The 112622-nt window shown below is 44.1% G+C and overlaps 8 protein-coding genes and 1 long non-coding RNA gene across 19 annotated transcripts; 3 read left to right on the top strand and 6 right to left on the bottom strand.

The window, feature by feature from the left end:
- Window positions 1-13336: 13336 nt before the first annotated feature.
- On the bottom strand, window positions 13337-19220 carry rcor1 (REST corepressor 1). Its single transcript, XM_080870159.1, has 13 exons — window positions 17884-19220; window positions 17733-17792; window positions 17044-17124; window positions 16898-16950; window positions 16119-16280; window positions 15822-15940; window positions 15670-15748; window positions 15528-15578; window positions 15283-15429; window positions 14949-15026; window positions 14541-14598; window positions 14078-14325; window positions 13337-13824 (listed from the first exon to the last, which is right to left on the bottom strand). The coding sequence occupies exons 1-13, from the start codon at window positions 18044-18046 to the stop codon at window positions 13780-13782; spliced, it is 1344 nt and encodes a 447-aa protein (XP_080726285.1). The 5' UTR covers window positions 18047-19220; the 3' UTR covers window positions 13337-13779.
- Window positions 19221-20050: 830 nt separating this feature from the next.
- Window positions 20051-41189, bottom strand: LOC308389043. Of its 2 annotated transcripts, XR_013970208.1 has the most exons (6): window positions 41127-41189; window positions 40609-40662; window positions 31664-31801; window positions 31491-31557; window positions 31307-31358; window positions 20051-20186 (listed from the first exon to the last, which is right to left on the bottom strand). It is a non-coding gene; the product is annotated as an uncharacterized lncRNA (long non-coding RNA). The 2 variants fall into 2 exon arrangements; XR_013970209.1 differs by lacking the exons at window positions 40609-40662; window positions 41127-41189 and having other exon boundaries at window positions 31307-31404; window positions 31664-31787.
- dkc1 (dyskeratosis congenita 1, dyskerin) lies at window positions 31869-36655 on the top strand. Its single transcript, XM_080870156.1, has 15 exons — window positions 31869-31968; window positions 32834-32889; window positions 32972-33058; window positions 33411-33502; window positions 33578-33762; window positions 33995-34059; window positions 34237-34363; window positions 34446-34576; window positions 34786-34929; window positions 35115-35235; window positions 35419-35537; window positions 35610-35713; window positions 36031-36073; window positions 36147-36296; window positions 36421-36655. The coding sequence occupies exons 1-15, from the start codon at window positions 31953-31955 to the stop codon at window positions 36481-36483; spliced, it is 1503 nt and encodes a 500-aa protein (XP_080726282.1). The 5' UTR covers window positions 31869-31952; the 3' UTR covers window positions 36484-36655.
- Window positions 41190-44416: 3227 nt separating the features above from the next.
- Window positions 44417-46519, bottom strand: LOC308389035 (uncharacterized protein; the record flags this gene model as incomplete). 2 transcript variants are annotated; one of them, XM_080870158.1, is made up of 4 exons in its annotated part: window positions 44417-45143; window positions 45225-45435; window positions 45505-45696; window positions 45871-46519. In XM_080870158.1, 4 exons carry the CDS (start codon window positions 46517-46519, stop codon window positions 44909-44911), a joined length of 1287 nt encoding a protein of 428 aa, XP_080726284.1. In that variant the 3' UTR covers window positions 44417-44908. The 2 variants fall into 2 exon arrangements, with proteins under 2 accessions (XP_080726284.1, XP_080726283.1); XM_080870157.1 differs by having other exon boundaries at window positions 45225-45696.
- A 147-nt stretch (window positions 46520-46666) lies between these two features.
- Window positions 46667-52234, top strand: cinp (cyclin dependent kinase 2 interacting protein). 2 transcript variants are annotated; one of them, XM_080870165.1, is made up of 6 exons: window positions 46667-46799; window positions 46911-47040; window positions 47883-48045; window positions 48122-48251; window positions 48957-49086; window positions 51478-52234. In XM_080870165.1, exons 2-6 carry the CDS (start codon window positions 47034-47036, stop codon window positions 51678-51680), a joined length of 633 nt encoding a protein of 210 aa, XP_080726291.1. In that variant the 5' UTR covers window positions 46667-46799; window positions 46911-47033; the 3' UTR covers window positions 51681-52234. The 2 variants fall into 2 exon arrangements, with proteins under 2 accessions (XP_080726291.1, XP_080726292.1); XM_080870166.1 differs by lacking the exons at window positions 46667-46799; window positions 46911-47040 and adding an exon at window positions 47088-47265.
- Window positions 52235-52333: 99 nt separating this feature from the next.
- On the bottom strand, window positions 52334-62704 carry znf839 (zinc finger protein 839). Its single transcript, XM_080870144.1, has 10 exons — window positions 61993-62704; window positions 57288-58379; window positions 56974-57105; window positions 54979-55092; window positions 54777-54869; window positions 54388-54534; window positions 54201-54305; window positions 53925-54012; window positions 53724-53835; window positions 52334-53513 (listed from the first exon to the last, which is right to left on the bottom strand). Exons 1-10 carry the CDS (start codon window positions 62701-62703, stop codon window positions 53042-53044), a joined length of 3066 nt encoding a protein of 1021 aa, XP_080726270.1. The 5' UTR covers window position 62704; the 3' UTR covers window positions 52334-53041.
- Window positions 62705-62741: 37 nt separating this feature from the next.
- tecpr2 (tectonin beta-propeller repeat containing 2) lies at window positions 62742-81480 on the top strand. Of its 4 annotated transcripts, none has more exons than XM_080870137.1 (27): window positions 62742-62879; window positions 64597-64705; window positions 64778-64918; window positions 65417-65545; window positions 65650-65781; window positions 65857-66014; window positions 66524-66677; window positions 66776-66928; window positions 71305-71437; window positions 71566-71792; window positions 71896-72115; window positions 72261-72507; window positions 72585-72780; window positions 73054-73281; window positions 73360-73427; window positions 73496-73611; window positions 73717-73890; window positions 74608-74788; window positions 76190-76331; window positions 76446-76671; window positions 76740-76829; window positions 76904-77001; window positions 77078-77213; window positions 79415-79563; window positions 80208-80349; window positions 80437-80586; window positions 80670-81480. In XM_080870137.1, the coding sequence occupies exons 2-27, from the start codon at window positions 64625-64627 to the stop codon at window positions 80819-80821; spliced, it is 4023 nt and encodes a 1340-aa protein (XP_080726263.1). In that variant the 5' UTR covers window positions 62742-62879; window positions 64597-64624; the 3' UTR covers window positions 80822-81480. The 4 variants fall into 4 exon arrangements, 3 of the variants coding, with proteins under 3 accessions (XP_080726263.1, XP_080726262.1, XP_080726261.1); XM_080870136.1 differs by having other exon boundaries at window positions 62854-62981; XM_080870135.1 differs by lacking the exon at window positions 62742-62879 and adding an exon at window positions 63004-63677.
- Window positions 81481-84177: 2697 nt separating this feature from the next.
- On the bottom strand, window positions 84178-89190 carry ankrd9 (ankyrin repeat domain 9). Of its 5 annotated transcripts, none has more exons than XM_080870051.1 (5): window positions 89115-89177; window positions 88331-88372; window positions 88094-88193; window positions 87676-87771; window positions 84178-87197 (listed from the first exon to the last, which is right to left on the bottom strand). In XM_080870051.1, exon 5 carries the CDS (start codon window positions 85716-85718, stop codon window positions 84891-84893), a length of 828 nt encoding a protein of 275 aa, XP_080726177.1. In that variant the 5' UTR covers window positions 85719-87197; window positions 87676-87771; window positions 88094-88193; window positions 88331-88372; window positions 89115-89177; the 3' UTR covers window positions 84178-84890. The 5 variants fall into 5 exon arrangements, with proteins under 5 accessions (XP_080726177.1, XP_080726176.1, XP_080726173.1 ...); XM_080870050.1 differs by having other exon boundaries at window positions 88331-88366; window positions 89115-89162; XM_080870047.1 differs by lacking the exon at window positions 88331-88372 and having other exon boundaries at window positions 89115-89190.
- A 15162-nt stretch (window positions 89191-104352) lies between these two features.
- Window positions 104353-106704, bottom strand: LOC308389493 (serine/threonine-protein kinase pim-1-like; the record flags this gene model as incomplete). Its single annotated transcript, XM_080870944.1, has 9 exons — window positions 104353-104444; window positions 104534-104704; window positions 104791-104971; window positions 105061-105279; window positions 105364-105411; window positions 105550-105644; window positions 105768-105893; window positions 106019-106255; window positions 106644-106704. 9 exons carry the CDS (start codon window positions 106702-106704, stop codon window positions 104353-104355), a joined length of 1230 nt encoding a protein of 409 aa, XP_080727070.1.
- Between the last annotated feature and the right edge of the window lie 5918 nt (window positions 106705-112622).

The raw sequence follows: 112622 nt of genomic DNA, 5'->3' as shown, positions 1-112622 counted from the left end.
GACCTGAAAAGGGGAATTTAAAAAGCCGAGACAGACCACAAAATAAACATCGAGTCCCAGCTGTCCAGCAACAACACACGGGAGGTGTGGCAGGGCATACAAGACAATACACCACAGCGGCTACACTGTGAAAGCAGAAAACCTGAGTGTGCAGCTGGCAGAGGAAATAAACGGCTTCTTCACCTGCTTTGAAACACCAAAACAGCAGCACTCATCTGCTTCAGCCCTGCTCCCATCCTCATCCTCACCTGGTTCCTGCACCACTCAACTCACTGTAATGGAGCACAATGTCAGACGATTCCTGAGGGTCCTCAGGAGGTACAAGCTGAACTCCAACCTGCTGCTGACCTTCTACCACTCGTCCATTGAGAGCCTGCTAACATACTGTATGACAGCAGCTGCACTAAGGCAGACAGAGTGAGGCTTCAGAGTGTAGTCAAGTCAGCACAGAACATCATTGGCTGCCCTCTCCCCTCCCTGATGGACATTTATTCCTCCCGCTGCCTCAGCAGAGCAACAAACATCATCAAGGACAGCTCCCACCCTGGTTTTAACCTGTTCAGCCTGCTTCCCTCAGGGAAGCGCTGCAGGTGCATCAGCACAAAGACCCACAGACTCAAGAACATTTTCTTCACAAAGGCCACAACCACCCTGAACTCACACATGCACCGATAACACATCCCCACCCCCCATTTCATTTCATTTATATATTTAATCTGTTAATACTGTTCATATTTGTACACACGCGTACAAATGTGTGTTTTTAGAGTAAAGCCAGTTTTGGAAAATCATTCAAACTGTTTCCACTGAAAGAAAATCGTCTCCACAGTTTGTCTGTTCTTCACAGCTCCTGCTGTATGGCTTAAAAAGATCTCTTATTAAGCTGTTGAACTGTCAGCAGTCAGTGCTGGAAAATATTAGAGTCAAAACGTCTTACTGATTTTACCGATTCTATTTCACATTTTGTATTTTACATGCTATATTTACAGATTCTGTTTTATGAATTCTACTTATTGATTGCATCTACTAATTCTAATTATAGTGAGACTGCAACTAAAGATTATTTTGGTGGTCGACTGATCTGCCAATCCTTCTTTGATTAGTTGATTATTCAGCGATTCTGTCAGTAACTCTCATCTGTCCTTCCTGTGGACATAGCTCCTATTCTAGGCTCCAGGACCTCTCCTGCTCAGGTCTGCCCACCTGTGAATATCGCCCCACAGCAAATTAAAATAATGACCCAGGAGACATATGAATTTGAAAAGACTCTCATGTATTTTTAACATTACTCACTTGGACTGTCAGAATAAAATGAAATAAAATATCGGGTGATATAAATTAAAGTGATAGTATTTAGACCAAAAGTAATGTGCGAATAGAAAAGTAAAATTTCAAATAAAGCTTCAAATTAAATCAAGAAGCTTTTATTTTCCAGTCCAAAATAACATGTTTCCAAACGTATGGATGATTTAGTTCTGGCCATTTACCATTTACCATATACCATATATCTTTATTATAAGGTGTCTTTAAAGGATATCTAAGATGAGCCTTGTCCTGCTGTCTGATGGTCATTTTCCTCATCTGGTTGGTTGTCATAAATCAGTTCTTCTGCTTTGGTGTTGAAGCTCTTTGGTCCTTCTGCAGTTTGACAGAAACTACAACGCTGGCTCAGAAGATGGAAAAACCTTTTCTGGTCTGATGAGTCTCAATTTCTGCTGCGACATTCAGATGGTAAGGTCAGAGTTTGAAAGCATGGATCCATCCCGCCTCAGACAGTTTTCTTCAACAATGGTGAAATAATTAACTGAGGTTTGGTGTCAAACACAAGCAATGTTTCCTCTAATGTTTCACGTGTCTGAGCGAGCACACAAACTCCCTGAGCGTCCCTTGGACCACTGTGAGCAACAGCAGACATGTGCACTGTGGTCACGCCAGCATCAAATCCATCCAAGTTACATGGTTTAAAAATAATCAAAATACAGCATTTATATTTATGTTACACTACTTTTAATTAACTGCTTTAGCCCACTTACAATGAAAATAAAAATAAAAAATCTTGTTCATGACCTGTAGCATGTTAACACTATTGGAAGTAAAAATAACTTGAACTCTAATTTTAAAAACACAACTTTATTTTTTCTTCTTTTTTCTTCTTCTATAAAGCTCTGACTTGTATTATGAGTCTGAGGTCTGGGAGAGAGTCTGTAACTCTCTGTCTGCCAAATACAGTAAATAATGACCAATACTGCTGGCAATTCAATCAATCAATCAAAGCTTTATTCGTCACATGCAGGTTGCCCTGCAGTGAAATGGGACCCCCCCGACCTTACACACACAACACAGACATTACATGGGAATACAAGTCGGAGAGCGGTAGCGTTACCGAAATGTACACTACAATGGGAAAGTACAAGAGGAAAAAAAGAGACCTCTACTCATGCTGTGCTTCCATGGTAGGACAGCAATTAATTACATACAGTGGCTTGCAAAAGTATTCGGCCCCCTTGAACTTTCCCACATTTTGTCACATTACAGCCACAAACATGAATCAATTTCATTGGAATTCCACGTGAACGACCAACACAACGTGGTGTACACGTGAGAAGTGGAATGAAAATCATACATGATTCCAAACATTTTTTACTAATAAATAACTGCAAAGTGGGGTGTGCGTAATTATTCAGCCCCCTTTGGTCTGAGTGCAGTCAGTTGCCCATAGACATTGCCTGATGAGTGCTAATGACTAAATAGAGTGCACCTGGTTTGTAAAAGTGCTGCAACTTCAGTGGTGTGGAACTGGTTTAGCTTTCGTCTGTCAGATACACAACAAAGCACTATTTTTGGTAGAGCATGCTAGCGGGCCGTCGTTATTACCGTGTTGTTTGGAAAATACGGCAAACTTAAAATCAATCCTTTGATTTTTCTGAAAGTCGACAGTGCCCCTTATAATCCCGTGTGCCTTATGTATGAACTCTGGTTGTGTTTACTGACCTCGAAACGATTTTATGTACACGGCGCTCGAAAATCTGTCAAATGCTTTAGTACGACTTTGCTAAGCTACGAAGCCGCACCACTTGATGGATTGTCGGAGCATTACGGCTATCGTAGGCAGGAGCCTCGCGGAGTGATACGTACTGTGCTTCAACATAATATTACCGTATTGTGTGTGTGTAACCTCTTTAAGTTTTGTGGATATTTAGTGTGAATGCTTGAAAAGCATTCACAGTATTGTTCTTCTATTCTTTATTATTATTTTTTCACACTCCGTATATTTTTTGGACTATCTCCTTCAAAACCGTTCAACTTAGAAAAACCATTCAAACACCGTTAGATTCCTCTTCTTTTGGACATGTGTGCTTGTATTTTTCTCATTTATATTTTTAAAGTTATTCAACTTTTTTCAACAAAAATTTCCCATGTATTTCAATGGAGAGACCCTTTAAATTTTCATTCAACTTACTCCTCTTTAAACTGTATCTACTTCCACATACATTGACGTAGGGCCTCCATTCAAACTTTAAAACGAAGCCAAGACTATTCAACTTGTATTTATCTTTTCAATATCTATTATACTTTTTCTTCAGTTCCAGTTTAAGTTTCATGCTTTTTTTCAGCCGTTTCAGAGTTTATAATGGGTGTGTATGGGACGGAATGTTGGGGCTAGAGTGAGACAGCTCAACTGCTAGAGTGAGAGGAGGGGGGAATTAATCGTAAAATCTTTTCTTAAAACTGCTGCTGTGTCCGCAGCGTTTGCTCTACAGGTATGATTTTACCCTCAAAACGTAGCCATTGCTGTCTTCTTTCATCCAATGTGTTTATTATTGTAATAGGTGTTATGGTTCTTTCATAAATGTCACCAATGCACAGCCTTCTCCCTCCAACTCTTCCATAGACTCTAATGTTAAAAGGGCTCAGAAACTTTGTCTGAAAATCAGAAGCACAGGCTGTCTTTACACTGTCACCACGTCCATATAATAAATGGTAAATGGCCTGTATTTGTATAGCGCTTTTACTCTTCCCCCCTAGGGACCCCAAGGCGCTTTACACACCCAGTCATCCACCCATTCACACACTGGTGGAGGCAGCTACAGTTGTAGCCACAGCCGCCCTGGGGCAGACTGACAGAAGTGAGGCTGCCATATGGCGCCATCGGCCCTTCTGGCCCACACCAGTAGGTGGTAGGTGAAGTGTCTTGCCCAAGGACACAACGACCGAGACTGTCCGAGCTGGGGCTCGAACCGGCAACCTTCCGATTACCAGGCAAACTCCCAACTCTTGAGCCACGATCGCCCCGAACTCCACAAGCATGAAAACTGAGAATTTGGTAGACTGGACATTGCTGGTGCACACCGTGAAATAATTTTGTCAATACGACTTGTACTTTTCATTTGGGAACGATTTGTTTTGGGCAGAGTTTTCTGTTCATTTTAAGCAGCAGAGTGAGGTGCATGTCTGTGTGCGTGTGTATGGAGCCATTGGGTGCAGTCACTATAGCAACTAGGCTCACACCTGCCTGCTTAACGAGCTCTCTCTCACTCTGCCAAGATTCATCTTAAACACTTCTCTTTCAACTGCTGCTGTGTCCACAGAGTTTGCTCTACAGCCATCATTTTACCCTCAAAACGTTGCCATCGTTGTTCTCTTTCCAACACCGTGTCTTTCAAAGCTCAGAGATGTAAACCTATAAAACTGTGTGGATCCAAGTGGAGGGACCACATTTTAGTCATTCAGTGATTCAAAGAATATGACATTTTAATATTCATTCAGATAAATTTCCTTTTCTCATTTCTTAGGTTTTTCTAATTTACATTTTAAACATTTTCAGCTATTTTCCAACTTCTTCTTTGTGAACATCAACTTTCAAAAGTTCTGCACTTTTGTTTCCAGGTACTCTGTATTTTCCAGCTCATTCAACATTTTTAGCTTAATATTCAGTCATTAATTCATTTCAGTGCATACATTCAGATTCAAGCATTTACACTGCAGTTTCTTCAGAAAATTCACACAGTATACATGGTTATGCTGAGGATATGTCGGCCAGTTTCCACTGGAAATGCCTTTTGGTTAAACTGTCAGCAAGGAATTTGCAGTGTTACATTTTTATATAACTTTAATGCACATAAAAAACAGCTGCTTGTTTAAGTGAAAATACATTGATGGGGTTTTTTGCACTAATAAAGTTGTGGAGTTGTAAAGTATTTTGTCTAGTGTCAATTATATCGTTATCGCAAATTTTCAAATATATATCGTGATAAATATTTTTGGTCATATCACCCTGCTCTAGGAGGAACAACACCATGAAGTCCAAAGAACACACCAGACAGGTCAGGGATAAAGTTATTGAAAAATTTAAAGCATGCTTAGGCTACAATAAGATTTCCCAAGCCTTGAACATCCCACGGAGCACTGTTCAAGCCATCATTCAGAAATGGAAGGAGTATGGCACAACTGTAAACCTACCAAGACAAGGCCGTCCACCTAAACTCACAGGCCGAACAAGGAGAACGCTGATCAGAAATGCAGCCAAGAGGCCCATGGTGACTCTGGACGAGCTGTAGAGATCTACAGCTCAGGTGGGGGAATCTGTCCATAGGACAACTATTAGTCGTGCACTGCACAAATTTGGCCTTTATGGAAGAGTGGCAAGAAGAAAGCCATTGTTAACTAGGGCTGCCACAAACGATTATTTTGATAGTCGACTAGTCACCGATTATTTTTGCGATTAGTCGACTAATCAGATCATCATCCATTGGACGTAAAACTACAGCTTATTGCACCAGCAGCATCTGCTCTTATATAGCTATCATTAGCTTACAGCTTTAAGTGTTTAAGGTATGTGCTAACTAAAAATAAAGACAAGATGATAGTTTATTAAATTTTAATGAAATGCAGATTGTTTTGGTGAAGTTTAATAAACTCCTTGCTATCTAAAATATAACAGGACACCGGAGTAAATTCTGGAGCATCTCACACTTCTGATAATCAGCTGTCTGCTTGACGTTTATTCAGCTGTGTAAAAGCTATAACTTTAACCTCAGCCAAACCGATTTACTCAGGAACAAATAAAACACTGAAAAAAGACAAACAATAACATTTTAAGTTATCTAAGTGACTTAAACCCCGAGGCTTTCATTATTATATCTGGAGACTTTAATCATGCCACACTGGATTCTACTCTAGCTGCTTTTCACCAGTTTGTGAATTGTCCCACAAGGAGCAACAGGACAATTGATCTACTGTATGCCAATGTGAGAGATGCATACAGAGCCACCCCCCACTAGGGAAGTCAGACCACAACCTGGTTTACCTACAGCCACAATACACACCCCTCGTCCAAAGGCAGCCTGTCACAACGCGCTCCATCCGGAGATGGACCCCAGAAAAGGAGGATGCTCTCAGAGACTGCTATGACACCACAGACTGGGATGTGCTTCTGAGCCCACATGGTGAAGACATAGTCTTACAGACTACCTCAACTTTTGTGTGGACACGGTCGCCCCTGCTAAGACGGTACGGTGTTATCCTAATAACAAACCGTGGGTAACACAGGAAGTCAAAGCTGTCCTCAACATGAAGAAGAAGGCTTTCAGGAGCAAAGTGAAGGAGGAGATGAAAGCAGCACAGCAGGAGGTGAAACGCTGCCTGAGGGAAGCAAAGGACACCTACAGGAGGAAGGTGGAGCAGAAGTTGGAGAGGAACAATATGAGGGAGGTCTGGAATGGTGTGAAAACCATCACAGGCCACAACACCAAGAAAAGCACAGTGGGGGGGACTGTGGAGAAGGCAAACGAACTCAACAACTTCTTCAACAGGTTTGACCAGCCCACAACCCCCCCACCCTCACCTTTACTACAGAGTCCTCTCCCCACTCTCCTACCTCCCTCGCTTCCCCCCCTTCCTGACACTAAGACACCCCCCTCCTCCAATCCCTCTCTCAGCAGCAAGACATCTTCTCCACCCCCCTCCTCCCAAACATCTCCCCGTGTCACAGTGGATCAGGTCAGGAGACAACTGAGGAAGCTTCGCCCCAGAAAGGCAGCAGGCCCAGACAAGGTGTGTCCTAGGATGCTAAAGGCATGTGCTGCTGAACTTGGGGAGCCGCTACAACGAGTCTTCAACCTCAGTCTGCGACTGGAGAGAGTGCCCGCCCTATGGAAGACATCCTGCATCGTCCCGGTCCCCAAAAGGAACCGGCCCAATGAGCTGAATGACTTCCGACCGGTGGCACTGACGTCACATCTTATGAAGACTCTAGAGCGGCTCTTCCTCAACCTCCTCCGACCACAGGTACAACATGCCCAGGACCCACTACAGTTTGCATACAAGGCGGGTGTCGGAGTGGAGGATGCCATCCTGTACCTCCTACACAGAGCCCACTCACACCTGGATGGGGGAAAAGGCACGGTCAGGATCCTGTTTCTTGACTTTTCCAGTGCCTTTAATACCATCCGGCCCTGTATGCTTCAGGAAAAACTGAACAGGATGGAGGTGGACCCCTGCCTGGTGGCTTGGATCTCCGACTACCTCACCGACAGACCACAGTACGTCAGGCTGAAGGACATCACGTCGGACACTGTGGTCAGCAGCACAGGAGCACCACAGGGAACTGTGCTGTCCCCTCTTCTCTTCACCCTGTACACCTCTGACTTCTGCTACAACTCTGAATTATGCCATATTCAGAAGTTTGCACATGACACAGCCATCATGGGGTGTATCTGGGATGATCAGGAAGACGAGTACAGAAGTCTGGTGAGGGACTTTGTCGCATGGAGTCACACAAACCACCTGCAACTCAACACCTCAAAGACTAAGGAACTGGTTGTGGACTTCGGGAGGTCCAGAGAAGGTCCACTGCCGGTTCAGATAGAGGGGGAGGAGGTGGAGGTGGTCAACAAGTACAAGTACCTCGGGCTGTGGGTGGACAATAAACTGGACTGGTCATGCAACACAGAGCACCTGTATAAAAAAATCCCAAAGCCGACTGTACTTCCTCAGGAGGCTGAGGTCTTTTAACATCTGCAGGAAGCTCCTGAGGATGTTTTACCAGTCAGTGGTTGCTGGAGTACTTTTCTATGCTGTGGTGTGCTGGGGGAGCAGCACAGCAAAGAGGGACTCATCCAGGCTGGAGAAACTGATCAGGAAGGCTAGCTCTGTGGTCGGCATGAACCTGGACACTCTGGTGACAGTGGCAGAGAAAAGGACACTAAAAAAACTGCTGGACATTATGAACAATGCTGGGCATCCTCTGCACACGGCCATTAACAACCAGAAGAGTCTGTTCAGTGACAGGTTGCTTCTCCCCAAGACAAGAACTAACAGACTTAAAAACTCCTTTGTCCCACACGCCATCAGACTGTTTAACTCCTCTCTGGAAGGGAGAGGGAGGGGAAACAGGAGGACAAAGGAGGGGGGAACAACTAAGCTGTAGTGCCTCTTCACTTCACTGTGCAATACCTTTAGTGCAATACTTTTGTTAATAGTCAACGGTGCAATAGACCTCAATACTTGAAATGTGCAATTCACTTGTATTTTTATTTTTATTCCTATTTATTCTATTTATCCCCTTCATATATTTTATTTATATTTGTCTCTGTATTTATATATGTGTGTGTATATATATATATAATATTCTGTAACTCTGTAACTTCTGTCGGTGCTGTGCTTTTGGAAACCGAATTTCCCAGAGGAACCCACCCGAGGGATTAATAAAGTTTTATCTTATCTTATCTTATATATCATGTTTAACCTTAGTGAAAGACTGCGGTGGGTTTGAAAACGATTAGCCGGGAGTCCGGTGTTCTCACGGCTCTAGTGAGCCTTGCCCCGGCTCGCTATCAAGCTAGTGGGTAACAGACGTCTCTGAAAAGGTCGGAGCGCTTTTGAAAATATGTGGTGTCTTGATAAACTGAGCAGGTATTTGAGGTTTACACAGCTACATTCTCGCCTGAACATATGTTAAACGTTTATTTTGTGACCCAGAAAGAATAATAAGAGTAATATTAAAACTAACTAGCTGCCGCCATTGTTGGAAACTGAGCAGGGCCGCGCTATGAATTCTGGGACACAGCTTCTTCTTCGGGGTTTAATGGCAGCTGGCATCCTTGTACATGCAGTGCTACCATCTTCTGTTTCAGTCCGTTATTACACTCTTAAAACCTACTGCTTATTCCTGCGTCTTTTGGGATCTTACAAAGCTTCAAACGACACGTCGACTGTTAAATCAGTCGTCGACGATTTTGATAGTCGACGTAATCATGACTAGTCGACGAATCGTGGCAGCCCTACTGTTAACAGCAAACCATAAGAAGTCCCATTTGCAGTTTGCCACAAGCCATGTGGGGGACACAGCAAACATGTGGAAGAAGGTGCTCTGGTCAGATGAGACCAAAATGGAACTTTTTGGCCATAATGCAAAACGCTATGTGTGGCAGAAAACTAACACTGCACATGACTCTGAACACACCATCCCCACTGTCAGATATGGGGGTGGCAGCATCATGCTCTGGGGGTGCTTCTCTTCAGCAGGGACAGGGAAGTTGGTCAGAGTTGATGGGAAGATGGATGGAGCCAAATACAGGGCAGTCTTGGAAGAAAACCTCTTGGAGTCTGCAAAAGACTTGAGACTGGGACAGAGCTCACCTTCCAGCAGGACAACGACCCTAAACATAAAGCCAGGGCAACAATGGAATGGTTTAAAACAAAACATATCCATGTGTTAGACTGGCCCAGTCAAAGTCCAGATCTAAATCCAATCGAAAATCTGTGGCAAGATCTGAAAACTGCTGTTCACAAACGCTGTCCATCTAATCTGACTGAGCTGGAGTTTTTTTGCAAAGAAGAATGAACAAAGATTTCAGTCTGTAGATGTGCAAAGCTGGTAGAGACAGACCCTAAAAGACTGGCAGCTGTAACTGCAGCAAAAGGTGGTTCTACAAAGTATTGACTCAGGGGGCTGAATAATTACGCACACCCCACTTTGCAGTTATTTATTTGTAAAAAATGTTTGGAATCATGTATGATTTTTGTTCCACTTCTCACGTGTGCACCACTTTGTGTTGGTCTTTCACGTGGAATTCCAATAAAATTGATTTTGGCTGTAATGTGACAAAATGTGGGAAAGTTCAAGGGGGCCGAATACTTTTGCAAGCCACTGTAGTTACTTCTTCAAAAAAGTAACTGAGTTATGCAAACAAAGTTTTTTGCAGCTGTTTACCTAAAAATGCAGCCAAGGCGCTTTTTAAAATAAACATTTCAAACGATTTACAGAACAATCAGCTGTTCTGCATCAAATCTGATGCCACACAAATTATTTGTGCCACTCCAAAAAATAATTTCTGTCCACTATGGGATGAAGGAGAACAACAGCCTGATACCTGCAGGCCTGACAACAGCAGATGTATCACTGCTGTAACACCTGTAACATTCAGCAGTCGCCTCATTGTTCTGACACACACAACAAAACTATTGACTACACTACACACTAACTACACAAGATTTGTGCTAAACGTCGCAATTTTTATAAAAACGCCATTTTTACCGTTTCCTCCCGCAGTAAATATAAACAACGACAGTATTCAGGAAGAAAACCAAACATCGCAGATATTTTTATCGTAACTCTGGTTTTACGTGGCCGATCAACACAATTTAAAAACTGGTATAAAGTCCACACTTTTCTGTCAATTGTTCCGTCTGTCCTGCTCACATCTCCAATGGTTGTACACGTTGTCATTAACAGAGGTGTGGACTCGAGTCACATGACTTGGACTCGAGTCAGACTCGAGTCATTAATTTTATGACTTTAGACTTGACTTGAAAAAATGTTCTAAGACTTGTGACTTGACTTGGACTTTTACACCAATGACTTGGGACTTGAATTGGACTTGAACCGGTTTACTTGAAAAGACTTGATATTTTACCCCAAATATAAAATTTAACATGCATATTATATAGAGATTGAAAATGTGACGTCATTCACGGGTAGAACCGCAAAGGATTCTGGGAACTCGTGGCAAGCGGTACTAGCGCACGCAGGCTTTCAATTGAAATCAGTCACACAGCGATAAAAAGAAACACAAAAATGTCAAGAAGCCGTTGTATTATTAACTGCAATAGCCGGTCGCATGACAGCCACGGGAAGCCGACGGGTAAAGAGATCGGTTGTTATCGGATTACGTCGTTGAAGAGAAATTGTTCGAGCCATGTTTCCGAAGTAACAAAGACGCGACGGATGGTCTGGATTGCAGCCATTCAAAGATCAAATATAACGTCCCAGAACACTCCAGCTCACAGGTTAGTCTGCTCCAAGCATTTACACGAAGGTCAGTGTTTTTTAGTAGTTAATACCTCATTTTTCTTAACATAATTGGTGATATAGGTTACAAGCAAGTCTGGCGCTGAACAGAAATTGTCGTGCTATGCTCCTTTGTTTATTGTGCATAAATAGTGAATTGTCCTGACACAATATTGCGTTTCGCTTCTGTTATTATGGTACATTGACAAAAACATATACTTTTATTCACAGGATAAAACAGGTTTTTTGTATCACTAATTGCCCAGTACGATTACAGCATACAATATTATTGTCACTGCTACATTTCTGTGATGCTACCAGAAATTATTTCCACTACTAATTAATTACCGTTGAGCTCAAAGGTCCTATTAATAAACGGTTAATGAATGTGTATTTATGACGACGATTTGTGAGACTGGTAAACTTATGATACGTACGATGGTCTTTCGTTCTACACGGTGCATTTCAAGGTCCTGCACCTATCCGTCGGTAAACTGTACCTGGGCTTGTTGCAGTGACCTGAAGTTACTAAACTTCATGAGTGTGTGCACTCACTCCAAGAACCGTATGATTATAAATATGCATATAAATATGCTAAGATGAGATAGCTGACTTCATCTAACTAGCAAATGTTTTCCAGGCTACGTTGGTGATTCAGTTTTTTTTAATGTGTATGATATTTTTATCATGCGATTTTAAAGCCGGTCCTACAACCGCATCCAAGAATAACATGCAGCTTATCTCAGAACTGTCGGTGAAAATTATTCTTGGAGCTAGGTTTAATTGAGCTGCATTTTAAAGAGGTGCAATTTCACAATTTGTGTATATTTTCTAAGTTCACTATTTTGTCATGTGTTGAGAAAAACACAGATTTTAAAATTACATGGTCTAATATTTACATTTAGCATAACTGCAACATTATTTTTTCGTTGTTTTTTTTTAAAGACTCGAAAGGACTTGAAATTCAAAGTTTCAGACTTGTGACTTGACTCGGACTTTTACACCAGTGACTTGAGACTCGACTCTGACTTGCCTGACATTACTTGAGACTTGACTTGAGGATAAAGACTTGAGACTTACTTGAGACTTGCAAAACAATGACTTGGTCCCACCTCTGGTCATTAACGTGGCTTCACTCCACATCAGCCGCTTTGCTCGCTAAAACACCGGTGTCGGCACATAAGTCCCTCAACAGACGCTGTCATAGCCTGACAACCACGTTGATTAGCTGCGTATATACGAATGTGAATCGCATCATTGGCTGGACTATGGAATAAGGTGGCATCGTTCTGATCCCATACGGGAGCAGCCAGTCACTCACTGACTCACACTGAAGAACAGAATTGTGAACGTATTAATTTTAATTTCAATTCAGGTTAGATTTATTTTTTTGTGCGCAACACAGATTTTCTGTGCGCAGAGACCGTGCCAGCAGTGCGCAATTGCGCACACGCGCCACTTAGAGGGAACATTGAACACAAGGCCCGGGGACCAGAACTGGCCCATCACAGAGTTTTGCAAAGTGTGAGTACAGTAACACATAACCGCAATACAGCAACGCAGTACAAAAGCTGCAGTGTTTATTTTAATTTCCATGTGAGCTTTAAGAGCAGCAGCCTGAACCAAGAAAAGGAAAATGATTAAAGTGTAGTTTCTGATTTAATTTACAGATAAATAGAGTTTGTGTCTGCCCCACTGAGCTGCAGAGCAGACTGGCTCAGGCACACGTGCCGATTTAAATCCTGAGATTATTTTAGAAAACTCATTTATGATGCTGCAGATTAATGAAAATTAACTCTGCGTCCTGAGATGTTTTATGATCTGCTGTTACAATAATAATGAAAAGAAACCTCAGTGTTTCCACTGTCTGAGGAGACTGCTGTGACTTATTATGGTGACTCGTTTCTATTTGGCTCATTTTCCATCAGTAGACACAGCTGGTCAGTCTGTCTCTGTAGCACACAAACACAGACAGCAGGGGGCGCCACTTCTCTTAAATCACCTGAGGACTCAGTTTGGTCTCAAAGAAGAAAACATACAAATTACTTTACTGATCAACTTTGGTTTTATTGTCTTTCTAAAAAGTCCTAAAATAATAGAAAAAAAAAAAAACCCCAAAAAAGATGCCATCAGGTTAGGACACACCTCCTTCCTGAACAAGGTCATCCAACATGGCTGCTTCAGTCTGACACCCTATCCCCAACACACCAAACAGGAAGTAATAAAAACAAAAAACAACCCAAAAAAAGCATGAAAAGCAGAAAATAAGGAACAAAAGCTCCGCCCATTTGGACTGACGGGTCTGATTGGTCCAGAGCGAGCAGTAAATGACAGGTTAATAAAACAAACCCCACACCTCATCTAAAAACGGAGAAAATTAAAGAGAAACACATTATACAATAAAAAAAATTACATTATAAAGCCTGTGGGGCGGGGCCTGAAACTGGAGGGGCAGAGCCCTGAATCTAAAGAGGAAGGGCCAGAAGGTCTCAGGAGGCCAAAGGCTTGTTGGCATTCAGTGGAGAGGACGAATCCTGTAGGAGAAGAAAAACACAGTGAGACTGTCCCACCTGAGCAGGTGAGTGCAGATGTGGCCAGGTGTATGTAATTGGAGTCATGCAGTGTCATTAGTACAACTTCCTTAATACCTCTAAAATCATCACATCCACTGAGACCAAAATCAGTCACATGAGTAGCATGAGCTGACACGGGAACCGTAAAAAACGGAGGTCACATGACCCAGACAGGTATGTGTGCTGCCAAGCATGCTGGGATTTGTGTCCTCACCTCCTTGGTCTGCTTGGCGGTGACCTCATCCTCCTCAGTGGGACACACCTCCATCTTCTCCTCCATCCTGTCGTCCTCGCTCGCTCCTGCCCCCACCTCCATGCCGTGCTCCGCCTCCCACTCCTGCAGCACCTCGTCCAGGTTAAACCTGCGTCTGTAGTTTACTAGGAAGTTCTTCACCTGCACCACCGACTTGTTACCAATCACATCTGAGATGGCTTGGAAGTCCCGCCCATACTTCCTGATGGCTGTGTAGGATTGGACGGGAGGGAGACAGTCATCGACCAATCACTGACTGAGAAGTCTGACAGCAGCCTTCATAGAAGGCTCGAGTTCACATGTCCGCACCTTGATAGGTTATCCAGTTATGATTTTACATGTCTGATCAATCAACCCTGACGCTGATAAACAGATGCTTTAAAAAGATGAGAACATCTGTCAGGTGACTTGTTTCAGGTGTTACCTTGGACGGCGAGCAGCTGCTCCTCTGTGGTCCAACGGTTATTGAACTTCTGGTTCACCTGAAACATAAAGAAACATTAGCATCCAGGAACACCAGCAACTGAAAGAGCGCGCTCTTTCAGTTGCTGTGAGTGTATCCTCACTGATTTTCTCTGTGATTTCGATGCTCAGTGAGCGCGCTCAGTGACTTTATTAGTTTGAATAAAGTGATCTGAATCGATCGTCGAAATCACAGAGAAAAATCAGTGAGGATACACTCACTGTGCTGTACTGCATTTGTGTGTTTTTGAACTGCATTTGTGTATTTCTATATTGCGGTTATGTGTTACTGTACTGCGTTGCTGTATTGCGCTGCCATGTTGCTGTATTGCGCTGGCATGTTGCTGTGTTATCGCGTTGCCGCGGTTACCTCGGGCAGCCTGAACTCGTCCAGCCCCGAGCTGAGTTTCTCCTTCAGCACGCTGTTGGTCTGTTTGATGGTCTGAATCTGAAACAGAGACTGAGGCTCAGAAACAGGAATGTGATCAAGGTGAATGCAGGTATCCACGCTGTGCAGATGATCAGGCGTGAAGCTGTTTACCTGTTGCAGCTCGTACAGGTGACCTTTTGTTTAGGTTAGGTTTGTTTGTATTGGCGATAAACGCCATTACCTGACCAGCCCTCTGACTATTTTCAGTCCCTCTGTAGATTTCTGGCGATGGTTGCACCTCCCCGTTCTAGCGTTTCTGTGACCATGGACTCACCTGTCTCTTGATGGAGACGAGCTGCGAGTCGAGCTGTCTGATGAGTCCCTGAGGCGTTGAGGACGACAGAGAAACAACGTCCTGATGGTTCAGAAACATCCCTCGGGGGGGGCGCTTCTTCATCCGCTGGGACGCCTTCCCACCTGTCTGCAGGTGAACAGAGAGAGAGGCAGCCGCCGTCACCCATCTAACAGACAGGTACGAACATACAGGCTACGGTCTGAGGGTTGCTAAGGTGTTCTTACCTTCAGACCAGAAACTGGTTTCACCTCTGACCTCTCTGAACCTGAGCTCACCTGAAAAGAGTCACACGGGTAAACAACAGCAACAAACAGGTAAACAAACAAGCAAACAAACAAACAAACAAGTAAACACTGAACTTTGTACCTCCTTCTTGTCTTCTTTATTTACGTCCAACTCAGAGTCACTCGGAGGATTTCCATTACCGTCCTCGACTTCATCGTCACTGAAACAGACATTTATATTTACACTCATCGGCCAATCGGGTAGCACCCACACCTGCGCAGGTATCTGCTCACCTGTCGTCTCGCTCTCGTTTGTGTTTCCGAGTCTGGCGGTCCATCAGGCTGGTTTTACTGCGACTCTTCTTCCAAGAGTAATAAAACCGAACCAGGCTGGGCATCGACTTATCAGGTAACTACAGACAGACACAACAAGGAGCTACTGGTCAAACTGGGAGCACTGGTCACAGAGGGAGACTACGACTGCGAGCACTGGTCACAGAGGGAGACTACGACTGCGAGCACTGGTCAAAGGGGGGAAAATGACTGGGAGCACTGGGAGCAGAGAGAGACTAGGACTGGGAGCACTGGTACCATCTGCTGAATGCGGTGGAAGCTCTTCCCGTGGAAGCTGAAGGCCTGCTCGAACAACACGCGGTCCTCCACCGTCCACTCATCGGGGAACGGAGTGAAGTTTGGCAGGTCGGCTAGAGACTTCTCGATGTTGTGTTTGTGCCAGAAGAGCATGCCCAGCGCCTGTGACAGGTGAGACAGGTAAAATGTGGACATTGTAAATACTGAAGGACATTTGGTGTGATGATCTATACGGTCCCTGCAAACGCTGAGCACTTCCTGTGTGTTCAGGCCCTCTAACAGCTGAACATGTGATAGTGGCGTGAAGGCAGTGAGTTTAAAAACACAGGAACTTCAGGTCCACCTGTCTGATATTCCTGAGAGAACTTGAACTTTATTTTACCATCCTGAAAGTGAAGCAAAGTTCTGCAGAGCACTTTGAATTAACAAAGAAAAGCAGATCCGACACTCGGGTCACTGAGTGTGACATCGGTTTGTGCACATGCTCAGATAGTCACATGTTCGCTGCTAAAGCAGGCGCCCTGTTAAAGATGTAATTTATACGTTTTTTTCTCCAAGCCCCTCACCAACTGCAGTCCAACGTGGAGAAGGAGCAGGAAGCCAAAGAGGAGAGAGAAAGGGGCAGCACCACATGATTAGCAGCGACTGAACCTCCAAAATAACACTGTGTTCATAAGTACACCTGTTACTGACTGAGGATGGCAGCGTGAACCAACGTCTAAATATGGCGGCACAAGAGGAATTAAAATAAAAAAAGTGACCAAGTTGTGAACAATTACCTGCTCCATGTTGTAGCCATGCTTCTCTTTGGCGATGGCGATGTACTCGTCCACTGCAACAGAGAAAAAAAAAAAAAAACACCCACAAAACGCCATCAGACTCTCATCAGTGCACCATGTTCTCAGGTCAATGAGCCATTTCTTACACTGTGTTTGATTCAGGCAGCTGTTGGGGATCCAAACCAACATCCCCAGGTTCTCCCGGAGATGAGCCGCCCGGGCTACATCTGGAATCACACACACACGTTAATGAGATTATTAATTAATTAGAATGGTTCTCACATCACATTCAATAACTCGATGAGGGATTCATGCTGTAACGGTGCTGGTAGAACGCTGGAGCTGATCAGAAGTTTATCAATAAACTAACTTTGAAAATGGAGCAGCTCCTTCAGAGCCACCAGCCACACCTGTGCAGGCAGAGCTGCTCACCTGTACGACTTTTCAGGTGGTTGTGTGAAGAAGGGTTCAGACTCAGCATCACTGTGAGGATCAACATGAAGTTTAACTCAGAGCTGTTGCTGTGACCAGTTTTCAGGAATCTGGTCAGATTCTGCAGCGATTATTGATGACTGTTATCTGATTATTGAATATTGTCGGTGCGTGAAGTTTGTGACTAAAGTTGAATGTTCTGACTGTGAGGAGGAGCATCGAGCTGCTTCTGCTAAGGAAACAAAAGCTCCTGAAACACAAACGAACCCAGAACCAGAGCCGGACACACATGTGGAGGTGGAACCGGCACGCGGGGACCGGAACCAGCGCCGCGAACTTTACAGCTGGTATTGTTCGAGGCTACTACTCCGCTGCGAGGCTCCCGAGCCAGCCGCAATCTTACCCGGGTCAAAGTCGGGAACCACGGCCTGGTACTGCGGTCCGACCCGCATCCCTCCTCCACCTGCGCGCGCACACACACACACACACACACAGTACTCAGTACAGTACTCAGATTAGTCTCAGCAGCGGCGGCGATGATCGAGGCTACCCACCATGCTCGTCGTCGCTGCTCGAGCCTGAACTTCCTTCTTCCCAGCAGCTGTTGGTACTGGGTCCATTACCGGACAGACTCTTTCCGCCGACGGGCCCTCCTCCCGGGGCTCGGCCTCTCCTCTTGCCCGAAGCCTCTGGGTTCCTCTCCAGCATCGCGGGCATACTAGCAGCTAGCTCAGGCTAACTGTTAGCTTGTTAGCTCAGCCGCTCCACTAACCGAACCGAGCCGCCTGTCGGCCCGGAGCAGAGCGAGAGTCCGGGCCGGGCAGCCGGGGAACGGTTCGGGTTGAAACAGGAACTGTGCTGTGGAAGGTTCCGAGGAAAGAATCGATCCGCTGCAGCTAGGAGAGGCTAACGGCTAACAGCTCACCGAAGAGTCCGAAAAGTTCCGGAACAAAGAGCCCAAACCAGACGAAGCCGGATTAGATCGGAACCGTACAGGGATCCCGACCCGGAGCCGGACCCAGAGCCGAACCCGCTCCGATCAGCTGATACAAACCAACGAGAGCGATCAGAGAGGCGCGTGCAGGCGGCTCGGTGTGTGTGTGTGTGTGTGAGAGAGAAAGAGAGAGAGAGAGAGAGCTGCCATCACAGGACATCCGGAACAGCCCTGATCACTGATCAATATTCTGCACAGCTGACCCATAACCGAAAGATCACCGAGCAGTACTCTGGGCAGTATTGATCAGTTTTTAATGATCGCGGTCGATTTCCGCAAGCACCCTGCAATCAGTCAGATGTTTAAATTAAACATTCACAGCAAATCACAGATTGATCAATAATATCCCGTGGGATAATTAAACTCGTTACCACGGAGATTCAATCCACTTGATCTTTCGGATCGTCAATTTAATCCCTTCACTGCTTTAATCCAATTGATTTTTTTTAATCCGTAAAAGTTCAGTATCTTATTCAGTATCACGGGAATCTGTCAAAGTTTATCTAGGTGGGAATCCTTTCTTTCTCGGTTCATCGTGACACAAAAACAAACTCAGTTAATTTTAAACTCAAATTCACGATGTTGATTCAAGAAATGTCAAAAAGCCATCAGAGAGGTCAATGAAACAACGATAAAACCTTCAGTCAGAGCTGCTCGATGGTCTGATATTGCCTTCCTGTGCTGTTTATTATTGTGATTATGGTGAGAAACCAAGCAGGCTTTTAGCACACCAACTGAAACCTTCAAAGTATTGATTCCTCTGGCAATCTCGTTTTTAAACCAGTAGCTATTAAAATATTTGTAGAAATGTTTACTCTTCTCTTTATCAGTCTAAATCATTGTCAGAATGACTTTCCTTCAAAATCTTCATATTCCTTCATAGGCTTGATGCACCTCTCAGTCTAGAGCACATTTTCCTTTGAATTAAATCCATGCAAAGTCATGAGGCTCCAGGCCCTGATGGGTTTCCTATTGAGTTATATATATATATATATATATATATATATATATATATATATATATATATATATTTTAAATATTTAATAATAACTGCCTCCTCTCTGGAACATGGTTCCCTGCCTCCTACATTAACCCGTCTCCAGGCCCCTCTTCTGTGGAACCAGCTTCCAGTTTGGAATCAGGAGACAGACACTATCTCTACTTTTAAGATTAGGCTTCAAACTTTCCTTTTTGCTAAAGCATATAGTTAGGGCTGGACCAGGTGACCCCGAATCCTCCCTAATGCTGGGCTTATGCTGGGCAGACACTGTGCGATTTTTTTCAGTCGCGCGATTCAGCTCCTGCTCAAACTGTACGGTTGACTCGCAGGGGTTAGAAGTTCATAGGTCACGATGCAGGGTCTCACACTATACGACCCGATGCTCTGATGCGACCTGAGTGCTCACACTGTGCGTCCATAAAAATGAAGGTTATAACAGAAATTCTACAAGTGACCTATGAACATCTAACCCCTTCGAGTCAACCGGGAAAATTCTGGAGAAGGGGAAAGTCAACCCCTTGCAGGCCAGAAAGTAATGGGACAACTTACATACTTTGTTTGTTTGTTTGTTTTTATGTGTGTTATCAAGAAGATAATTCATAAGAACACAGGTTGATAAATGTGCAATTACTAAGAGTTGTTGTGGTGTTTTTACTTGCCTGCTGTCATTTTTGATTTCCTCTGCCTTTAGGATTGCAAGTATCCAGACTCAGGAGAGGGGGTCAGTGGGAAGCCCACTGCTGGGTTAGGGTAACCCTTGCCCTCATGGATGAGGTGATAGGACAGAGGCATTCCATTAAGCCTCCTGTCCTAATTTCCTCTCTCCCTGAGGACACTCCAGGGCCAAGCACAGCAGTGGGTGACTAAAACGAAAGCAATGAGGAAGAGTGTCAGCCACCCACAACCTTGGCCCACGCACCTGGTTTAATCATCCACCTGCCACAGATCTGCCTGATTGCCTGAGCCACTATTTAACATGGTGGTTCAGTGGACTTCTTGGTTGGATTGTTGAGTAACTCTTGTCAGTACAGCCTGGTTCGCCTCTGGGTCCAGTGTGAAGTACTAGTCTGTTCTAACTGCGTTTCCTTGTCCTCCTGGACCCGTTCCTGTTTCCTGAGTCTGGCAGTGAGGTGTCGAAGAGGACTTGTAAGTGGAGAGTGAGGAGCGGATGTGTGTAGTGTGTTTTGGAGCCGTTCCCCTTCCATCCCTGGAAATCCCAGCCCTATACATTGCATACACTTTCACCTTTGAACCCAATGTGATTGTAAACAAACGTGACTTTCTGAATTCAGCTGGTCTGCGCCCGAGTAAGTTTCATTGTGAGATTATTAAAGTTTAAAATTGTTTAACAAGCAAATACACAATTAATATAATTAATTGTAACGATCTACTATAGTGGGAATAGTTTGTTGTTCAGCAGAACAGTGTCTGGTATGTTGGCTCATATACTTCTTTGCATTTCAAATAGAAGTTGGGCTGATTCTAACTTCAGGAAGTGTTGTTAATTATTCTTTTTGAATCATACTTATAGGGTTTATAGTAGGTCTTGTACTGGAAATATAAGAAAAAACATGTGATTTAGTCACATTTAATTTGTGTGTAAACAAAATTTTAAAAAGTTGGCACCAATTGTTTTCTTAATTTAGTAGAACTTGAAGAGTTTCTTCAGTGGGTAAACAATTAATATATCTCTCAGAAAATTCATGTTATTTGTAGTACTATGCACTTGCAATGAACAAGTTGTCCAACCTTAGTTTACTATGTTCTGGGAACCAGTTAGATGTTACAGTGTAGGGATTTTACCTTACAGCATAAAGCACCTTGAGACAAATGTTGTTGTCATTTGATGCTATATAAATACAATTGAACCGACTTGAACAAAGACAAATATGCTACTACTACTTGTGAAAAAAGACCCTACTTCCTGTACCTGCTATATATAATCGTGGCTAAAGTGTTAGCAGCTCATTTTGAGATGGTTCTTCCTGGACTTCTCTCACAGGAACAAAACTGCTTCATTAAAGGGCTTCATCTGGTTTTCAGTGTTCACACACTGCTGTCCTGTCTGAATTAGTTGTTTCGCTAAAACCAGAGAAAGCATTTGATTGTGTTGAGTGGAATTATCTCTTTGTTGTGTTGAACAGTGTTGAATGAGGTTGTGGGAAGTGGTTTAGCTGTTTCTTTATGCACATGACCTTCTTCTATGTGCATCCCACCAATCGTGTCTCTTTTGTAGAGGTTCGGGTTTTTTTTGTTTTTTTGTTTTTTTGCTCTGGCTTTAAGATTAATCTCGTCAAAAGCAAACGTGTTCCTGTTAATCCTCGAGCTCTAGCACTCAAACAAAATCATTTCCCTTTCAACCTTCAAACATTTCAAACTTCCCATCCATCCATTCGCTTCCGCTTATCCTTTTCAGGGTCGCGGGGGGCGCTGGAGCCCATCCCAGCTGTCATAGGGCGAGAGGCAGGGTACACCCTGGACAGGTCGCCAGTCTGTCGCAGGGCCAACACACAGGGACAGACAACCATTCACACTCACATTCATTCGCACCTAGTGACAATTTGGATTATCCAATCAACCTATCCCCACAAGCTGCATGTCTTTGGACGGTGGGAGGAAGCCGGAGTACCCGGAGGGAACCCACGCAAACACGGGGAGAACATGCAAACTCCACACAGAAAGACCCCGGCCTGATGGTGGAATTGAACTCAGGACCTTCTTGCTGTGCGGCAACAGTGCTAACCACCGTGCCACCGTGCTGCTTCCAACTTCCCGTTCTTTATTTTTCCAGTTTGGTTCCCTTAGTTGCCCAGATCAGAGTGTGTTGTATGGGACAGGTGATTATTTCCTGATAATTTACATTTACAATAATTTACCCAGCAGTGGGGAGTAGACTTCATCACAGTAGATGTCTTTCTGAAAGTGCTGTAACTAATTTAGATTCGAAGACTTTATTTATCCCCGAGGGGCAATTGAGAAGTTTAAGAATATAATCCACCCACTGTTATCATCTTCAATGCCATGTACCAACACAGAGCAGAACAGCTATCTGAACACTACTCCAACAGAGGTCGATCATCTTGTTAATAATTTTACCTCCTCACTACGTACGACTCTGGATACTGTAGCTCCTGTGAAAACTAAGGTCTCTAATCAGAAGTACCTGACTCCGTGGTATAATTCTCAAACACGTAGCCTAAAGCAGATGACTCGTAAGCTGGAGAGGAAATGACGTGTCACAAATTTAGAGGATCATCATTTAGCCTGGAGAAATAGTTTGTTGCTTTATAAGAAAGACCTCTACAAAGCCAGAACATCGCCAACTGAACTGCACCAAAGAGCAGCTAGAATCATCCCTCGGACAGAACGGAACAACGCTCGATATTATGTTCTGTTGTGAATAAACATGAATTAATGAGGTTTATGTTTTTTACAAAATTCTTTTTAATTATTTTTTTTAATGATTCAGTGATAATAGTTTGCATTGTTTCGCTGATGCACAAACTAACAGAAACGTGCAGGAGATTCTTCACAGCACTAACATCAATGGAATATATGAAGGACGTTTAAGGAAATGATATGAATACTCTGATCTGTCGCTGTGCCTCACACAGTGGAGAAGTACTGAATAGAATAGACTATAAATATCCTTTATTGTCCCTCATTGACAAAGTTCATGGTTAAAACAGCTGCTGGGAGGAAGAACCTGCGACTCTATGTGCACCGTAGATGCACCGTGGTACTTTCCCCACCTTCCCCAGACATGTATCCCATGATGCCACACAACACAACCACCTTAGGAGCCTGGAGCTGATGCCACGCTTCTTCCTGCAGATGTTTTCTCCATCCCTGATCTTCCTTCTTCAGCTCTCGGCTCCTACCTTATTTGATGTAATGGTTCTTTCTTCTCCTTTATTTTAGGGTTGATTCGGGGATTGTTATTGGAGAAACACCATACCTTCAAGAGGGCGCAGTGTTGTCCACACAGAACTTAATGTTGTTTGTGATGCTGTCAGTGTCCTCCCATGACGAGCACAGAGATCTCCCCAGACAGTGGAGCTGAAGCAGTCCCTCAGACCATCTCTGGTTTACCCACAGGCTCGAGATGAACCAGGCTGTGATCTGAGCCCCCCAAAGTCTCTGGTGTGGTAGGTAATGTGTTGGGTGAAGGTGAGCAGAGTACAGGACTAAGAGATATAATTCAAATCGGCAGATTGGAAAAGGCCTGGGGATGCTGTGTTTGGAGTCTGCTGGTAACATAACATCGCAGCTGTTGCTGCATTTAGCAGAGGGTCGGACATACAAACAGCACGTGGTAGCACGTGGTTCCTGAGCACCTTGGAGGTGCTCAGGAACTTTTACTCGTGCACCATAGAGAGCATCCTGGCGGGAAACATCTTAACCTGGTTCGGGAACAGCACCATGCAGGACAGACGAGCTCTACAGAGGGTTGTGCGGTCAGCTGAGCGCACCATCCGCTCCGAGCTCCCTGACCTGCACTCAATCTACAGCAGGCGGTGCTGGACCAAGGCCAGGAAGATCGTGAAGGACCTCAGCCATCCCAACAACAGACTGTTCTCTCTGTTGAGGTCAGGAAAGCGATTCCGCTCCCTGAAGACCAACACAGAGAGACTGAGGAGGAGCTTCTTCCCGCAGGCGATACGGTCTCTCAATCACACCACCACACAGTACTGACCCACACATACAGTTCTTACACACACTGGACTTTCTGGACTTTGGTTTTGCACAACACTGGTCACTATATTCTTCATTTCCGGTTAATACTTGTACAGCTGCTGTTATTGTGTATATATTTATTTATATTTAGATTTCTTCATACATTCTTATATAGTTCTATATTGTGTATTTTGTTGTACAGTTATTTTATTTTCAACTTTAATTTATATATTTTATCTTATTCTTCCCAGTTAAATTTACCCTTCATTCTAATTTGTGTTGTACAGTTATTTCATTTTTAACCTTAATTTATATTTTATTCCTTCCTAGTTAAATTTACCCTTTTTAATTTTCATATTTATTTCCTATCTTATTCATAGCCTTTTCCTTTTTTGTTTTCTTTAGGTCACGAGCAGTTGTCCAAGCATTTCACTACATATCGTACTGTGTATGACTGTGTACGTGACAAATAAAATTTGAATTTGAATTTTTAATACGGCCTCACTCTAACAGCTAGCAGCTCAGTGACGGGTCTGTCCCTTCTCCTTCGGTTTGCTGACGCAGGATCTGCGACTCTTCCTCCTCAGCTCACAGGGAACATCAGACCACTCACTGACATGCAGCACCACAGAGCTACGGAGACCGAACGGCACATCCCTGGTGTAAGTAACAGGAGCGTGGCTGCTCACAGTCTCCAAGCACAAGAACTATTAAAAAAAACCTACGTTGTCCACAAAAAGATCTGCTCCTTGTGTGTGAACGCAAACCGGAAGAAACAGAAACACACAGAACGTCAATGCCACTTGTTCCAAGTTTTCGAGTTTCATGTAGTGTTTAGTCTTCCCAGGCGATCGTGGCTCAAAAGTTGGGAGTTTGTCCTGTAATGGTAAATGGCCTGCATTTGTATAGCGCTTTTCTAGTCCCTAAGGACCCCAAAGCGCTTTACACTACATTCAGTCATTCACCCATTCACACACACATTCACACACTGGTGATAGCAAGCTACATTGTAGCCACAGCTGCCCTGGGGCGCACTGACAGAGGCGAGGCTGCCGGACACTGGCGCCACCGGGCCCTCTGACCACTACCAGTAGGCAAACATGGGGTTAGTATCTTGCCCAAGGATATTTGGCATCCAGGAGGCAGCCTGGGATCGAACCACCGATCTTCTGATTAGTGGCTGACCTGCCCTGCCACCTGAGCTACAGCCACCCCGGAAGGTTGCCGGTTCGAGCCCCGGCTTGGACAGTCTTGGTCGTTGTGTCCTTGGGCAAGACACTTCACCCGTTGCCTACTGGTGGTGGTCAGAGGGCCCGGCGGCGCCAGTGTCCGGCAGCCTCGGCTCTGTCAGTGCGCCCCAGGGTGGCTGTAGTGACTGCCATCACCAGTGTGTGAATGTGTGTGTGAATGGGTGGATGACTGGATATGTAAAGTGCTTTGGGGTCCTTAGGGACTAGTAAAGCGCTATATAAATACAGGCCATTTACAGTTTACCATTCCCAGTTTAGGGTTTGTTAGCTCTGTGTAGTCGCTCTTTGCTTTTGTTTATTCTTCAGTTCCACCATAATAAAGGTGTCTGCATTTGGGTCTTCATTTTCATCTCCACATGATCTGCCTTTGTAAATCGTGACAGTCATAAAAACTGAGTACTGAGTAGGAGCTGCTCCCTCAAATCCGAGGACTTCATCCTCCATTGGAAAAGGGTGGAGCGCTCAGTCCAGGTCATGGACAAGTTGCTGCCTAAAGTGGAGGAGTTTAAGTACCTCAGGGTCTTGTTCACGAGTGAGGGGAAGGAAGAGCAAGAGATAAAGAGTGACTCTTGATTTACCTGTCATTCTACGTCCCTACCCTCACCTATAGTCTAGGTCAGGGGTCTGCAACCTTTAACACCCAAAGAGCCATTTGGACCCGGTTTCCACGCAAAAGAAAACACTGGGAGCCGCAAATACTTTTTTAAATCTAAAATGAAGATAACACTGTATACGTTGTTTTTTTTACCTTTATGCTTTGTGTGAACAACTAAAGTAAGTAAAGTTTATTTATTAAGCGCTTTTCACAGACAGGCAGTCACAGAGCGCTGTACACAAATATTAAAATAAACAATAGACATTATACACAATGTAAAAGATCAAATGTAAATAATGTAAAGATTATAAAATGCGTAGATCAACAAAAGGCTTGTTTGAACAGAAAAGTTTTGAACTGCTTTTTAAAAGAATCCACAGAGCAACTAAGGTGTGTTGTTTATGAACTCCATGAAGTGCTACAGAGAAAAGTACATTTATGTAATTAACACATTTTGAACTCTTTAAGAAATATAACAAAAGGAAAGACGCTGAACTAAAATGATCCAGCAAACAAAAACTGTTGTGAGCCTCCACCCTTGTATCGCCTTTGGGCTTTTGGAGCCTTGACCTGACTTTTAAAAAGTAATTGGAAAAAAGCACTATGCTGCTAAAAATGAAAAATAGATATTTACAAAATTCTGCCTAAATATGTATATTACCTGGTTAATGTGTGTGGCGGGGCGTGGTCTGCAGTGCTGCTGCATGGGAAGCGGACGCACCTGAGCGGCACCCGCAATCACGCCTCGCCGCCTTAAAGTCTGTGCTCTCTCTGCTGTTGAAGAGCTACAGCCGGCTGTATGCGTACAGCAACCGCGTGTGAAAAGTGGTCAATAAAGAGATGCTGAAAAACGTGTTCATGCAAACATCGTCGGGTCTGCCGTCGTATGTTTACAATGGGACTTCTGCCCCTGAACCTCTGCGCACAGCGTCTGCAGATCGGGGCTTTCATCTTTATGTAGGACTGTCGTGTGAGGCGTAAGTGGTGTTTGTTTTTAACATAGTTCACGGTGGAGAACAGCTGCCGACATAATGTGGATCCGAAGATCCATAACTGGCCTACCTGGGGTTGAAAGTCTCGATAAATGCACGGCGTTTCGGCGGGTACACCGGCTTCCACGAGTGTGACGCTTATTTTGAGCAATGAAAAAATAAAGATATAATTTTATTTTTATATTTCAATATAACAATAATCTTCCAATTTAGAACTACAAGTTAAAAAAAGAACTAAACACAAATAAAATACACTTCAGCAAAATACTTCTAATTTATTTTCCCAAACCACCCGGAGCTGCAAAATAAAGACTAAAGAGCCGCATGCGGCTCGCCGACCCCTGGTCTAGGTAGTGCCCAAAAGAATGAGTTTACGGATACAAGCAGCAGAAATCAGCTTTCTCTGAAGGGTGGCTGGCGTCTTCTGTGGAGATAGGTTGGGCCGCTATTCCTCTGGATCGAAAGTGGCCAGTTGAGAAGGTTGGTTGCACCTGGGTGCCTCCTGGGAGGTGTTTCGAAATGAGGCCCCAGGGCAGATCCAGGATATGCTAGAGAGATGAAATCTCTCAGCTGGCCTGGGAACACCGCACTGACACATACAGCCAATCGGATCCTATCCACATATGAATTACTTTTATAATACATATAACATGGCAATGGGCCCAAACTCCAGATTTACACAGTCAAGGACTCTCTTCCATAAAGGCAGTACCATTAACTTAGCTATGAACTTAGCAATGATGTTAAACTGCAGCAGCTCAGCTGTAAAAATGGGAATATCTGATCTTACACCCAACACTGTGCATCACACACACATTACGGCACGTGTGTTTTCAGCATGTCAGAGGTAAACAGCTCACTATCAGAGCTCCAGGTAACAGGCTCTGAGACGAGTTCCTGGGAGAGGAGGCAGCTTTTGGGGGCAGACGGGCTCCACCTCAACACCTGGGGACGCCGTTTGCTGTCCGCCAATTTGGCATTTGGCGTACAGCACTCCCACACACGGCCCTGTCATTACCCCAAACCGACATTACCTGCTGATCTGTCCGCCACTGACTGATGTCCCTCTGGTCCCAGCTCCTATATTTGTTCCACTTTTAACAGTAATACACAAAACTCTGGACTCGGACCTCTCTCCCACAGTCAACACAATACCCGTCATAATCACAAACAGAGAGCAACAGAATCATCATAAATCCAGTAACTCCAAAAACATTAATAACCTCCGGCCTCTTCAAAGATGTCAACATCCATTGAACTCTACTGTCAAAAATCCACCAGTCTCAGTCAGTATGGCACTTTTAAATGTCCGCTCTCTGTTGAACAAGTCTTTTATTATTAATGATTTAAGTTTAGATAATAAACTTGATTGTTTATTTTTAACTGAAACGGCTGGGCTCGGATGCACTAGTTGTTCTCACTGAGGCCTCCCCACCAAATTTTAATTTCTCTTTTTCTATTAGAAGTGGTGAGAGAGGTGGTGGGACTGCATCTTTAGCCAACAACACACTCACCTCCAAACACATTTTATTTGATCATTTTACCACTTTTGAATTTCATGCTATTGTTTTTAGCAGCCCTCCAGTTTTATCTGTCACAGTTTACAGACCACCTAAAGACAGCGCTGCTTTTATCAAGGAATTCTCTGAATTTTTAACAAACATACACTCAAAATATAACATGATAATTCTAACCGGTGATTTTAACCTGCACATAGATAATCCTTCTGACCCTGCATCAAAAGAATTCTAAAACATTCTTCACTGTTTGGATTTTACCCAGCACGTCACGCAGCAACAACAGAGGAGCAACACGTCATGCAGCAACACACTCTGGACCTGGTCATCACCCATGGGCTGTCCACCAGGGTGTCCTCTGTTGTTGACTTGGCTGTCTCTGACCACTACTGTGTGTTTTTTAACATCACCGGTTTTATTCAGCGGAAGACCTCGGTGCGAACTGTGAGGAGGCGCTATCTAACCTCTGAAGTGGCTGCAAGTTTAAGTTTCAAGAAATTCATACTTCACCAAAATAATCAGTGATAACAAAAATAATCCCAAGGTCCTCTTTTCCACCATAGATCATTTATTTAACCCTGATTTTAACAGCTCCCAAAGAACCCCCACAGACTCGCTCTGTGAGCAGTTTGCAGACCACTTCAGGGGAAAAGTCAGCACCATCAGATCTGATATTTTATCTTCTCACGATATGATTGTAAACACATCTGAGGGCTCGATTGTACCTGAGGAGACACTGGACAGCTTTGTCCTGGTTAATGCTGAGAACCTTCAGAAAGTTTTCTCCACAGTGAGACCCACCACATGTCTTTTAGATCCAATCCCTTCTTCACTCTTTAAAACACTTTACTTTTTTTAAAAAACTATATTTTTTGAGGTTGAGCTTTTATACATGATGAATTGCTCTCTTCAGTTGGGTGTCTTCCCTGCTGCCTTTAAAACGGCGGTGGTGAGGCCCCTTCTGAAGAAGAGCAATTTGGATTGTAATGATTTTAATACAGACCTGTATCCAACTCACCATTTTTAAGTAAAATCTTAGAATAACGTGTTTTTACTCAGATTAATGACTTTTTGAATGATAGACAGATCCTGGAGATATTCCAGTCTGGATTTAGGGTGAACCACAGCACAGAGACGGCTCTCCTAAAGGTTCTAAATGATCTTAGATGTAACTGGGACTCCCAAAAGCTCTCAGTCCTGGTGCTACTGGATCTAAGCGCAGCCTTTGATACAGTAGACCACGCTATTCTTTTAAACAGACTGAAACACATGGTGGGCCTCTCTGGTGCTGTACACAACTGGTTCACTTCCTGTCTCTCAGACAGAACTTTTATAGTGAGTATGGATACATGCTCCTCTAAGATCCATAAAATGACATGTGGTGTGCCTCAAGAGTCGGTTCTAGGCCCTGTACTTTTTAATTTGTATATGCTCCCTCTCGGCAGTGTCATCAGGAGGCATGGAGTGAACTTCCACAGTTACGCTGATGACACGCAGCTGTACATCTCCGTGTCTCCTGATGACACCAGACCAATGGATGCTCTTTTTAACTGTATTCTAGATATAAGATCTTGGATGGCAGAAAACGTTTTACAGCTTAACCAGGACAAAACTGAAGTTTTAATCATCGGTCCTGAGGCTCAGAGAGAGAAACTCTTGTCTAAATTACAGGCATTTTCACTATGTCCTTCGCTACAAGTGAAAAACCTGGGTGTTATTTTTGACTCTGAGCTTGGTTTTATCCCACATGTTAAACATGTAACCAAAATTGGATTTTTTCATTTTAAAAATATAGCCAGAGTCCGCCCTATTCTCTCTCGGGCCAACACGGAGATGCTGATGCATGCTTTTATTACCAGTCGCATTGATTACTGCCCTGCTCTCTGGTCTCCCCAAAAATAATATTTCACCTTTACAACTTTTACAAAACTCTGCAGCTCGTGTGCTGACGAAGATCAGAGGGCGGGCCCACATTACACCGGTTTTAGAATCGCTGCATTGGCTCCCCGTGTGTTTCAGGATCGATTTTAAAGTTCTTTTATTGGTTTTTAAATGTCTTAATGGTCTTGGGCCTTCTTATCTCTCAGATCTGCTTTTACCATACGAACCCTCGCGGACCCTGAGGTCCTCTGGTGCTGGCCTTTTGATTGTTCCCAAAGTCAGGACACATACTCACGGAGAGGCAGCTTTTCAGTGGTATGGTCCTCGTCTGTGGAACAGCCTGCCGGAGGAGCTCAGGGCCGCAGAGAACGTACATGTTTTTAAGAACAGGCTCAAAACCACCTTTTTAATTTAGCTTTCACCTAACGTTTATTTATTTTATGCTTATTTATTCTATCCTGTTATTCTATTTATTAATTTAGGCTTTACCTAATATTTATTGATTTTATTCTTATTCATTTTTTATCTTCTTACTCTATTTATATTTATATTGAACCCCATTCTTATTTATTTTATCTTTTTATTCTGTATATACTCTTATTGGGTCATAGCTCCAGTGTTTCCTCGGAGGGCGCTCTCTGCACCGGGGCTGTGATCGACCGTGGCTGCTGGGGCTCTGGGGGTCCTCTCAGCCTGGCTGGGGGGGCTTCTTTGTCTCCCTCCTGCTGTGTGCCCGGCCTGGAGGCTGCGGTCTGTGACCGGCTCCCGGTGCAGATGGCTCCCTGTGATACTGTTTCCTCACCTGGCTCATGTGTGCCCAGCCCAAGTTTACTCTTTAAGTGTGCGTGTGTGTGTGTGCGTGGGGGGGGGGGGGGGGGGGGGGGGGTATGTATCCATGATCGTTTATGTTAATGAGAGTGTGGGGAGTGAGTTGGAGGGCACGGTAGGGTGGGCTGCTTTTAACCATGTAATTCATTTTGTGCTATATTGCTGTATGAAAAGTGCTTTATAAATAAAGATTGATTGATTGATTGATTGATTGATTGATTGATTGATTGATTGATTGATTACCTGCTCTTCTTCCTCTGCTCTTCTTTTTGGCCCTAAACACAGATGAAGTCACCTGGACACCAAAGGTCAGGAAGAACAAATGTAATCCTTCTCTTCTCCTTTTGTTTATATGTAGAAAAAGGAAAAACTTAATAAAAAGTAGATCAAAAACGGAAGAAAACTCTGATCCACATATGAACATTACCTGATGCTGCTGAAGTGATGCAGTGCACCGACAGCGTGTTCGTGTCGTCGGGTGAACGATCCACGCTCTGTACATTTATATTTTAAAAAGTTGATTCAGGATTTAATGAATCGGTATTGCGTTATTCAAACTATTCAAAAATTTGAATCGGGAAATCGATTTTTTAAACCCACCCCTAGTTTGGTCACACAGGAGGAGCCTCACTCACATGTCCACTTTCCCATCAGGACATGTAGTAACACTGAGGAGGAGTCACAGTGGGAGTCACTCAGTCTGAACTTTGACCTTCAGGTCGCTCCTGTTTCTGAAATCTGGAAGAAGCGAGGAATGAAAGACACGTTTGGTGATCTCCACACCACGAGGTGGCGGTAAACCCCTCCGCTTCTGCCAACACCAAAGAAGAAGGAGGAGCAGGGGGAGAAGAGGAGGAAGGGGTCGCGGTGCGCGCTCAGTCGACGGAAGATGGCGGACACAGAAGGTAAGCACGAGGCTCGTCTCTTCCAAACTTTCAGCTTTTAGTTTTAATCAGAATCAAATTCACGTAAGAGACTGGACAGAACCAGAACCTCCGCGCCTGCGCACATCCGCTCGCTACGCGCAGCCTCTTCGACTGAGCAGAACTGCGTTTAAAAAGCAGAAAACACGTTTTCCAGAAAAAAACGCCTTTTGATCGTGAATGTTCTGAGTCTGTTTGTTGGGTTTAAGGTTAGGATGATCTGGGGACCGGTTCGAGCTCAGGTACACGTGACAGTGTGTGTCTGCGTGTGTGCAGCACGTGTGCAACCGCAAACTGACTTTAACTGTTCAGGTGGATCGTGTGTTGGTAGGATCTGATCAGTGAGCTGGATCGGATCAATCCGCGGATTTTAATCGATCTGCAGGTTTGGTTGAGCTGCTGGGAGGTCTCGGTGCCGACTGAGCTGGGTTTGAATCACTTTCAGTCAGTCTCTGCTGGGATCGATCACTAATTGATTATTACGATCGGGTCCAGTTCACTGCATCGATCTGCGGCCGCGTTAAACATCTTGATTATTAATCGCCTGATTACTGATAAGTTGAGCAATTGAGCAAGGCCTGTTAGCTCGGTGTATTAGCCACTTCATGCTAACAACCACGTGTGGCAGGGAGGCCACGTGGTTGTGCAGCTGCGCACGAGGGAGAGAAGAATGAGCCGATTTAACCTGTGAAATAATTACAGTTCGTGTCGTCACCATTTTGGCACCAGATTTTTTTTTTTCCCACCTTTTGTGTTAGATCATCTTAAAGCAGGTCAAAGACAGAAGTCTGCCTGCAGACTGAGCATGCTCATTGTCACCCTGATGTCAGGTTTGTTGGTTTTTCAGCAACGTCAGTGAAGAAGAAGAAGAAAGTGAAGAGAGTCAGTGAAGAAGATCTTGGGGTGAGTCAGAAGGTCAGAGGTCGCCAATTCAGCGCCTGGCACTGTGAAGTGTGTGAACAAACTTCTTGTTTTTGTTGTTCAGGAAGTCCAGCAGAGCGGGGACTTCTTCATCCGCCCAGAGTCCAAAGTCGCCTCATTGGACACGTCGCAATGGCCACTGCTGCTAAAGGTAGGTCACCTGAGTCTGCCTGTTATTGTCACCATACTACTTCCTGTCAAGTGATGGTCATGTGATGTGATGAGCCTGTTTATCCATTCGCTGAGTGCTGCCTTTGAGTCGCAGTCGGTGCTTCTGCTCCCGTTCTGGGGGCGGAGCCTCTCGGTTGGGGTCCTGGCAGCGTCCCGGCGTTCTGCCGGACGACAGACAGAACCTCGCCAAGAGAACGGTGCAACTCGACCGCTGCCAAGACGACTTCCTGTTCTGATCATATGACACTGCAACCCATATCCAAGAGCCTGACAGTGTGCTGTGTTGCTCTTCAAACAGGAAGTGACGTTCTGTGTGTGTTTTTTATCTGCAGAACTTTGATAAGCTGAATATCCGGACGGCGCACTACACGCCGTTACCGAGCGGCAGCAACCCACTGAAGAGGAACATCCACGACTATGTCAGGTACCGCCCCGCCGACACACCTCACCAATACGCCATCCCAGCGCCCCTCTGATTCTACTTGCTGTTTCCTGTCAGGTCAGGCTTCATTAACCTTGACAAACCAGCAAACCCATCATCCCACGAGGTCGTGGCGTGGATCCGGCGGATCCTTCGAGTCGAGAAGACGGGTCACAGCGGCACGCTTGACCCGAAGGTCACGGGCTGCCTGATCGTCTGCATCGACCGAGCCACCCGGTTGGTCAAGTCCCAACAAAGTGCAGGTAATGATTACCACTTCCTGTTCCTGTTGGAGGTGATCATTGTGATGCCACACAGAAGATTGGTTCACGTGTGGCAGGTCACACCTTTGCAGCGATCAATTGCTGTGACCAGTTTATGATCAGCTGACAGGAAGTGGTTCACCTCTGTAGTCCGGCTCGCCGTCTTTGCCCCTCGCCAAGGCGTGGGCCCAGTAAACTGCTGCCGCCTCACTGCTCTCTGTGTTTATTGCAGGTAAAGAGTACGTGGGAATAGTTCGGCTGCACAACGCCATCGAGAGCGAGCACGTTCTGGCCCGGGTAAGACTTCCTGCCGCCAAGCGCTCGCTCATCGATCTGCTCGAGTATTGATTGGCGTGCTTATCGATCATAAGAAAGCTCCTTTTTGATTAAAAACATCCTAATACAGTTTTCCTGAAGCTCTTATTGGCTGGCTGCCAGTCATGTGACCTCCACTGACTGGGATTATATCTGCAGGGGCTGGAGACGCTGACGGGCGCTCTGTTCCAGCGGCCGCCACTGATCGCCGCCGTCAAACGTCAGCTGAGAGTTCGAACGATTTACGAGAGCAAACTCATTGAGTACGACCCCGAGAGGAGGCTTGGTGAGCGAGACGATCATTTGGCGTTTAATCGCTTCACCTGTGTGGGGGCGCAGTGATGTCACAGGTCACGTCTTTCCTGCAGGTATATTCTGGGTGAGCTGTGAGGCGGGGACATACATTCGCACGCTGTGCGTCCACCTGGGGCTGATGCTCGGCGTTGGAGGCCAGATGCAGGAACTGAGGAGGGTCCGGTCAGGGGTCCTGGGAGAGAAGGTGAGCATCACTTCCTGTGTGATGTCACTGTGGTTTCAAAGTGTTGAGTCCAGGCCCGCTGCTCGGTGCAGGTCTGTCAATTGAACTTTGACACAGAGACGGCGATGGAGAGGTGGTGGACATGGCGTGTCCAAACCCCGAACCCGAGTATCGCCGACATGACATCGCAGCACTTAATGATGACATCACTCACCGGATCTCTGTTTCAGGACAATTTGGTGACGATGCACGACGTGCTGGACGCTCAGTGGCAGTTCGACCACAACAAAGACGAGTCGTACCTGCGCCGAGTCATCTTCCCGCTTGAGAAGCTGCTTGTGTCACACAAACGCCTCGTGATGAAGGACAGCGCCGTGAGTCTTCCTTGCCATCCTCCCAGTTTAGAAAACAACTGTGAATGTTAAAGTGGAGGTCACCTGTTTGGTGAAAGTCAGGCAGATGCTCGCCGTATTTCACCTGTTTGTCAGCGAGATTAACAGTCATTGATGAGCTGCTGAATTTTACCTGCACAGGTGACACTGAAAACATCTGTCTGCAGGTGAACGCCATCTGTTACGGAGCCAAGATCATGCTGCCAGGTGTGCTCAGGTATGAAGACGGCATCGAGGTGAACCAGGATATCGTTGTCATAACAACAAAGGGCGAGGCCATCTGCACAGGTGAGTTAGTGTGTGATGCCGTCACGTCCTGGTCAGGTGAAGCCACGTGATGAGTTGAGTAGCTGCAGCAGCTTTCGGGCCGTGATGACTTGCTATCTATCACCCATAACTGATGGCTCCGCCTCTGCTCGATTGAGGTTATCAATTAGCGATGGGGTCATTGACCAGTTTGTTTTTGTGCAGCGGTGGCGCTGATGACCACAGCAGTGATATCCACATGTGACCATGGCGTGGTGGCAAAGATCAAGAGGGTGATCATGGAGAGGGACACGTATCCCCGCAAATGGGGCCTGGGACCAAAGGTGCGCCTGACAACACTGATCAGCTGTGAGCGAATAACCCGATCGAGTGTTTAACGAGTTTTTGTTAATCAGGCGAGTCATAAGAAGATGCTGATTCAGAAGGGACTGCTCGACAAACACGGCAAGCCCAATGGTAGCACGCCGGCCGACTGGAAGGACCAGTACGTCGACTACAGGTACGTGCAGGGGTGGGGTCCAAGTGGAGGACAGGTGCACGTTTCTTATTCGGACACAGTAAGAACACCTGAAGATGATTCTGTAGCGTGAGGTAAAGTCGGGCAGGTGAAGCAGACAGTTATCCCTCGCCGAGCTGGCGTGCTCTCCGAGGGAGTCAGTCTGCGACAGCAATGTTCGGGTCTGGGCTCCTTCACTCAGCTTCCTGCTGATCTGCAGCTCGCCTGAGAACAGTCATGTGACAATGTCCACCCCAGCTGTCACTCTTCTGAGTTCAGCAGGAAGTGTTTAAGGTTTTGGTTTGTTTGTTTTTAAACAGTGTCTCCCAGGCGACCGGGGAGTCGGGCGATGCTTCAACAAAGGTAAACTCGAACAGTAATCACTCAAATCAGGTGTAGTCTGAGCTGATGCTGACCTTTGAGCTCTGATCTGCAGAGGAAGCGGGAGGTGACGGAGAGTGAAGGTGAAACGCCACCCAGCACACCGTCTGCAGAGGAGGCAAAGAAAGAGAAGAAAAAGAAGAAAAAGGAGAAGAGGCTGAAGCTGGCAGAGGCGGAGGCGGAGGACACGGGCCCAGAAGCACAGGTGAGTGCGTCTGTGACCTAACTGTGCAGCAGGAAGAAACTCTTAAACGACTGCACAGAGGCTTGTCTGCATTTTTCAACAGTGTGCGTGTGACTCGTGTTTTCATCATGGCTTCTTCCTGCAGGTTGTGGAGAGCGCAAAGAAAAAGAAGAAGAAGAAGAAACAAAAGGAAGGTGACACAGAGTAAGGAGTCTCAGGTGAACGGGTGGCGAGACCCGGCCCACGTCAACCCTGAGTGCAGATGGTTGTGGGAGTTCTGCATGCAAGCAGAACATAATGTTATTTTGTAAAAATATTTTTTTAAACTGTAAATACCTGTTTGTACTTTTAAGATTAAATGTTTTTTGTTCTGAAACTGAGCTTGAGCTTTTTGTTTGTTTGGTTTGTTTTTTGAAAATTTGACCTCGGACCAGAAATAAAAGCTTTATCATATACTTGTATATGTCATTATGTGACTTCAGGACACAGTTGAGAAAATTGTAGCTGGTCTGGTTGTAATCTCATTACATTTCCTCCTGAAATGCAACAACTATGGTAGAGGAGGGGGTGTGGCAGCAACTTTCCACTTTAGCTTATTAATCAAGACATGTTTAGATTCATTTGAAAGCCTGACTGAGCTTTTTCCACCTGAGCTCAGAAACCAGTCCTGTTATCATCCAACTGGCCCTTAGTCAGAGTTTAATTCCTCAGACCTTTTTAATCTGATTCAGTGTTAGTCCCAAATAAATAATTACAGTGCCTGACGGTCAGTGCTCCGTTAAGCTGAGCAGTCCTTTAATTAATAATGACTTTCTTCAAAAGTAAAATTTTTACCCTTAGAAAAAAAATATTTGAAGAGTTTCAGTCAGGTTTCAGAGCTCATCACAGCACAGAAACAGCTTTAGTGAAGGTTACAAATGATCTTCTTATGGCCTCTGACAGTGGACTCATCTCTGTGCTTGTCCTGCTAGACCTTAGTGCAGCATTCGATACTGTCGACTAGCAGTGGGTTTTGTTTATCGATTAAAATCTATTCTAGCTTGGATAATGTGATATCGATTCATTAAAATCCTGAATCGATTTTTAAATTTATTTTTCCTGAAACGCCAGAATCTCAGGTTAAATCTCACAGAATTTCAACAACCACCAAACATTTAAAACAGTAAATGAGAGCAGTAACACGCTTCTGCACAGAGACGTAAACACAAAGCGCCGACGGATCAGAATCGGTGAGATGTAGTCTTTCTCACCGACGACACGGTTGGGGCTGAAAGCTGACAGCTCGCTGATTCTGATGTTTTGGCGCTGGAATATAACAGGGGAAAATAACAGGGCTGGACTGGGACAAAATATCGGCATTTTGACTAGTGACCGGCCCACCATGGTATTATAGGAAAAGTCCTAAATCCTTTAAAGCCTTTATAATAAGCTTAAACCTACACCACCTTCCCTATTCTGGTATTCTGAACAGTAACACCTAATTTATAATTACATATACCTATAACTAAAAGGGTTGCCAACTCCCAGCAAAGAAAAAAAGTAGGGAACCACTCCCCCACCCTCTGCCTCAAGATGCTTAACTAACAAAACCGATTTAAATTTAATGCACGTATACAACAAATGCACATAAATCTATTATTTTTCTCCAGTAATTAAATAGATTCAACATCTTTCTTCAACAGAATTGCAGACTGCACAGATGGTACCTTAACAAAGTAAAGAAAACTATAACCTACTAGGGTATATACTAACTAGACTTGATATTTACTGAATACAATAATGGATTTCTATACATTTGACATCAGATGAAAACGTTGGTTGAAAGATTCAGATAATTATTTGTTAAAAGTGAGACATTTTAAATGAGAACAAGAAAGAAAAGTATTTCTTTGTGCCCCCCTCCTCTCCCTGTTAATGTCCTACCTGCCCCCCTGGCAACTAGGGCTGCCACGATTAGTCGACTAGTCACGATTACGTCGACTATCAAAATCGTCAACGACTAATTTAATAGTCGACGCGTCATTTGAAGCTTTGTAAGATCCCAAAAGACGCAGGAATAAGTAGTAGGATTTAAGAGTGTAATAACGGACTGAAACAGAAGATGGCAGCACTGCATGTACAAGGATGCCAGCTGCCATTAAACCCCGAAGAAGAAGGCTGTGTCCCAGAATTCATAGCGCGGCCCTGCTCAGTTTCCAACAATGGCGGCAGCTAGTTGGTTTTAATATTACTCTTATTATTCTTTCTGGGTCACAAAATAAACGTTTAACATATTTTCAGGGAAAATGTGTAAACCTCAAATATCTGCTCAGTTTATCAAGATACCACATAATTTCAAAAGCTCTCCGACATTTTCGGAGACGTCTGTTACCCACTAGCTCGATAGCGAGCCGGGGGCAAGGCTCACTAGAGCCGTGAGAACACCGGACTCCCGGCTTCAAACCCACCGCTGTCTTTCGCTATTCAGGTTAAACATGATATATAAGTCACTTAGATAACTTAAAAATGTTATTGTTTGGCTTTTTTCACTGTTTTATTTGTTCCTGAGTAAATCGGTTTGGCTGAGATTAAAGTTATAGTTTTTACACAGCTGAATAAACAGCTGATTATCAGAAGTGTGAGACGGTCGAGAGTTTACTCCGGTGTCCTGTTATATTTTAGATACCAAGGAGCAGACGGCTGAGTTTATTAAACTCCATCGAAACAATCTGCAAATGTCATTAAAATTTAATAAACTATCATCTTGTCTTTATTTTTAGTTAGCACATACCTTAAACAGCTGTAAGCTAATGATAGCTATATAAGAGCAGATGCTGCTGGTGCAATAAGCTGTACGTTTTACGTTCAACGGATGATGATCTTATTAGTCAACTAATTGCAAAAATAATCGGTGACTAGTCGACTACCAAAATAATCATTTGTGGCAGCCCCCTGGCAACACTTTGCTAGACCCGCCCCTACACAGTTACCAGCTGTCAGCTACATAGAAAAGGATCCTGGTGTTATTTGTCTCTCAGAAACAGCTCATAACTTCAACTCATTCATGTCACCTAAAAGGTAAACCTGTTTCTCCATCACCTGTTCAGCTCTGATGATTCAGTAAGGACATCTCCTGGTTTCATCTTCATGTTTCCCTCTCACCACATATCCAAACCGACATCATGACCAGCAGCTTTACAGCTGTGGCTCCAGCAAACATCAGCTGATACTAGAAATTAATATTAAATAAATGCTAACAACAGCTGATCAAGCTTAAACGTGCTGCTATTGTTTAATGCGACCTCCGCTGGTTTCCTCTTTCTGATGCAGAGAAAAAAGCCGATCAGCTGATCATTGATCAGTTTCATGATTGAATTAGCAACTTTCTAGCTGAAGTAGTATGGGACAAATCGCGTTCCTTTTCACATTGACTTTAAAGTTTGACCTCCTCGGCTGTAATTGGTCCAGCCCAGAGTTGATCATGACCAACTGGCCAATCCACCACTGTTCATTTATACCGTTAAAAAAAAAAAGAAAAGGAAGAAAACCCCATTGGCCCATAAAAACGAAAAATCACTAGCGGCCCACCGGGCAAATGCCCGGTATGCCCGATGGCCAGTCCAGCCCTGAAATACAGTCATGACAATAAACGAATATGAGTTCAAGGACTTAACAACATTACTTCAGTTACATTACACCAACATCTCTGATACATTAGCACTAAGGGAACACTGAATGACCTGGTGGTTTATGTCCATCTAAGATTGCCACAAAGTAAAAGATCTCTCAGCAACATTATGCAACATTTTAGCCACATTATTGCCCCGATCAGATCAGTGAGCTGGGATTTTCTATTCTAAGCATGAGCTACTGTTACAGCAACAGACATTAATGCTACTGGTGTCCCACACAACAACTCAATGTCCACTATGTGAAGCAGCCAAACATATGCCTTCTCCTCTCGTTAACAGAGATAAATTGCTGGCATATTGGTTTTACATCTATACTGTCCAGTCTCTCCTGGTGGACATACAGCAGCATTGTTTAATCTCATTTGAGTCATTGTTGACTTTAGCCATGTTTTCTGAGAGCACTGAAGCTTCTTTCAGCCTCAACTGAGGATACTGGGATGACTAAAAGCAGCCTGACAATTGTCATGATAATAAATACTAGTTAATCTATAGCACCAAATCATCAGCCAGTCACCTGTGACCTCGCCTCTTCACCTCTGAGCTACAACATGGCAGAGCTGCCTCTGTCACCTGATAAACAACAGTGAGACACTCCACATACATGCAGTCAGACATGTGCTTCAAATACAGTCATGAACCAACAAGTCATCATCCAATTTCACCTGTGATCTTGTGTCACCACTACTCTCTGAGCTTTGTGTTGGTTCTTCTGTCACCTGACAAATAGGACATACATGACAATAAGAATAAAATGTGGAGCTGCTTCAGTGTTTCTGTCACTTTGTGCAGATCTTGACTCATCAGTAATGTTTGTAGGGTGAGTGCGTTTTTACAACAATTTATACACTACAATACACACTACAAGGTGGAATATTTGCAAAATCGTGACTATTCCTATGAATATGTCAGTGCCATTAGGATGAAATTATTTAACAGCCTCTGTAAACTTATATCCTGGCTGCTCGAGGCTGCTGTTTTCTGACAGTTTCAATCAAAATTAGAAATGCTGCTCTGAGACTGAGAGAACTAATAGTGCTGCATGTTGTGCAGTTAGTTTATAAAACACGTTATTCATGGTTACATACAATTTTAGACTGATGTGCGCCAAAACCTAGCATAGCCTGTAACGTTATTATGACGGACACATTTTTATGAGTGAGCTTTGCTTTAAGTGACTTACAGGTTTCTTTGAAAAACACTTTCTTATATCCAGATTCTTCCTTTTTGCCGCCGTCCTCCTCGCAGCGCAGGTTTGCCGCTGCTAAAACTAAACAGAGCTCCCTGAAAGGCTCAGCCAATCACATTGGCCATATTTGTCACATGACGTAGGACTCCAGTAGAGAAGTAATTTAACTCTTTCTGCACCGCTGGGCGAATGAGACGCTGACAGATCGTTTTTTCTTTCTATCGGGTTGTTTTTCTTTACTCGAAGAGATCAAATTATTGGTGGGGACAATTCAGTAATCGCTGGATCGCTGGTGGGGACACGTCCCTTCCGTCCATGCCAAATCTATGCCCTTGGTTCAGATGCTGATTCATGGTTTTCTTTTGTTTTTGATCTACTGCAGAATATTTTTATAAAATCCCAGGCCAGGAAAATCACCTAGATGTTTTTCTGTGATAAAGTCTCACAATTGTCAGCGTTCTTTTTATAGATATAAAAATATGGAAATGTACTGATGCATGAGCTGAATTGTAATATTTCTGTCTGAGGCAAAATTTCCCCGAATCGAATTGTGGATTGAATCGATTCTAGAAATCACTGACGATACCCGGCCCTACTGTCGCCCATAATATCCTATTAGAGCACGCTGTGGGTGCTCAGGTACTGCACTGCAGTGGTTTGAATCATATCTATCTAATAGACTCCAATTTGTTCATGTAAATGCACACTAAAGTTAATTATGGAGTTCCACAGGGTTCAGTGCTAGGACCAATTCTGTTTACATTATACATGCTTCCCTTAGGCAGCATCATTAGAAGACATAGCATACATTTACACTGCTATGCTGATGACACCCAGCTCTATCTGTCCATGAAGCCAGATAACACACACCAATTAGTTAAACTGCAGGAATGTCTTAAAGACATAAAGACCTGGATGGCCGCTAACTTTTGCTTCTTAATTCAGATCAAACTGAGGTTATTGTACTCGGCCCTGAAAATCTTAGAAATATAGTATCTAAGCAGATTCTTACTCTGGATGGCATTACCTTGGCCTCCAGTAATGCTGTGAGGAACCTTGGAGTCATTTTTGACCAGGACATGTCCTTCAACGCACATATTAAACAAATATGTAAGACTGCTTTCTTCCATTTGCGCAACATCTCTAAAGTTAGAAATATCCTGTCTCAGAGTGACGCTGAAAAACTAGTTCATGCATTTATTATTTCCAGGCTGGACGACTGTAATTCATTATTATCAGGTCCTAAAAACTCCCTGAAAAGCCTTCAGTTAATCCAAAATGCTGCAGCAAGAGTCCTGACAGGGACTAGAAAGAGAGAGCAGATTTCTCCTGTTTTGGCTTCACTCCATTGGCTGCCTGTATATCTTAGAGTTCATTTTAAAATTCTCATGTTTGTTTTTAAATGTTTAAATGGTCTTGCCCCAACTTACCTCTCTGAGCTTCTTTGTCCTTACCCACCCCCCAGGTCTGCTCCTGGAGGTACCCAGGTCCAAGAGGAAGCTCAGAGGGGGCGGGGCCTTCTCTGCCCCAGCACATTAGAGAGGCCCCTTCACTGTCCACTTTTACAACACGTCTTAAAACCCATTTTTACTCTTTGGCTCATGACACAGTCTGACCCTGATTTTATTGTTTTAAATGTAATTCTCATCATCATTTTTATACTATTTTATTATTGTTTTTGCTATTTGTGCTAATTTTATTATTTTAAATATCATTTTAATAATTAGCTTATTTTGTTATTTCTTATTTTTTAACATGTTTAATGTATCATTTCTGGCATGTCAAGTGTACAGCACTTTGTGTTCAGCTTGGGGCTGATCTGAAAGTGCTATATAAATAAATTGCTTGCTTGTAGTTGAATGGTAAATGGCCTGCATTTGTATAGCTTTACTCAAGTCTCTAAGGACCCCAAAGCACTTTACACTACATTCAGTTATTCACACACTGGTGATGGTTGTAGCCACAGGCACCCTGGGGCGCACTGACAGAGGCAAGGCTGCCGGACACTGGCGCCACCGGGCCCTCTGACCACCACCAGTAGGCAAACATGGGGTTAGTATCTTGCCCAAGGATATTTGGCATGCAGCCAGGAGGCAGCCTGGGATCGAACCACCAACCTTCTGATTAGTGGCTGACCTGCTCTGCCACCTGAGCTACAGCCAAGCCAGTTGAACAAAGAATCGACCCTAACTCTCCGGTTAGGTTAATAGACAGAAGATCAATAAGTCTGATTAGTAAATCTGTAAGTAGTTAATTATTGGTTTTTAATGTTTTTCAGTCTTGTTTTGTTTTTTTTGTTTCAAATATTTGTTTGGATTTTGAAGCAGAAAAAAAATCCAGACAAAATAAATCAAAACAGGAAGAAGTTTTATTTTGACATTTGAAGAAAACGCGTGTCATTATTCAAAAGATTCAAATATGACATGTGACCTCAGAAAAAGGTTAAAGTTCAAACCCTGCAATAAATCAAATAAAAAACAAACAACTTTTTATTTATCAACCGATTCAAAGTCCCGAAACACATTCAGTGTCTGAAATCAAAGGTTCAATAAAGTGATTGATTACCAAAGCGTTACCCAGAATGCAGCAGTGATAACGGCAGCTGCGGCCGGACCCTCACCATATCATTGAGTGTAACCATGACTACACAGAAGCTTTGAACCGGCCGTGTCCCCTCCCCCTGTGATGATGATGTCGATGATCTCGTCCTTTCTTTCGTATCGTATCTGTGAAAGAATAAATGAATGGTTCTGTTGGGCCCAGGTGGCTGATCCTGAAAGCCAATTGGATAGTAAGCTGAAGGTGATGCGATGGCCCACCTTTTGTTTTACATCTTGATCGCGGTGGGCAGACTCTCACTGGCTGTGTCCCAATTCAGGGTCTGCACGCTTGAAGTACGCATTTTAAGTGTGATTACGTCACCGCCACGCGACGGCTGTCCCAATTGGAAGTGTACTTCAAATGCATACTCCAAATGCGCCGTCGATTTCCCCAAATATCAAGCGTGGCCCGGTGCATGCTTCGTGGTCCCATATATCCCACAATTCATAGTGCGGCGGTGGGTGTGGATAATTTTGCCGCGAAATATGGCAGAAGGGAGCGGCCGAAGAGTGAACTGTCAAAAGTAAGTACTGAATATGATGTCAAGAATTTATGTGCGAATGTTTAATAATGAAGAACATTAAAACATTGCTGTTGGCCACATGTCGGCAAAGTGACATTAGTGATGTCTGTACTTTCAGCGTTAACTTGGTTGTAAAGCCATATATATATATATATATATATATATATATATATATATATATATATATATATATATATCATAATAATCTGACAATACTATAATATTGGCCATATTATATTTACATTGCCACAGTGAGTTGACTTTAGTCTCATGAACAACATTAACTAATTGTTATTTACTAACTAATCTTAAATGACTGTTCAGCACAGAAATGAAGCCCAACAATCATGTTTTACAGTCCCGTGGTCTCAGCCTCAGATACTCAACTAAAGTGATGTCATGACAAAAATGAATGACCAACAAAACATTTTTTCTCCTTCATTTCTGTCACACAAAGCTGTATGTACCGTTTCTCACGGTTAGTTTCATGGTTGCTAGGCAACCTGAACAGCGCGACGAAGGCTAGACCATCCCATTTCACAAGCCTCTCACTTCCGCACTTCTCGTACTTATAGTACGCACCGTACGTAGTACGCGTAGTGTGCGTACTTCAAGCGTGCAGACCCTGAATTGGGACACAGCCATGGACTGGTCAGACACAGTGGCAGCTGAGCAGGTCTCCATGTGAGCTGGTGATGACTCTGACTCTGTGATTGGTCAGTCTCTGCAGGTCAGAGGTCAGCCGCAGCAAATGAGGACTCGGCTCAAAGATGACCCGGCTTGGGTCGCTCGGGTCAGGTCTGTAGTACGAGTCCAGAACCTCCAGAGTGTCTAGGCGCCGCAGTCGCTGCAGCTGCAGGAAGTCATCGTCAGACACGTGCTGGTGCCTGAAACAGCGACGGCAGGTTACCATGGAAATCATCATGACACTTACAACAGAGACACTGCGTGTGACATGTCGGGCTCACCTTATCCGCAGCGTTTTCAGATGAGGGAACAGCTGTGGGAGGAGTCTGATGAGGTCGGACGACGAGCTCCAGGGCTCCAGGTGAAGATGCTCAAGCTGCGGTGCCCGGGCGGAGACCACCCGCAGGTCGTTGGGCTGCAGGTCCACACACAGCGTCAGGCTGAGCAGCGAGGTGGGCAGGAAGTCAGCGTACGATGCCAGGGGGTGGCCTCCTATTGAATATGCAGACATAAGAGAGATGCTCAGATAGACAAATACGAAGGGGGGAAACAGACACTCACCGTGGATGCTGAGGTTGGTTAGGTGTGGCAGTGACGTCAGCCACGTCTGCAGGTGACAGGTGGGTCCAGGTACGGAGTACAGGTGGAACACTGACAGGCTACGGAGGCGGGACAAAGGCTGCAGCGTTTCCTGTGTCACCACGGCGTCATAATTCAGCAGCTGCAAGTCCAGCAGCTGCAATGCGGCGTCACCTGCAGGACGATAAAACACACCTGAGCCATGTGACGTCTGATCTCGCCTGTCTCTGTTCCATCTCAGAGGTGAGGCAGGTCAGCAGGAAGGCAGAACACACCAGTGCCTAACCATCAAGATCAATAATCTAACTATTACATATCTCAGCGAGCGACTGATCCAGGTGTGCCAACCTGTGTGGTGGACGGGGCTGAAGAAGTCGTGTGGAAGTGTCCTGTAGGTGATCATGGTCCAGGACAGGTGTGTGAGCTCGCTCAGGTGAGCGAGGACACCGCTGAGGGACGGGACCCTTAGGCTGCCGTCGTGGTGCAGCAGTAGCGAGGTCAGACACGTCAACTGACCAACGGTGGCCAACAGGTGAGAGGCAGAACAGGTGAGCTGCACGTTACAGAGGCTGAGCTGCGTCAGCTGCTGACTCAGAGGAAACAGGAAGTCCAGGTTCCTCAGCGGAATGGAACAGGAAGTGACGGACAGTCGCTGAAGCTGGCGGAACAGTCTGAGATCATCCACGCCCCCTTCTCTCCAGTCGTCCAGTCGCAGGCCGCAGAGCGACGGTAGCCAGGCGTGCAGCTGCTTCAGGTGCTTCCTCTTACCTGAGCGCAGCAGCACGTTACCCACGTGCCTCTGAGCCAGGCTACGCCAGAACGAGCGGTTATAGCGCGAGAGGTTCTGCAGCACCACGCTGAAGCCCCTCCACAAGGGGCGGGACTTATCCAGCAGGTGTCTGAAGTATGAGCAGGTGCAGCGCATGCTCAGTTTGTCCCTCCAGGACAGAAAGCTGAACACCTTCAGCCACAACTCGGCCGGAAGCTGCAGCGCCATCTCCCACCTCCGATAATCGATCACGGAGCTACCTGAGCAGCGGCCCTAACGTCATCACAGCCGCAACACCGCCTTTTTGATTAGCTGAGATCGTGTCTATGGTCAGCTCCAACAGTTCTTCTTACTCTGCCTGCGCCTGCGTGATATTATTGATTATCGCCAGATTTTAAAAGATCTCCACAGAAAAAGAGAGTCAGTAAAAGTACGGCAGTCCCAGTGTTAGCGCAGGCGCAGTGACACTTACTTACAACATCCGGTCCCAGTGCTGACGTCACGGCCAGTAAGTTTCAGACGTTATTGCGCATGTCAGAGAATTGAAAAGGCTGCATCGTCAGTCACGTGTAAGAGCAGAAAATCAGTTTAAAGTCAGAACATTGCTTCTCGCGCACAGGTGAGTTTACCTGAGGAGTGCCGAGACCGGAAACCAGACACCCGCGGTCAAAGAAGACGACTGGAAGAAAAACCGCCGAAGAAGAAGCTGAGCGGGTGGAGCTGGTCGGAGCTGATCGATCAGATGGAAGGTGGGTGATTGATAATCGATCCACACGTGACTAACCAGCTGATCGATGGCACGCGCAGCAAAAGGTATCAGCTGACTGGCGGAAGCCTTTCCGTTATTAATCAGCGATCACGCGCTCAGGGTCAGAGCTTAGAGACCAAAACGACAACAAAGAGTGACGTCATATGTATACACCTGAGGTCCCTGTAGGATTTCACCTTTGCCTGGAGTCACGTGGACCATAAAGGTGGGCAGCTTGATATCGATTATTGACCAGCAGGAATCATTATCGCTTCAGACCGGCAGCGTTACCATGGTGAAATACCCCCTGACCCGGCTAAAGTCAGGTAAACCCTGAGTTAGCTGGATGAAGTGACCTCTGGCTGCAGTGGATGAGGTCAGTGAAGCCAGACAAGGCAAGAAATCCTGGATATGTTGGACTGGCTTCATGGTGGGTTAGGGTTAGTTACGGTTGACCTTTGACAGCTGAATGATGCAATGAGGTGACTTCCTGAAGGCTGCACATGTTAAAGTAGCATCATGTCTTTGATTGGTCAGTGACGAGGAGCCGCTCATATTTGTTTGTTTTTAATTTGCTTTACTTCATTTTATTAAAATTTTTGACATTTGTATGTTTTTTTTTTGTTTTTTTTTTTTAAATGACTTTTTTTTTTTTTACAAAAAGTTTAGAAATGTTGTCACGTTCTGAGCTGTGAGATCACAGGAAGTGACAGAGGCCGCTGTGAGGCGGCGAGCTGCACGTTGAGAACCGAGGTTTACGCAGGTTTTATGGATTGTCTTGTGTCGCCTGCACGCTCTGTCACTAAAACCATCAACAACAAAATCACGTGACTCTGTTTTCAGGTGACATCTCAGTGACGTCAGCAAACAGGAAGTCTGCTGCGATCACAGGAAGTGCGAGAAAGATCAAAGACAACGCTGCCGACTGGCACAACATGATGCTGCGGTGGGACAGGTTGAATGAGGATGGCTTCATGGCGGTGGAGAGCATCATCAACATGAGGCGGTCAGTTTACTGATGATTTCAGGAATGCCAGGTGTTGATCGATCATGTGATTGATCGATCTGAAATCTGTTTTCAGTGCTCAGAGCGATCAGCTGCTGCTCAACAACTCTTCATCGCCTCCACCCTCTTCCTCATCACAGCACGTGGGCGGAGCCTCCGAGCTGCAGGACAAATGTCTCAAACTGCAGGAAATCGTTGACAAAATGGTGAAGCTTCAAAAAACTTTATTTACACTTAGTTTCAGAGACAAAAACAAAACACTGGTTCAGAATCCAATCAATAATCACACACACACACACACACACACAGCAGCTCCATCAGTGATCAACAATCTGAGTGCGGAGAGTAAAAGCTCACACAGACCTTTCAAAAGAAAGTGAGAACAGCTTTTATTGACCACTGAACAAAAGCTGATCAGTATTGATCTTGACTGAGCATGTGACACAGATTAAGGCTCCTCCTCCTTGGGCTGATGCGCACAACTGCTTTACGAAGTTAAACTGAATCTCAGTTTGTTGATTTAAAGTGATGCCATCATCAGGTTCACCTTTTCCCATCTTTCTCTGAGTGAGCTGGATCAGTTAAACCTGAACTCCCAGATAGAGCTAATCAAGCAAGATAATAATCAATAACAGGAATCAGGAAGGAGGCTATCAGTGTTCTGCTGGAGCCTCTGAGCATGCTCATATGACAAGCATTTTACACGTATCATGTGACCGATGAAGGAGCTCTGCTCTGATAGGCTGATCAGGTTTGATTCTGTTCATGAGGACGCGGCGTTTTCAGTGGGAGAAACATTTAGTCACTCTTCCAAGTGACAGAATCAACTTTTTGGGATTCGCTTACCTGGCTCATCGAGCATGCGTCAAGACCTCTAACACTGTGTGACATCATTTCTTGTTTCCTGTCAGGCTGCTGTGGTGACGAAGATGGCTCGTCTGATGACATCACAGCGTGGAGTAGAGGATCTGGAGGCGTTTCAGTTTGGAGCCGAAGGAAGAAAAACTCCTCTGTTTCACAGCTGGAGCACCAGCGAGTTTGGTGAGCAGCGTGGCTGATGGAAACCGTGTAGCAGCTAGGACTGGTCAGATGAAGCTTAATCTTAATTTTACGTTTCACTTTAAATCCGATGATTCAGCCACAGTTTACTGATGGAGCTGTGAGATTAGTTGCCCATAGCAACAGCCTCCAGCCAGATCCGCCCTCTACTCAGATTTTATTCAATTGTTTCTGCTGCGGTTTCTGCTAACACTAACAAATTCCATTAATTCTGCCATTATAGGATAAAAATGCTTAAATTGTGTCAACAATTATAATCTGATCTCATATCAACTTCATGATCAACGATGGCTGTCTGACAGTCATTGAGTAAAACACCAAAGTTTCCAACGATAAAAGACAAATGTGGCTCAGCTTTCACTCAGCTGCCCGCATGCTGAGCAGAGAAGGTTGAAGTCAGAGATGCAGAAGCTGTAAACGATCCAAATAGAGCCACGCGGGATGAGCTGGAACCGGATTCGGTCTGAATCTGTGATCCGAATCCATTTTGGATCTGTTCCGGAGCCTGCGATTCCTTGAAGCAGATCCAAACATGTCGAGGCTCAGACTCGGAACCTTTAAAATGTGGTTAGATGACATTCAGGGACTGAAATGTAATCCGATTACCAGGGCTTTAATAGTTTTGCAATTTTCATTAGTTTTTATTTTGATTTAGTTTTGACTTCAGATTTTCAATTTTATATCAGTTTTAATTAGTTTTTACCAATTGTTTGCTAGTTTAGTTTAGTTTTTATTTTTTTGAAAATCCTTAGTTTCAGTTTAGTTTTGATTAGTTTCAGTTATAGTTTTAGTTGTGTTTGCAATAATTAAGTGTAACAAAATCCCAGTTTCATCATATCAGTCATTCTCTTCTGCTTATCCTTGGGTATGTTGCTATTCCAGCTACCATACCCTGCACCCTGCACAGGTCGCCTGTCTGTCGCAGGGCTAACACGCAGAGACAGACAACTCACATTCCCACCTATGGGTTCTTTAAATAAATAAATGAATAAATAAATAAATAAAGGCAGATGAACAACCATTGATACCAGGCAACTATAAAATGTATATCTTGGCCCCAATGAGACTATTAACTCTTGCAGCACCGGGTGTTCGTAATTTTGGTTCAAGTGAATTGATAAACTTTTTGAAGGCAATTGACTCACATAGTTATGTAGATATCCCCGTCCTGTTGTCTCGGGATGCATCACGCTGCCTTGCCTGGGGTTAGCTTCTGTTTTCTGGGGATGAGGGTTGAGTGTGCTCCCTTACCTTCTCAAGGTAAGCTAGGTTAGCCTTCTTGTGTGAGCTTTTCAAGTGCACTTTAAGGTTTGTGGGATTTTTTCCCTTTAGAAATGTCCCTCATAATTTGTCTCTTTCCACTACAAGACACTTGCTTTATCCAAAACACAGTCATACTCAAAGTAATCCCAAATTGGACTCTGGCGCTTTCTCCTGACTTTTCCTGACATGATTCTGCGCGTGGACGGAGCAGCACAGACGACTCGACTAACGTACTGCCACCTGCTGGCATAATGAGACACGGCAAGAAAAAAAACCTGGAAACTAAACTTCATTTTCACCCTTGACTATTGTATGACACGCACACATCAATGAAAACTAAACACATTTTTGCTATAAATTCAGTTAAAAACAAAAAAAGGAAAACTAACTAAGATTATTTCCGTTAACAAAAATGTTTTTTCACTTCTAGTTTTCGTTATTTCGTTAGTTTTCGTTAACGATAATAACTTTGCCGATTACAATCAGACTGTCTGCGGCAGCCTTGAAACGTCACGGTCTCAGTTTAAGAGTCTAAAAGTCATCTGAGCTCATCTTCACTCAGATATTCTCCAGCGGTGACTATGATAAATGATCGATCGGTGATTAGAGTGTAACACAGTAAACGTTTGCAATGTAGGAAACTGACAGCGTCACTGTCCACAGAGTCACGGAGATGATAGATCTGTGATGTCATCACTGTCTCTGTCCTGATACATTGATTACTGATTGACTGTCAGAGCTTCGTGCTAAACACAAAAATAACAAACTAACATAAATGTGAGACTTCAGCGTTTGTAAAGACTTCTGCAGACTGTCTCCCCCGAGCTCCAACTTCATGAATCTGAGGTCAGTCAGCTGATTCAGGTGCAGCAGGAGGGGAGGAGTCAGGCAAAAAATACCTGCCAGCATACAGTTAGGTTCAGTGTTACCATGGTTACTGTCTCATAGTCGACGTTAACTCTCTTTCTCCCTCATCTCGAGGTTAAAAGACTCAGTTGTAACTGAACCTGCTTCCTGTAACGTGCCCCTGAGTGAGGCAGCACACTACCTGTCCTGTCGTGGAGCTGCATGCTGTGATCCCTTTGGGTGATTGTTTAATTTGTGTTTCAGGTGAAATCTCTCAGGTGCTGCTCGACTCGTTCCGTCAGGAGCTCCTCTTAAAGCAGACAATCCTACAGGAAGTGGCTCACACGGTGACCTCTGACCTCTGCATGGTCTTTCTGTCCTGCTGGCTCCATCAGCCGTTCATTCCCACGCAGAGCAGACTCAGGCTGGAGGCGTTGCTGCTGGAGACTGGGCACCGCCCACTGTGAGACCATCAGCCCTGTTGGAGATGAAGCACATGAAAGAGTCGCAACAGAGGAACGCCAGACTGATGAGTGACTCTATTGATCATCCATTAAACCTGATGCAGGTGTGACCCTGGCTCCACCTCGATGAAGGAGACTCACTCAGCCCCTTTTTTGTTTGAGATCACAGGCAATAAACTGATCAACACGTGACCTGTCATCAGCACAGCGGAGCTCACCTGTCGCCTCACCTGTACTTGTGTGGCTTAATTCTGATGACATCATTAATATTAAACATCTCCACAAAGAACTTACCCGCTCAAGGGTTTGGTTGCCGTGGCGATGTTATGTTTGAAGCGTTTTTGTTTTTTCTTGTTACATCACGGATTGATGGCAAGTTTGTTCAAACCGGAAGCGACACACCTGGTCAGACTCTGCATGAGCCACCTATAGCGATGGCGTCTGGGTGCTGAAGCCCACAGCCCGCCCTTTATGGATGTGATGTGTTTATGTGCCTGAAATAAAGACGGAGGTCTTTGTACACATGAAAAGTGTACAATAAAGTTGTTTCAAATCTGCTGTGTGTGTTTTAAATTTTCAGTGGAAGCACAAGGTGGACATCCCTGGTTAGAGGGTTGACAGGTGTGTGCGTGAGAACACAGACGCTTTGAGGTGGGTGGAGTTCAGCTTAGTTTATTGGGAGGAACAGGAAACACTCGAACAGGACAACGTTTTTTCCCTCTGTTCTCGTGTCGGTTCTCCGAATGTTCTCATCCCGTTTGGAGAACGTGTTGTGTGAATTTTATAAAAAGTAATAAAATAGTGCAACTTTTTAAACTTTATCTACATATGAACATCCAACGGATCACTTCACGGTCAACGAGTCCAGACACAAAGTTTACACATTCACAGCCAATCAGGAGTCCAGGAAACCAGGGAGGCTGCTGATGACATCATCACAGGTGGCACTAAACGAGCCAATCAGATGCACTGTACAGAGCCCGGAGTCTGCAGAACACGCTACTGCACCTGGATGAAGGTGAAACCACCTGTCGCCATGACGCCATCCCTCTGGTTTCTGAAGTCATGGCGAACATCATCAACAGGAGCTTCAGTCTGAACCAGAAATGACCGGACCTAAGTTTCCAGGTACGGTCTGGGGTCAGGTTAACGGAGTTGTTCGTCCTGTTGTCCTCAGCAGGGCGGAGTCAGAGCAGGCGCCCCCTGCAGGTGGCAGTGTTTACTACAGCTGTAAAGTCCAGCAGAAACCTGAGGGGGGCGCCGAAGGTGCAGGATGGTGTCAGGTACGTCTGTCTGCAGCACTGCCTCACTCCACCTTACAAGTCAGCGTGGTACAGACCAGGTGCTGGTTCCGGTCCAGGTGTTTACTGGGGGGCTTTGGCTCCGTCGGACGCCTCAATGCCCAGCAGGGCCTGGACCGCCTCCAGCGGCACGCCCTCCGGGGTCTGAATGTGCATGGTGGTTCCATCTGGCCCGTTAACGATCACAATCCCGTCTGAGCCCGGTTCTGCCAGCTGCACCGTCAGCCCCTCCGTCTGGATGTAGATCTCCTCGCCCTCCTGCACCTCTTTGGCCTCCGTGGGGCCCAACTCAGGGTGGGAGGGGCTTAGAGTCTGGATCAGGCTGGATTCAGGCTTGATGACAGATCCGGCTGTAGGGGTGGGCTCAGATGACTTTGTGTTCGTGGGGTCACTGGGACCTGAACCCAGAGCTTTCTCCAGCTCCGTCACCCGGGGTCCGATGTCTGTCGAGCTTGACGCCTGATCCTGGTGGACGTCATGGTCCTCACCTGGGGTCACTTCCATAGGGGTGTCAGGGGGCGGGGCCTGTGAGGAGCTGTGAGAAACACATTGCAGTGCAGTGAGACAGGAGCGCTTTCCAGAAGTGACCTCACCTGAACTCGATTTTCTAGAAATGGCCGAGTAAAAATACATTCGCCACATTACGGAAACCCTGACCTCACAGGTAACCTGTGATCACATCGTCACCTCAGGGCGTGGCTACCACGCACATGTACTCAGCAAACAGGAGGTAGAGACAGCTCACCTGGAGGAGTCAGCAGAGACTGTCAACAGTCTGGTTCCCTCTGGAATCACGAGAGGAGCGACAGAGACCGAGCAGGACTTCAGAGGGGTCACAGAGGTCACCGCGGTCCCACCTGGTCGGACGACATGCAGAGAGATTAAGAAAGCAGAGATAGATGTTTTATCTGTAATTTAGCTGTAGATTAGGACATTCCAGCCATACCTGTTTTTGGCGTCTCGAGGCCATTGTGATGCACGGGGACGCTGTTCTCCATCTTGAACCTCTTGGATGGCGGCAGCATCTTAGAGTTCTGGGAAGGAGACTGATGCGGATTAGAACCGTACCTCTAATCTTCAGGTAAACCTCAGTGAGAAGCTGTGGTCGACCTCATTGTCAGCTACGACTCTAAAGCTGTGATTGGCTGCTTAGACTGACCGCCCGACCGTGCGGGGATGTAGGCTTATCTTGTTATAACAACTTGGATGCAGGTGTGCTTACCTCCATGTATCGCACGTTCTTATTTGTTGAACTGGAGCCAGGAGACGCTCCAGGAACCACCTTCATCCTGTTCACCTCGTCCAGGATCCCTAGAGACCTGGCCACCTGAAACACAGCACGGTCTGGGTCACCTGTACGCCGCAGGGTCCACTTGTAACAGGCGTTCTGATGTCAGCATGGGCCTCACCTCTATGTTCCTGATTTCCAGGGGCGTGGCTCCACCCTGCGGGCTGCTGATGTAATCCTGGGCGGCCTGCCTCACCTGAGCCTGCAGGGACTCGAACTCACGGTAAATGTCTGGGAAATGAGTTCGACCCGGACCGCCGCGCTCCACCTGGAACAGCCAGGGCACATGATACACTGCAATAGCTGCACATCATTTACAGAGAAAATAAGAGTCAGTGCGATGAGAGAGCAGCTCAGTTTAAACTGTCAGCTGTTTGGAATAACATGCTCCACTGTCTTGTGCTCACATAATTTGCTCTGGCATTAATAAAGTATTCTGATTCTGAGCCCCTGATGATGTCACAGATCCTGGCAGGTGTGGATAAAGGTTTGTCCTTCGTGTTTGCGTACCTTTGCCAGCATTAGCTCCCACAGACTCATCACTTTGGTCAGACGAGGAAGAACGATGTCCATCAGCTCCTCATCCTCGCACTGCTCCACCACCTGTGAGCGACGTGATAGGACACTCAGGTGTTAGCGCATTAGGTGACTACACATAAATCAATATTTTTGAAGACCTTTACTCTGAAAGGAGCTGCTTCCTCCACCTTACCTCCTCTAGACGCTCTCGTCTTCTCTCTACCTGCTGCTCTGCTGTTACCATGGTAACACCCAACTTTGGAGGTCGACCACGACGACCTCTCCTACTCACGAGGCCCACAGTCACCTGCGAAAAATGAGCAATCAGATTCACCTGAGTGCTAACAGAGCAGGACGAGGTTTCTGTGCAAACTACTGTACAGGTGAGCTCACCTGGACAAGTGACAGATGTAGTCAAAGCTCTAATAAGAGTTGAACAAAGGTCTATTTACAGCAAAGCATCCCCGACAGCGCGTGAGGTCGCATATTGTGCCGTTTGTCCCATCGCAGACACCGTACAAAGAATGATTACTGTGTTTTGCCATTTTGTAGGACGATACTACTTTGTTGCTTTTATTTTGAAGGCAACATTTATCCTTTTTCAATTCAAGTGTGTCTGTGCGTGCATGAATGCAGCTTCACTGTAAATGTGTCAGAGCCCATGTTTCTGAGAAATGTGAGTTTTCTGAGAGATGAAAGTACTTTAGTTTGAATTAGAGCTGGGCGATAGAACGATCACGATATGTGTTGCGAAATAACTTTTTCTCGATAGAAAAATTTAACTATTGTGATAGGCCTCGTCTCTTGTCCTCTTAAAAAAAAAAAAAAAAGAACAGCCAATCCACATTAAGTAGTGCAGAGCCAAACCAATCACAGCCGCAGCGTCACGTGACTTGTTACGTACAGCACAAGTGCCAAGCCGCACATGTGTATTTGTTTGGGAAGCAGCCAGCCGCCGTGCCGCCCGGGTAATGGAGGAAACGAGTGTGGCGACTAGAGAAAAATCAACTGAGCGTGAGCGAAGAGAAAACCGATGATGGTTCCAATGCGGAGAGATTGTCGAACGGAAGAGCCATAGAAGTTCCGTAGTGTGAAGGTATTTCAGCTATTTCAAGTCTGACAAAAAACAGAGTAGCGCGCACTGTAAATGTGCCGAAAGCAAGTCTGGAAATACAATAAAGCGGTGCATGCTCAGGCTCTGACTGGAAGCGCTAATTCGTCATTCGTCTTTTGTCAGACTAAAGTACCTGTTAAAACTGTTTGAAAAGCTCAGCTATACAACGAGGGGAGATTGAGAATTTCCTTTTAGTTCTCAGTTTATTTGATATTGACAAAAGTTAGTCAGTTTTGTCTGTTCTTCTGTAAAACAAACTAAGATTTATTTTTAGAATTAATATTTTGTTTCTAAGTGGAATTGACAATTTAGTCTGTTTCATTTGTTCTATTTTGAAACTTAAACGCTTTAGCGGCTGCCTTTTGTGTAGTTTGCAATATTTGCCTTTATCTGAAAAAGTCTCATGTTCCTTAAGTACATCTACCCTGTTGAACTTATTATGGGAAATAAATATTTAAATCAAAACAAGCTGCTGATTATTTCACATTTTACTTGTGAGCAACGGCACATTTAAATCTTACAAATATAGTTATTTGGCTTATATCGTGATAGATATCGTTATCGCCTGGAAATTTAAAAAAAAACATATCGTGATATGAAGAAAATATTATATCGCCCAGCTCTATTTTGAATTGGGATAAAGCACACCTGGAACACCAGGTGAAGTGACAAAGGAGCAGGCAGCAGTGCGCTCTCTGCCAGGGACCTCTGAAGCACACGCAAGGTGAAGTGAGTGAACTGAAGCGGGTTACAAAGCAGCAGTTGTTTGTGCCAGGAGTAAAAATGAACTGAGTCACAGCTGGAGTTTTGTTCTTCACTCAAAGAGGAAGAAGCTTCTGCTTCGCAGTGTCACCTGTGTGCTCTCCACTGCAGACATTGAGCCCGACTGTAATGTTGCAGGGAGCAAATTTCTCTCCCTGAACAAGAACAAAGAGCTGAAAAGCTGAAGTCCTTCAACTACAACAGAACAGCGACGGCACTTTCACAGTCTGGGAACGATGATGACCGGCTAGCTGTAACATGAACTCTCACCGGCAGCTGTTCATCACTTTCATACTCCATGAGCAATCTCACCTTAGGAGGCGGCCCCAGTGACCGTCCCCGCCCTCGTCCCCGCCCCCTGCCTCGCCCTCGTCCTCGGGGACGGCCGGGGCCCCGATGATGGAGGCCTCTGAGTCCTACAGCTGCTGCTGGACCCCCCTCCACCTGCAGACGGACAACAGTCAGCTTACTGTCGACAGCTGTTATTATCCTGAATGTTTGATCTCCAGAAAGGGCTAACCAGCCATAATTAGCTGGTTAGTTAACAGCTTATTAACTGTACAGACAATAAGAAAATAAACTGTAGGATGACAGATCTCTGCTGTGATTGGTGGATGATTTCTCACTTTATTTGTTGCCGTGGCCGCAGGTTTGTCATCCTTATTTTTCTCCTCCTCCTCCTCCTCCTCCTCCTCATTGACGCCGACTGTTGCCGTTTCCTCTGATTGGCTGTTGTCTGGAAGGGGGTGCGGTGTGTTCCCCGGTGGGTCGCCAGGTGGCTCTGGCTCCCCGTGGGTCGGGTTCAGTTTGTAGTGGCGGTTCAGGCCGCCAGCACCGATGTAGGCCTTGTCGCAGGTCTGGCAGCGGTGGGACCGAGACTTGTGGCTGTAGGTGAGGGAGCTGCCGGGCGTGGCGCCATCCTTCCTGCTGCCCTCGCCGTCCTCCTCCTCCACGCTCATGTCAGAGTAGTCGTCTGAGTCGGACTGGTGACTTTCAGCGAGGTCCTCTGTCTTTATGAACTTGTAGTCTTTGGCTTTGTACTTCGGTGGTCTGGAGACCCGCCCGGACCGGGTTTGGACCTTCATTGCTTTTTTCTCCCTCTTCTTTGCCTTCTTCTCCTTCTCTTTTTGCTCACTTCTGTCCTTAGTGGGAGGGGCTGTAGAGGGCGTGGCCACCGTGACACATTGTGCAGCAGGCGCGGCGGTCTGTACTGGGACTGTCGTGACTGTGACAGGTGGTTTAATGGGACTTTTACGGGCAGCAGTCATCGTGCCGTTAGCAGGTGTTTTAATTAATGGAAAGCTAACAGTTTTAGCCACAGTAGTGGGTGGAGTCTTAATTATTGAAGGGATTGGGGTCTTAACAGTGGGTGCCGTGGACACTCTGATTGGTGTTGCCGTGGGTTTCTGACCTACGCTGGAGGCAACTGATGCCGTCTGGCCTGTCAGCTTGTGGACCAATGGTAGCAGTGAGCCGACCACGGGGGCGGGGCTCTGTAGCAGCAGCTGGATGGGCGGGTCTCCAGGATTCTGCTGCAGGAAGAACTGCTGACCCTCCTGACCAACCACGGGCTGGATGTGGATAATCTGAGTGCTGCTCACGCTGCCATTGGCTGACAGCTTCACTTGCGGCTGAGTGACCGACTTCTGCTGGGTGGCGGAGCCAGGCTTCACTTCCTGTTTGGGAGGCACCTGGATCTGGATCCTAACGGGCTCCGACTGGAAGGACAGACACACAGAAAGTAGATCAAAACACACGATGAGTGTGATTATTCAGAGATTTTTTACCGTGGCAACATTAAGATCACAAACTGAGTCGATGAAGAAGTTGGTTTAAGGATTCCTGAAGAGTGTATGGATAATGAAAATGGACTGATGAGTTCTTATGTCAGTGTGAAGCATTTAAAAGTTCTAAGGGCTCCAAATGTGAAAATTCACAACCAAACCCGTTTTTTATGTTTCTGAACCTGAAGTTGAAAAACTAACCGTGTGGTTAAGTAAACAGCAGGTAAACATGTTCATAAACATGGAGACGGCAGCCCACTGCGAGCTGCTGCTGTCACGCCTCACCTGCATCACCTGTCCAGGCCCCAATCGAGTTGGACTTTCTCAGCATGGATCTTCCTCCATGTAGCTCTTCATTTGCAATTCCACTCCCATCACACTGCTTTCTGCTTTCCAACTTCCCTCTGTCACTGATATTTCAGATTTCATCTGTAATTCAAAACCTTCTCCTTGTCAGCGAGACCCCATTCCTACAGTTCTGGTCAAGGCCTGTCTACCCTCTTTGCTTCCCCTCATACAGTGATGTCAATACGTATTTGATCACCCTGTGATTTTGCAAGTTCTCTTACTTAGAAATCATGGAGGGGTCTACAATTTTCAGCATAGGTGCATTTCCATTGTGAGAGACAGAATCTAAAAAGAAAAAATCCAAAAATCACATTGTATGATTTTTGAACAATTTATTTGTGAATTACTGTGTCACGTATTTGACCACTTGCTTATCAGCCAGATTTCTGACCCTCAAAGACCTGTCATTTTGCTTTCAAATAGTCCAGCTACACTCTACACTCATAGCGCGGCTCAGCCAAACTCCAGTTTGCGCCAATGGCGGCCGCCACTAAGATTTAAAATTAATCATCTACAGGGTGGGCCATTTATATGGATACACCGTAATAACATGGGAATGGTTGGTGATATTAAAGTCCTGTTTGTGGCACATTAGTATATGTGAGGGGGCAAACTCCTCAAGATGGGTGGTGACCATGGGGGCCAATTAGAAGTCGGCCATCTTGGATACAACTTTTGTTTTTTCAATAGGAAGAGGGCCATGTGACACATCAAACTTATTGGTAATGTCACAAGAAAAACAATGGTGTGCTTGGTTTCAACGTAAATTTATTCTTTCATGAGTTGTAATTTACAAGTTTCTCTTAGTTCACAGCCATTGACATGTCGAAGAGGTTAACACGTGAGGAGCGGATCGAAATTGTGTTGATATCTGGTGAACGCAGTAACCGGGTCATTGCAGCAGATTTCAATGCAAGACACCCTACGAGACCACCCATCTCCCATGCTACAGTTAGCAAACTGCTTGCTAAGTTTCGTGAAACTGGTTCAGTGTTGGATTTGCCAAAATGTGGACGCAAGAAAACTGTCACTAATGAAGAAACATCAGTGGCTGTCCTAGCTTCATTCAGCAAGAGCCCACAGCGTAGCACTCGCTGCATGTCACTGGAGAGTGGCATTAGTCGAACATCCCTTAGGCGGGTATTAGCTACTCACAAATGGCACCCTTACAAACTCCAGCTACTGCAGCATCTCAACGAGGATGACCCAGATCGGCGCACAGAATTTGCAGAATGGGCAAAACAAAAATTGGAACAGGACCCTCAGTTCACACAGAAGATTTTGTTCAGTGATGAGGCAAACTTTTATGTGAATGGTGAAGTTAACAAACAAAACCACCGCTATTGGTCTGACACAAACCCACATTGGATGGATCCCTCCAAGACTGTTGGACCAACAAAAGTGATGGTTTGGTGTGGTATGTGGGGTACAATGATAGTGGGTCCATTCTTCATCAATGGAAACCTCAAGGCCACTGGATATTTGAAATTGCTACATGATGATGTGTTTCCCTCTTTATGCACTGAAGCTGGAACGTTCCCTGAGTTTTTCCAGCAAGGTGGTGCACCACCACATTATGGGTGCCAGGTCCGAGCATTCCTAGATGAACAGTTTCCTGGAAAGTGGATTGGTCGTCGTGGGCCAGTTGAATGGCCCCCAAGGTCTCCCGATCTGACCCCCTTAGACTTTTGTCTTTGGGGTCATCTGAAGGCAATTGTCTATGGTGTGAAGATACGAGATGTGCAGCACCTGAAACTACGGATACTGGATGGCTGTGCTGGCATTTCTCCTGCGGTGTTGCTATCAGTGTGTGAAGAGTGAGAGAAGAGGGTTGTATTGACAATCCAACACAATGGGCAGCACATTGAACACATTTTATAAGTGGTCAGAAACTTGTAAATAACTCATGAAAGAATAAAGTTACGTTGAAACCAAGCACACCATTGTTTTTCTTGTGACATTACCAATAAGTTTGATGTGTCACATGGCCCTCTTCCTATTGAAAAAACAAAAGTTGTATCCAAGATGGCCGACTTCTAATTGGCCACCATGGTCACCACCCATCTTGAGGAGTTTGCCCCCTCACATATACTAATGTGCCACAAACAGGACTTTAATATTACGGTGTATCCATATAAATGGCCCACCCTGTATTCTTAACTTACCACTGGAACTGTTCCTGTTTCCTTCAAAGTTGCTGCCGTCACCCCAATATTGAAAAAAAAAAAACAACAAAAAAACAAACAAAAACAAAACGGGTCTAGACCTCATAAATTTTGACAATTTTTGTCCTTTTTCCAATCTACCATTCCTCTCAAAAATTCTCAAGAAGATAGTTGCCACAACTCCACTCACACTTAACTAACAATAATCTGTATGAATAGTTCCAGTCTGGTTTTCTGGTTTAATTATGATTCTGCTCTCCCCCCATCCTCCCTCACCCTCTGTTTAGCCGAACTAAATTCATGGTTCTCTTCTAATTTTCTTAAACTCAACAGTAACAAATCCGAGCTTATCTTGGTCGGCTCTAAATCAACATTATCCAGAACCAACAGTTTCTCTATTACAATCAATACTCAATCAAAAAATAAAACTCCATTTCTTCCTCTGTGAAAAGCTTGGGTGTCATCCTCGACAGTACTCTATCTTTCAATTCCCACATCAATAATGTCACTCGGTCTGCATATTTTCAATTGTGCAACAATTATCATCAGGACCCCTTCTATCCATCACATCACTCCTGTCTTGCAGCAGCTTCATTGGCTCCCGGTCAAATATCGCATCAATTTCAAAATGCTTCTGTATACATTTAAGGCTATTCGACATCTCTCCCTCTCTCTGATTTGGTTCAGATCACCATTCCATCTCGGTGTCTTAGATCTTCTTCTCTCTCTGTCCCCTCTCCCCGTCTTGCCACCATGGGGAGCAGGGCTTTCAGCTGCTCGACTCTGGAACTCCCTTCCTCCTGATATAAGAAATATCACTTCATTCTCTCTTTTTAAGTCTAGACTCAAAACTCACTTGTTCAAAACAGCTCATCCCACATAACACTCTGCTATTTCAAATGTGTTTTATGTCTTGTGATTGTGTAAATTGCTTGCTTTTATTATTCTGCTGTGTACAGTGTCCTTGAGTGCTCTGAAAGGCGCTTTCAAATAAAATGTAGTATTATCATTATTTTTATTATTATGTGACCCACCTTTTTCTGGATCAAGGGGATCGAGCTTCCCGTCTGCATGGCCACCTGCTGGGCCACGCTCTTCAGCTGCTGGGAGGCGTTGTTCGGGCCTTTCAGGTTCTGCTGGGAGACCTGGATCTGCTGCTTTGGGACCTGCTGCTGTGACACCTGGACCTGCTGCTGCTGGGACTTGGTGACCTGGTTGATGACCTGCTGCAGCTGACTCGGATCCAGAGCTGCGCTGTGAGCCGGTTTGATCAGCTGGCCCTGCTGGAGCAGCTGGGCCGCCTCGATGTCGGAAACCTGGACCACCTGCTGCTTGGTGAGCTGCTCCAGCAGCGCCTGCTGCTCCTCTGCCGTCAGCCCGGAGCTCTCCACCAGACTGCCGTCTGGCTGCACGTACAGGATGGTGGTGTTAGCCAGGTCGGTGAACTCCGTGGCCACCAGAATGCTCTGCTCCTCCGGCTGGCTCGGCAGTAGCTCCGCCAGCTGAGCCCCGGACGCCACCGGTACACTGTGGCCCAGCTGGTCGCCCTCCGTGCCGGACACGGGCTTCAGATTGCCGCTCTGGTTGCCGGCCGCCGCTACGTTCTCCCCGGGCTTGCTGCTGTGAGCAGCGGGGGTTGCTGGTGAGCCGTCCCCGGGCTGGGCGCTCAGGGCGGTGGGGGGCTGATCCGCGGCCCCCGACGACTCCGGGGCTGTTATTGTTCTGTCACCCTCGCTGTCCGCCATTTTGGCTGTGAGGTTGGAGTCAGTGCAGACACTCGGGGGATGAAACCAACCGGATCGATCGATCGATTACACCGAATAAATACTGATTTATGGACGTTGTGTGTGCACGAAGCAGAAACGCTCCGCGGGGATGAAGGACGACATTAACGGGAGCAGTGATACCGGGAGCGCTGACGGTTAGCGGGGGGAGATTTGAACTAGCCTAGCTTAGCCCGAGCAGGAGCGGGAGCGCGCATTTCCCGGAGCGGATCCAGTGTTTCACCGTGAAAAGATCCGGCGTGGGTCATCTTTAAAAAAGTTTAAAATCACTTTAAAAGTGTGTAAAATCACAGCCGAGTTTAGTTCACTGAAGATTAATAGAAAATAAAATCGCATTTACATTAAAGATACCCTAAGCGTTTTAAAATAAAGACATTTTGACGAAAAGCTGTTTGTGAGCAAACAGCACATTATGATTGATTAGAGAGTTTTGTATACCGGATATTTCACTAATTTCATCTTTATATTGATTTACTTTTATAAATGTATCTCCAGAAAACACATACACAAAATCAAGTTAAATTAATCCAGTCATTCATTTTTCACCAGTTTTACTCGTCTGTTCCAGTTAAAAATATTTGTTAATCTGATCCAGTTTCCTTGTTTTCCAGTCAGCTGTCGTCGAGTTTCCGTTTCCGGTCATTAAATTCTGAATGTTTATGTTTATTTATTAATTATAAGGCGGGAGATGGAGTTTTATCGGTGAAGTTTTAGTTTTACCCAGAATAAACAAACACCTAAAATAAAAATAAAAACCGGAAGCTGAGGGGAGCCGCAGCTTCTTGATGCTTGTGACCAGCAGGTGGCGCAGTTTGCGGATGGCCTCGGTGGAAGCAGTCACGCAGGGCGATGTCACCTGTCCGATCCCCAACATCCAGCTGCACCAAAAACACCTGGATCAACATCTGCGCGGCCTCGTTCGCGGGCAGCTTTCGGTGAGATGTCACGATCTCCTTCACGCGCCGGTGTTAGCCAGCGTGCTAACAGCGTTCGACACTGATGCTAGCCCGGACACTTATGTGTAAACAACGCGGTGACTGTTTGTTTATTTAATTATTTCTTTGTTTGTTCACTTCGTTTTGGGGATATTTATTCTCAGTTGTCACCTTCCACAGAAGCTTACCGAGCTAACATCAGCCTTTTGCAGCGTCAAACCAAACTCCGTTCAGTAAACGGCCATTTTTAAGATCCGCTGAGTTTGGAACACAAGAACAGAAGCTTAAGGGAAACCAAGACTTTCCATAACATCCAGCAAACGGTTCTGCTTTATTTGGCACAAGTCTGCTCCACCGAACAGGCTTTAAATCCGGTTAAATTTCAACGTTTGTTCAGGCTGGTCGCTTTCAAACTGCAGATTCACCTTTATTGTTATTTTAATGAAGAGTAGAATGACGTCGCTGGCTCCTTTATATTGCGTCTGCGCGGCGTGTAGCTGCCAGATGTCGAACCGCAAATATGTTTTTGGCGTAAAGGCTCATTGATAATTGATCGGGAATAGGGACTTTCATGGCGTCCACGCCGAACTCCACTTAACAAACGGAGATTTTACTGTGAATCCGCCTCAGCGAAAATTAGATCAGTGTTCAGCAGCACCGTTTGAGCTTGGCTAGCGTTTTTTTTTAATTCGGTGTCTGTTTGATCCACTGAGCTGCCGTACTATCGGTGCTTCAGGGCGCCGCCCTCGCAGACTGGTGAAGGGTTAAAGATTAAAACCCTGACGGTAGTGGCGTTCCCAGAACAGCCAGAAGGTTCTAAACAGATATTCACTGAACTCTTTGGTCCAGGCTCCTGCAGGTGATGAGCAGGTTTTTCACCTGTCCTCAGGTGTATTTCTGTGTTGTTGTTTTTTGCTAGGATCAGCTGAGTTCACCTCGGTAGTAACATGGCTGCTCAGCTGGCCCCGCAGTCTGTCCTGAGGGAGTTCTGCCCACTCTACTACCTGCTGAATGCCATCCCAGCCAAGGTATGTACCTGTCGAGGTGTGGATGATGATGGTGTCAGAGATGAAGCTGAGGGGTCCCCTGTTTCCCTGCAGGTGCAGCGGGGCTTCAGGTCAGTCCTGGTTTACCTGACAGCTTTGGACAGTAGCAGTGACTTCCTGGCTGTGGGCAGCAGCATTGGTATGCTCTACCTGTACTGCCGCCGGCTCGCACACCTGAACAAATACAGCTTAGAGGTGAGAGGTCTTTTCCTACAATACTTAGATACTAAGTGTTGGGGAGGTTTATGTGGACTTCTGTCAGACAGGCAATGGCACACAGGTGATGTCAGATAGCTGGCAGGTTAAATAAAGACAGAAATTATATTTGGATTCTTTAAACGGGTACTTTTGCATCTGCATGATGCGCTCAGACTTTCATTAACTCGTTTACACTGATGCAGGTGTGCTCAGACAGGTGACAATCATATCCTGCAGTCATGTGACCAGTGATGCATTCAGGTTCAGGTGTTACAGGTTACATTTGGTTCAACCTCAGACTCTCCTGGAGCCACCTGTGAGAGCTTGAAAAGGTTTGAACAGGAGTGAGACGCACCAAGACAGATCACATGATAAAAACATGTTGCAGTGCATGGTGAGATGTTTGTTCACCACAGACAGGACAGGTAACAAGTTCACACCTGGAAGACCGAGAGACAGGTGACTGCTTTTGACCTGTGTGTGTGTGTGTAACAGGGGAAGTATGATGCAATCACAGCTGTGAAGCTGCTCAGCTGCTTTGATGACCTGGTTGCTGTAGGAACCTCTTCAGGACGGGTTGCAGTCTTTCAGCTGGTATCTCCGCTTCCTGGTCGCAACAAACAGGTAAGAAGATTGATTGACAATGAACGCTGTTGTTACCCCCTCTGCCTCTGTGCACCCGTGTCACACACACACACACACACACACAGCTGTCTGTCTCTGTGCAGCTGCGGCGTTTCGATGTTGTCGGCCTCCATAAAGGCACTGTCACAGCGTTGGCGTGGAGCACAAACGGGATGAAGCTTTTCTCCGGTGACGATAAAGGACGAGTTGTGTTCACCTCTCTGGACCTGGACCAGGTAAATACCCACACTGCCTCCGTCCTTTCCATTGTAACACACCCGCCCTTACGCCGTGTGTGTGCGTCCGTGCAGGGGGTGTGTAAGCCTGTGTTGCTGCTGGAGGAGTCCTCAGGTGTGGTTCAGATGGAGTATAGTCACCAGGTGCTGCTGGTATCAACGCAGCAGAGATCCCTGCTATACTGCACACAGAAACAGGAAGTGCTACAGCTGGGCACCAAGCCCCGCAAGAGGTAACCCCAGACCCCACCTATCCCCATCCCCTTACCCCATCCTCATCTCACCTCCTGTTGCAGATGTGTGTCGTATTTTGAAATAAATTTTTACCCATTGCCATAGCGACCAGAGAGCATTAAGTGGCAGAGAGGAGGGTGTCAGTGTTGTTGCCGCATTTCAGGAGGATGCTGCTAATAAAATTACACAATTACACAGTGAATTTGCGTTTATTATTATATTTACAAAATGCCACAGTTTTTGTCTTGGTCGTGTCCTTTTATTTTCTTATATTTGTCTGCCACACCTTAAAGGCCGGTCCGTGAAAATATTGTCTGACATTAAACCGGTCTGTGGCCCAAAAAAGTTTGGGGACCGCTGTTGTAAGGTAAAGACCCTAAAATTTTACCGGTTACTGATTTAGTGGTACTCGTCTATATTATCTATACCTGTGCTCACTGGTGATACTCGTACACAGAAGCATCACTTGTACCTGTACTGATACTGTGGAATTTGTGTGCTGTTACAGCAGTGGACGGTTCGGAGCCTGTTTCCTACCTGCTCTCTGTAAACAGAGTGACCTTCAGGTGTTTGCTGCTCGACCTGGACTCAGACTGTGGAGGTCTGACATCAGAGGACAGGTGGAGGACACCCGGCTGCTCAAGCCCCTCTTTAACTCACAGGTACACTGGGAACACCAACACATACCTATACATATACACTGAAATTGATACACCTGTGTTAGTAACAGACCTGTTTTCTGTACACCTGCCTGACTCAGATACCTCAGTTTGAGTTGTTTCCTCGTCCTGACCCGATCGGAGGGTACCGTCCAGCAGACCGCCAGCTCGGGCTGCTTAGTTGTTTCCTGAAAGAGGGCTGGATCCTCAGTTGGAATGAGTACAGCATCTATGTCCTGGACTGTCTGAACCAGGTACTTCTGATTGAATGATGTGATCTTTAGGATAATGTGGGGTATGATTATTCATGACATTAAGGCTTTTAAATTAAATTCTGGACCAAACAGGGAGCAAGTAAAAGAGAAGCCAGTATGGGAAAAAATATGGGGGATAGGGTTTTTGAGGCAGTGTTAATTTTCACAATAAATTTGGACTTAGTTTCAGTCTTAATTTAGGCATCTACATTTTTTTTCGTTTTAGTCTGTTTTCAGCTGACTAAATATCATAAGGTTATCGTAGACTGGAGGTTAAGTAATCTGACCAAAATATAAAATGTAAAAGTGTGTTGTGTTTTTACCGGCGACGGTTGCTCCACACGGTTTACAAACAGTCTTCTTTTACTTCACGTCAAATGTGTACTCTGGAATTGTGGGCGTCACATGACCAATATAGCAGCTTAACAGACAAGTTCTGAAAACCGCGTGCTTCTTTTTTCAAAGCAGCTCCATCTCTTAATAAGGACACAATACTGGTATGTCAACACCTTCGGCACTAACACAGAGCCAAAGTTTTACTTGTCCACAAAGTAGCCCAAATACTAACATGGCTAGCACAAACAAAGGCACTGTGCGGTCAAACTTTAGAACAAAGTTCAATAATATCAATATCACTGTTGAAATTGCAAAGGCTTTGACTGCACTGGAAAGTGACAGAGATAAGATGTAATGACCATATGCAGCACTGGGGCTGTGCGATATGACCAAAATCTCATATCCCCATATGAGACATATATCGCAAAGTGGTGCACTTTCTGTAAATTCAGTGAATTTCGGCATGAAACGATATATTTTTAGATATAAGTTGTAACAGCTGATAGGTTTGTAGCTTGAACCTATCCGCTGGAACGTTGAGGACAATATAATTACACAGCGAAGCAAGACACGAGTAGGCAAAGTTCTTCATGTTACTCATGCATGAGGGAGTCCTGCCTGGAGCCGAGTGTTGTTCCACCACCTCCGTCAGACTCTCAGCCAGGCTCCCCATAGCACTCCTTTTATTGTGGTTACATGAATATGCATAGGGTCATTAACATATGACATCTTACATAGGTATACATGTGAACAAAGAATACTGTGTGTGTGTGTGTGTGTGTGTGTGTGTGTGTGTGTGTGTGTGTGTGTGTGTGTGTGTGTGTGTGTGTGTGTGTGTGTGAGGTCAAGGTGTGACCCTGTGAAGACTCCCCAAACGCTGGTGCCAGGAGCGGGTCCATCTGAACAAAAGGCTCTTATACTTAAACAGATATACGTGTGTTTGCTATACCATATATCAGCAAGAGAAGATACGACCTCTCCTAGGAGGTGTGTGATCTATGCCAGAACACTCTGTAGAGGGAGTGAACGCACTCCCCCTTCATGCTACTCAGAGCCGTTACAGACCTCCTAGGATGAGACATTCTTTCAATCTACAAATGATTATACACTTCTAAGCATATGTGGGTAAATATTTCTAAGCATAAATGACAATCAACAATACAAAACCTAACAACAGCCGTCATTTCCTTTGTAAGTATTTGTTACATGGCGTGCTGCAGGGAAAAGCCTGTTCTAACGTTTGAGTCTAAGGTTTATTTTGAGCACCTGACGACTCTTATTTGCTTCTCTTTCGTAAACTCTCTCCATACTCTGTGACGTAACTGAAGAAGCTTCTCGGATGAGAGGTGAAAAGTCTTCAAGCCACTTAAAGGAGTCCAGACGCTTTTCTTTCCAAGCTGCTTAGACTGCGATGACCTGGATGACTGAGAACCTTCAAACACATATTGCCGTACATTTTGTGAGGAACACCCTTCAAATGGTGCGGCAGTATGAAAAGGAATCATGGAAACTAGCGGATTATAGGAACCATCTCCGTTTCAACCTAAGATGCAGACAAAGTTGTTCCTAAGGGTTTACGCCTTGGATCCATGGTCAGGGGACATAGTTGATTTTTAGGGGGAGAATAAAATCAACTTCTAAGTGAAAGGATAAGACAGGTCCATTTCACTATAGATGACCTCCAGAACAAGATCAGCCAGACTCTGCAGGAACTGAAAACCCTCTCGTATTTTAGAAAAGGTTTACAAGTTTGTGGACAAGGCTCAGCAGGCCCAACTCTCTAAAAGAAAAGAGAGACAACGCAGGAAATTCCACACCTTGCTTTCTAAAACATACACTCCTCAGTCAGAACCTACACAACACAGAGAAGAACACACACCTGAGGACAGTCAGGAAAAATGGGTGAAGAACTTTTCAGACTGTAATCTCACTGAACCTGAAAAGAAAGTATTAGCCAAAGGACTCAATTTTGCCATTTCTCCACAACAGCTGCCCATAGTGGACCTCATCACAGCCACAGAAACTGCCATACGGATTAACAAATTATCACAGACAGAAGCAGAGCAAATCAGGATGAAAGTCCAGTGTCAAAGTCCCTCCGTCCAACAATACAACCTCACAATACAAGAAAAGAAGGCCGTCAGTTCCCTGAGCAAAGACCACAACATCACTATATTACCAGCTGATAAGGGAAGGTGCACCGTGGTCCTAAACCCTACGGATTACCACACAAAGATCACTACTCTCCTCAGTGACAACAACACCTACGAAGCCTTAAAGCGAGACCCCACAAGCAGCTACAAAAAGAAAGTTATAGCTTGCCTTCAGGACTTTGAAAAGGACAAAATCACTGACCGCCTTACATATCACCGCCTTTACCCAGGGGATGCCATACCCTGCATCTATGGACTTCCTAAAATCCACAAGGAAGCTGTCCCACTCAGACCCATGAGCAGCATAAACTCAGCCACTTACAACATTGCTAAACACCTTGCTACCATCCTTGCTCCTCTCGTGGGGAACACCCCACACCACATCAAGAACTCCACCGACTTCACCGACAAGGTCCAGAAACTTACCCTGGATCCAGATGAAACCATGGTGTCCTTTGATGTAGTCTCTCTCTTCACTTGCATACCCACCACGGAGGCCGTGGAGACTATCAGAAAACAACTACAAGAAGACAGCTCCTTGGAGGACAGGACCAACTTCACACCCGATCAGATCTGCACACTGTTAGACCTCTGCCTCACCACTACATATTTCAAGTACAACGAAGGCTTCTACAGACAAAAACATGGCTGTGCCATGGGCTCCCCCGTGTCACCTATTGTAGCCAACCTTTACATGGAGGAAGTGGAAAGGAAGGCTCTTGGCTCTTTCAAAGGGAGTGTACCCAGCCACTGGTACAGATATGTAGACGACACCTGGGTCAAAATCAAGACACAAGAAGTGGAATCCCTCACTGCGCACATTAACGCTGTGGATAAAAACATCAAGTTCACCAGGGAAGACACAAAGGACAACTGTTTGCCTTTCCTGGACTGCGCTGTGCACATTGAAGAGAACGGCAACCTCAACAGCGAAGTTTACGGGAAGCCCACACACACGGACCAGTACCTCCTCTTTGACTCCCATCACCCTCTGGAACACAAACTTGGAGTAATCAGGACCCTACACCACCGGGCAGAACATGTTAAAAAGAAGGAACACACACATGTAAAAGAAGCACTCAAAACGTGCGGCTATCCTAAATGGGCGTTCTTAAAGTCAGCAAAGAGGCACAGAAAAGAAGACCAGACACCAGCGAGGGAGGATAAGAAAGACAAACATAAAAATATTGCAGCCGGTGTATCGGGAAAACTCAGGAGCATCTTCTCAAAGCACAACATCCCAGCAACACACTCGGAGACAAACTGGTTCATCACGAAGACAAAACGCTAAAACACAAACTTAACAATGTGGTGTATGCTGTACAGTGCAGCGAGGAATGCTCAGACCTCTACATTGGAGAGACCAAACAGCCACTTCACAAGCGCATGGCACAACATAGAAGAGCCACCTCCATGGGACAAGACTCTGCAGTCCATCTGCATCTAAAGGTCAAAGGTCACTCTTTCGAGGATGCCAATGTTCACATTTTGGACAGAGAGGACAGATGGTTTGAAAGAGGAGTGAAAGAAGCCATCTATGTCCACTGTGAGCGACCATCTTTGAACAGAGGTAGAGGATCATCAGGGGGTCCTTTTGTCCCTCTGTGGGGGGAAACTCCCACTAGGTTTAAATCTGGGACTCTCCACCATTTGATTCTAGAAGAAGCTTCTCAGATGAGAGGTGAAATGCCTTCAAGCAACTTAAAGAAGTCCAGACGCTTTTCTTTGCAAGCTCCTTAGACAACATCCATCTTAAAAAGTAGCATCTTAATAACATTTCCCATATTTCTGAACTGCTTTGTGTTTTGGATTAATTTTGCATAAATCTGAATCTTCTGAGCGTTCTGTGAATGTTGTTTAAATTTCTAACTGATCTGTGTTCTTAAGGTGATCATTGGAGCTTTGGAGAGCAGCGGAGACATCGTGTCTGTCTCCTGCTGTGACAACGAGATCTTCGTCCTGAAAGGAGATCGTGACATCATCCGCCTGTCCAATAGCCCCGAGGGTCTTGCCTCCAACTGTGAGCAACTCCAGCACTACCAGTATAATATCACAGGAGCATAATACTGCCACTACTACTAATAAAAGCCCATTGCCAGTATAATCTCACCAATTCTCTTTTTCACATACCCTCATTCTGTCTGTCAGTGTTGGACCTCTCTGTCTGTCTGTCCTCACCCTTGACCACACCCACCATCCTCCGATCAGTCGGATCAGTGGAAATTGCTCAGCCAATCAGAACCATGGCCATCATTACAGAGGGAGGGGGAAGAGAGGATGGCGAAGGAGGGGAGGGTGGACAGGAGAAAGCAGAGGAAGAAGAGGAGGGAGGAGTGGAGGAAGTGGAGGAGGCAGAGGAGGAGCAGCAACTGGGGGTATGGCTGCTGCTGTGGTTTACCTGGATTCCTGGGACAGCCTGCAGTAACCATACCTGTCCTTTCTGTTAGGGTAACCAGGTGTGTTTGGTTGTGATTCCAGGTGACTGAGCTTGGCCAGCTGTCCGGTTTGTTCACAAGTAGCTCTCGAAGCCGCAGCAGTTCCGTCACTTCATGGGACGGTCTCCATGGAAACGCTCCAGCGAGTGGTTCTTGCGAGCTGACATCCAGACGTTACAGCACCCCCCTGGGTCAGGAGCAGATGCAACAGGAGCTGGTGGTAAAGCCCATCAGAGTGAAGAAGAAAAAGAGGCGACGACAAGGCAAGTGTGACTCCTCCCACTCTGTAAAGCGTTTTACCACTTTATGACCAATGTGACTCTGTGACGAGTACACAGAGCAACAGTTTAAACAGGAGATCAGACAGACAGGTGAGTGTGTGATTCTGACCTGTCTCTCTCTCCTCAGACAGCGGTGGTGCGACCCGCCTCTCTGAGAGCAGCTGTTCAGACTCCATGTTTGTAGTTCAGGACGGGAGTGTCAGTGACGGAGGAAGTGGAACTCCTCTGAGCGACCGGGCCTCCCTCGTTGGAGTGGATTTTCAGAACGAGAACTCTCCAGAACACCACCCAAATCAGGGCCCCTGGGAGACGAGAGTCTCAGAGAGAGGCATGAAGGAAGAAGAGGAGGTGGAGGCTTCTTCCCACCAGACTGGGTGAATATCTGAAGATGGTGTTGTTCTGTCTGATCTGCACCACCTGCTGACCGGATTTTCTCTTCCTCCTGTTTCAGCTCCCTGCTCCTCCCAGGCCTGGAGAACCACCCGAACCCTGGTGCTGAGGTCGTACCCCCAACACCTGATGTGGATCTGCTGCTGGAGTGCACCTTCTCCTACATGCAGAACACTGAGGAAGCAGAGGAGTTGCCAGATCGTCAGCCGGTGGAGGCTGACGAGTTTCTTAGCCCTCTGATTGGGCCGGAGGAGGAGGTGTGTCTAAGCTGAAGGTTCTGACAAACATTCATGAACATGTGACTTGTGTGTAAATACAGCTGCTGTTACAGCTGAGGCCCACCTACATTTCCAGGGATCACACCTGCTCAGTCATCCCCTTTGTTTTGGCAAGATGTATCAGTAAGAGTTTCTATTAGTAATGGTATCAGTATCAATAAAGTCTTAACAGGTCAGGGTTTGAGCCTGAAACTCGTCTGTGGATCTGCGTGTTTAGCACAGGTGAAGTTAATTTTCCCCCTGTGCATTTAGGACGATGTCCTGGCGGCCTCTGCTGGTATGGCAGACCAAATGTTCCACTCTACCGTGTCCAATTTGGACAGGAAGCCCAGTTTGTCCAGCGATGAAGACGATGACATTTACAGCCACATGCTCCCCCCTGCTGGTAATGCTGTGGACACCCTCACCTGCCTGACCAATCCAACGGAGAATTCGCAAGACCAGGATGGCCAGGAGAGAGACCGGCTCAAACCCGACCAGGTTAGACAGAAACCTGACTAGGTGAGACTTACACCTGTGCAGAGAATCCTTCATGTCTCCTACGAATGTGTCTTTTAGTTGGCGGAAAGCTGGATGGGGTACTCAGGACCAGGATGTGGGATACTGAGCCTGCAGGTGACGGACAGGTAGGCTCTCTTGATCCCTCAGGTGATGAGTAGGTGAGTGCAGATGTGTGACAGGTGTTCCTTTTCAGGTATGTGTGGTGTCTGGACTTTAAAGGTGGGCTGTTCTGCAGCCCTCTGCCTGAAACTGGACTCACTTGGCAGCGCTTTGAGGATAACGTCCACCAGATGGCATTATCGCCTTCAGGTAAGCGATAATGTCTTTACTTGCTGATGTCATTGTTGTTTTATAGTGAATATACTGTTTCCTGTGTAGGTGAATTATTTCCATATGACCGGTCTAACCCTGCAGGTAACCTGTTGTGGAAGGTGGAGCAGAAGAGCCTGACGGCGTTCGCGTGTGCTAAGTTTTCGGCGAAAGGAAAACGTCACTGGTACAAAGCTGTGGAGCAGGCGGCATTCATCGCTTTGAGTGATGACTCTGCCTGGATCGTCAGGACCAATGGGGATCTCTTCCTGCAGACAGGTAACTATGCACCTGTACAAATGGCTCTGCCTGAATGTCACAGTAAACTCTTTGTTTTTACAGAACTACAGCTGAAGCATTTCCTGTCTAACGTGTGAGCTTCCTGTCAGCTGATCCTTCAGAGGTCTGTGTTGGTGGATTAGTCTTCATGATGTCGCTGCAAACTTTTTTTTTTTTTTTTTAAAACAAAGCAGTTGAGACACAAATATTATTCCACTTGCAACGTCATCAGTCACCTGAGTGCCTGAGCAGGTGTTCTCACCTCCTCTGATTGCAGGAAGTTCTAAACTCACTGAGAGGAAAAACGTGATTCTCTCTTTCTTCTTTTTTTTTTTTCCAACATCCATAACTTTATGTAAACACATACGGCTATAAAGTGTGTGACCAGCAGAGTGCGCCTTGCCATAGAGGTTTCACCTGCCTCCAGCTCTGCTGTCAGGAGAGACTAAGATTAAACAAAATCAAACCCAGATCAATAAAACAGGTTCTGAGGAGAGCTCTGCTCACTGTGACTGCTGAACATCAGTAAGGTCAGAGCTCCTCCTCTCCACCACACATGATCGATCTGCTCGACCCCATGACCATCGGTCATAAAACCGAACCAACGAAAAGCCACAGATCAGGCTGCTCTTAACCAAAAAGCCCGAGAGCTTAAACCAGGCTGACCCTTTACGTCAGATAAGCTCTGTAATGAAACTCTTACACTGTGTGTCTCAGGTCTGAGCGTGGAGCGGCCCTGCGCTCGCTCCATCAAGGTGGAGACCCCCTGCGTGTTCAGCCAGGTGTGTGTGCGGGCAGGTGTGGTGTGGGCCCTGAGCGAGCACCAAGCTTTATTCTACCGAGAAGGCCTGAACAGCTACTGCAGTGAGGGTGAGGGCTGGAAATACGACACCATCAGGTACTGTTGCCGTAATACTATCATAGGTCTGCAGTACTACTGTAATACTACTCTATTACTGCAGCAAGGGTAGAAAGTATAACATAATCATGCATAGAGATGGGAATTCTGGTTGCATTATCAATTTCATCGACTGTCATTGGCTCCAATTTGACACTCATCACCATCTCAAGCAGCATATCAAAAACATGACATTAATGCATATTAATGTCATGCTGTCAAATGTTTGTCGGAGGTGTTTCCGCTCTTTGTTGTGATCAGCGTTGGGGTCATTACTCAAAAAAGTCATTTTTCAAAGTAATGCAGTATGTTACTTAATTACTTCCAAGAGTAAATCATTCTTTACACTATTCGTTACATTACTTTGGCATTTCTCTGTAAAACAACCTGAAACACATTGTTAAACAGTAATTATGAGACAATATAAACTTCCAGCTACAGCCCCACACACCAACACAAATATCTGTCCTAATGAGGACACACACGTTTCTCTTAGTATTTGGGTATGAACACAAAGCTGACAGCACAAAGACACGTGAAAATGATTCATGTAGGCTCTTTACCTGACAATATAAAGTGAGTTGAGGCAACTGTTGTTTGGAGTTTTATAAATATACAAATTGGAAAAAAACGAGGCTGCAGCCTGACCGTTTGTTACCTGATGAAGTTCAGCAACAGCTGGCTTCACCGCAGCTCACAGTGCGTGGCTGGGGTCAGCTGTTACTCAGGCTTAGCCAAGAACCCAAAGTGACGCTAACTTAGTGTTAGCATGCTGTCTATGCAGTTGTGTTAGCAGCATTACACAGGTGCTTCAGTCTTGGATACAGATTTCCATTTTACCATTGCCATCTCATCCTTTTGTGCAATAAAAACAAGAGTTATGTCCATATCCGCGGGGGACACTCCCCGCTATTTTCCTCCTCCGAGAACTCAAACCAGCTGATTGTAGTACACGAGCTGATACCCTGATCAACAGGCAAGCTGACTAACGATTACAAGGAATTGAACTACTTAATCTTGTACTACTACTACTACTACTACTGTAATACTATTATACTACTACTATACTTCAGTAATACTATGACATTTGCATCAGGTGACAGCAGTCAACTTGAGGCACTTTACACAGTCCACACTAAAATATTAGAGAAGAAACAGAGCAACAATCAATGCCTACGAGCAGCACTCGGTGACAGCGGAGAGGAAGAACTCCCATTTAACAGGAAGAGACCTCTGACAGAGCTGTTGGATGTGAGAAGGATTTTGAATCTATTTTTGGACCCGGTGAAGAGAAGCTGGTGTGGGAGAAACACTGTCTTTCTGGAAGCGGTGTGAACTAGCAACACAGGTACACACCATCAGGTACACTCCTCACCACCTGTGTATGTGTGTGTGTCACAGTGAGGCTCAGGGTCTGGAGCTGATGTGCGTTGCCCTGGGAGACGGTGGGACGGCATGGGCTCTGGATGCCAGCGGCAGCCTGTGGTTTCGGACTGGCGTGTGTTCGTCCAGACCGCAGGGCGAGGATGATCACTGGTGGCAGGTGAGCCTTAGCGTCTGTACGACAGACTGTATGTTAACGATGACAGCCAAAGAGGTTTCCATCATTAGGGTCTCTGTTGGAGGCATTCTGGTTCAGCCCGTGTCTCTCCTTCAGATCAGCATCTCGGACTACGTGGTCTTCGATCAGGGCAGTCTGTTCCAGACCCTGCTGCAGGCCACGCAGAGTGTTGCCACGGTAACCAGAGCACCCATGGAGCGCGTTGTGGCCTTCCTGTCACAGTACTCCCAGTGCCAGCCAAGCCTGGTCAGCGCCAATGCCAGCGGAGTCTGGGTGGCCTCGGGCCAGAACCAGCTTCACCTAGCACGTGGCAGCCTCGTGGGTTAGTAAAGTCCAATAGAGTCCAGTAAGCTCTAGCTGGCTCTAGGCTGATTTGTCTTTTCGTCTCAGGAACTTTCTGGCAGAACGTAGTTCCCAGAGGAACCGTCTCTGCCACCAGGTGGACCTTCATCACATCTTCAGCGGTGCCTCACAGAGAAGGTAACACAGCTGGACACACCCATACCTGAGCCCTGTACCAAGCATAACCCTACCCCGTGTCACCTGATTTTCAGGTACCTTCCTGTGGCTGGCTCAGAGCAGGAAGGACTTGTTCTGCGTTTGGGATCAGGATGGAGAGCTCCGCCCCTCATCAGTCCTTTTACCACCTGAGGTAAACACACCTGCCACTTGTCTGTGTCTTAAGGGTTACCTGTGTCTTCATCTCATGGCATGCTGTGTGCGCTCAGGTGGAGCTGACTCACCTGTCCGCCTGCCGGGACGCTCTGTGGGGGCTGGACACGCACGGCCGGGTCAGCATTCGGACTCTGTCCCCGTCCTGCCCTGTCGGACTGCATTGGACCCCCCTGGACCTGAGCCAACTCGGTGCGTACCTGAACTCACTCTGATACTTCTGTGTGCGAGTGGGCGAGCCCATCAGATCAAAGCTCAAAACTCATTGGCTGATGAGTTGTGACTGCCAAGCTGTAATTTAAAACAAACAAAATGTGTCAGTGGGGGTGTCCAAATTCAGGGGCTGCATCCTCCTGAGGCCGCATTTGTAGACCGATTACGTCACAGTGACGCGACGAAGGCTGTCTCAACTCGTAGACTCCTCCGAATCCGGCCGACAAATGCGTCCTCCTTTTCCCCAGATTTGAAAGATGGGTCGGGCGTGTCCTTCGTTGCCCACCATATCCCAGAATTCATAGCGTGGCCCAGCCAGTTCCAGTTTTCAACAATGGCAGGCGTTGTAATATTACTCTTATTACTCTTATTGGGTCACAAAATAAACTTTTAAGATATTTTCACAATGTAGCTGTGTAAACTTCAAATATCTGCTCGGTTTATCAAGACATCACGTATTTGCAAAAGTGCTCCGACGTTTTCGGCGACGTCTGTTACCCACCAGCTCGACAGCTAGCCAGGGCGATAACAGCAAACTCCCCGCACATCGTTTTCAAACCCCCGCGCACTTTCACTACTCAGGTTAAACATGAGTCACTTAGATAACTTAAAAATGTTATTGTTTGGCTTTTTTCAGTGTTTTATTCATTCCTGAGTAAATCGGTTTGGCTGAGATTATAGTTCTAGTTTTCACACAGCTGAATAAACATCAAACAGAAAACTGATTAATCAGAAGTGTGAGACGGTCGAGTTTACTCCAGTGTCCTGTTATATTTTAGACAGCAAGGAGCAGACGGCCGAGTTTATTAAATTCCACCGAGACAGCGGTGACGCTAATCTGAAACCTACACCGTCCAATTTCACAGCCGTTTACTTCCGGCCTACCCGACCTTCTGAGGACCTGGCCCACGTAGAATGTGAAGGACGGGTCCGCAAGAGATGCAGCCTCTATTATATAACAAACCTAAAAACAGGAAGCAGCGACACACTTCCTGTTCCTTTTATTCACGTTTTTGTTTCATGATTTTTGCATTTCTTCTCAACAAGGAAACTTTATTTGTGACAAATGAGTGAACATTAACGTGATTCTAAAAACTGCTGTGAAAGAGATCAGCAAGAAACACGCACACATATACACACACACACACACACACACACACACACACACACACACACACAGCAGCTGTGTTTCTGTGTCACACTGACAGTTGGAACTTGTGTAACAGGGCGGCACTTCATAGGTCAGTGTGTGTGTCTGTGAGTGTGCGTCACACTGTGACCTGTCTCAGATGTCCGGTCTGTTTTTAGCCCACTGACCTTCTCACTATCTCAGGTCACATGACTGGCGTCCTCTCTGGAGTCAGCGGTCTCTTGTAACATTTCAGTTTCACGCAGAGAAAAACACAGCGACTTCAGACGGGTGTTGGTTGCTAAAACAACAGTTACTGTTTGTTTTGAAGCTGGGAGAAAGTCTTTTAGCTCCTCCCACCAGCTCACACAGATCCAATGAGAATCTTATTTACAAAGAACACATGATGTCACACACTTTGTGTTGTCACATGTTCTTTCTTTATTAAAAAATGATAAACTCGTGTGTGTGTGTGTGTGTGTGTGTGTGTGTGTGTGTGTGTGTGTGTGTGTGTGTGTGTGTGTGTGTGTGTGTGTGTGTGATCACAAATGAGTGATTTAACTGAACTATCAGTTTGTCAAGCCTTCCCGTGTCTGGTCAGGTTTCCAGTGGTTAGCACTGCTACCTCACAGCAAGGTCCCGAGTTCAATTCCACCACCCGGCTTTCTGTGTGCAGTTTGCATGTTCTCCCTGTGTTTGTGTGGGTTCTTTCCGGGTACCCCGGCTTCCTCCCACAGTCCAAGAACACGCAGTTAGTGGGGCTAGGTTAAGTGGTAACACTAAATTGCCCATGGGTGTAAGTGTGAATGGTTATCTGTCAACAGACAACAGCCTGGCGACCTGTCCACGGTGCCCCCCCGACCCCAAGAAAGGATCAAAATGTTCTACTGTTACTTTGAAAAATAAAAAGGGTTTTCAGGTCGTGTTTAATCTGTGCTCCTTGGTCAGGCTCAGACCAAACTGCTCTGTTTTTCATATGAGTCCAGGAGAAGGTTTCAATGTTTCCCTTTGTCACGATGAGCTCAGGTAAGACGTTACCTGTGTGTTACAGGAAGTGTGCGTCTGGTGAGCGTGAGCTGTGGCAGTCAGAACGTCTGGGCCGTGGACAGCCGAGGAGTCGTTTACTTCAGAGTCGGGACGCAGCCACTCAATCCCAGCATGATGCTACCGGCCTGGATCCAGATCGAACCACCTGTACAGGTAACATCGACCCACAGGTAAACCCGCCTAACTTCAGCAGGGTCATTTTCAGGTGCTTTGAATACTAAGTGCTTGTATCAATATGAGCCGAGTCGTATAAAGTGTGTAGAGTAGAAAAGCTCTTCATAAGAAGTCTGTGCAGGTTCTCAGTCGCCCAGGTCATCGTAGTCTATGGAGCTCAGAAAGACAAATGTCTGTATTTCATTCATTTGACCTCAGTTAGTCACATGATAGGGTGGGGCTAGGTCTCACAGTGGTTCACCAGAAACCATGGCTGATTGTGACCCACACCTGTTTTGACAGCTTGGCTCGTGTGATTAGGTAGAGGATCAATAGTTGGTCCATGACCCTTTTGGGGGGGGACACTCCCATAGGGCTTAGCATCTGGACTGCACCAGTTGCTCTCAGTAGTCAAGAAGCTTCTCGGATGAAACGTCTTCAAGAAACTTGAAGAAATCCAGACACTTTTCTTTCAAAGCTCCTTCGACTCTATGTAAGAAGTCCATTTACCATTCGTTTAAACCTCTCTCACGCCTCGTTCTCTCCACCTGTAATTTTCCCTTTATTAACTTCCTGTTTCCTGAAGGTAAAGCCTCAGAAGCAGTGACACTTGTCCAGGTGACTGTGATGTCTTGTCTTTGCAGCCGATCGGAGTGCAGCTGATGAGCATTCAGACGAGTCCTAATGACAGGCTCCTCTGGGCGCTCGACAACAGAGGAAGCGTTTTCGTCAGGACCGGGCTCAGCGACGAGATGCCCGTTGGGACAGAGTGGGAGCTGGTTCCAGGTACTCACCTGTGTGACGTCATCACCCGCCTACACCTGTCTGTCTGTGAGTGTGTCTCACTGTGTGTGTGTGTGTGTGTGTGTGTAGGTCTGGCTGTGAGTCAGCTAGTCCTCAGCTGTCGGACTGCGTGGGTTCGTTGCGTAAACGGAGATCTGGCTCGCCGCTACGGCGTCTCTGAACGAAACCCAGCCGGAGATTACTGGAAGAAGATCCCTGGGAATGCCAGCTGGTTCACCGGTAAGACTGGTTTATTCTGTTTTATACTGGTGCACCGATACTTGACACAGCTGTGTCTCAGGTGTGTTTCTCCCTCTCTGCAGTCACTCCAGAGGATGAGTTGTGGGCAGTGACTCAACTTGGCGGATTGTCCCATCGGCTGACGAAACTCCTCCCACAGACGACCCTCAGACCCCCCCCCTCAAGCCCCGCTCTTGGAGGGGATGATGTTGATGACGAATGGGAGCTCATCTAACCTGTGACATCACAGCGTCGCCTGACAGTGCTGTGACACATCAGTGACAGCACTTCCTCTTCCTTAGGGACAGACAGGATGTGACATCACATCTGGGCTTCCTGTGATGGCTGCCACTCAGGTAGGCCAGGTCGTTGCTGGGAAATGAAGTGAATGTTTTATTTAGGTTTTAACAGGAAGCACTTTAATTGCAGAAGGGAGGGGCGGGGTGCCCCCTGAGATCAGTCCTGATTGGATCTATTCTACTTGGTTCTTTTTTTAACTTATTCTAACGGGGTCATTGTAAATAGAGATGTTAAAGGGATGTGTCACTGACTTGAAGCGGCTCCATTTTCTTCCTCTAAGGCTCATTAAAAGTCGTAGTTACCATGGTATAGACAGAAGCTCCGCCCACTAACACAGCAGCATGAAAACATGTAAAAATCCTCCGGAGACTGAATCAAAAACAGAAATCGGGACTCTAATGGACAGCAGTGTAGTTCTGGTGTTGGCCCAGGTGTCTAGTGGACCTTTAAGCACCGCCTGATTGTCTCTGACAGTGTTGCCATGGGATCTTAAGCAGCTGTGATGTCATCCTGTGTAGACTGATTGGACAGAGTCAGTGTAAACTCACCTGTTGTGTTTCATCCATTAACTTAATAAACACATTTAAACACTGATGCAGCGTCAGCTTATTCAATGGTTATTGATTGGATTGACAGAATTTCAAGGAAAAATGAATAGATGTTTTCTGCCTTCATGTTTCAGCTATGATCAACAAACCAGCAAACTCTCCAACAAACAGTCTAAGCCAGGGGTCGGCAACCCTGGGCATGTGTGCCACAGCTGGCACGCTAAGGGTTAGCTGATGGCACGACACGCAGTGAATTAATCTGAGAAGGTGCATTAAAAAATAAATAGCTGGGCCGGTGGTACACATTGCAGATTAACTCGCGTAGACATATTAGTTTTGCCGCTTCTTACTGATGGTATCTTACTTAACCCCAACTACCAGATTCAACTTGTAATTGGCTAAAAGTAACTTAGCCTACTGGTGAGAGGGACGTTGCTAGCTGGCAGTTTTTTCAAGCGATGTTGAAATTTCCATATCCCAACACTTCAAAAGCTTCAGGAGCTGTCCTCTCAGCATCAGCGCCGCAAGAAATACACGGATACATCCGTAGACTCGAGACAGAATTCACAATGTGTTTTTGGGACTTTTCAGGTGTATGGACCAATGTTTTCTTTTCTGATCAAACCAGCTGGATTTGTCTCACATTAACTGGTTGGACACAGAGGACATCGAAATGCAGCTGATTGAACTGAAAAGCTCGACTCTGTGGGGGTAAAAGTTTGCAGAACTACAAACGCAGCAGGAATCCACAGCTGTGCGTGTTCATGGAGCTTGCATGTTCACCTGCTGGACATCACTACCTGACAAGTTTAACTGTCTTCAGAACATTGCAGAGGCCTTATTGACAGTATTTGGCTCTACATGTCTGTGTGAGCAGATTTTCCCTCACATGAGTCCTCAGGTAGCCGTCTGAATGCTGGACACTGGGAGACCTGTGTCTCTGAGTGGGAGACCAGAGATCACATTAACATGTGTGTCTCTGTATTAACAAACATGCCATATTGGCTTAGTTTATTTTTCTTATCAGTGTTGTGAGGAGACCATAAATAGCATTTGTATTTTCTGTTGTACAGTTATGGAGTTCTTGTTATGGATAAAAAGTCTTTTTTCTGTTTCAAAATAGCTGATAACTATTCGCTGATAGCTGCAAACATCTGTGAACAAATATAATTCTATAAAGTGGTTCTATATAGTGTGTAACTGTTAATATAGAGCGTTATTAAATTTATTGCTAATGCAATCATATGGCACACTGACATCTGAGGAAATTTTAGATGGCACTCATCATCAGACAGGTTGCCTACCCCTGGTCTATACTATAAAAATGAATGCGTCCACATGCTTCTGGATCTGCCAACATGGTACATGGAACTGCACAACACGCCTCATTTAGACATTGCATGCATACCTATCAGGTGCAACTTGGGATTCAGTGTCTTGCTCAGGTATGCAGGTCGGAGCAGCCAGGGATCAAAGCGCCAACCTTCTGATGAGAAGTCAGCCATGACAAATGAGCGATAAATGTTTTATGAGTAATAAAAGATATGGCGTGTGTGTGTCAGGTGATGTGAAATAGAAGGAAGGTTTTAATTATTTGACAGTGTCACATGATGTCTGAGAGTCTCTGTGATTCGTCACAACCCTCCTCCATATTCTGGATCCACTGCTCCTTTACTCCTGATTGGTCAGTAGACTACAATCAGAAACTTCAAGTACTGAAGTCAGATGCTGCAGATGATCAATACTCATACGGAGTTAAAAGCAAAAAGATCTTCATCACACCTGAGCACAGTCGTTGATTGACTGACACTTCAATAAAACCTGAGGACACGAGAAAGTTATTTAAAAGTGAAAGAAGAATAAAAGGAGTGAGGTGCAGGTGAGTCCACAGGACTTCTGAGTTTTCTGAGGGGAAACGGGTCAACTATCTCACCTCAGGTTGTTTAGGATAAATGTTTGATCAGATTATATCTGATATTATCAGATTTTATATCCAACCCTAACTCATGTCATCAAATGTTTTATTCACTGAGGTCAAGAACAAAACAGCCTATTTGTTTGAAATAAGTCAATAAAAAGGGGGGAAGGAGGACAAGAGGGACAGAGCAGCTGGAGCTGAAGCGAGTCAGATCTGAGGTCAGAGTTCAAACAGATGCAGGTTAAAATTAGAGTTTTGCCACATCACTGCCACAGTGAATCTAACCTGAGAAGAAGCTGACACACTGGGTCCTGCTGATCAGACGGAGGCCAATTCAAACTGGGCTTTTTCTCCAAAACAGAACTGGAAAAAATTCACACTAAATAAAAGATCCTTAACCATGATCAGATTTTACACAAGTATTTTATGAAATATTTCATTAGCAATTAATTCATTATTTCATCCACACCCAAGTGTCGTTTTAGCCTGCTGGATGGATGTAAGTAATCCTGATCTCATCAAAGTGGAAGGAGCGCTGTCGCAGGTCATTCTTCCCAACAGCAGTTAGCGTCTATAACTCCTCAGTCACGACGTCACTGGACATCCACGGTCAAACTTCATGCATATTGCACTTTTTATATGTATGGACGTGTGCAGGTATATGTGTATGTATATTTAGTGTGTGCGTGTGTGCACACTAAATATACATACACATATTAAATAAAGTAAAATACTTATCTATTACTTAGAATAATTACATTTATGTCTTGCATATTTCCACAACCCTTTATCCATAATCACATACTGTGTATGCCACCATTGTATATAGTATATTATCTTAATTATTTTTTATTTGTTTGTATTTTATTTGTTTTTTGTATTTTTCTTCTGCCATCTGCACCTAAACTGAGGTAATGCACAAATTTCCCTGCCATGGCGGGAGATCTGCCTCCGCCTTACACTTATCTTATCTTATCCTAAAATAATTTGAACAACACAAATCAGTGTGATTCAGCTAAACACCCAGACTGGATTATCTGATCTTGTTCGATCATATAATCCTTTTTTGTCTGTCTCAACCAGATTTCAGGATTTCATCCTATTGGATTATGGAGGACCATTTTAAAACTTTGGGCTTTGCTGCACATAAAAAAATAACTTGATTATTTAGATTCACAAAGATACACCAGAGTCTGCACTATTGATCTAAAATTAATTAAACCATCATCAGGATCACAAACACAGCCAGGAAGGTTCGGCTTTTATCGCCATCACACTTTATTACAGTTTATTTACAATTTATTTACAGTTTATTCAGGTTTTATTAGGTGTGATGTTTCCTGTCATGTGTTCTCGAGATCCAGCAGTGTCCTGTCTAAGCAGCTAATGAAACTGATTGGCAGTTAAACCTTATCTCAGGGCAGCTCCACCATACTCTGGGACCTAAAGCCTGATGCTTTCAGTCTATTTACATCATGCCTTTACGTCAATGGCACACTGTCCAGTTACAAGAGGATTTCCATGCTAATATGATCTCACTACCAGCTGTGCAGCTGCAGGAAGTCGGGCAGCAAGCTGATTCGGTCTGCACCAAACTGCACCAAAGAACGCAATGCCTGCAGCAGCAGGGGAGGCGGCGCCACACCTTGGAGCCAGCTGAACACTTTGTTTCCCAACAGGCTTTGCCAGCGCTGCGGTTCGTCCTGCAGCCGCTGCAGCAATGGTGGTTTGGGCAGAAAGAGCAGCAGGTAGTCCAGACAGCGCTGCGCGTGGTGTCGTTTTGACACGTCACAAGAAACAAGTCTCTGCAGAGCGGCATCGAGGCCGTCGGGCCGTGCACCCTCGACCAGCAGCAGCAGCAAACAATCGGCGTGCGACAGTTCCACCGCTAGCTGCACAGCACTCTTTCCTGCATCTGCAACGTGCGAGCAGCCGCCGCAGCTGTCCAGGTAGTCCTGTCGCTTGGTTTGCTCACCACAGTTCTTCAGAGCTGCCATCATCATACCGAGGATCACCAAGCGGTCATAGCGAACCGCAATATTCAGGTGTGGTGCCCCACTGCCGCGACAGCAGCAGTAACTGCACCGTGGCGCTCTGAGCGCGCTCACAGAGTACCTGTTGAGCAGGTATTGTGCATAGTCCTGGTGGTCATGTATGAGGGCGTAAAGCAGCGCCTCTGATGGCAGGAAGGCTCGAGGGTGGCCGTCGTCCCAGCAGAAGACCTCCATGCAGCGCATGTCTTCCAGCAGCCAGACAGGAAGTCGCTCCCGCACAGAGCAATAGAAGGAGAACGCCGTCCGCTCACATTGCCGCTCAGATGGAGACGAAGACACGTAGTCAAGCTGAGAGGACAGCAGCCACGGCATCACTGCACACCTGATGAGGTCTGAGAAGGTCTGAGGATGAATGAGGAGGTTTGATGACAGGTGAGGTGCTATGAAGAGTCCTGAGGAGGACTGTGTCTACCTGAGGACCTTTGAGAGTCTGAATAAGCCGACGCTAAGAGCCAATCCAGCAGTCTCATTCAAACCTTCATGCTAAGCAACTCCTCACTTTTGTACTCCTCCCCCACCCCCTTGTCAGCTGCCTGTGGGTGTTGATTTTCCACTGAGGGGTTGAGGTGGAGGAGGCGGGGGGGAGTTCCTTGCATAGTGAACATTGTGGCCTTCAAACTGCTGACGAAAGTAAACAGGAACAGAAATGTTGAACTGAGCAGACATCAATGCACTGTAAACCCAAATCAGTTGACTGAACTTAAAACATTTGTGGAAACTGATTACCTCAAAAGTTTTAAGTACACAAACTCATCTTTTCTAAGTATGGGGTACTCAAAATTTGTATTTATTGTTAACTTAAAAATTTTAAATTATATTTTTATTTTATTAATTGAGCTTTACTTAAAAACTATATACTTTAATTTTAATATTTTTGTGTTTTTTGTAGTTTACTATTTTGATCCAACACAATGCAATTATATTACAAACTAAACGCAAATTATATGATTATTAATTAAAAGAAATTTATTATTAAATGTTTGAGTGTAGACTAGTAAAAAAAATTAGAGAAATTCATTTACTTTACATTTTGTTTATTTAACATTTTTTATGGAAATGTAAAAACATCACTTAGTGTTTTTATAAAACCACTAACATGGACATTGGCACCATAAAGTGAGCATTATAAATTCAATGTAGAACATGTATCTTTTTATAAAATCACAAAGGACAACATCAGTCCTAATTGCATCTTTCTCAAAATACATAAATTCAAAATAAAAAGTCAAATACTAATCACTTTTGTTTGAAAAAGAAATGAAAAACAATTTTATAAAATGGGTACAAATAAAGATGATCATCTTCCAAATAACCAGAGCAAAGTTAGGTAAACTGATGGAGTTAAATCCACCCAAAGTCTGTAGTAAACTTAAAGTGCTTTAAATAAAGTGCTTAAAACAAAGTGCTCAGTAACAGAGTGCATGTCCTAACAAACATTGCCTTATATTCCTTCCAGAACTACTCTTTCAGCAACAAATCATTTTTAAGAGCATGTAGGCAGGGTTTCAGAGGTTTGCCGTCAACAAGCCCCATGAAGATTTTTTGGACAAAGGTAAATGTGTGAACGAGCTTCCTGGGGTAGTCTAAATGCAGAGCATAGATCAAGCCAAACAATAAGGCAAATGCATCTGCAAATCTGGGAATATCACGCATCACCAAGTCGCCTTCCACCACAATGGCCATGCTTGAGGAAGTAAAATGGACTGGACTGGTCTGGGAAGCGCCGTCGGTAACCACTGTGAGAAGGGCAACTGGAGTGTCAATGAGGGTCGACTCATCCAATGTGTCCGCCTGGAATAGACACAGTATCAATAAGTAAGGTTGGTTTGAGAGAATGTGACAAGCAAGACCTGTAATCTAGCAAAAAATTCAGCAGTGTAGTGGGTTACTTTGTAACGGGTTAGGGTACTCTACTTTTTTGAAAAATGTACATTAACGCGTTAGCTTCTTGCATTACATAATTAGTATGTTTGTTATTTTTCTAAAAAAAAAAAAAAAAAAGAAGTCATTTTTTATTTTATGACTTTATCTCAAAAAGAAACTAAATCTTGACTTCAGCCTTGTTTTTGGGGCCACCTGCAGCATAGCCGAAGTGCTGTGATACGCCTGTGCCCTGCTCCTGACCCTGTGTGTGTGTGTGAGGGTTTTCTAAAGAGAGGGTATTTTGCTTGTACAATTTGGTAGCTGCTAGGGTATTAAATTGTATTTAAAAAAATCCATGGTGTTTTATCTCACTGGCAGAATTTAAGTGATGCAAAAATACACTTACATTACATGTCTTAAAGAATTCTGGGTCCTCCTCCCGCAGGTATACAGGAAGGGCACGAAGCACTGCAGTGCGTTTCACGTTGATATCAGGCGCCTCCTAAAAAGGGAAAAGAAAAGTTCATTGAACACAAAGTTTTCAGGTGTCATTCTTTTGGGGAGAATACATGTTTATGAAACTGCATGACATGTGACTCTACATAATTTTGGAGACATTTCTTTTAAGACACAACCTTTCTGTCTCTTATGACAAAGAGTCTGTATCTTACTCATTTGACAAAAATCCTACACAGTATTTTAAAGTAACATACCAGATCAGAGCTGTAATCTGTATAAAACACAGATGTTCAAAGCAAGGAAAAATTGAGTTTTTATCAGTGAAACTTTTAATTTGTGTTAATTTTATCATTATCAATATTCACCTGAAGATCATAATGATTCAGGATGGTTCGCAGAGCCTCTGATATCTTGCCAGTCCGTGCAGCCTTCTGTCTGTATAGAGCCATAAGTCGTGGTGTGTGTCTGTCAAGTTCAGCGTAGAACTGGTCAGTGATAATTATATACTCAGCCATCATTACAGCTTTCAAAAATTTCAAAAGTACACTGTACATTTCATGACAAAATAAACACTTAGCATGGTAAAAAAAAAAAAACCTTACAATTACTGCTGTTTACTTTGAGTGCAGTCTTGAATTCTATGGCTGATCATCCAACAGTCCAAAACATAGGTAAGAATTTCAGATGTTACAAAGTCACAGGCCACCATTCCATTTAGTCATGGTAAACAGTAACCCTCTTTTAGTTTTAAGTTTTTACCATATAATCAACATTGTCTCACCATGTATAAATTCTGTTAAGTTGGAAAAAAAAAAAAGAAAAAAAAAAAAGCACAGAATACATATGAATTTACACTGCAGTTATTTTAAAAAACCAAGCCAAACTGCGGGATAAATCTTTGCAAAGACACATTGTTATGCAATAGTACATAATACATCAGTGAGATACTTGTAATATTACACAGAACTTCTACTTACAAACTACTTCTTTTACAGGCTGCTGCTTAAGATAGAAGTTGCCACTGCTAGCTAAGTCACTTTTGAATGATGCTAATGAGAAGAAGAAAAAAACCCGGCCGAACAATGAGGCTGCTGTTGTAAAAACGCCAACTTTCTTGCGTTGGCAATGGGTCGTTAAAATATCACTAAGACACTTTCTTTATGTGCAATTCTTATTAAAACTGTGTTTTAATCGGTTAAAACTGTAAAACTGACGATATCATCGGTTTGAAAAAGAGCGCGAACAACAGCGAACAACAATTCACTACCTGGGTCTGTGCTGTTTAACACAACGGCGCATTCAAAAACAAGTTAATGGCTGCAACATATTAATATACTTGCTTTTTTACGGAAAAAATAAACATAACGAAGGTTCCGTTTTACTTACAAGTTTCTCCAAATGTGCTCTCCGGTCGCTCGAGAAGGGCAGCCATATTGAACAGAATTTTCTGTCAACGTCGTTCAGGTTAGAGAGAAAACGTCATGACGTCATGACGTACAAATGCGGAGCTCGAAAAAAAAAACATTTACTCAAAAATCATAATTAAAAAAGCAGTATTTACTCTTAACTTCTAAGCCATGTACAATTATAACTGTTTGAATCGTTAAGAGAACAGAAAAGTTTTAAGTTGTTTCAACTTTGTGACGCATTTTAATTGTTGTATCCACAAACTTTATAAGTCAGGTGGACTGTTGGGGTTTACAGTGTGGTTATTATCTGTGATCACACAGATAATTATTGATTGATTATTGATCAGAGGAATATGCTGATTAGATTTTCAAATTTAAAATGAAAACATTAAGTTTTAAATCAAACACTTTAAAATTCCTGATTTATCATACATGTGGTCTTTGTTTTCAGAGACCCTCTCCACACAGTCCCCGTTAATGTGTAAGGGCTGAGGGTCAGATTTGCTCCTGAAGTCAGCTATTATTTCTTTGGTTTTTGTCATGTTGAGGACCAGGTTGTTCCGGCTGCACCATGATCACAGATTTTCCACTTTGTCCCTGTATGCAGACTCATCTCCCCCGTGATGAGCCCGATCACAGTTGTGTCGTCCACAACTTAAAAATAGTGTTTCACGGGTGGGTGGGGGTGCAGTCGTGAGTGTATAGAGTGTATAGCAGGGGACTCAGCACACACGCCGGTGTTGAGGCTGAGTGCTGAGGACCGATGGGGGCCTACTTTAACTCTCTGTGAGCGGTCACTGAGGTAGTCCTTGATCCAGAGACGGGTGGAGTGAGGGAGGCCGAGGTCGTGTAGTTTGGTTACCAGCCTGGCAGGGACGATGGTGTTAAAAGCTGAACTAAAATCAATAAAAAGAAGCCTGATGTAACTGTCCTTTTGTTCTAAGTGAGTTAGGGTTGTATGGAGGGCTATGGCTATGGCATCCTCTGTTGATCTGTTCTTCCTGTATGCAAACTGGTGGGGATCAAATGTGGCTGGGAACCCTTGAATGATGCGAGTTCTGACCAGTTCCTCGAGACACTTTGAGATGACTGGAGTAAGAGCCACTGGCCAGAAATCGTTTAGGCACTGGATGGTAGTTTTCTGTGGAATGGGGATGATGGTAGAGGACTTCAGGCAGGATGGAACAGTGGTCTGTGTTAAGGACAGGTTGAATATTTTAATAAAGACCCCTGTGAGCTGGTCTGCACAGTCCTTTAGCACCCTAAAGTCGGGTCCTGCTTTTTTCTTGGAGTTTACTGTCCTTAGTACACGCCTCAAACCATCCTCCCCAACAGTTAAGATGTGGCTGGTGGATGTGAAGTAGCCACTTCTGGTGTTTTCTGTTCGAAGCAGGCGTAGAAGCAGTTCAACTTCTCTATAAGTGTAGCATCGCCATCCACGCCGTTGGTTCTGTGTTTGTAGTTGGTGATGTTGAGGACTGTCCTCCACACCTGTATTGAGTTATTACTGTGGAGATGATCCTGAATTTTGTTTTTATAGTCCAGCTTAGCCCGTCTGATGCCCCTTTTCAGGTTTACCCTAGCTCCACTGTACAGTTCCATGTCTCGCAACCTTTAGGCAGGGTTTTTTTCTTCAGCAGGGTCCTGACTTCCTCTTGTCATTCAAGGTTTTTGACTGGCATACACCCGGATACCTTTTTCAGTAGTGACAGTGCCTGTGCAATTCTTGAAGTAGGAGAATACGAATGTAGTAGTACGGAGGGTGTGTAAGCTGGCAGCACAAACAGGGATAAGTGGTCCGACTGGCCCAGATGGGGTCTTAGTATGGCCTTGTATCCTTGCTTAATGTTGGAGTAGACTTTATCTAGCAGGTTATCCCCACATGTAGCACATTTCACATGCTGATGGAGCGCAGATTTAAGCCTACATGATTCAGGTCCCCCGCTATTATGTGAGTCCCATCTTGATATATGTTTAGCTGGGTCCTAATGGCACTATGTAGGAGGCTAAGAGCAGACATAGCATTAGCGTCTGGAGCTACATACACTGCAGTGATCAGAATCGCTGACGATAACTCCCAGCGGAGGAAAAAAGGTCTGCATTTAATGGTAAGGAACTCTAAGTCTGCTGAAAAGTGGCTGTACGTGTCTTAGGGGTGTCCAAATTCATAGGCTGCATCCCCCTGAGGATCCTGGCCTTTGCGGTCTACGTGGGCTGGGTCCTCAGGAGGCTAGGTAGGCGGAAGTGAGCGGCTGTGAAATTGGACGGTCTAGCCTTCTCGATCTGTTCCCGCCCTTACTTCTGCGTATTTCCGGTCGCTAGCACCACAGTGCAAAAAAACGTTACAAAAATGGACCCAGAAATGTCGCCGGTAAGTTTTACACCTCAGGCTCATCAGAGACAATCATATCCAGGTAAAATAATTTTCATTACTCTACACACGTTTAGGAATTACTTGGCATGTTTCATGGATAATTCCAGTGACTGAATGACTGCCGGTCAATCAAAATATCTGAACCAAATCTCTTTGGAACTTATAGAAGAACATTTTCTATTTATTTCCTATTATTCATTTGATCGTTTAACTTATTTGTGTGCATAGAATGGCTGTAAAAATGTCACAAAGCTGAAAACAGGGTTGTTTCACAAAAAAGCTTAGTTACACAGATGAAGTGTAACTCTTTTCACAGAGTATTAGTATATTTTACCCAAACTTAATAATCAGAATAATGCTTTGATCTCAAATCATATCAAATCATACCTTTCTATTAAAACTGTTTTTGTTGTTCTCCACCTTTTCCTTAAACAGACAAGACCATTGTACTGCAGAATTAACCTGAGTGTCCCAGTCCTGGACCGTTTTTTAACCAGGAAGATGCAAGGCCTGATTTTCGGCTAAGCAGGGAGTCCCTGGCAGTGTTGCTAAATCTCCTGAACCAAGATCGGCGGCATGGTTGTGGTGCCACAATTGAGATCCTGGTGTTACTTTTCTGGTTGGCAAGTGGAGCATCATACAGGGTGGTCTCAAGAGTGTTTGGGGTGCCTTGTTCTACTGTCCACCACATCGTCCGCCGAGTCACAAAAGAGGTGGTGGCCATTCGCCACCATGTCATCCACAACCAAACGACCCCAGAGGACCTGGAGCTAGTGGGTTTGCAGGGCTGGCACGCCACAGAGCCTTTCTGAAAGCGGTGGGTGCAATCGATGGCTGCCACATCCACATCAGGTGTCCAAGCAACCCTGATGGTCAGTGCTATAGAAACAGGAAACTGTTTCCATCTGTCAATGGAAATTTGTACTTAGTAGTCAGTATAAGCTTTTAATGATACAGGGAGTGCAGAATTATTAGGAGAGTTGTATTTTTGAGGAATAATGTTATTATTGAACAACAACCATGTTCTCAATGAACCCAAAAAACTCATTAATATCAAAGCTGAATGTTTTTGGAAGTAGTTTTTAGTTTTAGCTATTTTAGGGGGATATCTGTGTGTGCAGGTGACTATTACTGTGCATAATTATTAGGCAACTTAACAAAACTTAACCCAAACCAGTACTCCACCTCCACCTTGCTGGCGTCTGAGTCGGACTGGAGCTCTCTGCCCTTTACCAATCCAGCCACGGGCCCATCCATCTGGCCCATCAAGACTCACTCTCATTTCATCAGTCCATAAAACCTTAGAAAAACCAGTCTTGAGATATTTCTTGGCCCAGTCTTGACGTTTCAGCTTGTGTGTCTTGTTCAGTGGTGGTCGTCTTTCAGCCTTTCTTACCTTGGCCATGTCTCTGAGTATTGCACACCTTGTGTTTTTGGGCACTCCAGTGATGTTGCAGCTCTGAAATATGGCCAAACTGGTGGCAAGTGGCATCTTGGCAGCTGCACGCTTGACTTTTCTCAGTTCATGGGCAGTTATTTGGCGCCTTGGTTTTTCCACACGCTTCTTGCGACCCTGTTGACTATTTTGAATGAAACGCTTGATTGTTCGATGATCACGCTTCAGAAGCTTTGCAATTTTGAGACTGCTGCATCCCTCTGCAAGATATCTCACTATTTTTGACTTTTCTGAGCCTGTCAAGTCCTTCTTTTGACCCATTTTGCCAAAGGAAAGGACGTTGCCTAATAATTATGCACACCTGATATAGGGTGTTGATGTCATTAGACCACACCCCTTCTCATTACAGAGATGCACATCACCTAATATGCTTAATTGGTAGTAGGCTTTCGAGCCTATACAGCTTGGAGTAAGACAACATGCATGAAGAGGATGATGTGGACAAAATACTCATTTGCCTAATAATTCTGCACTCCCTGTATTTCTAAATAATAATATTTAGACTCCAGGATACTAAAGAAACATGAAGGATACATTTTTGTTTTGTGCATTTCTGCAGTTCATTCACTTTAATTCTTGTCTTCATGTTTGAGTTTTGCAAGCTGGTGCCTTCTGTTGTCTTCTGTTGTTTTATGATGTATTTTATGTGACTTTTGCATGTTGGTGGTATATATGCTGTATATGTAGGTTATATGAATGTACCTTAAGATTTAATATTTTTGAAAATATGTACGTTACTTTTTATTTATTTAATGTTTCTCCTTGTTCACGATGACAGAGAGAAGTCTAAATATATTCAGCATTTACTAATAGTTACCATGTGCAGTTTTAATTTCTACTGCTTCCTCCTGAAGTGCCAAAAGTTCAGTGTCCCAAATTTATATTTGTCTGCCTCTGTCTGTCTTTTTTGTCATGAAGTTGTGTTGATGCTGTTGCACTTTATTGTTCTGTGAATGAATGTAAAGAAAGTTGGTGTTGAATGAGACCAATGTTGCTGTCTGATGTGAAATCTGGTTAAGAGTGGGACAAATGTGTAGCTGTTTTTCTGTTTCAAAAAACCCTGTAAAAATAATTGGATCACTGTTTTCCTGTCTTTTACCATTGTTGGGCTGTGAAGGTCCAAAAATGTACTTATGATTTAGGGTTAAAGTAAGATTTTACATGTGGGAAAAGACAATAGAAATAGAATAGAAAAGAAGAAATAGAAAGAAATAAGAAATAAAGACAAAATTCAGATCCAAATCTTCTGTAAAAACCCTTTCACATTGAGTCCATGACATTTGTCTTTTGTTTTTAGTTGTTTTTCTGACTCACCTGTTTTAATGCAGCTGTTGACCGAAACCGTAATTTTGCAGGATGAATTTACTACTTTTATTTTTTTAATTCAAATTTGGCTTTCCCAATTTTTTCTGGTGAATAAAAAGTTCGGACCAAGTAGATGGTTTGGCAACTAGTGCACTAATAAGCTCCACTAAGATTTTCTTTGTATACAGGCTGTGATGAGCTCACATGTGCTACTATAGCTGCTCCTCTAAGGTTTACTGCTCTTTGTGGATTTAGACAGCAGAATTTAGTAGGATATAAGCAGATGTTACATGATGTATCATGGATGATTTACAGCCTGTGCAATATCACTGAATTTCTTCCAATCTGATACCAAATCAAATTCAGGGTGTTATTGACAATACTAAAACATAATGTGGTTGTAAAATCAAAACAAAAAGTAGTGTACTTAGTATACTTTCATAATGAATACAAGACATCAGACTATTTGTTCTTTAATTAAGAATTCATACAATAAATAAAAAAATACTTTGAATATACTGTGACTTTGTAATGATATCTAGCCTATATAATCCACTTTAAATGTTCTGCAACTTTGCCTGACAAAATCTAGGCCAATTGAATTGATTGAGTTGATCTTAGGGACATACATATTAGTCAAAGCTAATCTCATACAGCTAATTATTGTAGCATGTATTTATTTCATTACTTATTTCATAACCATATTTATTCATGTAAATTTGAACAAATGGGATTCTGTAAATCCCTGTCCTTTTAACACAGACACAAAAACCTAAGTCTAGACATAACTCACTTTCCAAAATTCATTAACAGTGCTACATGTCACCAACAGCTCCACCTTTTCTCTCTCTGTACCTGGATCTGCCTGCAGCACCAAAGGACTGTGCAAGCAACATGTGTCTCACCCTGGCAGCAAATGTCCATCTCCTCCTCTTCAGTTCACCTCATCATGAACTCGTCATCATTGGGGTGGCTGTGGCTCAGGAGGAGCAGGTCACAGGTGATAATTGTTGAGCTGTTTGAAACACTGAATTTGAAATTCTCTGCCACTTAAGAACAACGTCAACAGCGCCACCCCACTTTGACATATAAGTTAGTACCAACAGTGGCAGAGTGACCTCTGACCTACCATGGAGAAAATAAATTAGAGGCTGTGAAGGTTGTCTGAGTCAGAGGCAGAAAAAAAATGTTGGTTGACAGCCCATTGATTTATTCCTTTCTTCACAACTGTGGTTGAGCCAACTAATGAAAAATGAAACTAGAAAAGCTTTACAAGGAAACAAAACGCGGAAAACACATCTGCAACTTCAAGACAATCCTGAACTAAACTGAACTACTCAAAAAACAGTTTTGCACTGGGTGAAACCCCCTTTAATGGGGCCCCTGACAATAAAGCCACTATCAGAGATGGGCAGTAATGCGTTACTGTAATCGGATTACTTTTTTCAGGTAACGAGTAAAGTAAGGGATTACTATTGCAAAAACGGTAATTAGATTACCGTTACTTTCCCGTAGGAACGCTGCGTTACTGCGTTACTAAAACCGTGATTTTTTTGCGAGAATGTCTCATGACAGTGACGTAAGCGAGTGCAATGTTGGTGACAACAGCTGTGTGCAGATCAACAATGGATCATATATCGAGTGCGGAGAGAATATGAGCGTGCAGCGTTTAAAGCATGGAAGTACTGACCTTACTTCCATAAAAAGTAACAAAAACATTAGCGTCCGTTGTGCGTGGGAAGAAAACTTCTTTTTACAGCGAAAAAAACCCCCTAAACTTCCAAGCAAGCACATAGTGCGCTACCACGTAATGGGAAATTCACAGAGAAACTCGCGGATTCTTCCACTGACCGCTGCGGCACACCTGCACCAGGGTAAACCTCCGCCTACCCCACTCCTGCTTTACAGGTGAAAATAGAGCAACAGGACCGCTGAGTCTTTGACTTTATTTATTTTCTGCTGTGTTTTACTTGCATCTATTTGAAAGACTGAGTGTAAACACAAAAAATATTTTATTTTATGTGCTGGAATGTGCAGAAAATAGGTTTAAATATTAAACTAATTTCTTCCAGTCAGAGAATGTTGCATATAATTAAATTTTTGCTTGATGCATAAAGCTAAAACATTAAAACTAATAAAACAAGTTTTAAAAAGAGACTTTTCCATTTGATTACATTTTGTATGATGGATTATGCAGAAAAAGTAGAATTGGGCTGAAAGATCTATCGCTTTATCACCTATTCAGGTTGTAAATCGTTTTTAAAAAGTAACTAAGTAATTAATTAATTTTGAAAATAAGTAATCAGTAAAGTAACGGGATTACTTTTTGGAAGAAGTAATCGGTAATTAGTTACTGATTACTTTTTTCAAGTAACTTGACCAACACTGGCCACTATAGTCTGTTCACAATCATAACCTGGCCCAGGCTAGCTCTGGAGAGGAGATGCAGCTCCTGATTATATAGTGAGAGGCTCCTCCCACTGTCTGAAACAACAATGAAATATCAAATTAAGAGTAAACATAGGTTGTTTATAGTAGTGTTAAATCTGCCATTTAAATTTCTAATAGTTAAACAATGGGAACATTAATATACATATATTTAGAAAATCCCCACACAACTGTAAATGTTTAAAATCAACAGATTCTTCAAACTCATACCACACTCCTGCTCCTTCATAACACTTGGTAACTTCCCTCCAAGGAACTTTACCATAAAAGGAGTCCGAAAACCCAACTGGTTTGGCTGTTGCTATGTTTTTACCAGATGCAGACCAGGTGCAGTCTGGAGGAGAAGTGAGAAAGAAATTAGATGCAAATCTTAAAACTAGTATTTTAAGCAACTCTCTTCTTCACTTCAGGAGTAATGTGGCAGCAGTACACACAAAACGCTGCAGTATGCTTAGAGGTCACAGGCCAAAAAGATTCTTCCTCTTGTCAGCAGGGGGAGACAAAGATGCATAAGCTAAAATTTTCAGTAGCTGCATTTTTAACCAAAGACCAGTCATTTTACTTCTACTTACTAATAATCAAGTGTAGTGTTTTATAATGATACTGCTAATAAGCACTGTACTATGTTTCCGCACAACAATTTCAGTGTGTTCTTTTTTCTTTTCTGTCACTCCATGGAACAGCTCTTGAGGTCAGAATAGAAACTTTTTATTGTCTCACAAGTCGCTTCTGAATACTCTTAAAGGGTTTTTATGAATGTTTGACATGTAGTTATGGTTTTTATTGCTCTCGTTTATTTATTATTTTTTATTCTACTCTGTTTACATTTGTAGTATTTCTATTTTTTCAAGCACTTTGTAACTTTGTTAAGAAAAATTTCATATCAAAAAGTTTTAAACTGGTGTAACAGGAAATGTCATCTCTAATATGTTTTTTTTTTCAAGAAAATAAGTAATTATGTAAAATATAATTAAATAAGTAATTACATTTTGCAGTCATGCCTAGCAGGAGGAGCTTGTTAAATTAATACTTTTTCAACATTTTACTAAGGCAAAATAATAATAAAATCTGCTATTTACTTTATCTGTAATATTTCTCTAAATGTCATCATTTGTGTTCCAGATTTGTTTTATTTCTGTTCTAAAAAACAAACAAAGCTTTGTAAGGCTTAATGGGAACAAACTACAAAACTTCTGGAACACTATCATTTGGACAGGTGAGACCAAAGTGTTTTTTTCTGTCATGGAACAGTTCATGGAGGTCAGAACAGAAACTTCACTATTGCTTTACAAGTCACTTCATTTTTTTCATATTAAAAAACTTTAATGAATATTTGACATGTAGTTATGTTTTTTATTGCTCTTGTTTATTTATTATTTATCCTACTTGTTCTGTTTACATTGTGCTATGTATATTTTTACAAGCAAGAGAAAACAAATTATCTGCAAATAGATATTAAAACGCAATGGCCAATAAACCATCAACTGTCACCAACCCAACACAGGAGACACCACCTGAACTGGAATCTAGATTCAATAATCAAAAATGCAAAGTTGATGGCCAGTTGATGGCCAATAAACCATCAACTGTCACAGACACACCATCACCAACAACAGGACCCAGCTCCTGAACCTGAATCTAGGCCAAACAATCAAAATTGCAAAAATCTGTTTGTGTGCTTGTGTGAGTGCTGTATGGGGAGCCCAGATGACTCAGACACAGAAGATTCAAACCAAGGGCAACCTGCCATTTCACAGCAAAATGCGGTTGTGAGCATAGTAAACAATTCCTTTGGTGGCACTAATACCATTAATGTCGGGAATAAAAATACTGCCCGGAATATTCAAGTTAATATGGCTGAATGACTCATGCTTGTGCCTTAATTTTAAAAAGACCGTATCAATGTTTTTTAGTAAACCTAAAACAACCGTGGCTGCAGTAAAAGTCTGCTTGGGTGCACAAGAATTAATTAATGTTGAGGAATTTAAGTATTTGGGAGTGCTACTAGACTCTAAATTATCCTTTAAAAAACACATTAAAAAAGTAGTGAAAACTGTAAATGTTAATATACAGAACTTTAGACATATCCGCACATCATTAACAGACACAGCAGCGATTACATTCCTGCATTCTATGATACTGGCTCATATTGAATATTGTATTACAAGTTGGTCCTATACGAGCTCTGCTGCTATTGGGCCAATTGAAGTATGCTACAAAAGAGCATTGAAAATATTAGATAAAAAACCTTTTTCATATCACCATTGTCAAATTTTAGAAAAATACAAGTTGTTAAATTTTACTAATTTCAAATTATTTAAATCTGCCTGTCTAATATACAAAGTTATACATGGTCTGGCGCCTCCACCAATGAGTGATTTTATTAAACAAAAGTCTAGCAGTGTTGCCGGGTCTCGACTGACTCGAGCCACTGTTAGAGGTGATTGTGAACTGGCACTCAGGCGGACCACCTTTTCACAGAATGCTCTGTCATATCAGGGAGTGAGCTTCTGGAATAGTCTTCCACTGTCAGTGAGGGAAAGTACAAGTCTACCCATCTTTAAGAGTCACTTAAAAGGGCGGCTGAGGGACACACAGCCTGAGGGACACTTAGATATAAGTTTAAAATCCTCACCTTTACGTTTATGTCTCTACAAGGTGAGGCCCCCATCTATATCTCGGAGCTTCTCAAACCCTATTCTCCAAAGCGAACTCTTAGATCCACTGATAGTGGTCGTCTATCTATTCCACGGACTCGTCTGAAAACAAAGGGGGATCACGCTTTTCAAACCCTGGCTCCAATACTGTGGAACGGTTTACCCTCCTCACTACGCACCATCGACACGGTGGCCTCTTTTAAAAAACAGCTTAAAACTCATCTGTTTAGACAGGCATTTGGGTAATATGTTGTCTTATTTTATATTTATATTGTACTATTGCTTGTTTGATATGCTTTTATATTTCTTCTAATATTGTTCGTTTGACATGTTTTTATGTGAAGCACTTTGTAACAGCGTTTTTGTCTTAAAAAGTGCTATATAAATAAATTTTACTTACTTACTTACTACACACAAACATGTAATCATGTTTAATAATCATGTTTTATATTGGACGGGAAAAAGAGTTAGTGTATTACAAAAAGGGAAACAACTGTTAGTGCAATGGGTGAACGCAATCTCACGATGGTCAGGGCATGTACAATACTGGGGTTTGTGCAATATAATTGATGTTTCCGTTATTGTTATCTATACTGTCCTCTGTGTCCACTCTCCTTGTCATTGTTTGTTCTAGTATAATGTGATCACTGTTTTTGTCCTTGTCACATGACCTGTAAATAGTGTCTCTGTATGTTTTTACTAACTTGTGTTTAACACCAACCTGCCAGAGGGTCTGCAGATGGAAATTAGCCCAAGGCTATAATCTGGCATATTTACATTTGTTAAAATGTTCATTAATATGTATTGCCCCTCTTTCTATAAAAAATAAATAAATAAATAAAATATCTTTAACAAACTGCAGCTAGAGCTCCCTCCGGGTTGAATGTAGTTTGCTTGAATCCTAGAAAACTAATTGGATTTTAAATTGGCTCTTTTTAAATTGATCGAGTCACTTGACACTTACACCTTTGATAAAGTCTTGCGTGTGTCAGCTTCCTTTTTACAGATACAAAAATATGTAAATGTACTGATCTGAATTATAATATTTCTGACTGTCAAAATTTCCCAGATTCAAATCGAATTAAATTGAATCGAATCGAATCGATTCGGGACCTTGTGAATTGAATCGATTCTAGAAATCAGTGACAATACCCAGCCCTACTCAACACTGCCCCTAGCATCCTGGAGCACTTCTGTCGTCTTTTGTACGTGTTTTGGAGTTTTTACGTGCTTCTGAGTTTTTACGTGTTTTGATGTTTTTACGTGTTTTGGAGTTTTTACGTGTTTTGGAGTTTGTACGTGCTTCAGAGTTTTTACGTGTTTTGGAGTTTGTACGTGTTTCAGAGTTTTTACGTGTTTTGGAGTTTGTACGCTTTTTTGGAGTTTGTACGTGCTTTGTCTCTAGGGGTAACGTAAATATACTTTTATTTATTCACTCCACATGAAATTTAATAAATAAATCATATAATACAAAAAACAAATATTCACATTTCAACTTTTAACTATTTAAATTTTTCCTTTTAAACAAATTTAAAGTGAAACAACACAAAACACTGCAAACCACAACACAATTAAATATAAATTAAAATATGAAAACAAAAAGATGTACATTCTCTGTCATATGAGCCTGCATGAATAAACTTTCTGAATCCTTTATCATCCTCAACTAAAAATAGTTGTGGATGATTACTAGACCTTTCTAATGTGACGTTGTTGTCCCTGACTCTCTTTCTCTCTCTCTCCCTCCAGCTCTGTTCCTGTGCTACTGTGAGTGTAACTACTGCCCCTCCCCCCTCTGCCCAGCGCAAAGCACAAGGCTCGCATGCAGAGTGAAGCGGAAAAAGTGCGAGAGAAAGGGTGAGAGAAAGAAAAGAAAAAGAACACGGCTAGCGATAAGGAGCCGGCTCGTGTCGTTCACTTCAAAGACCCGGCTCTTAGAGCTGTTTCGTTCGCGACCGACACATCACTAATGTTTAATAGTTTTAGAACATTGGGCCTTGAGGATTGGAGCGGTTTTCCTCCTGCCCTCAGTTTGATTAAACCAGAATCACATCATATTTTCGGCGCTACACAGTAGTGAGATAAGTTTGTGGATGTTGTGTCCGCAGCTTCGGTTATCCTTTTAACCTCTCGCTGGTTAGCTAGCGTGAGCCATAAGCTAACAGCTAACCTGGTTAATGAAGCTAGAATTCCACGCACATGTAAACACAGCTCGTCTCTGCTGCTTTAACTGTTAAATCAGAAGGCAATACTGCGGTTGACGGGGTTTATTATGTGAAATAGTAGCTTGTTTAGTTTAAACAGCCTAGGCGGCTAGCTTCTTGCGTCTCCCTCTCCTGGGGTTGGAAGGGGCACGTTTCCTCTTTTTTCAGCCACGCAGACCGAGCTGTTTGCGTTCTCTTGCCTTGCATACGTTCTTATTCTGAACTTAATCTGGAATTCATTGCATAGTGTTTGTGCGGGATATAAATGACAAGATGTCGTTTTTCAACAGATTTAGTAAAAAAACCATGTCCAGTGTGAATAAAACTTTCACGGCAATCATCTGCTGTATAGACAGCTTGGCAGTTTATACAGGACTATAATGCCCAGACATGATTCTTTTGAAAACCGTATATCTTTCCACAGGTCTCAACTTCATATATCACCTAGACACAGAGCTGGATGAGGCCAGCACAAATAGCGGCCTATCGGACGAAGATGACTTCTTTGGGTCCATGGGATCAGGAAAGTCAGAAGCTGGGGAGTTGGAGAGGTAAAATTTCCTCAGAAGTCAATGTGCCACATGAACCATTGCATTAATAATAAATTTATTAATGCTCTATATCAACAGTTACAGACTATATAGAACAACTTTATGGAGCTTTATGTTGGCAAAGTGCAGATCAGCTATTTTAGGGTTGCCGACCCCTGATCTATTGCATAGCTTTCCTCACATCAGGAAGCTGTCAATCAAAATCAATACAGCTCTTCCTGCATCTGGAGCTTGTGAAAGACTGTGCGAGACTCCTGTGCCTTAATTTTTTAATGTGTTTAGATATATTCTGTTTGAAAATACTAAAATTTGTATATTTACTTATTTTTGTTTTTATAATAGCTTTTATTTTTAAAAAGTAAAAAATATATCAGACCTTACAACCAGTTACTCAGTACTTGAGTAGTCTTTTCACCAACTACTTTTTTACTCTTACGTGAGTAATTTTTTGAATGACTACTTTTCACTTTTACTTGAGTAATAATATTGTAAAGTAATTCTACTCTTCCTTGAGTACAATTTTTGGATACTCAACCCACCTCTGGAAAACAGCACTAAGGAAAAGCAACAAACAGAAGAGATTTGTTTGGGTCACGAAACACAAGGAATGAACATTAGACCAGTGGAAATCTGTGCTTTGGTCTGATGAGTCCAAACTTGAGATCTTTGGGTCCACCTGCAACGTATTTGTGTGACACAGAAAAGGTGAACGGATGGTCTCTACATGCATGGTACCCACTGTGAAGCATGGAGGAGGTGTGATGGTGTCAAGTTCTTTGCTGATGACACTGTTGGAGATTTATGCAAAATTGAATCACACTGAACTACCATGACTACCATAACTTTTGACTGGTAGTGTATATACACTCCTACCCTTCTTTCAACATCCAGTTTCCTGTGCCAGACCTTCTATTGATCCACTGAGGCAGACATGTAAAAAAACGTGAACTAAAGCACATTTCTATATATAACAGCCCGTTCTCACTCCCGAGGCGTAACATGTCGACGTTTTGTCACGTCCCGCTTCGGCGTTCTTATGGTACGCGGCGGGTTATGGCTGGAATCCAGTGCAATGACGCTCCCGCGGTAATAGACGTTCCAGCCCTGTATTCCAGCCCTAAACCTAACCTTATCCCTAGCCCTGACCATAACCTTATTCCTGACCTTAACCAGGACTTTAATAATGTTAAATAGTGTGCTACTAAGCGATTTGAAGAAAAAGAGCAAACGTGTAGATTCAGTCCAGACGGTTCTCATATTTCCTCTTTTTTCCGAGGTCGTCATTTAGGAACGTGGTGGGTAGCCGAAAACGTAATATGGTGACGATTTGTCACCTAGCGTAAAATGTTACGCTTTGGGAGTGAGAACGTGTTGTATATAAACAGTACTTTAAATCTACATCAACAGCTACTTCAGAGGAAATTCTTCAATAAACTGCAACCAAAGGCTCAACTCAGAGGACAAAACCCAACCTGTTATAAACAGTGTGACAGCAAACTTTCTCTTGTGTAAAGTTACAAATAGAATTATCCACAGGAGCTTTTATACATAATGAAGTTATAATTCGTCCTGTAGAAATTATTTAAGCTATATAGTTCCCTTTGTGATAACTCTGCTATGAATGCCTCTCATTAATTTTTTTAATTTTAAAATCAGACAGCCCACTATGAGCAAACAACAGTGGGAAGGAAAAACTCCCTTCTTGAAGGAAAAAACCTCTGTGACTGTCTTTGTGCACACTTTAACCTGATTCAGTTTTCTTACTTGTCAAAATGCACCATGGGTAAAAAAAACCCCCAAAACAAAACAATCTTTGAAATAGTAATGAAGGAGAATCCTCAGCAAAGATGAATTAAACAAGTTTTATTTTGATCAAATTTTACTTTAAGTAAAACACATCTTTATTTGATGACATTAAAGTCATCAAATAAAGACAGTTTTGATGGAGCTCCTGACCCAGCCCAAGCTCTCTATGAAGACGAGGAAAAACTCCCCAGGGGGCCAGATCGATGGGAAGAAACCTCGGGAAAGCCCATTCAAAGAGAGATCCCCTTTCCTGGGATGGCTGGGGGGGTTACAGGAACTCCAAAAAAGCTAAATTTTTATTTATTTTTTAAGATTGACCCATTCTATCTATTCCTGTCCAACAGAAAAAAGAAAGGAAGTTACTACAATGTATCATACATATATGATAAGGTGTGAATTGTGCGTTTGTGTGTGTTATCTTAGCCAAGGGTGAAGCTGGAGCTCCTCCAGTGTTGGGCGCTTCTCCGGGACTGTAGTTAAACATGCGTCCAAGAAATTGCGGCATTCTTGAAAGAAAGAAAAGATCAAAAAGATGAAGATGATAGTTCTAGTGATCCAAGGCATCAGTGAATCTGGAAGTGTGAAGTTTTCTTACCTGTGGACAGACGCTTTTTGATGCTCAGTTTCTTTGTGAGGAACCTCTCTGTATTAAAGTCCCGTGCATGAAGCGCTTCATACAACACCACTCCCATTTGCCACACCGTGGTGGGTCCACACCTGTAGCAGCTCCTCCTGTACCACTCGGGAGGGGTGTGAAGAGGTGTGCCTAACAAACAGACCCAATTACAATTTCTTCTAAAACAAAAGACACAAATTGTTACATCTGTGAAAAGCAGGAGCAGAATATGTTACCATAGAAGATGCGATACAGAGATCGCTGCTTAACAAAGCAGCTCAGTCCAAAGTCAATGATGCGAACACGAGGCACATCTGAGCCGGTCTCAATCAGAATGTTTTCTCCCTTGATGTCTCGATGAAAGATGTGTTTATCCTCAAGTTCCTTTACAGCATCAACTAGTTGCTTCAGAATGACCTGAAAAAGATGAAAAACACAATAATGAGTTAATGCTTTTCTGCCTTGATTGAATGCTGTACAGTCTAAGGTTCTCCCAGTCAACCTACCTTGGCCTTGTCTTCTGTTAAAGTTCTTCCATTTTCTGCTTTGTAGTTTTGCAGGTCCACAGCGGGGACAGGTCTCTCCAGCACCAGGATCAGCTCTTTGCCAAGGTCGAACCACTCCAGCAAGGACACAGGTGCTGATATTCCCACTGACCCTTCTGCTTCACCTGCAAGTTTAACCATAATGGCCACTTCCACTGAGAGCTTCTTCCCGCTTTCATCCTGAAATATTACAACAAAGTGGATGATGAGGAACGCTGCATTCAATCCAGTAATGTAAAACTAATTCAAGTGTTGGACGCTTACCGCCACTTTGCAGTAGACTTTATTTTTGGGAATGTGTTTGATGGCAACCTAAAAGACACAGAGCATTGGTGAGCATTTCCTCACTATGACATAATGAAAGGTGGAAACACAGCAGACGTCTCAGTTTACAATATTATCCATTATCTGCGTTACTGCCTGTCTTACTACCATCATCTGAACACTTACTGGAAAATGATCTTCTATCCGGTAGCCAGAAAACACTGCTCCGCAGCCTCCTTCTCCGAGCTGGTGCTCCTCCACATATCTGGCTTGGAATTCACCTGAACAGACAAAACAGCAAATCTTGTTTTATTACAGCTGTGACACAAATTACTCTCCTCTGTAGCCTAAATGTTCCTTTTGCCCTTCCGCTGAATATAAAACCCAAGCTGCTTGCTACTTACGTTTTTGGTCTGCCACTGATTTTTTGTCCTGGTCCACATTCCTTTTTTTTTTCTTGGGTGACTCTCTGTTGTCTCCCGTGGCCTTTCTTTTGCCATTTTTTGCGCACACCTGTTTGTTGTTCAAGTCTGGAGATGTGGAAAACACCAAAAGCACATCAGCTCACTGGATGATAGACACAAACACTAAACACCAATATCTTAAACCTAGCAACCACACTTAATCTACCCCCTTATTCAACTAATTAGCCTACCTTTACCAGAGTCCAACGAGGAGGATGCTTGCTCCTTGTCACCGCTCATATGATCAAGCAGTTTAGCCCTCTTTGCTTTCTTTGTTGTGCCCTCTCCATCTTGCACAACCTTGCGCTTTACTCCTTTGACCACATCTGAGCTGGTGGAAGGACCAGCCTGCTCAGCGACCCTCCTCCTTTTTATTGGGGTCTTCTTTTCAGGACTGGCCTTTCTTTTAGCAGTCCTGCTCTTACAATCTATAAACGACAACAACACAGTGGTGAAAAAGAGTCCCCGACATCAGGACTGGAAGCATTTTGATGGCAAAGAATTTGAAATTGCTTTTGCTTAAATTATTACAAGTTTATTCTTGGGATAAAAAAACTGACCAGTGCGAATTGATACTAGGTTTACTAAGTCTTAGATCTTGATGACACTTGTTGGTCTGTTTTTACTGTTGAGTCCAAGAGTAAACTTATTACATTATTTTACCAAAAGACCGGTAACCTTTCTTTGATTAGACATCTTGTATTAAAGCTATTTTCAATCAAACATATGATTCAATTGCTCTAAAAATGATTCACACAGTGTCAACATTTCTAGGATTTGTATTTTACCAGGATTTTATTTTATTATTTTACTTACCTTGATCTCCTGAATCTTTCTTATCGGCTGGAGTGGTAATTTTTCTTGTTTCCTTTTTCATTGTAATTTCGGAGAACTTTTAAAATTGAAAATGTAAACCGTAGTGAGTTAATATTGAGTTAATATTCCTTCAAATGTGCGCCCTTCAAATGCTTGACTTTTCTAACTGAATTCTGTAAGTGAGCTTTATAAGTAAACTCTGGAAACTACGGCAACACAACATAGAATCTTGCCTTTCAGTGACTTCACTGACTGCCAGTAGTTCAAAGTAGTTTACAAAAAAACACTCTGGCAGACAAAGCCATAATATTTCATATAATTCAATCATTTCATATCAATTAAACAGTTTCTTTCATTATCTTTCATCGTTTGTATAAAGACCTCATGTATGGATGACAGTATGAAGATTTGTGGTTGACCACACACTAATAAACACAGTGTCAGCTACATTGTCATCTGATTTAAAGTATTTATTATTGTACATTTAACCGTCATGGTACGGAGTCTATGACCCAGTGTTTTGTGTTTGTTGATTTATATTCATTGATTATTCTTATGTATGTTTTTGGTTCTCTTTATTGTTTTCTTCTTGTGTTATATTCTTAGGCTTTAGGTTTCTGTTACTTTGCCTTACCCCTGTGTCCCACGTGTCACGTCTAGTCATTCTTGTTTCCATGTTCCCCAATTTCTCCCCAGTTAGTCATGTCTCTGTGTCAACTCTGTGTCTTTGTAAAAGTCTCTTGTTTGCTGTTTTACTTTGATAGTCTTGTGTGCTATGTTAGTGTTTTCGTGTCTGTGAAGGTTCTCAGTCATCCAGGTCATCGTAGTCTAAGGAGTTTGGAAAGAAAGAAGTCTCTTTCTAAGCTCCTTAGACTATGTTAGTGTTTTCAGTTTTCCTTCCCCATGGTCTTGTTGTTTGTGATTTCTCGCAGCTGTGCTCTCATCCTGTGTCTTATTCCCTCATTTATCCCTCTGTGTATTTAAGCCCATTGCCTTCCTCTGTTTGCTGTTGGGTTGTCTGTGTATCATCCATGACATTTCCCATGTTCCAGGTTATCATTTGTTGTGCTCCATGTCTCAGATCTTTAGTTTCTTTATACTTGCTTCTAGTTGCCTCCCTGTTTAGTTTTTGTTAGTTTAGTCTTTGTATTCCTGCATTTTTGTTTGTTGTTTTGTGCTGCCTCAATAAAAGGCATATTTTCAGTTTAAGTCCTCGTCAGCCTCTGCATTTGGGTCCTATCTCTCTTCACTCCACACATCTGCCAGAGCAGCCATGACATTAACTTTCTTATTATATCAAACGACAGACCAATGAAAGATAAAGGGATAAAAACAGAGTGTGTGTACTATCAAATATAACAAGTTTTTATAAAGGACAACAAATGATGTTTTGTCACAAGCTCCCAGTAAAGGTTTCTGTTAAGTATAAAAAACAGTTGTTCATCTCTTGTGTTAGGTGCTGTTTTTATGCTCGAATGATTCACAGGTCAGTGTTAAGTGGCTTAACTGATGTGAAAGATCAGGAACCCACAGAGTGTTTGCGTGACTATCTGGTTTCTTTTATTTAGAGCACAGAAATGTCCCTTTTTGGTCTAGAACCATGGTCTTTTCCTGGCAGCCAGCTTTCCAGATTATTCCACACTCTAGTGATGGGATTTCCGGCTCTTTTTAGAGAACCGGCTTTTTCGGCTCAGCTCACTAAAAAGAGCCGGCTCTTTCGGCTCGCACATGGCTCTTTAGGTTGTTTTGTTTGCTTTAATTAATTTATTATTAACAACAATATAAAATTATGCACAAAATGAATTACTAATGTAAAAAAAGTGGTTTTATTTATATATGTTTATATATAAATATATGCGGTACCCCCTAGATTCAAAGCACGTACAAACTACAAAACACATTTCTAGCGTTAACTGAACTTCCAAAACAGAGCTACTAGATCACTTAAATTACACAGTTGAAAGCATGTGTGTATTGTTTGTGTATTTATACACATGCACTCATATATATTCAAATAATTAAAAAAAAATGTTCATTTACCTGTTACTACCACACACCAAATCCGGTCGCTGGTACTTGCTGGCTTGTGTAGCCAGTAGGTAACAAAAGCTCAACACTGCGCCCAGCATCCTGGAGCACTTCTGTTGTATTTTGTACGTGTTTTGGAGTTTTTTACGTGCTTCTGAGTTTTTACTTGTTTTGGTGTTTGTACGTGCTTCGGGGTTTGTATGTGCTTCAGAGTTCAGACGTGTTTTGAAGTTTGTACGTGCTTTGTCTCTAGGGGTAACGTAAATATACTTTTATTTATTCACTCCACATAAAATTTTATAAATAAATCATAAAATACAAAAAACAACTATTCACATTTCAAATTTTAACTATTTAAAATTTCAGCTTTTTTCTTTTAAACAAATTTAAAGTGAAACAACATAAAACACTGCAAACCACAACACAATTAAATATAAATTAAAATATGAAAACAAAAAGAACATGCACATTCTCTGTCATATAGGCCTGCATGAATAAACTTTCTGAATCCTTTATCATTCACAACTGAAAATAGTTGTGGATGATTACTATACTTCTCTAATGTGACGTTGTTGTCCCTGGCTCTTTCCCTCCTGCTCTGTTCCTGTGCTACTGCCAGTGTAACTACTGCCCCTCTCTTCCCAGCGCAAGCACAAGGCTCGCATGCTGAGTTAAGCGGAAAAAAGTGCGAGAGAGAGGGTGAGAGAAAGAAAAAAAACCCCCACGGCTCGCGATAAGGAGCCGCCTCGCGTCTTTCACATCAAAGATTGGCTCTAAGAGCCATTTCGTTTTTGTATTATATGATTTATTTATTACTTTTTATGTGGAGTGAATAAATAAAAGTATATTTACGGTGGCCCCTAGAGACAAAGCACGTACAAACTTCAAAACACGTAAAAACTCCAAAACACGTAAAATCTCTGAAGCACGCACAAACTCCAAAGCACGTACAAACTCCAAAACACGTAAAAACTCCAAAACACGTAAAATCTCTGAAGCACGCACAAACTCCAAAGCACGTACAAACTCCAAAACACGTAATAACTCAGAAACACATAAAAACTCAAAACACGTACAAAATACAACAGAAGTGCTCCAGGATGCTAGGCGCAGTGTTGAGCTTTGTTACCTAGTGGCTACACAAGCCAGCAAGTACCAACGACCGGATTTGGTGTGTGGTAGTAACAGGTAAATGAACATTTTTTTAAAAATTATTTGAATATATATGAGTGCTTGTGTATAAATACACAAACAATACACACATGCTTTCAACTGTGTAATTTAAGTGATCTAGGTAGCTATTTTGGAAGTTCAGTTAAAGCTAGAAATGTGTTTTGGAGTTTGTACATGTTTTGGAGTTTGTACGTGCTTTGTCTCTAGGGGCCACCGCATATATTTCTATATAAGCATATATAAATAAAACCACTTCTTTTTTTTACATTAGTAATTCCTTTTGTGCATAATTTTATATTATTGTTAATAATATATTAATTAACCCTTGTGCTCCCCTTTGGGGCAGTCCGGAGCTGCCCCAAAGGAGAATACAACACACAGACGCTTCTGAGTTTTATTTTATTTTATTTGAAATTACACTCACGATACAACTGAGGCAATCTGGAAGGCCATACCTTTTAGGGACATGCGCAATAGGGAGGGTGCGTTTTTAAAATGCCCCCCCTCCCTTTTTGATTACAATATCAACAAACTGTCCGTGTTTCAGGTGCTCGGTGCTGTACAGCGCCTTCGGTGGCTGTGAATACATCAGGAGACGTTGAATGGAAGGAATGAAATGTGGCGTGAGGAGTCTTTTCCTGATGCTGTAATAATGTGTTCAGCGTAAAAGTCATCCTCCAAGTATCACAGCAGGATGGAACGGACACACGCGCAGGCTCTGAGTTGGGAAACACAAGAATCTTTATTACAGCACACCAGGTGATCTATTTACAGAGGTGAGGGGGAAGTCGGGCTCCGGGGGTCCACACACAAAGGGAAAAGACGCTGAAAGTCCACACGCACTCCGTCCACTCCTCACGCTCCTCTCCACACTCCACAGAAAACATGATGACGTACTCCACTCCTCGTACACTCAATCACTCAGGAAACACAGGGGTTGGTCCAGGGAATGCAGGTCGGCAACGGTCCAGCGACGAGAAACACAGAGCTGCCGTCTTATAAAGGAGCTGGAACACTCGTAACGAGCCACAGGTGCGTGATGGCGACCAGGTGCGTGGAAGCCCACAGGTGAGCTCCGCCCTGGCAGAGGGAGGAGGGAAAGAGAGGAAGTGTCACGGCGAGCGAGATGAGCCGTGTGGAAAATAAAGGAGGATCCAAACGCAGGCACCTGTAAAGGTGTGATGGTGGTTTATTAAACACAAAATAAAAATGGACAAAAGGCGAACCGAACAAAGACTAAACTATACTGGGAACAAACTGAGTACAGAACACAAACCTGAACATGAACGAGAGCGAGCGGAAACAGATGGCGGTTGACAGCAGGGAAACACACAGATGAAGCAGGGTGGATACAGAGACAGACCAGCAACTACAAACACAGAAGACATGACTTAAATACACTCAGAGAATCACAGGGAGATTACACACAGGTGGGAGACACAGCTGGGAGTCATTAACGAGACGAGAGGTAAAGCTGAACACACTCACATGAGACGCAGACCTTCACAATAAAACAGGAACAAGAAACCATCACAATAAGACGCAGACTCGACATTGAGAGACAGACAGAAAATGACACATGGAACTAGACATATACTAAGCAGACACAACCGAAGAACAAATCCTAAACACAAACAGAAACATGAAACTCTAATAATAAACATCATAATCATCATCATTAACACAACAAGAGAACAAGAAAACAATCCCTGATGCAAAATTAAACCAAAACATAATAAACTCAAAATACTGGGTGGAAACTGACCCAGAACCGTCACAGTACCCCCCCTCGAAGGGCTGGCTCCCGACAGCCCTAAACAGAAAACAGAACAACAAAACCGAGCACCAGACCAGGGCGGGCGGAGGGGGTCCAGGAAGGAGGGTCCGAAACAAAAAACAAGGAGCACAAGAGTCCAGATTAAACCAAAAACAGGACAACACAAAACAAGACTATTCATGAGGCCACAGTAAAGTCTGGGAGTCGACCTGGAGGTCGACAACACAAGAGCCAAAACAGATCAGGGGGCCAACCGTGCACATGGCAACGGGCAAACAGCTCCGGGGGCCGACTGTGCACACGGCAATGACGGCGATGGGCAAACAGTTCCGGGGGCCGACCGTGCACACGGTGGCGACGGGCAAACAGTTCAGGAGGCCGACCGTGCACACGGCAACGGCGGCGGCGCAGGCAAAACCAATCAGGAGGCCGACCACTTGGAAGGCAGTGGCGGCCACTGAGCAGGCCCAGAGGTCGGCCGCGATGCCAGCGTCGGCGATGAACTCTTTCCGGAGGCCGTCCCCGAAGGCCATGATGCCAACTTAGAGGCCTGGAAAACGGCCAGCAGAGGCGAAGCGGAACAGGTCGAGCTGGCTCTGACGGCGGTGTGGCAACCGCAGGACCAGACGAGGCAGGACCAGACGAGGCAGGACCAGACAAGGCAGGACCAGACGAAGACGAGGCAGGACCAGATGAAGACACGGAGGCTGGACCAGGCGTGGATGAAGGCTGGACCATATATACTAAACAATCTTGAGCCCACATAAAATATATGCCCATATTAACTTAACATAAACCGTATGGGGCCCACATAGACATTTTTCAGGGTCTGACTTGCATTTGCCCATGTGCGACCCATATAGTTTGACCAGGTGGACCCCACCTGTGTCATCAGTGCTAAAAATATATATTGATTACCTCACTTTGCCCCATATGGGGCCCACATAGACATGTTTTCAGGGTCTGACTTGTATTTGCCCATGTCTCACCCATATAGTTTG

The sequence above is a fragment of the Rhamphochromis sp. 'chilingali' genome (assembly GCF_963969265.1).
Source record: "Rhamphochromis sp. 'chilingali' genome assembly, chromosome: 21".
Lineage (NCBI taxonomy): Eukaryota > Metazoa > Chordata > Actinopteri > Cichliformes > Cichlidae > Rhamphochromis > Rhamphochromis sp. 'chilingali'.
The sequence above is the reverse complement of the archived record's forward strand: the minus strand, read 5'-3'. Positions and strand labels throughout refer to the sequence as shown.

Excerpts from the sequence above, each read along its gene's own strand:
- rcor1 (XM_080870159.1), bottom strand. The coding sequence starts at position 18,046 with ATGCCCGCGATGCTGGAGAGGAACCCAGAGGCTTCGGGCAAGAGGAGA. Across the intron at positions 17,125-17,732 it reads GGTTCCCGACTTTGACCCGG|ATGTAGCCCGGGCGGCTCAT; the intron begins GTAAGATTGCGG and ends GTGTGATTCCAG. Across the intron at positions 15,027-15,282 it reads TCGTCTCCATCAAGAGACAG|ATTCAGACCATCAAACAGAC; the intron begins GTGAGTCCATGG and ends TCTCTGTTTCAG.
- dkc1 (XM_080870156.1), top strand. Across the intron at positions 33,503-33,577 it reads AACATCCACGACTATGTCAG|GTCAGGCTTCATTAACCTTG; the intron begins GTACCGCCCCGC and ends GTTTCCTGTCAG. Across the intron at positions 34,930-35,114 it reads TCGTGATGAAGGACAGCGCC|GTGAACGCCATCTGTTACGG; the intron begins GTGAGTCTTCCT and ends ATCTGTCTGCAG.
- cinp (XM_080870165.1), top strand. Across the intron at positions 48,046-48,121 it reads AGCATCATCAACATGAGGCG|TGCTCAGAGCGATCAGCTGC; the intron begins GTCAGTTTACTG and ends ATCTGTTTTCAG. Across the intron at positions 48,252-48,956 it reads AGGAAATCGTTGACAAAATG|GCTGCTGTGGTGACGAAGAT; the intron begins GTGAAGCTTCAA and ends GTTTCCTGTCAG.
- znf839 (XM_080870144.1), bottom strand. The coding sequence starts at position 62,703 with ATGGCGGACAGCGAGGGTGACAGAACAATAACAGCCCCGGAGTCGTCG. Across the intron at positions 55,093-56,973 it reads CACTGGGGCCGCCTCCTAAG|GTGACTGTGGGCCTCGTGAG; the intron begins GTGAGATTGCTC and ends CATTTTTCGCAG. Across the intron at positions 54,306-54,387 it reads TGGAAATCAGGAACATAGAG|GTGGCCAGGTCTCTAGGGAT; the intron begins GTGAGGCCCATG and ends GCTGTGTTTCAG.
- tecpr2 (XM_080870137.1), top strand. The coding sequence starts at position 64,625 with ATGGCTGCTCAGCTGGCCCCGCAGTCTGTCCTGAGGGAGTTCTGCCCA. Across the intron at positions 72,508-72,584 it reads GCTTCTTCCCACCAGACTGG|CTCCCTGCTCCTCCCAGGCC; the intron begins GTGAATATCTGA and ends CTCCTGTTTCAG. Across the intron at positions 76,830-76,903 it reads AGCGGTGCCTCACAGAGAAG|GTACCTTCCTGTGGCTGGCT; the intron begins GTAACACAGCTG and ends CCTGATTTTCAG.
- ankrd9 (XM_080870047.1), bottom strand. The coding sequence starts at position 85,718 with ATGCCGTGGCTGCTGTCCTCTCAGCTTGACTACGTGTCTTCGTCTCCA.